The sequence below is a fragment of the Gymnodraco acuticeps genome, unplaced genomic scaffold (assembly GCF_902827175.1).
Source record: "Gymnodraco acuticeps unplaced genomic scaffold, fGymAcu1.1, whole genome shotgun sequence".
NCBI classification, from domain to species: domain Eukaryota; kingdom Metazoa; phylum Chordata; class Actinopteri; order Perciformes; family Bathydraconidae; genus Gymnodraco; species Gymnodraco acuticeps.
The window spans coordinates 4,119,181-4,263,359 of NW_022992250.1; the positions used below are offsets into that span (position 1 = coordinate 4,119,181).

Here is a 144,179-nt window from a genome sequence, read left to right on the forward strand (position 1 = left end):
TATTAATACAACTTTTTCACCAGGATTTACTGTAAAACTGAAAAAAGCATGTTAAACTATTAAGCAATATTGTTTTTTCTTCTTCTATTAATCTCCTTTAAATCTTGTTTCCATAACTCAGTTAAAATAACGGTTTTATGTTGCCAATAATCTGTGTTTATATCGACAACATCAGGGACTGATTGGGGCCAGCCATGGTAATAATATAGTGTGTGTATTCAGGATACTTGACAATGGTTCCACTAAATGTCATGCTATGTTATTATTAAATTAGCTTAATCTACAAACTAAGCAATGAAATAAAAACCTAACCAAACAGATATGTAGACGTACAACACTTTAAAGAATCATGGGCTGCGCCTGCTTTGGGTAGACTGGAGTTTTTCATAGATCTGATCCATAGAGAGCTGTACATTTCCTGACAATAGCTGTGAGGAAGTTCCCAAAAGACGTGGGGATGTAGTCATTCCTCCAGGGTAAATGTGAGACTGCAGCCAATGAACGCAGCTATAAACAATATTCAGTCAGCCAAGAAAGACCGTATGTAACTCAACACTGTCACCTGGAGGCGCTTGGGTGTACATCAGGAGGTGACGAAAGACAAGAAGACACAGCTCCTCTCTCTTGGTGCTCAATTTGCCATTTCAACAGCCATCTGGCTCCCATCACGGTTTCCTTAGTTCAGTAAATACTCCACACGCTTCAAGCTTATTAAAGAGCATCTACGATGTGTTTGACTGTACACCTGTTATGGAAGGATATGTTACAAGCGGTAATATTGCCCAAATATTGTGGATAGGAAGTGCTACTGCTGTTAGAGCCTGGCTCAAAGCAATGTATGCAGCAACTTATGAAACAACATTGGCCCAAAGGAATGATACAACTCTAAAATAGTTGATCAAAAATTGAGCAACGAGTGCAAACACAAGTAATTAAACTTCTCCAATGACACTTTTTACGCGATTTTTTCGTATCGCCTATTTATTGCATGTTTGTTCAAAGACGTAGCAATACACTATTTTTTGATATCTGTCAATTGTGCTTGGGTCAAGTCAGTGTATATAATATACAGTATATTAGTCGAGAATAATTTTGAGAAGCCGATCCTGAACAGTAATGTAAAAACCTGCTAACACAACAGATTGATTACCCAACAGGTGGGCGTTTGTAATGCTGTCCGATAATATTAAAAACAATGTCTAAAAAAAAAAGAAGATATAAATAAAAACACAAAGAGTCTCTGAAAAAATAAATGCTTATCACAATTTGAGTGTATTATGATTTACACATTTAAATGAAATAATTCCCTTGCTTTAAACTATTTTATATACAAGGAACAAATCACACATCATTTATTGGGTGGGGGTGGCTCAGTCCGTTGGGTCTTGTCCTGGGATCCGGAAGGTTACCGATTCAAGTCCTGGGACGACCAAGTAACTACATAGGTGCCCCTGAGCAAGGCACCGTTCTCTACTCTGCTCCCCTGGGGCCGCACAGACTCGTACATTTACCCGCTGTGGGACTAATAAAGGATTTCTGATTCTGATTACTTGAATATATACTTCACAAAGTATAAATACATCCTAGATGTTCCCTTCTGTCCCTTCAGGAAGTAACAACAATCAGCTGGTGAAGCAGATTAAATAAGGATTATATAAAAGCAAATACGGAATTTTGGCATAAATTCCTTCTCCAGGCCCATAAGGGAAAATGTGAGATACTGCTGAGTGAATCCAGATGCAAGATATTGAAACTCAACTGCAAACTGGCTGAAAGCGGATACCGTATACATACACAAAATGCGTGAATGTCAACATCCTGCTCCCTTCTATCGTACCCAAAACATCTGAAGTTTTTTCCTGAGATACTCAGCGTTGAAAAGACACAGAACAAATTAACAATTGAAAGCTTGAAAACACTCTCCAGTGTGAGCAGAAGTTGCAGAACAAGTTGGAAGACAAGGAATGTTCTTTGTAGAGGAATTTCAAATCCACATTTTGGTCGGACAATGAAAATGTTTATACATAGAATTACTAAAACCAAGGTTGATTTTACCGCCCTTTTAAATTGTCTTACAAGACAGTTTATACATTCAGTAGATGCATATTTAAACACTTGCCATCTGAGATAGCGGCCTGTGAGAGCAGACTGCTCCCGTTAGATTTGCTTGAAATGCAAAGCATATCCTCGATGTTGAGTTTTCTGGAATAGAAAAAGCACTTCATTTTAGAATGATTAATTCCTCCTAAGTGGGTTATCGTCCATTTAAGTAGCCCCCTTTGTGTATAGGTTGTGTATGTTAGTTCAAGGAAAATCCAGAAGGAGAAAAAAAAAAAAAGAGGACGTTTCCAACAATAACCATCAATATTTATTCTTGTCAACCTTCTGTTTAGATTATGTGAGAGCCTGCATTCTAAAGCCTTAAAGTTATGTGCTGCTTTTCCTGCAGGCTAGCCAAACTCCTCCACACACCAGCTTAGAGTTTTAGACTCTGCCTAATCTTCTAAGTGATCTTCAGGCCATGTAGTCTTACTTGTCAAATAAAATATATAAGACACACTTTTACCAATAATCTCTGCAGAAGCCTTTTTCTAGTAGTTTGATCAATAGGCAAAAACCTCACATTTAATTGGGATAACTTTCAAAGACAACTTTAATGTGCATATGAAGACATGAACAACAGATGACACATCAAAGCATACAAAGTGAAGTGTCTTAATAAAAAATGATAGATGTCTGGTCCTAGAAATGTACACTCAGAATTTCATTTGTCTCGATATCTAATCAAATCAGTTTGCTTGGAAATTAGAATAATGCCTTTGTTGCAACTGGTGTCTTCTTGCATCAACATTTGAATTCATATAATAAACCAATACATTAGAAGATATAGCAGAGCTGCTGTTTTAACATCAAAGATCAGACCGATGCTTTGATGAGTGAATGATGAGATTATATAATCCTTGGTCATGGAGCGAAGAAGATAGAGAGGAAGATATCCCATATTTTATGTAGTCTTTGCAGAAGGAACGTCTGTGTTTCCCCTTGTCTCACAGGGTTAGATTCTAAAAGGGGTTTTAAAGAAACACCTCACAACAGCTTTTACAAAAATCGTTTCCCGCTGGCTCCAAATTGTTGCTGAGAGTCGGTTATCAGTCCTTGAAAATTGATGAAAATTGTTCCATTTGTCTAAATTAAAATGTCCTCTTCGGGTTTTCATTGTGTGAAATAATTGCTCACTTTCTTCCCATTCATGTCCTTAGAATCATCGGACTGTACAGCCACTGAAGGCTTAACAAGGTCCATAAGAGTTATTTTTCAATTCTTCACCAGGTTTATTTCACAGTCCTCTTCTTTAAGATGTATGATGGAGCAAAGTGGACCGGAGACATGAATGAGACAATGCGCCAGCCTGCATAGGGTCAAGTCGAAATGTAGTGAGAGGTGGAGGCTTACTAAAGAAAAAAAAACCTTGGTGGCGTTTTAGAAAGGAGCTCCTACTTTTCTACAATAACAGTGTAATTGGCCAATAATTACACTAATTACACTGAAATTACAGAAAGCGTGGAGCGATTATTTGGAACTGTTATTTGATGGCTTTTAGAAGACAGAAATGAGTGCAAAGACCCCGTATAGGAGACCACACGGGTACGCAACCAGCAGCTGCTGCCCGTCCATGGCCAGCGCCGAGATGAAGATCTTTGATGCTGAGAGGCTGCACCAGCCAATGATTGCTGCCGTTAGTATAATTCCCAGCATGCCCCTAAAGAGGACAAGAAATACAAAGGAAGTTACCTTTTACTGTTTTAAATGTAGCTATTTTTGATGAAATTCAAAGACACCATTATTAACCATGCAGCATAGGTTACATAGTACTACACAATATCTTACTTAAGCTGAGCTTTTTTGGAAGTCCTACAATACTAACACAACGACTGAAAAATGTAAACTTCTTCAGGGCTGTAACGGTTTCTTTATTGAGCGATATTCCAGGTCTCAGTCTGGTGCATGCAGCAGACTGAGACCTGGAAACATATGTAGTTAGCAACATATGTTGAGATTAAAACAACAAGTTGTTTGGTGTGTGGAGTCACACACACTTTGGTCAGTGTGAACGATAATCAGAGCTGGAAGACCCTCCTACAGTTGCAAGTCAGCTACAACAGCAACAAAGAGAGAGCTGTGGACAGAGGTGCTCCACCGTTGTAGGGTATGTGAATAGAAACATAGCCAACAGCTATTTGATGGCAGAACCCAGATGTGCCGAGACGAGATAAAGTCATTTCTACCAGTATTTTTTTATTTATTTGTTTTATTGTCTTTTGAGTTGTATATACTATTGAGAACGGTTGCCTTTTCTTGAAGTGTTTGTTAAACCTATAATGTAATACAGAAATGTTTTATTATGAACACAGTATGCCTAAGTTGTGTCTTTCTCTAACACTTTGTCACACTGCCATACTCTTTGTTGAAAAAAATGGAAACATGGCATTCTTATGCATTTGTTTTTTTCGTGTTGTTCCAAACTCACACCGTACAGGGACTCCCTTTTACTGTTACACCCCAGGTGTCAAGTAATAGATAATGTCTCGCAGTGCGGTCTATAGACAAATAAAAGCCTTTGCTTGTTCTACAGGTTTTAAAGAGTTGTTTTATCTCTGTACTCACTGTAAAGAGAGGAGGACTCCAAAGGTGGAGAGGAGGATCATGGGGAGGAGGCAGTAGCCCAACACGCTGGCCACACAGCCGAAGGAGACGCCCGTCATACTCATGAGGTTCAGGAGGCAATACATGCCGAGGCAGCCGATCGCACTGATACCGTACACGTAGCCAAACTGGATCTTACCCGTCTGTTAACAGAAAGCAAACAAAGTTCACACAGTCAGATATAGATATGCACACACTGACATGATGACAGCTGTAACAAAAGGTGCAGGATGTCAGTGCCTGATTATACTTCTACAGATTCTAAACACCAACATTAACTACATGATTTACCAGAAGGAGAGTAGCTCCGAAAGCCAAACAGAAGACCATCGGGCCAGCCAGGTCTGTCTCATTCATGATGCTGCCGTCTGCCACCTTCATTGGATGGAGGACCGTCAGAGTCTTCTGCCAGATATGGTCAAAGTTGATCCCTAATTCTAAGACGGAGAAAACACACATCAGGCATTTTGGAAACTGGATCTATGATCAAACATAGGAGGTAGGAACAAATGAACACAAATACATTTCAAGAGATATGTAGGGACTTCTAAAAAGGATGACATGATAATTGTATATGTAGGTAGTTTACCTAGTCCTGGACTTAAGCTGCACCATTGTTTCACTTGCACTATTTATTGAATGCAATGTTTAACTTCCTTATTTCTTTTATGTCTTGTTGTATTGTGTGTTGCACTGTTAGCGGGGGCCTGGGACCTAAGATGTTCAGTGCAAAACAACTACACTGTTGCTATTGTGCAAAGGACAATAAAGCCTTTGAATCTTAGCTCTTCAACCCAAAGAATACAAGAGATGCACTGGTTTGCTTTAAACACATTCAAACAGTGAAAACCAAAGACACGTCTCTCTTTCAGGAATGCTCATACCTTCCTTTCAGTCAGCGTTTTGCAGGCCGATGAAAGCGTTTATCTTCATCTTATCTATCTAGGTCACTCTCATTTAAGTATAAAGAGTGTGGATTTGACCGATGAGCGACATTTTAACGTTTGTGTACCACACGAGTGCAATGGAGGTTAACATTGTGATTTCAGCTCTATATAAATGACTGAAATAATAATACAAATAAAATAAATATAAGATACATTTCTAAAGTGTAAGAAGCAGGAAGTGAAACTACCATTTTAAATCCACAACACAGCGTTATAAACAGCAACCAACAACATTTTGGAAAAGTCAGTTCTGCTAATTTGAAGTCACTTGTTCAGATAGCCAGCCTTGGATTTGTCAGCACTTCCTACTCTGTCAAAACTCCCTTGCAGCTATTAGATTCTCTGACGGTGCTGCCGCCTGCAACTGTTGAATGACACCTTAATATCTACATCAACAAAATCAGCAATAGGGATCAACTGACAGAATAACAATCAGATCATTTCAGCACATTCAACAAAACATACAGTGACATTGTGGTTTGCCTACCTTCTAGCAGTGGCGGCTCATCATCGAAGCTGCTTCCATACATGGATTGTGACGGGGATGGAGTGTAGGTCTGTGTGGGCTGGAAGATTTGTCCTGTGTAAGGCTGCTGGGGCTGCATCACCCCCTGGGGAGCGTAGCCCATGGGCTGGGAGTAGTCGTACTGAGCATCGTATGGCCTGGGGAAAACAGAATGAAAATGATCAACAGTACTCTCTTTTACCTCATTCACACCAACGCAACTCCGGTTCAAGCTCCGTGCTAGAGCTTTTCAGGTTCAGAACCGGTTCTTCGGTTTAGCGGAGGCTCTTTTCACACCGCCCAGAGTCCGACTGGTGCTGCGTCATTGCGTCATCGTTTGCGTCATGACGTAACCGTTTGCGTGCCTGCTTCATAAAGCCAAACCGCGCGGAAACCCCTCACAGCTGACACCGACAACAACAACAATGGCCGATTGTGCTCCAGCTTCCTCTGTACCTCTTCGGAAGACCAGATTCCCAGTAGGTAGCTGGTCTCTTCAGTGGACCACTGCTGCTTGTTAAGTTTCTCCATCGTTGTGTACAAGCTGGATAAAACGCGGGCTTCTTGTTGTTGTTGTTCAGGAGTTGATCCCGCCCCTGCCCCCGCCTCGACGTAAGCGTGACGTATGCGGTGCTTTTGCTCTGGCCGGACAATTTTTTGGTGCTTGAAACGAACCGGATTCCGGAGCTAAGAGGCTGCTCCGTTGTGGTGTGAACAGGAAAACCCGGTGCTTTTCAAGCTCCAGCTCCGAACTGGCCCCGAAACACCGTTGGTGTGAATGAGGTATTTGAGTCCAAGAACATGAAATGCCTTGCAGGTTACTTTCTGATGATGTCATTTCAATTAGACAGTAGTATTTTTTTTTTTTTAACAGACACTTTATCTTAAATCACATTTACAAATATATTGAATAGACGTAAAAGAAGGTATTCAGCAACACAAACACGTTAGGTAGGTCAGTCTTTAGCAGCTGAAATGGAACATCAACTATCAAGTTGCCCTTTTGGATGCGATGTGAACAGCTGAGGGAGTATTAGGTAATGGAGGTTTTCTTCACTTACTTGTATGGGGTTTCAGCATTGGTGTAGCCCTGGGCTGCCTGGTTTTGGTCATCTACACTGTAGCTGGACTGATAAAAGTCTGTGTTGAAGGTGTCAAACCCCGACATCTCTCACTTTGTTGCAAACACAAGGGGAACAAAAGGAACACAGCTTATCAACTAAGTCAAATATGGTGGTCTACAGTGAGATGGTAAACAACGATGGTGTCGATATAAGAGTTACATTATCTAAGACAACATAGCACTTAGAAAGGAAATATTTAACATGGTTAAACATATGGACGCTTTCCATAATTATTAGCTTTACTTTCGGTAACTAATGTTAGGTTAGGTGACACAAGACGTTGATTCTTATAACGTTTCAAACACTGTATTTATACACATTAAGCTGACTACTAAACGCATAGGACAGTTAGTTAGAATAGCGGTGACGGGTTAAATACCACTGTGATCTAAAGTAGCTAGCTTACGTAGTCAACATCACGCTCAAAACCAAGATAAAAGTGTATGTTTTAGTCTATGATGAAACCACTCGTTTTATTATTAACTGTATACATTATCACATGGTTTAACCATAGACTGTATAACATGGTTTAACCATCACAACCACTACAACAACCATGTCGGAATACAACAATAACTTTGGGTGGCTAACGTACCGTCCACTCTGCTGCTAGTAGGTAAGCTAGTGTTAGCAATAACAGTTTTGGAGAACTAGCAAGCATAGCTGGTGGATGTCAGTGAAGCCTTAAATAGTTAATTGAACTACCCTTTCGTATACATCATTATTAAACTGTAAAGCAATGCAAATGCTTACACGTACCTCTGTTGTTTGACAATTCTACACAGAGCCCTGCCAACTTGGTTGAGGCTGCTACGTGTCAGGAGAAAGGTAAATCTTCCGGGATGACAACAGCCAACAGGAAGCCTGTTCTTCTTATTTTGTGTTTTTGGTGGACTGCACACCAACGTTTAAAGTTGCATGCCGCCATCTACTGTACCGGAGTGTGGAACGGCATGACTGAAATTATTTAAATGATTTAATTAAGGAAAATGCTATATTTCAGATATTAACCCTGTATTGTTCAAATAAATAAAGCCCTGTAAACCTGAGGTCCAGGAAGACTCTTCTTCTTTTTTGTGAATTTTAAGTCAGACTAGACCCGGTGAGTAGGCCTACAACATGCCTCACTCTGAGTCTGGACTAAAGGTTTCAAGTTTCATGGCTTGTATTGTCATGTGTGCATAGCTACAGTGTAGTTATGACAATGAACATCTTAAGTCACAGGCTCCTCCAACAGTGCAACACAATAAAACAGATAAAATAGTACAAGTAAATACAATTAAATAGAATAAAAGAAACAGAATATGATATAAACTGTGCAGAATAGTCTATCTATACAGTAATTGGAATATTGATATATGTGAGTTGCAAACAGATTAATGTTATTTATGTACTTTTGAGTACTTTTCAGTCGGCACCTGGTGGCATAACTTTACTAGCAATTAGATTATAATTAATATTTCCCAAATGTCCCCCGTCAAAATGGAATAAATGGGCAGTCAATTGATCACTTGCTGTATTACATGACAGTATTACACGATAGTCACCAAATGCAGGAATTTTCAAACTGTGTTATGCATGTTAAAAAAAATATAGTCAATTATTTGTATACATTGTACTAATGTTTAAGAGTGAACAAGTGCAGTGCTGACCACTGTTTCTTAACAATGTAAGCAGAGACTGAAGGCAAAGCACATCCAAATCTAGGAGAAGAATAACCAGTTGCATTCCCAAAGATATGTGGTTAGATTACTGCGTGTTTTACGTACCATACCATAATACCCTATTGAGTTCAGATCCATAGTTTGAGAAAACCAGAGTATAATGGTAAGAAATAGTGACAGCGAGTAGGAGATTATTTAACAGGACAAGCTGTGGGCTCCTTGCAAGAACAAAGGTTGTCCCTTTCATCAGGATGCAGAGGAGCAGAACAATCACTCATACTGCAGAGGTGGTACAATCCTCCGATGATGAAAGATAACGTAAAATAATAGGCTGAATAATAGGCTGATGACCTCTGTTGAGAAGAAATAAGGAAGGGAGGGAATGAGAAGCAGTCACAGATGTGGGTTTGATGCACGGAAAAGTACAAATCAACCTTATGTTTTAAAAGACAAATACATATGATTACATATGGAAAATACACATGGTAAATATAAAATGACCAAACCGTAATACCGTACTTCTGTCGCATCTGAATACTACAATCCGGGTGTTTTTTGCCTAGGTCTTATTAAACCTAGATTGTTTCTGCCTTAGCACTGAAACAAAAACACCTCTGGCCTCCACAACAATAATATGTTTGACTTTAGCTAACCGGTGCAGTGTGAAAAGGAACTCAATTACACAGACTTGGCTCTGCTCCTAGCCTGGAGTTACAAAATATTTTACAGAAAGAGAAATGGGAAAAATAATGCAGTGGAAAAAGCACGGAGGGAAACGTTGTCATTATTCAACAGACACATTATAAGACTCTTCCGTATTTGACAAAGAAACTTTGATTGAGTTTGGGTCTCAGGGCAACAATATTTGAAACAGATATTCATATATTGCTAGACAAAGCAGTTGTCAAGGACATTTTCTAGCCCAAAAACTTTGTGACCATCAGTCAAATGTTGATTCCTGAGGAAGGCAATGCTGGCAATAGATTCCACTCGCAATTCACAATTACTCGCTCCGAAAAAGCTCCAAGACAGTTTAGTATGCTGAAAGACAGATGAATGCAACTCATGACACAAGAAAAGTGGGGAACAGTGAGAAAAAAAAAACAACACTAACTAATATAAGGAAGAAAGAAATGTTATGAACAAGCCTTTAAGCTGTACAGGCTTAGCATGGATCATTTCTCTGCCACATGATGAACAAAATACATTTGATGCAAGACACAGGAATTCCTACAACAAACGCCCACGACTAATGAAGCAGAAATGTGCCCCCCCCCCATTGCCTCTCATCTTCCTATGGACTTTTAATCATGTATGTACTTGAAGAACACGTATTTCTTATTAATCCACTTAATGAAAGAAAATTGAAAAGTGCTGAGAGGGTAATGGAATTAAGGGCAGTGTATTACCATATGCTGTAATAATTGGTTTCCTCTTTTAAGGACTCATGCTGTAATCCTCGTGTTACTGGCGGGGTGGATGAGTGGATTAAAACTACTGAATTTACTCTACTGCAGCAAGCCCTCATCTCCAACCACCTACTGTACCTTCAATTAAGATTAGTCTCTCAGCCTCTCAAGGCTCAAAGAGAGGAAAAAGCAAATTATCTTATTATATGTTCCTATGGACAAAACTGCCAACGGGATAATTGCAGTGATTAGAAAACATTTCCTAAGAACATTTGTAGGATTCAATAAATTCCATTGATTCATACAATTGAATTTCCTGCCCCTTATTGATATGACTGCAAGCACAGATCATGAATTAGTAGGCATCTGGCATTTGCTGTCCTTTCTCTGAAGCAGTGTTTCACTCTGTCAGAGAGTCACAAGAGAACTGAAATATTAATCATGAGCTGAAGACTTTGTGAAGTGAGATTTCCATCCACTGGCGATGTAACAGTTGAAAGTCAACATGAAAACACATATCCTTTTGTAAGTGATTAAACTAGTAATACCAAAGCTTTTATACACACACTTTATTTGTGAAATGTCACTTTTGTAAATCTGTTGTGTACAGAACAAACAGAAATCAGGTAAAACTTCTTCGAACATACGCGATCTTTGCTGAATAGATTCAATACAGGAGACAATTTATATTTTCACCAAATGAACACGTGAACCGATATAAGTGACATTTTGTTTAAAGCCTTGGTCCTGAAATGTAAGCCCTGATCCGAGATTGATGCCTTATGACAGACTGTGTTGTGGAGTTATGGCATCCTTTTTCTCATCAGCCTGTGGTTGGCATCAGGGACAGCGCCAGTCAACCCACGAGTGCTCTACATGTCAAAATAGATTTAGAGGCTTCTAAAATAAGTGTCATATTAAAAACAGTGGCATGGCCTTGGATCTCCCAATCTAACAGCCACTCTGCCAAGTTTCACTTCCGAGTTCCCTTAACTTTTCTTCCAAGTTTTGGCCTTGCTGATTATATTCCCTGCGTGAAAGTTCATGCTGGACATAAATTGGCTTTGGCCCAGTGGGTCAATGCTGCAGAATGTTGTTATTGCAGATCAAATGAAAGAAAATCTATATTCTCTCCGCCTTGACAGCATCTTGGGGGTTGTTGTTTATAGCACATCAAGAGTGCAGAATCAACATTTTACAATTAAAACCTCATCTCATTTAAGATCTTAAGTTGTTGATGCAATTATCTATTAAGATTAATGCAAGCGTCGAGGATGGCGTCGGGATCAATGTCTTTGGAAGGAAAACTTTGCCAATCTTTAGACGAACAATTGTCACGAGGTGTCAGTGTGTCATATTGATTTCTTATGACAGAGAAAAGACTGAAATCCACAAGTGCTTCTTCAGTACTGCTATAAATCGTATTATTATTGGAAAATAGAAACACATTTCCATGCACACTTAATTATCTAAATTTGTATTCAATTTGAAAGGGCTGACACAATGCCACTTTCATCAGTCTAGCTGTTAAGCTCCCCATCTGATTTGTTCCTCTCTTTGTCGAACTGAAACTAATGACTTGACAGGGGTAAGCGGGTCCAACAGTAAGAGGCAGGCTCTCTTGTGGGACTCTGGAGGAATTGCCAACTTACATAATGTTATCATCAGTCTGGCTGCTAAGTGCCAGAAAGTCCTCCCTCTGATACCCTCACACAGACAGTATTATATCACCAGTTCATGATGTTTAACTTAGAAGTTTCAAAAGTTATGATGGCAATTTATTTTGTGTTTTTTGTTGGCCAACCCACTTCCCCTCAAACTGCCTCCTACATTTCAAGTTCACGCTATATTTCCCAGAATGCCGATTCACAATCCTTTGAGAACAGGTATGATCTTGTTGGCTTTGGCTGTGTTTTCTTCTCTAAAATGGACATGAGTTGAGAGAAAATGACAGCCATTGGTTTATTTCACTGAAGTGAAAGTGCAGTGTAGCATTATTAAATCTACTTTTAAAAGAGAAAAAATATCCTTTTAAAATTGATTTTCTTATTGTATTACTGTTTAAAGTCACTGCTAAAAGTATGGTTCTGTGAGGATAACACAAAACCTGAATTCACCATTTCTGTCTTGGAAGATTTTCTGCAAACCAGCTGAACTGGCAATATCCATTTAAAAGCATCAACGATAATTATTTGTATCAAAATAAATTAAGTTGTCTGTCATTTCAAGTCTCCTGACATGCATATTAAAGTGAGGACTATTCAAAAATGCAAACGTAGCTGTAGCCAAGACTTGTAATCCCTATAGTAATTTGCTTGGAGGTTCTGCTTTCCTGATGAAATTACTGATGACAGGAGAGAAGAGAAACCCACCAAACGTTCAATTATACATCCTCTAGTCCCTATCTGTCACCTTCACTCTCTCATGCTGAGAGATACTGACAACATGTTTTAATATCACTCTGTGCAGCGCTTCATGCAGTTCTTCATTGCCCACTTTACGATGTTTTGTATGAAAGTCTGAAAAGTCTAGAAAGTTGTGTTTATAAATGCTGTGATTATAAATGTTAGATGAGTATACAGTAGTGGTGTTGCAATATACTGCTATTGATGATGTAGCGGCCAAATTCATAGAAAAGTAAAACAGAAAGTTCACTTAAATAAACTGCAGCTGAGGCACCAGATAGCAAATCGTACGCAGGGAATAATCAAAGTCCAGACAAGATCGTCAGTTCTGTGCATTGTATTCCTATCACAACTGTACAATAGCAGGTTTACTTTCCTTAAGCCTTTCCTATGGCTTTCCTTCCTTCTTGAATCACCCTGGTAGAAAACGATATGCCTACTAGTGCTCTGGCTCCAATATATACAATTACACCAGGTGCCCCATTAACCCAGTGCCCAAAGATGCCTTCAAAATAAAAGCATAACACTACTTTAACTATCTATTAATATCACAATTTGTTTTAACATTTACTATACACAAAAACAACAAGAAAACAAATGTTAAACGATATAATAATATATAGCTCCAACAGATGATAACCGATGATAACGCTGATACCTAAAACATGAAGTATTGATGTCAGATTAATAAACCTGTGTTTATATTGTGTAAATAATCCAGTGCCTCTGAAATTATTCCCATTCCTTTCTCGCTTTGTCTTTCTGCCCTACGACCCACATATTATTGTATTTCATTTGTGAACATTTGAAACAACGTACACAAAAAAAAGGAAAATAATAATTTGATTTGGGATTCATATATACATGTTTTATTAAATCCCTATCCCAAATATATTGTGAATTATTTCGGCCGTGGTAAGCGTGTAGTGAAAATCAGATATTGTGAGAGCACATTTTTACTTCTGCAATACATTTGCATTTTCTAAAGTTCAGAAGATCCTTTGAAGCGTTTACAGTAAACTGCTGATGGTATTGGCTGAAGGGTAAAATTGGATACACCTTCAAATGGGTTTTACAGTACTAAGGGATTTTGGAGATTTGGCCTCATGCATCAAGAGATATTTCACACATTGAAGACCTGTGGAAACAACCCTTTAATCCCAAGAGCCACAGACGAAAGCATGGAAAATGTTGGAGGGAAGGAAAGAGAGCAAGAGAGAGGGAGAGAGAGACACGCACACACACACACTCACAGAGATAGAAACTCACACCACAGGAGAGCTGACTATGGCAGTAAACTAGTTCAGCTATCTGCCCTCCACAGTGCTCCCACATGGCCTTTACGCTAGCAGAGGGAGAGCCGGTGCTTAGCAACATCTCATCTGCATGGTTTCTACAAATCAACAGGGTTAAGATCCCTTTAGGCTCAGAGAACTCACCTTCGTTGTTCTCCGCCAAGGAGGGGCCTCAGAGATGGAGAAACTGTTCGGATATGGGCTGACTTTCTTCTTGGCAAACACATCAGTTCTTTGCCTTTCTTTGAGGCTGCCAATGTGAGGGGATCGGTTTCCGTTAGGATTTTTAATGTTAAGATATATATTTTTTAAGGCAGGTATCATTCTGCATCGAGCTTCATGTTTATTCAGACTTATAGGCTACTAGATAATTGCAACAAAAGGTTTGAAACTAAATGATATGTATAACAAGTTGGACAACACATTTAAACTAGTGCACAACTCTGATTTGTAAGTACAAACAGAGACCTGAGATTGAAAGGGATATAATGGAAATTGAAAGCACATTTAAGTTTATATAGTCTTTCATTTACTCAACACAACCTTAATCATCCTTCCAGCGCATATGGTCTACTGAAAAACGTGCAGCACCTCCAGAACATCATTATCCACGAGCAAATCAAACACCATTCTAAAACGATTACTTTAAATGCAAGAATTTGATTGTGTTTTCAAACGGAATAATGCTAAAGAACCACACTAAAAAGCATATACACTTTGTTGTATTTCAATTAGGTTATGCCACATTCTACTGAAGAGTACTCCTCAAAATATGAGTGCAAATGTAAACCGGTCTAACATGTATCTGATTGAATAATATATGCTCATCACGGCTCATCGGCGTCTGATGCCATCCAGAGAGAGAGATGAGTCAGTATGCACTCACACATGCTCTGACTCAACGGATTGCATTTGTTCTAAAACAATAGAACAGAGATTATTTCCCTTACTGAGGGGCTGTCAGATCATCCGCCCCCTCCCATCTTTACACTACTCCCACTGCTTGAACCTGGCCAACTGCTTTCTAAATCCCACATGGTGCAAATTGAGTCAGACACCAGCTACTGTACTGTAAGATACCAAGAAAACCTTTGAATGCCAATGTACTATTTCCCTTGTAACCACAGCAGAGAGGAAAAATATCCAGTTGGGTATGCCATCATTACTTTTCAGCACGATTTATATTCTCCTCATAGATATATTTTAACACACATATTGCAGACTGGAGGAGTTGAGTTTGCCAAAAACAAAACGGATTGCTGTATTGCATCCATTTGCCAAGGGCATTGCAATCATTTTAACACAATCCTGTCATGTATATTATCACTAAAAGTCCCAGAGTTGGACATTTAAGCGTAAATGCTGGTTGTCGTGAAATGATTTGCAAAGAAGATAATGATTGTACTTGTTTCTCCCTCATTGTACTGTGTGCCCACACACAAGACTGATATCACAACTATTTGCCTGAAAAATAGCATGGTGTAAAAATACTTTTAACTATAATTCTCTCTGCTCTTTCAGTGCCTGTGACAGAGGAGCGACTTGAACATACCCTGCCCTTCATCCTTTGTCAGAATAGAAGGTTCGGGTGTTTGATGGATTAATGTGTGTTTCTTTGTTGGTATCCATTGCTGAGTAAATGTGTCTTTCAGTAAACACATCTACTTAGTTATTGAATGCTGTAACATTATTCTTGCTAAGAACTGAAAAACACATACACCATTTTTATGCTTGAAGTGAATGTCTTGAAATTGAAAAGCATGTGTGTGAATGACACATCATTTCACATGCAAAACTGTTTAAAGTAAGTTGCAAAAATATAACATTTCATACTGCTGTCATAAAAGTGACAGTGAAAATCAAAAGTTACCAATTGGGTCTCAGCCCAAAAACAATTTGTCACGATCTGTCTTTGTGGTATTTTGTCTTGTCTTGTTTCATGTTTCATTTTGAAAGGTCTTCACCTCCTGTCTTGCCTGTTTCTGTCTGCGTTGTGTCTTGTTTAAATCTGTCTGTGGTTCCCGGTCGTTAGTTTCCCTGGTGTGTCTAATTTACCCGATTGTGTTCACCTGGTGTCCCTGTGTTTTCTCCTCCCTCCTCACCTGTGTCTTGTTTCTGTGATTAGTCTTGTGTGTATTTAAGTTCTGGTTTTTCTGTCTGTCTTTGTCGGTTCGTCTTTTGTCATGACTAGTTCGTCGGTGAGTGTTCTGTTTTGTCGTTGTTATCACCTACCCTTGAAATAAAGGAATTGTCACTTTATTCTGCATTTGGGTCCTACCTGCTTCACACACCGTGACAGAACGAACCGACCACAAAATGGACCCAGCAGATGATCCATGGGAGGTTGAATTACAGCATTTAACTTTCTATCTGGCTTGCTGCTTCGATTGGTGGAAGGGAGCGTCCAGTGTTCGGCAGAAGAGGGCCGCTTTGGTAGAGGCGCTCCGGTTGGCAGCAGAGAAACCATGTTTTGTTGAGTTTTTACCTGACTGGGTTTTGGACTTCCTACAAGCATGTGATTCCAGGCATGCTAGCTCCCTGTCTCCCAATTCCCAACCTGGCACCATACGCCTTGGTGGGTTCCGCCTGAAGTCAACCCGTGCTTCTGCCCCAGTTCCTGCTCCTGTCCAGGAGTTGTATTCCGGAACTCGTCAGGCTTATGGAGGTCCATGGAGTATTCAGGAGGCTGCTAAGAGGAGTCGTCGCAAGGCCAGGCTAGCAGCCCGAGCCCCAGCAGCCATGGTTCCGGCTCCAGTACAGGCCCCAAATGCCATGGCTCCAGTGCCGGACCCAGCAGCCATGGTTCCGTGCTCCAGTACCACCCCACACAGCCATGGTACCGTGCTCCAGTACCACCCCACACAGCCATGGATCCGTGTTCCGGTTCCTTGCCCAGCAGCCATGGTTCCGGCTCCAGTGCCGGCCCCAGCAGCCATGTTTCCGGCTCCAAAACCGGCCCACACAGCCATGATCCAGGCTTCAGCTCCGGACCTTACAGCCATGTTTCCGGCTCCAGAACTGGATCTTACAACCGTGGGCCCTGCACCAGAGCTGGCCCATACAGCCATGGTTCCGGCCCCAGTTCCAGCCATGGTTCCGGCTCAAGTACCGGCTCCAGCAGTCATGGTCCCGACTCCAGCACCTCGTCTCCTGCTGGCTCCCCAGCCGACGCCAGCTCCCCGAGTCTTGTCGGCGTACCGGCCGACTCCAGCACCTCGTCTCCTGTTGGCTCTCCAGTCAACAACAGCTCCCCGAGTCTTGTCGGCGTACCGGCCGACTCCAGCACCTCGTCTCCTGCTGGCTCCCCAGACGACGCCAGCTCCCCGTGTCCTGTCGGCGTACCGACCGACACAAGTTCCCTCTCAAGTCCCCTCTCCAGTTCCTACCCGAGTCCCCTCTCCAGTTCCTACCCGAGTCCCCTCTCCAGTTCCTACCCGAGTCCCCTCTCCGGTTCCCTCTCGGGTCCCCTCTCGAGTCCCCTCTCGAGTCCCCTCTCCAGTTCCCTCTCCAGTTCCCTCTCGAGTCCCCTCTCCAGTTCCCTCTCGAGTCCCCTCTCCAGTCCCTTCTCGAGTTCCCTCTCCAGTCCCTTCTCGAGTCCCCTCTCGAGTCCCCTCTCTAGTCACCTCAAGTTCCTACCCGAGTCCCCTCTCCAGTCCCCTCTCCAGTCCCCTCTCGAGTTCCCTCCTCTAGTCCCTCCTTTAGTCCCCCCTTTAGTCCCCTCTCTAGTCCCTCCTCTAGTTCCCCTCGCGAGTTCCCTCTCTAGTTCCCTTCTCTAGTCCCTCCTTTAGTCCCTCGTCTCTCCTCTAGTCCTCTCTCTAGTCACCTCTCCAGTTCCCTCTCGAGTCCCCTCTCGAGTCCCCTCTCCAGTCCCTTCTCGAGTCCCCTCTCTAGTCACCTCAAGTTCCTACCCGAGTCCCCTCTCCAGTCCCCTCTCGAGTCCCCTCTCCAGTCCCCTCTCGAGTTCCCTCCTCTAGTCCCTCCTTTAGTCCCTCATTTAGTCCCCTCTCTAGTCCCTCCTCTAGTTCCCCTCGCGAGTTCCCTCTCTAGTTCCCTTCTCTAGTCCCTCCTTTAGTCCCTCGTCTCTCCTCTAGTCCTCTCTCTAGTCACCTCTCAAGTTCCTACCCGAGTCCCCTCTCGAGTTCCAGTCCCCTCTCGAGTTCCCTCCTCTAGTCCCTCCTTTAGTCCCTCCTCTAGTCCCTCCTTTAGTCCCCTCTCTAGTCCCTCCTTTAGTCCCCTCTCTAGTCCCTCCTCTAGTTCCCCTTGCGAGTTCCCTCTCTAGTTCCCTTCTCTAGTTCCTCCTCTAGTCCCTCCTTTAGTCCCTCGTCTCTCCTCTAGTCCCCTCTCTAGTTCCCCCTTGGTTCCCCTCTCGAGTCTCCTCTCGAGTCACGTCTCAAGTCCCTACCCAATGTCCTGGTCCGTTGGAGGTTCCGCTGGGGGTCCTGCCAACTCCATGTCCTGTCCCGTTGGAGGCCCCGTCGACTACTCCTCTGCCGGGGGTCCTACCAATCGTATGTCTGTCCCGTTGGAGGTCCCGCCGTCTACTCTCCTGCCGGGGGTCCTGCCAACCCTTTGTCATGTGCCGTTGGAGGCCCCGCCGACTACTCTCCTGCCGGGGGTCCTGCCAACCCATTGTCCTGTCCCGTTGGAGGTCCAGCCGTCTACTCTCCTGCCGGGGGTCCTGCCAACCCTTTGTCCTGTCTCGTTGGAGGTCCCGCCGTCTACTCTCCTGCCGGGGGTCCTGCCAACCCTTTGTCCTATGCCGTTGGAGGCCCCGCTGACTACTCTCCTGCCAACACTTTGTCCTGTGCGATTGGAGGCCCCGCCGACTACTCTCCTGCCGGGGGTCCTGCCAACACTTTGTCCTGTGCCATTGGAGGCCCCGCCGACTACTCTCCTGCCGGGGGTCCTGCCAATCGTGTCCTGGTCCTCTTCCGTGGGGGATCCTGCCGAGGCCTGTCCCACCAGCTCCGGTTCCTGTCCGGCCGACACCGGGTCCTGCCCGGCCTCCGGCGCTGGCCCGTCAGCGCCTTCCTGCCCGGCCTCCGGAGCTCTCTGGCCCTCGCCCTCGATCCCGGCCCCCTGAGAGCCGCGGCCCTCGCCCTCGATCCCGGCCCTCTGTGAGCCGTGGTCTTCGCCCTCGAGCCCGGCCCTCGCCCTCGATCCCGGCCCTCTGTGAGCCGTGGTCTTCGCCCTCGAGCCCGGCCCTCGCCCTCGATCCCGGCCCTCTGTGAGCCGTGGTCTTCGCCCTCGAGCCCGGCCACCTGAGAGCCGCAGTCTTCGCCCTCGATCTCGGCCTTCTGTGAGCCGTGGTCTTCGCCCGCGATCCCGGCCCCCTGACTCTTCCTGCCGCTGCCCTCGCCCTCGAGCCCGACCCCCTGACTCTTCCTGCCGCTGCCTTCACCCTCATGCTCGGCCGCCCGAGTCCCCCACCTTAGACTCTGCCTTGCCCCCGGGCCGTCCGCCCGAATCCCCCTTTTTGAACTCTGCCTTGCCCCCGGGCCGTCCGCCCGAGATCCCTTCCTGGTCCTCTGCTGTGCCTCTGGGCGGTCAGCTCAGTCCCGTCCTCCTGACCCCCTCCACCCACCCTGGTGGCCTAGTGATACGTCCCTCCTCCGGACCCCCCTCCACCCACCCTGCTTGAGGTTTTGGACTTTTGTGTGTTTTTTTTTTTTTTTGGAACGTCTGGGATCCGTCCCTTGAGGGGGGGTACTGTCACGATCTGTCTTTGTGGTATTTTTTCTTGTTTTATTTTGAAAGGTCTTCACCTCCTGTCTTGCCTGTTTCTGTCTGCGTTGTGTCTTGTTTAAATCTGTCTGTGGTTCCCGGTCGTTAGTTTCCCTGGTGTGTCTAATTTACCCGATTGTGTTCACCTGGTGTCCCTGTGTTTTCTCCTCCCTCCTCACCTGTTTCTGTGATTAGTCTTGTGTGTATTTAAGTTCTGGTTTTTCTGTCTGTCTTTGTCGGTTCGTCTTTTGTCATGACTAGTTCGTCGGTGAGTGTTCTGTTTTGTCGTTATCACCTAGCCTTGAAATAAAGGAATTGTCACTTTATTCTGCATTTGGGTCCTACCTGCTTCACACACCGTGACACAATTATACATTATGGAAAAGGTCAGAGCTTAATTTAGCAGCATCATCAAGCTTCTGCTGTCAGCTCCACAAACTATAAGTGAAATATAAACTCAAGAGTAACTTCTCGCTCCGCTGGCGTCATCCAAAAATAGATTCAACATTTCCCTGCTCTGCTCAGACCTGGCTCCAATGAGACACCCTCTGCCTTGATGCTTTCACCAGTACACAGTTACACACACACACACACACACACACACACACACACACACACACACACACACACACACAACGACTCAGTGTAAGTGGGATGACAGCTTTGCTGCAGTGTTGCTGGCCAGAAGACAAGCTAGGGCGTCCAACTTCCTGGCTCATAGTTTCCTGGCTCCTGCAGCCAGTCTGTCCCTCAACACCCGCTCTGCTCGGCTGCCAAAGCCCTAAATGTTTAGCGGGCTTCCTGTTAAATAGCCTTGTCTCCGGGGAGAGCAGTGGACCTAGTTTAGCATGGAAAGATGCCTTGGCCTGTACAGAGAGAGAATGAGGGAACGAGAGAGGGGTAGCAAAGCGACACAAAGAAAGTCATTTTATGACCGGCTGAATCGGACTGAAATCCTGAGATATTTTAATTGTATTTCTCACGACCCAAGAGAATATCACAGAGTCATAGACACAACACATATTCATCTAATGTGCCAGTCTGTATCTTTCCTGAAAATAAATGTGTCATAAAACCGATGCAAACATTTGATTTATAATGTACCAACTAAAGCTACTTCCTCAGTTTACCTGACTGACTCATGAAGCACATCTGTGAAATTGGTAAGAGGCTCTATGTTAGCTCGAATAAGATAAATATATTTTGTTTTGATACCAAATCTGGGACATTGGGACTTGTTGCTAATTCCCAGTAGGACTTAAAGTGTATGTTTGAAGATCAATACTGCAGAGGAAAGGAGCTTCTTATAATGATTATGAGTTCATCAGCAGACTTCTAAAATAAGCTGAAATCCTTGCCGAGCAGCCTTTGAAGACGCAATTAGTTTGATGACTCATTGCAGTATTAGCCGAGGGTGTTGGAGAGTACCTGTTAGGTAAGTTTAAGGCTAGTCACCAGCCTGCTAAGAATAGGGGGGCTGAGCATCAGCAGGGTATTTATGTCTCACATGACAATTACATATCAAAATAAACGATTCAAAAGACAAATGTACTTAAAAAAAAAAAGTCTAGTCATTTGTAATCTTCATAAAGAAATGACCAATGATTTCCTGACACAGTGATTATGCTTCTATTCATGTTTTAAATTGACAATTTTGCATGATTGTATTAAAGGTAGTTTCACCGAGAGCAATGTCCCTTCTTGCAGAAACACCATCATTTTCTTTTGTGTACTATATACTTGACATATGTATATATATATATGAGCATTATATATTTCAGATGTTTTCACAACTGTCCAATCCTCTTCATTTTGAATAAGTGAAATAAAAGGTTAACTGTTAAGTTCAAAATACTTGGTGGTCTTTGATCCACTGATTGGTTTAGTGTTTTCTCATATTTTAAACAGAATGTACCCTGTACAGTATACTGTTTTCACAACATTCAAAACGGACATTTTAAGTTGCAGCACTGTTCAAACTTTGTTGTATTTATAAATAGCTGACTAAGGAAGTGCTGAGGCTTACATAGAAACTCATTTTGGTAAACACTCTCAACCAATTGTCTGCACTGCATGTCTGCCTGCTGTACGAGCAGACATCCCATCGAAGGCCTGGCATCATTCAGCGTGGCTGTACTCAGAGATGGAAGTAGGAGTAGTATGCTGTGTATTTCAACCATCTGTGACTGGCCTGAAATTCCCTTTAATAATGTTGTCTGCACTGCACGAGGAGAACATGAATATGCTGCGAGTTGGTCTTTGAAAAGGAAGAGAAGTGCTTAAGATGTTATTTGCAGAGTAAGAAGTGGATTTATTTTTCATGTACAAAATTAGAAACCTCTTGAATATTGCATCTCTCTTGGAGGAATAATACATTATGAATGTTGACGCTGTGCTTGTGAGGTAAATATTTCATAATCTATTTTGTAATAACCAGTATAGGATTGAAACTAGTTTTCAAAAGTCTGATACAGCAAAGAAAATAAGAAACTAAAATACACGTCACAGCCTGTTTGATGTAAATATGTGCTTTCAGCCGTGGGATTTGTCTCACTGAGTAAATGGGAATCTCATTTTCCAAAATGTCCTTTTAAAAAACTTTTTACCAGGGAATGCTTCAGTCTATGTTAATATATTTCAAAATGCCTGCAGGAACCATGGAGGAATGTGTGGTCTCTTATGGTGAAGGGACTGCTGGGCGTGTATTTTAAAGCTTTTATGCCATTTAAACTAAGTGCTCTTTGGGGACTGAGAGATCAGAGTTTAAATAAATATTGTGCCGACCCAAACAGGTTTTTACAGGTGGTCAATTATCTGTTTTTAAATAGCCGAGCAGCAGGGAGCGGTGCAGTGGCTACATTTATTTATGATGAATCTACAAGCATGGCCTACTTCCAGGTGACTGCTCAGGTCCTAGTCAGGCTCACCTCCTCTCTTTCACTCTATGTCATTCACTTTCTTTCATATTACTCACTCTCTTGCTCCATTTGTCTTTGTATTTGTCAATCAATGTTAATAGTTACGGGAGGCATTGATTTTGTGATTAAGTGTCTCAAATTGTACTGCCAAGAAATACAATAAACATACTGGCTGACACAGACTGTTTAGCACATTTGTATTATTAATATCTTCTGAGGATACGCGGTGTAGTTTATGTATCTGTGTGATACTGAGCTGTTTAAAAATGAAACACGAGTTTTAACATTTTAAAATGTTTCCCATCCTTTTTATATATATATTTTTAAACACTGAATAACACCGCAACGCAGATACAGGCGTACATATTTTCACCATTTATTATTATGTATTGCATTGGATTTACATTTTTCAAATGTATACAATGTGGGACAGAGACTAGGGGTTGTTATTAATTTAGGCGACATGCAGACAGGGCAGCTCGAAAGGAAATACAGGAGTTGCAGTGCTTGTTCATTTAACTGATGTCCAATATTTGCAGAAGTGCCACTGAGCAAGAACAACTAACTCCTACCAATTCATGCGCCAATATAACGCAATGACTGCCTCAGTGGCTCCGCCTCTTTACACGTCAGTTAATACAAGGCTGAACAGACTGACAATCATTCAAGGAGAAAAGCTGTGGCATTTTGTCCTCAGAGGTACAACACAGCTGGTGAAGGAATGCCACAAAAAAAATCTCAGGGCAAGGTTATTTAAAAGTGTACAGATGGAAGTAAAAGGAAAATAAAAAAGCAGCATGTAAGCAGAGTGTTGTTATGACAACAGTGTTTGCTAGGAACAACACTCCCGGAGAAAACAGCAGACTTTGTGTGTTTTATATTTGATCTAACAATATTTGTTTTTCATACAAGCCCTGATTTGGCCCCGCAGCTGGGGCAGGTGGTGTGTGCTCGTGACTACGGATTATACTTTCACTTTTCTAGCAGTCTTGTTATTGATTAATCACAAACCTATGTAGAAATCTAATGCATGGCATCCTGTAAATCAAGATCATCTGGTCACTTCTGTCTCATAAACTCAAACTGTGACTAAGATGGATGTTCACGCAGAACCAGAAAAGATCAATCTTAGTCACATATCTTGAACATGTAAATAGGAAATTCATATACATCTTCATCAAGTATATTCGGTTCACAATGTGACTCCACTTATTCTATTGCTCTCTGTGTGAGGATCTGTCCAAGGTGCTGACAAATTAAATGTGGTCATCTTTATATACAAACAGAGGGAGGCGCTGTTGCTCATCTTTTAAAAAAAGGTCCCATTTCACAACCATTTAAAGCCCTCTACCTGGGGTTCGAAGATTTGTGTTAAGATAATTTAATATTTACAAAGTCTTAGTCTCGAAATAAAACTTTAAACATGTTGCAATACAAGGCTAAACTAGGAAGAATACACTGTATTTATTCAGTGGAAACACAAATACTGTCCTGTATTTACATAATGCAAAATAAATGTCATGCAAATGAATTCAAGCTATAGGTCAAATTGCAGCATTGTGAGCGTTTAGTTATTAGAATAATGGCAGAATAATGGATGCAGCAGTTCCACAACTATGGACTGGAATTGCTGTGACAGAATAAAACTGATGTTTTAAACGGGTGCATTTAACCTTTGACTGGTGCATGAAGTTGGGGGTAATATTATACACATTCATATAACAAATGTGACATATGCTGTATATGAATATTGGGCTTTTCTGAGAATAGGACAATAGGACAGATTTTAGTTTAATGGTTCCTGAAGCATTCGTTTTTCCCACCCAGATGTCAGGATTCGCCCAATACGCTTTAAGTAGCCTAGTGTGTGTGTTTGTACGTGCACGTTTGTGTGTGTGTGTGTGTGTGTGTGTGTGTGTGTGTGTGTGTGTGTGTGTGTGTGTGTGTGTGTGTGTGTGTGTGTGTGTGTGTGTGTGTGTGTGTGTGTGTGTGTGTGTGTGTGTGTGTGTGTGTGTGTGTGTAAGAAGGGAGAGCAGCCGTGAAGACACCACCCAGCTCTGTAGGGGAGGGGAGTGAGGAAGGCAGTGAGGGTGAGTAGGAGAGGGGGGGTTGGATGCTCGTTTCAGCACCGAGGACAGCTCCCGGTAAAAGCAGCGAGCAGCAGCGGGTCGGTGCTCTCCCTTGCACCGTAAAAGGAGGAACAATCTAGATTTTTTTGTTACACCTCTAAGAAATAAGACTTCTGAAGGGGTGACTTCGGATCGGGCGACATATTTCCAGTGACAGGCTACAGACAAAACGATAACAGGACTCCCGAGGGTTGAAGGCAATCTCTGCGAAGTTTCTCGCCACTGAAAGGCATCCTGCTTCCTCCCACAGCCCGGAAAAAACTGCCGGTGTTCAGGGGAAGTTGAGGAGAAAGTGACACCACGAACTACTGTTTGGACTATATCCTAAAATAAGTTGTTGGACTTTTTCTCGCGTTTTCCCTGTTCTATTTTGCTTTTTTTCTGGTTGTGTGTGTGCAAAAGGATTGTTGGAAATTACTATCAAAAAGGCAAGCTTCTTACAGCTCGCTCCGGCCCCCCACCCCGTGTAATTGTCTAACATTAGCCACTGGTTTGAGGCTTTGATGTGCCCAGATACATTTCTCCTCTCTCGCTGCACTGAATCCTCCCTCCTCCAAGCCACCCATCTCAGCCTTTTCATTTAACATTCACAGAGGAACGCCCCGGACTGCAATCTTCCCCCCATTTTCGAAAACTGCTAAAGACTGGTAGGTGATCAAGGCCATGGATCGATGAAAAATGCTTATTCGGTTTGTAGTGGGATGAAGTTGGAGGGTCTGCATAAACGCAGAATAACCGAGGACATCGTTTGGCAACTTTTAAAATCTCGACCAGTCGCTTCTTTGCTGTAGAAATAGGTGTAGCCTGCTCTGTTCATGACGGAAACGATGGCGCTGAGTGTAAACTGTAGGACTAACCCCAAAGAGCCCGCTTCAGTTCAGAACAGTTTCCCAGATGTTGTTGAATTAAACGTAGGGGGGCAGGTTTATTACACACGTCACTCAACTTTGGTGGGCACCCCGAATTCTTTACTTGGTAAGCTTTTCTCCTCCAAAAAAGATGCAAGTAACGACTTGGCGAGAGATCCTAAAGGCCGGTATTTCATCGACAGAGACGGGTTTTTATTCCGCTATGTGTTGGACTACCTCCGTGATAAGCAAGTCGTCCTCCCGGACCATTTCCCGGAGAAAGGGAGGCTCAGGAAAGAAGCGGAGTACTTCCAGCTGCCCGATTTAGTGAAGCTCCTGACCCCTGAAGATATAAAGCAAAGCCTGGACGACTTCTGCCACAGTGACAATGAAGACGGGTCCCAGGGCAGCGACCACCGGCAGTGCCCGTCGCCCTCTCTGGTCCCCGCGGACAGAAAGAGCGGTTTCATCACGGTGGGTTACCGGGGGTCGTGCACCATGGGCCGGGAGAGTCAAACTGACGCCAAGTTCCGGAGGGTGCCTCGGATACTGATATGCGGAAGGGTGGCCCTCGCCAAAGAAGTTTTCGGGGAGACCCTGAACGAGAGCCGGGACCCGGACAGGACCCCGGAACGGTACACCTCCCGGTTTTACCTCAAGTTCAAGCACCTCGAGAGGTCTTTTGACATGCTGTCGGAGTGTGGTTTCCAAATGGTGGCCTGCAACTCGTCAGTCACAGCCTCGTTTGTCAACCAGCACACAGAGGACAAGATCTGGTCCAGCTACACAGAATACGTCTTCTACCGTAAGTGACATCTTTGATTTTATAACAGCAGGCCAACTCTCACATGGACGTTGGACTGACCGCTAGGAGGCGCACTTGTTTTGCTTGTCCTTTGTTGGAGAGACATGTGGTTTTTGGGGAGGATGGGCGGTCCTAGCCAAGGACAACCCCTTTTCTGGATGATGTGGGTGTACTGAACATTGTGATGAGAGCAGCCTTCACCTGTTTCCATGACCTATATTACTTAATTTAGGCAGTTGGAGGGGGCCAAAATAAAAAAAGAGTCAAACTTACACGCTTCGTCATTGTCTGAAGTTTTGTCTGGCCCTTATGGAAAAAGACAGTAAGGGCTCTTGCTATTGGAGTTAAGTCAAGGTGTTTTTATTTCTCACTGGAAGCAATACAACCATCAGTAGCAAACCCATAACTGACAGGCTACTTCCCGTGCAGTGAACTTAAACCTATTGCATTATGTTGCAGCATTCGGTACGCTCTTGCAGGCTATTTTACATTTCACAAGATTTAACCAGATTTTCACCCCCATCTGAGCTACCGCAACCTTCGAGGCAATGATTTGTCAATGCATGCCAATTTTCATCAAGGTGCAATTTTCTACTACACCTCCGCTTTCATCCGTCCCATCCTTTCAACTACTTGAATTTCCTTCTGGCTTTTCTATTTCTTCCATTTCTCCATCTTACCTTAGCTGGTAGAAGCCTCGCAATGGTGACTTTTAAATGAGCTCCCAATAAGATTTTATGATGCAACTAAAACATTTATATTCTGTGATCTGACCATATGTTATCTATCAGGAACTCTATGATAGCCACCATAAAGAAGATTGAGAATGGAACTGTAAGGATGTTATCAGATGAACTTTTCCTTGCATAAATACTGAATGTAGTGGTCATTTGGAGATGTCATACATATTGTGAAAAAACAACAAAAAATAAATACACAACTGTTTACTTTCAAGAAATATTTGTATCCCTCAACTTTAAATCAAGTCTTGTTACATACAGTCAATGATATACATTGCAGTATTGCAGCAAACGCTGAATATTGCTGCAAATAATATTGGAGAGGCGGCCAGCACTGATATCAATGTGTCAAGGTAGCGACCATGATATTTGCTAATAGCATAAAGCAAAGGTTTCTTGCCCAGTGGTTTTAAGAAATATGGTTAATTGCCTTTAAGAAAAGATAACATTTTGAAAAATGACACCTAACGCTTATCAGGTGAGGGCTTCATTTAAATTCTGTAGTCATTGTAACTAACCTTGTTATCCTAAACCCTTTTATTCAAACTCAAATCTTATCAGATAACTTCGTAACTTTTGGAAGTTGATGTGGTGAACAATGCTTCATATTTATAGGAAAACAATTTCAGATCAATGAAAGGGACATCTTACCCAGCCAGTTCTTTTACTTACTGGCTTTTTATTTCAGTACCTGCATCCAGATGTTTTGCAACAGTGACAGGACGATATGCCAACATCTTTTAAAGAACAGTTTGTAGTTTGTCTTGATCAGTTGTGTTTTATCACATCAGTCAAATGTGTCTCTGAAATATGTTTTATATATTAATCATCCTTGTAAGGCTGGGGATTGGTTCGAAGACCGCTGGTTGGAAATCACTGAACCATACGTTCACCACCACTTAGGGAACACCACTACCAGCCACATAAATCACACAAGTCAAATGGTCATAGAGCTAAAAGGAGTTTAAAAAAAATTGATGACAGGGATTTGCTGGTCAAGCTCCAGGGGAAAAGAGCTTTGCTTTAATGGCTTGAATGAAGCGGCTACAATGACTGGAAAGCTTTTGGCTTTTATAACCCCAGATTTAGTGCTAACTAGCCAAAGCCAGTGGAGGTAGGGGCTACTGACACACGCACGCACGCACACACACACGCACGCACGCACGCACACACACACACGCACGCACGCACGCACGCATGCACGCACGCCTTCCTCAATATATGGCAGTGTGTCTGCCTTCTTACTTACTGTCAAACAACAATGTTCAGCTTGTTAGAGGGCACGCACTCAAAGGCAAGGGCACAGTGGCAGATGTGTTGGGCCTATATCTCAATACACCAGTCGCACAAAAGCCTACGCATACTCACGCATATGTGAGCGCTCGCACTCAAACTCACTAGAAACAATCACACTCACACACACTCAGAGGCACACATCTACACAGAATGAGTATGCTTACACACACACACACACACACACACACACACACACACACACACACACACACACACACACACACACACACACACACACACACACACACACACACACACACACACACACACACACACACACACACACACACACACACACACACACACACACACACACAATCGTGCAGGGAGTTAGTTACTAAATGCAGCAGCCACCCAGTGGATTATATGAAGTCACTGCCAGTCTTTTGTTTATCTGCCTGTCACATTTTTTGGCGATGTTGCTTTTCTCTTCTCCCCATCCACCCTCTTACTCGTTGTCTTTTCTCTTCCTCTTCTCCTTTCATGTCTTCTTAGTTTGCTCTAGTCAATCATACCCAGCTTTCCCTCGTCTCCCTTCTCACCCTCCCCCCTCCCAGCTTTATTTTGCTTCATGCGCCGCAGGGGCAAGGAGCAGCACGGCGGCACCAGTTGCCTTTACATGCCTCACTGCTCCGTCACGCCTCCTGTCTCCATTCTTAGTCATATCTCAGCCTGTCTGCCTGTCCATCTCCATGATTGTTTATTTGACTTCATTTAGGCTGTCTCTTTTTACATTTTAGCCATTTTGTCTGCAATGTGTCTCTCCTTATTATACATGCAAAGAGTTTGACTTATTTTATGATTTTTCATTGAATGTCCTAAGCTCTTGGCTAGACAACATCGATGCTATAGGGAAGGGGTTTCCGGTTCAAACTTGACAATGCCCTACTCACAAAAAATGGTTCTTAGATCAATTATTTTTCCATCTTGCCCTGACTGGACCTCGTCGGTTGCGACCCAGGCCTTACATCAGAAGTCAATCTCAATAATTTGGTTTTGGCTGAAAGGAATTACACATTTGCTATGCTCCCCAACCCTGCTATGTTAAAGTAGCCTTTTGGAGTTAGCTTTGCTGTGTGTAGAGATCAACTGAGCAGACTCGGTTGAGTCATATATCGAGGTCAATGTTAAAGAGAAAGCTACATTTTGGAGCAGTCTTAAGCATTCATGAAACTTCTTTGTTTCAGGGATCGTATTATTCTATATTTGAGACATATCCATTTTTTTCACGTGGCCTCTTTAATGAAACCATATATATTTAGGGTAAAGTGTTTCAGGGCCCATCAACAGTGATGCACTTTCCGTTTCCAATTTCACCAACTTCCAATAACAGGTTTCATGTTGTTCTGCCTTAAGCCTGAACTCTTTAAATCCTCTGTTTGTTTGTTATCTATTGCACTCGTCTGATTGGACCTATCAATCTCTTTTTCTGTTTGTGGCTATTCAAATTCCTCTGCAACCCCAGAAGGCAAATGTATTTACCAATTTGTTGCATGGCTGGAGTGACTGATAATTAATCATCACTGTTGACAGTTAGTTGTGATATTCACCGCAGGGCTTGACTGAGCCAACAGAACCATCTAACAGGACATCGTCATAGTGAAAACAAATGGGAAGCCTTTTGAAAGTTTGCTAAGGGGATGGAAATTGCATTTTTTGGCTCTGGATGTACTTCCCCAGGCTTTTTTTTCTACCTCAGCTGAACATGCCAGAGTGAAGTGTGTGTCATTGCAAATAGCCATTGTCATATGAGCATGTGACACACTGTGCCATTTGCTTGTTCCACACAGTTGGACAGCTCCTTGTGTCGCAAATGTGTTTTGGCAGGTGGGAAAAAGGGGGCCATGGTAATGGTGTTTGTGTGTGAATGTGTGTTAATGCATGACCCATGCTGCACTACTAGAGGCACATTTGCAAACCCGTTGAGCCGCTGGAAAAACCCACCTGCACACCAACCAACCCCACACACACCATCTTGCACACACACTCATCCCCATATATCATCACGCTCATCCTGCGAGCGTCTCTGGGCCCAGTCGGTGACTGCATTAACAGCGGCGGTCCCATGCTGCAGGCCTGTAGGAAGTGATTAGCCGAGGAGCAGACAGGCCATGACAGCTCTAAGGAGAGCCTTGATAGGGACAGCTGCTACCCCGGCCCCACAGGGAAGACCACCACCACACACCTCAACTCGGCATTATTCAGCCTGAGACAAAGAGGAAGCAGAGAGGAGCAGGTGGAGACCACTGCTGATGGATGAAAGAAGAGTAAAATGCTGTTTTTCTGTTACTATGACTACTGTTGAGGCTAACAAATGGTGTTACGATCATACCAGGACTGTAACTACTATAGTGGTGGATCAAGTTGATTCATGTAATTATTGAGATTCTTATATTAATCAAAACATGTTTCACATTTCTAAAATAATATAGTAATCCTACACACCAAGTCAAAGTTGTGTCAAACACTATTGTGTGACAACAAACTTTACTTTTCACATTTAATATCTAGAAATACGAACAAAATCTACTAAAATGTTTAAGAAAAAGTAAGTTATTATTTATGTAGAATGAATAAATGTTTGCATTTTTGTAATAACATTATTTCAATCAGTTGCCATATCACTTTTTAAAATATGAACTCACTAAACGTATTCAATCTTTCCTCAAATAATTTGCCTCAAGACCTTCCTGAAGGAATACAACCCAACATGTGGACCCATTCTTTAATAAGAAATACATTTGTCAGCCAAAAATGTGGGATTTAATCAAATTGTAAGATTTTGAACTTCCCTACTACTACAGCCAGCTGCTCTTTGTTAATCCATGGCCAGATATTTGGCCTTTTATGTGTGTGACGAGCCGGCAAGCAACCTGGGTAATGGTTTGCAGATAGTTTGGTATGCAGTCTGTGTGGTTGTCGACGTGAACTTGCCTTTTGTTCCTAGTAAGAATCAAAGCTTCTACATGTTGTACAAGTTCTAGGCAAGGACAAGAATACAATGTTGTAAATAAATGAAAATCTTGCAACTGTTGAATAATGTTTTTCAAAAAGGACAGCTTTTTGTTAAGCAGCACGCAACTATAAGTTCAACCCTGAATGTAGCTTTTCAAATTTAAAAAGTGTACTCACCTTTGCAAGATGATAGAAGATATGTTAAACTGTTCCAAGATGATACAATACAGTAAATGTTAAAGAAAGTGAGTTTGGTGGAAATAATCTTTTTAAAGAAAAGAGTAACCCTATTCTGAAACTATTGATGTGTTTGCATTTATATTGCTCTTTTTTGATTTAGCAATAGAGCTCACAGTGGGGGGTGCAGGTAAGGTTGTATGAAAGCAAGAGGTTGTACAATATAGATATATAACCGATAAAGGTTTAATAGGTCGTATACTAATAATAATAATAGATGTATTTTGTTAGCGCTTTTACAGGTGCTCAAAGACGCTTTACAGATATAGTGAAAAGAAAAGAACAACAAATAAATATATATATTTAAAGTCAAATAATACAAAAACAATCACACATTCAAAGCCAGATTGAAGAGGTGAGTTTTTGTGAGTTCTTTGAAGGTGGTGAGGTCAGTGCAGTCTCTGGTGGGTTGTGGGAGTGAGTTCCAGAGGGAGGGGGCAGCGACGGAGAAGGCTCTGTCCCCCCAGGTCCGGTGATTGATGTGGGTGGGGATGGATAGGAGGTTGGCTTCTGATGAGCGGAGGCAGCGGGAAGGGGCGTGGTGGTGCAGCAGGTCTGTGAGGTAGGGGGGAGGCCTGATTGTTGAGGGCTTTGTGAGTAATCAGGAGGACTTTGAAGTTGATTCTTTGACGGACGGGGAGCCAGTGGAGGTTCTGGAGGACGGGAGTGAGGAGGCGGGCAGCAGAGTTCTGGATGTGTTGGAGTTTATTGATTAGGTTGGATGGTATGCCGTAGAAGATGCTATTGCAGGAGTCGTGAAGTGATGAATGCATGAATCAGGGTTTCAGCAGCAGAGGAGGAGAGTGATGGGCGGAGACGGGCAATGTTTTTGAGGTGGAAAAAGGCGGTCCTGATGATGTGGTGGTTGAATTTGAGCTGACTGTCGAAAATGACTCCGAGGTTGCGGATGTGAGGGGGGGGATAGAGTGTTGCTGTCAATGGTGAAGCTGAAATTCTGGATGGCTTTGGTACGGGATGGGGGGCCGATGATGATGATGATGTCTGATTTGGCACTGTTCAGTTGGAAGGAAGATAGACTTTCTTGTTTGTCTAGCCTCCCGTTGACCTTATCCCCTGGAAGCTTAGTGTATCTACGTAGCGTAGACTCCCATAATCCTCGGCCTCTGGAGGATGTGGGAAACTACAGAGCTCTAAGAGAGAGAGAGAGAGAGAGAGAGAGAGAGAGAGAGAAAGAGAGAGAGAGAGAGAGAGAGAGAGAGAGAGAGAACAACAGAGCGTCAACAACAAGCCCCCATAAGCCCTCTGTGACTCCCATCTCTCCTTGCCGTCTATCAGCCCATTTTCTCCTCCTCTGTGACTCTTGACACTCTATTCTCTCTGCTGTGGTAGGCACAGTTTATATAATGCTGATGCTCTTCCCCTGTTGTGTTGGTAAAGTGCTCTGTGGTGCTAAGAGGTGTGGAGTGTCGCCATATTGACAGAAGCTGCAGGTGGAGAGCCTCTTCACGCGCACGGCCCACCGTCTGGCAGCTGCAATGCATCAACGCGTTAAAAGCCCCGTTACGTGCAAACCCAGATTGGCTGGAAAAACCATGTTGAAGATGCACAGGATTCCCATTGCATCAGTAATTGCTTCGCTTAATGCATGTCACAGTTCAGATAGATGCCTGCTGCCATTTGGTCATGTTTCCCAAATAGAGGATCCGATGCCAAATAGGAAGTACATCCTGTTGGAGACATTTCCGGAATAATGTTCTGATGTGGTAAAGTTTGGATAGCTGATTAGATTTCTGAATGCTTTTTTTATACGGCGAAGCATTTTGTAACAGTTGCTCAACTAAAACAAATGTTCATAAAATAATTTGTTTTATATAAACAACAAGTTGAAGTAAAAATGTGCACATTGTACTTTAATATATAACAACAATAAATATATAACATGTATATATAACATATATACAGAAGTTGAATGCAGTGTTGTTTTGAAATATCAAGACAGGCCATGAAAAGTGTTTTTGCAGTGATCTTTTCTATAAGGATGCTTTGGACAGGTCTTTGCTTAACTAGTTTTTCCTTTTTCTTTGTGTCTCCTCAGTTAGCTCAGTTTCTCATTCATCTCTACCAGACCCTTCACCCATCATCTTTAGTCTGGAGCTATAGTGTGACTGATGAAACAGTCGGTCAATATTCAGACTATTAGCACTTAAACTTCATCACAAAACTTCAGTCTTTGATGGTGTTTTGGATCGTTCTGTATTCCTCTGTGCCTCATTAGAATCACACATTGTCAGTCACACAGCTTGATGGAGCATATGGTTATACTGCTGTTATTTCATCCCACAGTGCTCTATAGCATCCCAGGGCAGAATGTCAGTGGCATTTCGTGGCTATGAAGTCTTAATGTCCATTAAGAAAGCTTGAGGCACTAATATAAGAAAATCCAGAGGAAATTATCTCCGGAGGAAATTACTGAAACCACCAGCGGCAACTTGTGATAGGAGCCTAATGTATTTTCATGTTTCATCAAAATACAAAATCACAGTTGTTCTATTCTCCTTTGTAGTAAAGAAGGGAGGGTGGTTTACATGTATTCATTTTCATTATTGACAAATGATGACTACCAAATAAGGCCATGAAAAGAGATAACACTCTAGAATTATAAACTTTTTGAAATTGTTTTAATGAAATATAAAGGATAAGTAGTTGTCGGTATGGCAACATGTGTCCAATGATTGAGACCTAAGATTGATAATTGGTTATGAAAAGTGTTCCTACACAGAACAGTGAAGATGCTTTGAAACACATTTGAACAATCCAATAGGATTGTAATACGTGTTTAAAACAGTTAAAGTCTTTAGCACGATACCATGCTAAAGTTATTCTACTGGAGAGGATTATTCAAAACTCCAATACTTTGACTCATTAGTAATCCCTTGGTGTCATTTCAGAGTACTCGACTGCTTGCTAGAGCATACTGTCATCACCATTTCATTCCTAAGTGGCTGTAAAGCTGCCTGTCCATTAAAACACACACATGCATTATATATATACTGTAGGCATCCGCAAGCCATGCAGGCACACTCTGGGTTTATACACCACGCAATGTGACAGTTGCATTTCACAAAGTAAGAAATAACCTCACATGTATCCAATATTTTCCACCATCACTATAATTCTCAGATGGTTTGGTGACAGGATTTTCCATTCAGCATGGCTCACCAATTTTCTTCATTTGGCGTAAGCAAATAAAACAATATTATAATTTACAAATAGGCTACAGGGCATGCAACGAGTCAGATGAATAATGCATTCTAGGAATTCCCCCCACTTTTGAACATGGCATGGCCTGCTGTGATTTCCAAATTAGAATTTTAACAGATAATTATGGATTGAAAGTTTGCTCCACCCTCTCTCACATTTGAACATTAGCTTGAATTGAACACCTTACAAATCTGCAAGCGATGCCATCACTCATTGGCTGGACCATAACTTGGATAGTATTGGAAGTTAATCATTATTATTCAGACATGGTGACACTGCATAATAGACTGTTGGTACAATGAAAAGAGTTGTGTCGAATGCACAGTAAGTACAATTGGTCGATGGAAAGAAATCATTACACATGTAAGAAACACTGAAGACCCCTTGCATACGAAATGAGGCTGGAATATAACTAATAAATGAGGAGACACCAGCATCACGTTGGTTTGTGTTTGAAGAGTTTTTGTTTAATGACTTTGTGTTTTCTCTCATAGCTATGATTTATATCAAATTAGAGTTGCACTATCGTCCCATCTAGCGAACACTCTGTTTACTATTCATGCTGTAATAAATAATTGAGTGCTGTTCACAGAGGACTGCACAGTCTAAGGCAGCCACACAGAGGGCCCGACTGTTTGTTTGCAAAGGTAATGGGTTGCCGCCTGGGGTCCTCTGTACACACTCTACCTGTGTTACGGTCTCCTAACTTCAGACGCCTGTATTAGCAGTGTGCAGATAATGATTTGCTGGCTGTAAACACATGTGATTATGGTCTGCAGACAGGAGGTATGTTAGTTCATTGGTTTTGCAGGACAACATCAGACGCATCAGGGCCTAAACACACGACAGGACGTATACCGAAACACACACACTCACACACATTATGCAGATAAGATAAGACAGCAGTCTTGTCTAGAGAAATATTGTTCAACATTCCGATCAACCTGGTCAAAGCTTAGAGGGATTAGTTAGCACTGTGTGTCACTATTTCATCACAACCAATTTACCAACACAAACCAGCAGTTGTCCATCTTCTGTCTGCATTAAGGCTCCAGACAAAAAAAAGAATTGCAATGATTTTGTTGCCGCTTAATCTGCACACATAAAACAACAAGAAAATCCCCTAAATGCACCCCTAACTGTGCTGACAAGCTAAAAAGCCCCTCCAGGCTGCTGTGCTAATTGCACATGTTTAAATAAGGTAATATGCATTCATTTGGCGCACAATTGGCCACTTTCTATGCAAATGAGCGTCATTAGAGAAACAATCCTAATCACGAAGATCACAGCATAGTCACAGCTACTGTTACACTCAGCATCTTTACTTGTATGGAGAAAGGTGATCACTAAAGCTAATTGTATACTGACAGATTTAATCCCACAAAGGGTTTTTCCCGTCACCTTGAATCTCTTGCCTGAAGTTTTGAGAAATGCTTCTGTACATGGTTAATCATGAACTGTAGCTCCACCTTTTTATTTTCATTTGTCTTGATACAGCAGTTGCCAGTGATGCGCACATTCTCGTTGCTATCGACGGCCACAATTCATTCTTTATAAAGGTTGCCCCTGAGAGTCGAGATCGGATCTTTGGAGTGCGGCATGCCTCATTCGTACAGTACATGCCCGTGTGTGCTGGGACGAGAAACAAGCAAATGGAGCAAGACAATTATCAACATCCATCACCTCAGAAACTCATTTAGCCAATTAAAGCCGTTACTGGCTGACATTTAGGTGCAACGATCCCTTTTAATCATTGAGATTCTGTCTTTCAAGCACACACACACACACACACACACACACACACACACACACACACACACACACACACACACACACACACACACACACACACACACACACACACACACACACACACAACACACACACACACACACACACACACACACACACACACACACACACACACACACACACACACACACACACACAGACACACACACACGGCTGACATTAAGCTGTTAAAACTGTGTGATCAGAGCAATAACGTAAATGTCTCCTAGTGTAATGACATGTCCTTGTTGAAGAGCAAATCTCATTCATCTTGATTAGCACTTGTGTGTGTTGTATGTGCATTTTCCTAATTGTATGTGAGGTACAATAGAGGACACTGACCTTTCCAGATCTCACTCTCCTGTTTGCATGCAACACCTGAAAACAAATGTCACTTTGCCTTCGACCTTTAGTCATCACTCCTTCTCTTCCCTACTCCTCTTCATCACTCAGCTTCACTTCTCTTCCAGGCATGTCCATACACTTTAAATGACCCTCATTAATACACAATTAGCTATGCCTTGTTTTATTTTTTACATACAGTCAGAGAGATTTTCTAGATTGTGCAGGCAAACAAACCAAAAATAAGCTCAAGTACAGACAAAGTCAAAGAAAATATGCATATTCAGTGAGTCAACCAATGAGCCAAAACTGAAAGTTATGAATAAATATTCAGGGTGCGTGGTTTGAAGATTACTTCAAAAATCCTCATGTGTTAATACCATAACTCCTCAAGGGCATTAGATGGCTTTGCCGTGTTTGGTTTGTGATTCCCGGCTCATTTTACTGATCAGGTGGTTTGTGTGTCTGCTGTAACACTTCATCAGTATCACAATGCTGTGCTGTTAGAGACACCACATGGGCCTTCTGGGTATTGGGTAGGAAAGTGTCCAGCATCCAATCTATTATTTGACACCAAATGGCACATTACAGTATGAGCTATGTGAGAGAAGAAATGTAAAAGAGCAGAGTGGAGAACAGGAAACTATTTAGGAAGGAAGGATACATTTCTCACACACATGCACATGCACAGGAGAATTAGTATGGCCCAGCTGAATCTGTGGTGATGTCAGTTGATCTTATGCCTGTCGGTGTTGCATAGTTATCCGTTTTCCAGCTTGGAAAGATAATGTGAACAAATCCACAGGTTTGCAGAAGAAATACAAAGATATGCCTAGATTTCTCTCACTGGCAACCTAGAAATATGTTTTGGATTGAAATCTACAAGTGGGCGTTGAGACTCTATGCCAACACTTTTTTTTTCTTGGTTCCAACCTTGTTCTGGATCCGATGTTGCTTTGAGCATTTGACTATCTGCCAGTTTTGCAGATCAAATATTTTTGGGAGTTTCCCTGGAGCATTTAAAGCATCAAGGTGTGATGCAGAGAGCTCAGGCTGTTTTCTGTGAACCTCCTCTGGCTGATCTCAAATACTTCTCCAGGAGTGCACAAAGTGGTATATGGTGTTTGGCTGTTGTTGTGTTTCGCAGCTCTTACTGCTCTGAACTCTTTTACTCTCTAGCCCTCTCTCCTATTACCTCTATACTGTACCTTCATTTCTTTCCCTGTCTGTCTCCCTCTGGCAGCTGGAGTGGAGTGTTTGGTCAGTGCTCCTTTGAATGCTCCAGACCTTAGTCAGTGTATTTCCTCTGCCCTTCTTTCTGTATCTGAGACTTCTCTGCTTTATTTTTCCTGCAAAAGAATGAGATTGCCGTGATTTGGCCCTCATTTTCTGAAACCGTTGTAACCATTTCTTTCAATGTCTTTATCATCCTGTTTCTCTTTCTTTGGTTTGTGTCTCTATCTCATTCTCGCTTCAAGCGCCTGAGGAGTCAAATCAACAGCAGCGAAAACAACAGTGCAGCTGGTCCTTTTCATTTCGTAGCGTTCTGTTTTCTGCTCCTCTCTCAATACAATATTGGATCCATTTAATTCTGTTGTTTCCTGACAAGATCCTCATATTTAGTATTTTGCTTACTACCAAAGCCAGTGAAGAAAAAACTCACAACAAGCAAGAGCAATAGATACAAAATCACTCTCAGCCAGGGACGGACTGGCCATCGGGACGTTCGGGACAAATCCCGATGGGCCGGTACTTGACAATTTACTAGCGGTAATTACTTGCGGTACCGAGGTGGGCCGGCGGTACCGAAGTGGGCCGGTCGAGAGTCCCGGGCTGATTTGTAGTCCCAGTCCGCCCCTGCTCTCAGCACATGAGATGCACTTCAAGGCTGTTTGCTGCTCTTATATGTAACATAAATACTCTGCCTAACCGACCGTACATTTTGGTCGTCCACATGACCGTAAAATAAACCTCTAAAGGTCAGCAGCAGAGGGATGAGCTGGACATTTGTAATTGAGGCTGGGTGCCTTGTTAGGTTTATTCTATACTCAATCAGGAGGCACCGCTGTGTAAAGTGTAAAAAGGTCACATTTTGAACAATTTCTCCAGCCCCTGTGGCGACTGTAAAAGCTTATGTTATTGTATTTTAGCTCATTTGCACCCTAAGGCACCTTCCACACCAAAACTACTTCATCATCTTTGATTTCTCCTACATTAAACTGTTACTTTGGAAGATAGGAAAAGGAATTTAGTCTGGTGACACTAATGTGATCCATGAGCCTCTATTGTCCAACACAATGCAACCTACCTACATGAAAACACAGGGGGAAACTATTTATGCTACAGAAAGCAATTTCTGCAAGATTCCCTGTGTAGGATAGTGACCCAATACATAATCCCTCTAACATGTTCCAGGTCTTCCACGCAGTCTCCTATCAGTTGGATGTGCCCAGAATATCTTCACAGTGAGGCATCTTACTGGCATCCAAATCAGGCACTCAACCACTGGTTACTTTTAATGCGAAGGAGCAGGAGCTCTACCAAGCTACTTACAGATATCTGAGCTCTTCAGCCTCTCCTGAAGGGTAAGCCCCGGCATCCTGTGAAGTAAACTCAATTATATGTGTGTGTCACGGTGTACGGCCGCCCCACAATAGATGCCTCTGGTATAGGAATTGATTTTGAGTTGAGTGTTGGATTTCAAAGCACTGCAACACACAATAATGTACATCATCAAGCCTTATCTTGCTTTTATAGACCCTGAATTAACTGTTTAATATTCCTAGAAAGTGAGTGTGTGCTTTTGCTGGATAAAAAAACTAAGTAACTTAAGGGGAGATTATTTAACCTTCTTCCAAATTGGGTTACATTAGCCGCATCAAGCATACCAACCCAGAATATCCGACATTAGACCAATCAAGTTGCATTATGGTATACAAGAGAGATACAGTATGTCGATGTTGGCTTGATTTTAAACCTTTTTTTTAAACTTTACATCACATGTCAGACAATGTGTAAAAATTGCAAATACAGATCTAAATCGGTACCCAAAGAGTTGGAACCTTTGTTGGACCCCATTACCTTTGAGAAGGATATTGACTTAATAGAAATAAATGCAGACAAATCTTAACTCTAAACTGTCATGGCTCGCTGACACAATGTTATCTTTTTATATCTGGTCATTTCAGTTTTTGCTTTAGATTTCTTTGTCAATTATTTGTTGGTTTGCTGTAGAAATGTTTTCACTGCTCTGAAAGCATGACTTTTGAATGTATGTATAGGTTTTTTGTTTCAGTTTGTGGCTATTCCTCCCATTCTGCCTAACACGGATAGAAATGCCTCCTACTGTAACCTTCAATCACAAGAAGAAATTGTCACTCGTGTTTCCTTATGTAAAATAAATAACTGACTGGAGATTGTGTCAGTCATGTTTCAGGCCTGTCTGTTTCTAGTTATTAAATGTGTAGTTCATGGTAGCATCTGTGCATGCATGAATTCATGTGTGTGTTCATGCGAGTCAGACACTGCATGACCACAGGAAGAGTCATAGGGACATCCAGACAATTAAATCAAAACACTTAACATAGCAATCTAAACAACCAGAAAATGAGGCAGGCCATTTGGGAACAACCTGCTATTTCGTGGACGTGGGTGCACACACACACACACACACACACACACACACACACACACACACACACACACACACACACACACACACACACACACCACACACACACACACACACACACACACACACACACACACACACACACACACACACACACACACCACACACACCACACACACACACACACACACACACACACACACACACACACACACACACACACACACACACACACACACACACACACACACGCACGCACACACACACACACACACACACACACACACATAACCTAATGCTTACGGTAAGACAGGAATCCATTATCCATATGAAGTAGCCCAGAGAGGGTGTGAGTGATGTGGTGTGAGTGGGTGGAGTGCTAATGTGAATGGATGTCTCTAATATACTGCACACAGCTACCAGTCAACCGAACTGATGACTTTGTGCATTGACGCTGATCCGAGGACTTCCTGTGATCAACTTAGTTACGTTGTGATAAATGCTAGCGAGTATGATTTCATTTCTGTGAGGCGAGGTGCTTAAAGCCTCTGTGGCAGGGTATGATGACTTCATTGAGAAGAACTTTGAAACTCGCACGAAGTAGGTTCTCATATTGCTTCACCTGTATGGATGCATATTTTATTATGTCAGGGCCGGAATATTAAAGATGAATTTGTTCTTATTATATCATCCATTGGTATAATGTTTCCGGTAGAAGCTAAGCTCTGTATTGCTGGTCTGGTTTTATTTTATTCAGACTGCTCCATTTGTCTGGTAGTATTGTAAGTGTTTACAAAGCAAGCATGAACGATTTGATTATGATAAAGTGTTTCAGCTTCACAAAATGCTGACCTTTATGAAAAATCAATCATGTACATTTAGATGAAAAATATTGGAAGAAATTACAATTAAGTTTATTTCCGACATGTATACATTGTGTTGGTTTCTCAGCTGTGTTGTTAGTTTAAATTGCTGTTAGTCTATCAATTAAGAGGCTACTGTAAAACTAAAGCCTCTCGGTCAGTAGCTCACTGTCACTCAGCTGCTCGTAGTGCATGATGGGATGTTGCTGTGTAGTTAGAGGTTCTTTAGGTTTCATGATTCTGCCAGATGGCTATAAGAAAGAAACTTGTGCAGTTTCAATTAAATATATTTAACACCAAGAGCAGCTATATATATATTTTTTTCTGGATTCCTCATATTATTAGCTGCTGGGTGCAAACACATTTCTTCCATTTGCATCAAAGACAGTCCACTGGGGCGGTAATGATGAGGTACAAGCAATTCTCAGAGGCATCGCAGCAGTCGGTGAGAGAATTACTCATTCACTTCTACCCTTTAGTTTTTTTTCTTTCTCGAGTTCACACAAACATCTGGCCAAGCCAATAATATAATAGTCTCTCCTTGAAGTTTCCCTCATGCATCCCAAGCATATGACCCATAAATTGCAAGGTCATGTGTTATGACAGAGAGGATCTGATCTGGTATTATCAAACGATATTTCCACTCCATGGGCTTTCACCGCTGCTTCACACGCTCATGGATCATCAGATAAGGCAGCTCTCTGACAGGGAAGCTATTGGCTGGCAGTGTCTCTGGAGACACTACGGCTCACATTGGCACTCACACTATCCACACACACACATACAAACAAAGATATATATATAGGAATGATGCTGTACAATGCAGAGAGACAGACAGCCATGCAGATACACCAACATAGAATGACAGACACACAATGCTATGTTATGATAATATATTCTATTCTATATAATGGAGACATAGGTGTCGGACTGAGGCTCAGGAAGTAGAGCGGGTGGTATAGTTATCGGTTTGTCGATCTATATACTGTCTCCTTCATTCCACATGGTGAAAAGCAAGACATTGAACCCCAAATTGCTTCGAATGGTTATGTCAGCACTTTGCACGGTGGGTACACAGCCATTAGTTTGTCAGAATACATTTGGGAATGAGAGGCGAAGGAGCCAGCAGGGACTTGAATGTAACCAAGAGAGTTGTTGTCAAACTGTCGGGTAACCTGAGATACATGACCTTTACATACGTGACATCTCATCTGAAACTCGTACACTCACAGTTGAGAGAGAGCCACAAAGTTGGAAAACTATAGCTCAATCAATGCACTGCCCTTAAAGGTTGCTGGAAGATTTGAAATGTACCTCCACTTCTTATTCTCACAGAGTTTGCCGCATGATCAGGGATCCAGAAGATTGTTCACATTGTGAAAATGAGAATATATATAAAGTGCAAATGATGTTTTCACCAGTGTTCATTTTAACGCAAGCTGAAAGCATTCATAAGAAAAGCTTCAGAATAAGACCTCGGTGGGAGGCATGACCTTGAGGTTTGCCTGAACATTATTTTTTCACAGTGGCTTTCAGGGTAGGGGCCTTTGAAGTCAAGATTGTCCTGGCTGAAAGGTACTCTGTGTCTTTTTTACATTAGGAAACAAGTGCTTATGGCTCCAGGAAATGTCTGGTCCCAAATGGGATTCTCTATTCAATTCCTTTTACGTGCTCTGGGAACCTTTAGCTTCATAGCATACAGTGAAAGAGATATAAAGTACGGATGTTTCACCCTGATTTTGCAGCATCCATCTTGGGGCTGAGAATGAAAATGAATAGAAAAGATGATTTCCTGGTACGTCGTACATGTATGCAAGACCGCTGTTAGAAATAATTATTAAAGGATGATTTCAGATTGTGCTTTTTGTTTTATCCCCTGAATGTTAATGTGTTAATTCTACATGACTGCACCATCATTTAATATGTCTTTTTCAACATTCATTTTTTTTCATTCACACATCATTACAAAATAACAGCTTACAAATGGACCTCACCCCTTTTTTAAAAGACCAGTCCTTTATTTTATAAAGCTTCAGTGAATTAAAAAGTAACATGTTATTATATCATAAAAGCACTACCAAATAAAGGAAATGAGCTACATTCACACGTGCCAAATGTGAACATCTGCTGCAGAAAGTTAACAGCATGCTGATTGTTGATAAATCAAGTGTCAGGAAAGCTTCGGATGCGTTTTAAACACAGAAAGTGCCTTCTTTGTGTTAAAGCTTTCTAAATACCAGTGTTGTAACAGTCTTTACATATATTGAGATTTATATTAGCAGTGATATCTCCAAACTCACTAAAGGTTGAACACTGGCATTTATTAGCTCACAAAATGAAGATTTATAGCAAAATACAGAATGTCTTTTGAAATATCACACATTTCCTGGTGCTTTATTATTTATCTGAATAAGGAAGTATTTTCTGCTCTCTTTAATCCAGAGAGCCGCTTCGACTGGTGGTTTTCTATAATTGATGCAAGGTGCTCTGTAAGGAAGGAGAGCACAAGAGAGATTCAGGGATAGAGGTAGATATTGGATTGAGAGTAGATAGTGGATCAGATATTCCTCTAGAAACATTGCAATACTTTGTCCTAAAACATACAACTGTACTCAGTAAATTATTGAGGTAAAATGGAGAACTATTATTCACTCTGACTGCTCTGAAATATTTCCATTTTTCAACATATTTCTTCAAATGGAGTTGGCATCTGATTAAGTAGTCCATTACATTCACTGCTAGTCTCATGAATTAATGAGTTTCTTCTGATCATGTTTTTTTCTCTGACTGTGAACCGAGTGTACTGATGCTGTTATGCTAATGCTGTTAGCCTTTTGCCTCCGTCAGTCCATGCCATCAAGAAACATGCAAGCTGTAATTACTGCATGTGTCTGGTTCACCTCTGCATTTAGTGATTGTGGATGAACTAAACTGTTCAGCTAATGATTTTCATGAGATGTACATTTGCATAAAAGCACACAATTACACAAGCCAGTGCCACTAACGGACAATCTCATTTGCATGTAAGTCCATGTTGGATTTGCACTGACTGCCTGCCTGAAGTCAGTAAGGGACTGGACGACCACATTAACCAAATGTAAGCGCACAGTTTAAGACTGTAGTGCCACTGAAAGACACAATTGAGACATTTTTGGGAGACAATCTTTAGAAAGTTTATATTTTAGTGACACTTGATGAGGGCTAGTTTGAGGATCTTTCCTAAATGGCTGTCTGACCAGTTGTCACCAAGACTTAGGGAACAACTAGAAAATGTGTGACACCAGCTCAAGCTCTTTACTTGATTTTGTCGGATGATTTTTACAGCTCAATGTCAATACAGCTATATTTGGAATACACAATGCACTTCTCCGCTTTGCTTCCTTTTACTTTCTTTTATGTGGCTTTGACTTAATCACGGTGAGCGTTGAAAAGATTAAATGCAGTACCTTTTTTTTATCGGCCTTTCGCATAAATCAATGATCATACATGAACAATTGATTTGCCATTAGTCATTTGTGAGCACTAAAGGAATATGACTAAGACCACCTGGGCAAAACACTTTTAATAGGGGTTCATTTTCCCCGGGCAAAGGCCAATATATATTTCCATAACATTAGCATTTTCCTCTGTGAAGTAGATCCACTGATCTTTGTGGGCAGGGACTGCTCTGACAAACATAGTCAGGTAAAACACAACAGATATATGTGTATGCATATAAAGTGTTTACTATGATATGATCCAATGTGATCATTTAATGCTTCATTGCCTGTCCCCTCATTGAAGTATTTCATTGCTTAATAAGTTGAGAATCTTTTAGGACAGTGTTAAGTATTATACACTGTATAAACTATGGGTATAGGTCAGGGGGAAACCCACAAAAATGATCACATGACTGTGCATATCCCTTCAGCTATAAAAAGCTTTTAAGTGCCTTTCTACTCATTGATTTCGTTTTACAACCTGCAGTGTTTTGGTTCACCCTCATGGCTCTCATCTCAGCTTTCCATCAACAGCAGGCAGATGTTTTCAGCAAAATGCTCTGATTAACCTGCTGCAATTTACAGCACTAAGAGCAAAGACACACCTTCAGCTGGTGAATATAGTGTAACATTTAGCAGAGAGCTACAAATGTCTCCCGGGAGTTGGAGTAAAACAGCTAAAAGAAGGACACTAATTAAACCCTACATTTTATCAGGTGCACAAAATCTCCACTTTTAATGAATGCTAACGCCAGCCTTGTCTACTACAATTGGCAACATGTTTACCATATACACTTTTTAATGTGATAATCTGTTTATTGTTGTGTTGGCCAAAAATCAATTACTGGAGGTTTAATCTTCACATGTGCACATAAGCCCTTCACATAATACACAACATTAAAGGTCTGAAGATGAATTTCAGCAAGAATTAGAATGCATAAAAGAATGTGTTAACTCTGTGGCTAATGCTCAATCACTTCTCTGCAAATACGACAGAAAATATAATTGCTAAGGATAATTGGCATTACACACAATAGAGAACTCTGGATGGAAGCAATTTTACAGTTGCATGCTATTAATTAATTAGAAACTGCTCTCAACAAGAAGGAGGGAGAGGCAAACACTTTATTTTAAGCAAATCACCACTGATGGCTTGTAACTCGAGGCTGATTCTCTCTCTAGAACAGCGAAGAGTTGCGAAAGTGTTGTCCCTAAATAATCAGTAACATTCATTTTCTTCCAGGAAATTAATCTTACTTTTCCTCCTCAAGCGTACTCTTTATAGCAACACTTTATATTCATATTATCCACTCGGGGAGTTTTGCAGAACAGCAACTCGTTACTGACAGCACCTCTGGAGGAAAATGGCGGCTCGGTGCCTTGCTCAAGGGCACACTGAGTGCAACCACCCATCTAACCTTTAGGCTACACCTGCAGGTAAAACAAACCAGAAATAACAGTGGGTGTTATTATAATCAAGGAAACGTTTAAATGGAGAAATGACCTATTTTAAATCAGACATGTCAGATATAAGGATTACGCAGGAGTCACTGTGTCATTGATAACTGAGATTCTGTCTCACAGCCCATGACCAGTCCCCTCCATTTGTATTCAGATAACGGTGAAGCTTTTTTGTTTTGACTCCTATTTATTAAACTTCAAAGACTTTGACTTGAAAGACTGTTTGGGGCTTTGTAGATATATAGCATGTCTTGAAATAAGTTTAATGCACAGAAGGAAACTTCTTAAATTCAATGTTTGAATGAAGATGAATGAGCTTATCCTTTCCTCGCTGTGCTGTGAGAGTTTACAGACGTGGTGGTGACGACACATTTGTTAATGAGCCGCGTCCTGAAGAACTGCATATTTTTTCTTCTTTAAATCCGACACCTGTCTTCCTGCATTGGCTAAGAATATGTTTTAATCAGTGGTGGAAGAAGAAATATAAATCTTATAGTAAAGCATTAACAATTTCAGTTGTTAACCAGTACAGGTGGTTCTCATACTCTTTGTAAGCTATTGTACCTACAAAACATAAATGTAATTGAGTAAAAGAATATTACCCTTCTGAAATGTAATAATCTAGATTTCGAAAGCTTGACAACATGTTAACACAGTAAAGTACCTGTAAATGTGTATTGTATTTTGCTTTATGAATAAAGTTCCTTCGGGAATTCAAGCAAATATATAATGACAAAATCGCTCTGCCTGAACTCCCAGAGAATTATGTAAATTCACAATGTTTGACACATTTTTTGATACATGTATTGTAGGCGCCACGCTACACAATCTAAAGTAAATGTGTACAAATGACACAAATACAATGGAGAAAGCAATTTCAGGGATTTCTGTAATGCTCCGTTTTTAATGTTTATGGATGTGATGCCGATAGATTTGAACTTTCTTTTTTTCAGTTAGTTTCCTGGTTATATTGGCGTGTTGATTTAACAATTTGAGCAACAAGAGTCGGTTGCAAATGCCCAGGCCCCTGTTTTGATGGACAGGGATGCAGATTTTGCAGAGCATTCTTCAGTGACAGTTCACTGCCTCCAAGCAGATGTCCGGTGAGGTAAAGGGGACAGGAGAAGGACACAGAACATTCAAAGCTGACCTGAACTACAGGAGAGTTCAGTCCTTCCCCAGAGGGACAAGCACCTTAACTTGTTCTCTGTGCAGGATGAAGGCATAATGAACTTGGACATATGCGACCTTGCCTAACATGAAGCGTTAAGTTATCATCTGCTCATGTGTACTGTAGAGGGACCAATCTGAACACTGACTTAAAACACTGGAAAAGAAAGATTTAACAACCAGCCATGTGGAGAGGAGGCTGCCATCCTTCTTGTTTATTAGCTGTGATCGGCAGCTCTATAGCTCCCTGTTTGGGGGTCAGTCCGCAAAAAGTTTCCCCCACCCTTTGACAACTTTTTCTATCCCAGGACGCTGACATTTCACATGGAAGTCAGTGTCAAGTTCATGAAGTTGTGTGTGTGATTGCATGACGCTTGGATGCATTCGGGTAAGTGGTCGCAGCTATTGAGAATATGTTGTTGTTTATTTCTGAGTCATAGTAGTACACAATGAGATAGAAGTTTCCATAAATACCACACAGCTTCATTAGAGTTATAAAAGACATCTATTGTTTTGGTAGACTTGAAGATATACGGTAGTCATTTTTACACTTGGGTGAATGACGAATGCTGTTTTTAACTCAATGATGTTTCCCGAAGGAATAGTGACACATTTCTTTTGTGCGTGCTTTGGACTCCAGAACATTTGACTTGAAATGAGACAATGAATATCAAGTAAATTGCTCTCACTGTCTCAGAATAATAGCCCTTTTTATATGAGTCACAGCCAAGACTAACGGACTATACTGGATGAAAAAAAAAGACGGCAGATTACATAAAGACTGATATTTCAGTTTTTTTGGAGCATCCGATCCGTAAAGCCATTGATTTTTAGGTTAGGTTATTATTCTGCCTAATTATTTCTCCATATTTCAGTTCCATTCAGAGACCCAGAAGTAAAAAAATGTTTAAACTAATGTGTAATTAAAATATTGCCATTCTTTTTCTCTACCAATTGAGGATACGTGCTATATTTAGATTGTTTCACACTTTATAATGTTGAATCCGCGGGGACCTGTGTTATGTCATGGATGACATCACTTACATCGCATTATCATTTTTCCACCATGTGAATGCACTACATACGCTGAACTCCATTTGAAAATTCTTTGTACTCTGAAATTGGGGCACAGCTCCTTTATCGTCTCTTCTCCATCTCTCTCAGCAATGTGTTGAAATATTCACACTGTTTCTCTCTGTAGCGCTGAAACATTCATATGCTGTCTCTCTTCTTTCAAGCCTTCTGCATCTTTGTGCGTCAGAATATGTGAGTGGGGAGGTGTGAGAGCACACATACATATATTATGAAGCATTTGCTGTTACATTCAAGCTTAATGATAAAATTAGAAAAGGTTTCCGATGGGTAAAACAATTATGCCATGGATTTTTACCGCATTTCTATTTCAGAATATAAATCATTTTGCTTTTAACGCCAAGATCTGTGCTTTTCACTAACCCACACACCAAGTTTTCCTTCGCTCTTCAAAGCTTTCCTTCCCCTGTTTGGGGCCTTTGGAAGGAGCGGAAGTTTGTTCCTCGCACATCAAAGTAGTCAGGTTACAGACAAATAGAGGAAGAGAGAGGAAGGGAGAAGGAGAGGAAGAGAGAGAACGTACTGCAGATCTCATCAGTTGGATGTATTTCTGTTCCCACATTCACTCACATGCTGAGGAACGGCACACCGCCTCCTCATTCCACACTATCCACTGTCACACACACACACACACACACACACACACACACACACACACACACACACACACACACACACACACACACACACACACACACACACACACACACACACACACACACACACACACACACACACACACACACACACACACACACACACACACAAAGAAGCGTATATCTGAGAGTCATCATCTCCAACTGTCTATCTACAAGTTGATTCTGCCAACATGAATCAACAAAGCTGCTTACTCACTTGTGGGTATTTGTCATTTGTTGTTTTCCCTTCTGTTAAATGTTCTCTTTTTTGAATCTTTCTTCCCAGTTGCCACGCCTATGTTTCGTCCATTTTCCCTTAATGTCTGTTCATTTTCTGTCCTTACTAGCCCAGTTGCCAACACCCCTTTCCCAGCTCTCTCTAATCCTCTCTGTCCATCCTTCTTCCCCACTGTGTCCATCTCCTCATTATCCTTTCTCTTTCTTCATCACCCACAATGCTCATTCAGCTCACAGCAGCAATTTGCCCTGACAGTGATTTGTGTCCAAAACAATTCCCATTTCTGTGCATTCAGACAGACAGGACATGATGGGAAGGGAAAAGACAAATTGTCTCCCAGGAAAACACACAGCCAGTACAGGACAAAGCAAAAATAATAATCCTTCCAGTTCCTGGTACAGAACAAGAACAAATAATGTACTGTTTACAGGAAGCATTAGCAACATCATATCTGTTAATTAAAAAGAACTACAGAATGCATAATTAATTTATGTCTGCTTGCTTCATTGCTATTGCTTTTATTCAGTCTTTTACAAAAATGCTACTGTATAAGATTTCCTTTTGTTATATTTATAACACTGAGCAAGGAATCAATTGAATTCCATGTTACACTAGCTATTTCCTGCATATTTAAGGACAATGCACTCCACAGCTAGCATCTTATCTCTATTGCAACACAAGCATTACAAATACGCTAAACTAATTTCTATAATCCGCTAATCTCCCCTGCAGTGTTCTCATCACACAACACACACACACATGGAAAAACATAGAGGCTCACAGGCATTTACACACGGCATCGATTCGATTGAAAATCCCACATGTGTTCCTCCAATTCACAAACTTGCTCACACAAACACACACATACAGTACACGTATAAAGACATGCACTCAGAACTGGTTTCCGGGGTGTTTTTAGCCACTGTATTGTCTGGCTGACAACGATCCAACTGTACTCGGATCGATGGATGCTGAGTATGTCTGCTCGTGGCCAAGATGGCTTCGGGGCCAAACGTCTAATTCCTGCACATTCAATAGCAATCTGATTAGAGCTCTAAATGGCTTTTCCGCTCAACCTCTTAGCGCCCTCACAGTTTCTACCTCTCCTTACACCCTATCTCAGTCCCTTTCACCATCTCTCTTTTCCTGTGTTTCCCTCACCCAACTTCTATCTTTATAATGACCATTTACCTCTACATCTCTCTCCTTTTCTTTCCTCATCCCTCACACTCTCTCACCACTGTCTCTACTACTGCATTGCCTCCCACATCCCTTTCCCCCCACATTCTTTCACTTTCTTACCCTTGTCACTTCATCTCGCTCACATTGTCTTTCTCTCTCACTCCATTTATTTATTTCTCCAATTTTCTCCCACTCACTTTCATCTTCTTTTTTTTCACCAGCACTACCTCAGTCTCTCTGGATTTTTTCTTTATCAGTCTGAGTGGAGGCTATTCTTCATTATTTTCCACACTCCCCCCATTAGCCCATTAGAAGCTGCAGCATGATGTGCATCATTCTGGTATCAGGGGACAGCATATCACTTTCACTATAGTCAGAGAGCCTCAGAAAATGGCCTGTACTCAAGGCGAAGGGCCCGGCACGCCTTGTTAGGTGTGTCTCAAGCTCCAACGATTAGCAATTACACTGTCTGGCTAAACTTCTTGGGACTAGATGGAGTCAGCACTCTTGACCAATCAGATATCAGAAAGAAGCTGTTTTCCACCCAGTGACTAAGCGTTTAGTGATGATACCGTGTTTGCCAGTGTGTGGGTCACATCTAAGAAATTCTTTATTCATCTGTAGAAATGAGTTTGGTTGATCGACCCTTAATCTAATTCACAAATGTACTGTTGTAAAACTAAAGTAAGAAAAGGTTAGGAGAGGAACATAATCTATGTTTGATAGTGTTTTTATTATATCCCTTTATGTGCTGTAAGAGCTGTACAACACTTTTCGCCTTCATTTGACACCAATCACATAATTATAATTTGTGGAGCATTTCTGCTTCATCTGGCAGTATGTAGAGTGGCGAGGGAGTGGAATGGTCCTAGAGATGTACATTGAATGAGCCATAGCCCTTCAATAAGGATAATGTGATACCTTGATGATCACTATTGGAAAGTTCTCTGTTTGCCAGTCACCCTCCAGCAAGGTCAGAGCACACGTGTTAAAGAGGCAGCTTTTAGACAATCATAAGAGTTTATTGTCATTTTGAAGAACATCTAACAGCTTTCAGGAGCAAGTTAAACAGTGAGTAACATACTTTATGTAAAAGGTCTTTTAAGAGGCTTTTCCACCCAGACCAGAAAACAGTTCTTTAAAAAAACAAAACAATGAATACTTGTTGTGGTCATATTTCAAGATAATGACCATTGTGCAAAGTGTGTAGAAATACAGAATGTTGAAAAAAAACATTTGGTTATTATTCTTACGGCATCTTTGGCTATTAATGATCTGTTTTGAAGCTATAATGTGCAAACACAATGTTTTTTTGTGAATTTTACGTGTGTTGGAACAGTATTACAGAGGCTTTCTTGTCGTGTTTTCCCTTGATATCCCAGATTTGAGATCAAAGCCAACTCTGATCACAAAAAGAAGAGTGTGGCCAGGCTGTGATAATCTCCATCCCTCTTCATCCCTGACTTTAAACATCCTCAGTCTGCTGCGGCTTCACTGGCCAGCTCAGCATCATTCCACCAAACATACACACAACCTCCTTTTATCCCTTCCCATCTCTCCCTCTGCATCCAAACTCTAAAGCCCTGTGCACCCTTGTAGCCCTTCAGCTCTGGACTGTTACCCAGGCAGCAAAGTGATGGATTTGTTTTCATCAGACTGCTGCACGATTAATTGAAAAAAGATCGTGATCTCGATTCAGACACCTATGCGATCTCATTTCTAAATTACGGCGATCCTATGACGTCATGCTGATTTAAAAAAAAAGTTTATTATTTTGCTTCTGAATAATACCAACTTGCAATGTCAATCATACTTAAACGATGTAAAGCAAATATCCTCTATACATGTAACCATGTACCATGATCGCATGCAAATGGTAGTGTTCTGTCTGTCTCTCCTCCTCTCATGCAGTGTTAACGCTGCAGCCACTAGTGTTGCCAGTTTTTGCGGAAGGAATAAGCAACCAGGTCTATGAAAACAAGCGCAAAATAACATGAGCACTTTAAACCTATATGTCGGGTCGGCGATTTGAAAATAACCTATCTACAAGCTCACAACCGCAACAACCATTATTACTACTTACTACCAAGCAACTTTACAGAAAGATAAGCCCAATGTGGTTTATAATAAGTATACCTGGCAACACTCACTGACTGCAGCACGTGAGGGCAGGAGCCGGTGTTACCGAACAAGATGTGGCCCGAACAACTGGTGATATTCTATAACGGTATAGGCAGATGTATCAGGGGCGTGGCCTTTGTCGAATAACCAGGAAATACACATTTCGATCGCTTCTTCTGTCTTCTGTATGTTTCACTAACCAGTGACGTGTGGTGAGGTTCATGGCTGTTGAGGCACTGACTCTTTTAGAGTCAGATTTACAAATATTATATTTTGACCTTAATCGAAATATTCGGTTTTTTTCAAAAGGTTTTTTTAATCTGATGCTTCAATTCATTTTAAACAGACCGTTCAACAAAAGGATAGCCTACCCACAATTTAAATATTGGATTGTTCTTTCTTTGTAAGATACCATTTGCATTACAAATGTGGTCTTACCTTGACTTGAAGATGAAGTCCATGCTATCCTTCTGGACAACAATCTCTATTACTTTTTTGTAAAAGTCCTCCTTATCTTCCTCTAGTTTCAAAAGTATAGTTTGTTGTTCGCGTCTACCGCTACCGTCTCTGCGTAGAATAACAGTAGCAACAAGAACCTGTGGGCTCACTTGCGCCCCCTTCAGTGCGGCAGAGGTTGTGGCTGCCTCCCCTGGTGCTTTTTTCATTGCCGTTGTATGATGAGACCAGCGAGCCTAAATATCATATATACGTGAAATAAGTTATTTAGAGACTATGGATGGCGAGGATAAATGTAATAAAGGGATCTACAAACATTACATTGGTGACATACAGTGAGATGGTGCAGGCATGAGCTTAGGGCCCGCTTTCCAGCCAGTTTCTGTGGGATGACGCATTCTGAGGTGAGGCAGAGCTCATCTGTGCCTCACCTCACCTCACAGAAACTGGCTTGAGCGCGCTCACAAAATAAGTGCCCGCGCTACATTAGTGCCCGCGCTCCAGCCAGTTAACTGTACGTTACGTGAGGCAGAGCTCGTCCCTGCCTCACTTCTCATCGCTACCCGTAGTTGTAGCGGAGCTCGGCAAATTTGCTGATTTTGACTATAAAAAGCGATTGGAATCAAACAGAAATCATATTTACAACACAGATCAGTGGAGACATTTTATTATTATTTAGTTTTTCTTTAGTTGTTTTTCCGTTACATTGGAGTATGACAGGTGAGGCTCTGCCTCTCCTGCCTCCCCTGACACGTCGCTGTCACTAACAGATGGTATGAAAGTATAAACGGGTCTCAAATCAACTCGACATCATTAATAACGATACATGATACAAATATAAGACTGACAACAAGAACAAGCCACATAAGTCGTATCACAGTTTATCCTGGGCGGAGCTCTCCACAGCTGAAGACTTCTCCACGCTGCTTTCAAACTGTGAGTAAACAATGTGTGCTTCACTTGGAGGCTGTCTGAAGGTGTACACAGGTCTCAGATGGACTTGGTATCACATTAGGCGCATTCACACAGCAGGACTTTCCCTGGTACTTTGGTTCTTTAGTTCCGTTAGTACCAATTATGTCGCGTTCACACCGCCGGGACTACTCAGTGCCGGGAACTCTTTTGGAACTCTTTTGGCCATTTTTAGTCCCTGCTAGAGAAGTGGTACTAACCTGGTGATAAAAGAGTGCCAATTTCTATTCTATTTCTATTGGCTGGACGAATTGCAAACCACGCCCCGTTAGACTCTGAATTTGTTTTGTTAGGCAGCCATTTTTTTCCTCGCTACAAAACCACACCCACACCTGAGCGAGTAGTTTTTTTGTACTTTAAAGCAGTTATGACCACACGTACTACAACACCGGAGCGGTGGAATGATGAGGAAGTGTCGGCGCTTCTGGCAATTTACTCCGAGGACGGGATGCAGCAGCTTCTACAGAAAGCAGTTCCCAACTCCAAATGTTTTGAGCGATGTTCGCGAAAGCTACTTGAGCTGGGAATCGTGCACAGTGCACACTGATGCCGGGTAAAAATAAAGAAACTCAGGCAGGACTATAAAAAAATTAAAGACCACAATAATAAGAGTGGTAACGATTTTCTATTGTTATTATATATATATATATATTGCCACTGTTTTTTTAATACTGACACCTAACTTGCACTAAGGTGTGTCTGCTGCTATATCTATTGCCACTGTTACATTGTTTTGAAAATACTTACACTTTATTTTACATTTCACACTTTTATTTAACTTCAATTTACATGCATACGACACACCTGGAACAGCGTGATGCCGTTATTGTTATGTCTTGACTGTGCAATAAAACAAACAAACTGGCGAAGCTTTATTTATTGTGTCCCACCACCCCAAATTTGCAGAATAGAAGAATGTGAGAGCAGACAGGTGTCGGTGGTTGAATTGATCTACAATGTTGCAACCTTGTGCAGCAATGGCAGGGGCAGAAACACAAGTCTTACACACATAAACACAAGTAATTTATCATGTCATTTGTTTTAGATAAATAAGGGATAAACACCAAACAAGGGTTAATGTCCTTTTCCAAAATCAGCCTGAGGGGGTAATATAATAAATACATAAAGATAAAGTCCATTGTTATAATGGGGTATTTTATTTGTAAATTACCCTTATGAACTCCATCATGTCTAAGGTCGGAAAGTAAACAAACGCCTCATACAGCGGGTGGGCTTTATACCCCCTCCCCCGTGTTGTTCTTCTTCTCTCGTTTTTTGTTGTACTCGCCGTGAAGTGGTTTTGCAGCCTGCCAGTAAACCCAGAGAAGAAGAAGACGAAGTGACGTCAGCGTAATCTTGCCTCAGGGAAAGTCCTGCGGTGTGAATGCGGCTATGGCACTAGCCCCTTGGCGGATTCAGTGCCGTGGTACTTTAGTGCCGGTGTTGCAGTATAACGTGAGTCATGACAACTGGCGACATTCTATTATTTTCGTCATAGGAATCCGGGGCGTGTACATTGAGGACCCATTGTTGACTTACCATGTCGATCGCCTCGTTTGTCGTTTACGTTCATCTTTTGCTATATCTGCCTTCCTAAGATCACTTTGATGCACATTCAGTACTCGTATGTGAGGTTGTGGGTGGGAGGTGGATATCGTGACGCTTACAGGGAGGTATCGAACATTACAAAGTAGGTGACTGTGTGGATGCCTGTTCAAAATATTGCAAACTTGAATAAATCATTTAAATTATATATTTGTGTCCGACTTTCATTTGTACATCGTTATTAATGTGATCTATAGTAGCTTTGATAGCTGCCCATACCTTCAGACAGCCTAAAAGTAAAACACAAGTTGTTTATTCACAGCCCGAACGCTCATCGAGATGACTCGATCACTCATGACAGGTTGTGATCAGCTCCGATTAAATTGTGATATAAATGCTGTAGCTACTCTCCAGGGAGCACGTTTTTTTTATGAAATACCTGTATCCCTCTCATCACAACAAGACTCTACACTGTGCAGGAAAAACAATTACATACATGAAAATAACCTTGATGCATGGGAATGAAACACACAAACTATCTTCCGTGGCTATACTGATGTCACAGTAACGGTCAACCACAGAAACGTAAGTCCAGCGGGGCACAAGTTGAATACATATAAAACATTTGTACATCGTTCTTAATGTGATGTATAGTAGCTTTGATAGCTGTCCATACCTTCAGACAGCCTCAAAGTAAAACACAAGTTGTTTATTCACAGCCCAAAAGCAACATCGAGATGACTGGATCATCTGCAGTGTTGGGCAAATTACTTCCAAAATGTAATACAGTACATTACTTATTACTGTCTTTTTTAAGTAATAGGCTACGTTACATTACAATATTACTGTCTCTGAAATGTAATGACTTACACTACTTTTATATTAGCCTACTTTTGATCACAAATACATGGATCCTGAGATTGAAGCTCAAGCCGGTGACCAGTGAGATTGTTCTAACAGTTTCCAATAAATGTTATTGTGAAACATAACTATCACTGTTGTCTTTCCTTCTATAAATGAAGCGAAAAATATGTCAAGCTGGCGCTTAGCCCTCCAAAAAGTGCATGGTTGCAACTTAGACAGTTAAACATTTTATATCAGTGGGTCCTCATGGTGCAACACGGAAGGCAGACAGAATTGCTTAGACACAGGTGTCACATGAACTTTAAATGTTCTGGAAAGTTCCTTATACAGCTTTAGCCTTTTTTATCTCATGAAGTCCCTAAGTGACACACACTAAACAGTCTGGTGGGTGGTCCTTGTCATTTTCTTTTGTGTTCCATAACAACATGTCCAAGATGTCCATGTGCCAGGCTAACACATGTGACAGAACTAGCTACATTTGGAAAGGTTTTTTGTTGCTAAAGTTAACATTCAAGCCATTTAAGAATAAAAATGCTTACATGACATTTGTTAAACATTAAGCTGTCTTCGGCTCTTTTCTGATTCTGATTACATATAACCTGTTGTAGAAACATTTATTGATGAAATTGATATGAAACAAATGCCATAAATATTGCTGTGACACTGATGTCACATCGGGACATTAACCCTAAACATTCACAGTAAACCCGGAGTGACATATATGCACAATTACAAATATGATTATGATCTGCTCAGTTAATTTAGCTGATTCAATTATATTTAGTTAACATATTCTTTATTATTCAATTTAAAGTATGTTCAAACAAATGGAAACCAAAAAATCATCCTCATTCATGAAGTTATAAATAAGAGTTACTTTACCATTAAAGCCCAATGTGACACATATGTCACATTTCAGATATTTGACACTAGGGGGGGTTACTTGTCAGAAATGTGTTCTAGGTCTATTTAAGTCTATTTAGTCTAAATGACGTTCCCCTTAATTTCCCCAAAAGTAGAAATGGGTCCGGGTTTTTATGGGTTAAACGCAGTGGCGAGCCGTGACTTTTATACCTAGGCCCTCTGACCCCCCCCTTCCCTCGAAAAAAAGAAGAGATATTACGTCACAGCGTATACTTCAGCGGCATATCAAAACAGCGGCCCGGGGTGCAAAACGCATCAATGACAGCGACCCTCTACCACACAAAACAACACCATTTATATAAACACCTATCATGACAGGGCACCCACAGCCAAGTAGCGATTACAAATGAATTAAGTCGGCACGGCGGCCCACATTGAAAATGACTTAGGCCTACCTAAATCACTTAAACACAAAGTCCATCCTCCTGTCATTTTGGATGAAGCACTTGATGGCAGGTCATTCAGCTGATCCTTTGCCAATCCAGTTTATCATTGTAACTCAATCTTGAAAATGACTCGGTTAATAATTTCGCAACGATGTCATCACTATCACTGAAGTGAGCCATCATGAACGAACTTATGCTAATCATAAATCTATCGATCATAAATCTATCGATTAGATTTATGATTCAAAAATAGTAAAAGTAGGGTAGACATGTGGATATTATCCGGCTGAACACAACGTGCATTTATCTAACAGGTTCGTTTTCCACAGACCTTATTTCGAGCTATTTTCCAAAACCCTATGGAGAAATCACATTGGTTTCTGTCGAGGGAATCCGAGCGCAGCTTACTTCCGGGTTTAGGACGCGTCACTGCACCACTTGCATAGACCTCACAGCGGGCGGAACTTGTCATAAAGTCGCGAAAATAAAGCCCGCCCATTTAGAGGGAAGATATGATTGGTCAATTGTACTGTCATTTGACATTACTCTCTCATTGAGTTACTATAGCGGGCCCTCAGTGAATGTAGAGAGGGACCAACAAGCTCTCCCGTCTTCACAGTAACTCGCAGAGACGGCATTTAACCCTTCACATTCCAACAGAAACTGAACAGGCAGATTCGAAGGATTTATTTCTTTGGAAATATTATTTTAAATACAATTAAATCAAGTTATTTTGGTAAAACTAATGAAAATGTAACAAAAAAAAATAATAAAAAAAAATATTTTAAAAAAAATGTGTTTTTTTAATGTTTTCAAATATTATTTTTTAGAATATCTTAGGCCCTCACAGAGGGCCTAGAGGGCCCTGACGGCTCGCCACTGGTTAAACGTATAGGCTTAAAGGCATAATATAACTACTGTATTATATGTATTCAACGTGTGCCCCGCTGGACTTACTTTTCTGTAGTTTACCGTTCTGTGACATATCAGTATAGCCACGGAAGATAGTTTGTGTGATTCATTCCCATGCATCAAGGTTATTTTCATGTATGTAATTGTTTTTCCTGCACAGTGTAGAGTCTTGTTGTGATGAGAGGGATACAGGTATTTCATAAAAAAAACGTGCTCCCTGGAGAATAGCTACAGAATTGATATCATAATTTAATCGGAGCTGATCACAACCTGTCATGAGTGATCCAGTCATGTCGATGAGCGTTCGGGCTGTGAATAAACGACTTGTGTTTTACTTTTAGGCTGTCTGAAGGTATGGACAGCTATCAAAGCTACTATAGATCACATTAATAACGATGTACAAATGAAAGTCGGACACAAATATATAATTTAAATGATTTATTCAAGTTTGCAATATTTTGAACAGGCATCCACACAGTCACCTACTTTGTAATGTTCGATACCTCCCTGTAAGCGTCACGATATCCACCTCTCACCCACAACCTCACATACGAGTACTGAATGTGCATCAAAGTGATCTTAGGAAGGCAGATATAGCAAAAGATGAACGTAAACGACAAACGAGGCGATCGACATGGTAAGTCAACAATGGGTCCTCAATGTACACGCCCCGGATTCCTATGACGAAAATAATAGAATGTCGCCAGTTGTCATGACTCACGTTATACTGCAACACCGGCACTAAAGTACCGCAAGTCCTGCGGTGTGAAAGCGGCTAATAAGCATGATATTCAGTAATAAGTCTGGCAACAATAAATGGTTTAAATGATTTATTCAAGCTTGCAATGTTTTGAACACACATCCCCAGTCACCTCGTGTGTCTTTTTGTAGTCCTCGCTGTACGCGTCCGCATATCGGCATCGCAACCACAACCTCACACACTGGTACTGAAAGTGCATCAAAGTGTTCCTATGGAGCTAAATATACCAACAGATTTATTTAAACGACAGAAGAAGCGATCGAAATGTGTATTTCCTGGTTATTCGACAAAGGCCACGCCCCTGATAAATCTGCCTATACCGTTATAGAATATCACCAGTTGTTCGGGCCACATCTTGTTCGGTAACACCGGCAGTATGTTTACAGAAGCGTTAGCATTAGCACTGATTAGCAAAGAGTGACGAGAGCGACTAGTAGTACAAGAAAAACAGAAATGAGTGACGAGGAGGTCGAGGACAATGACAACAACACCGATGAAAATCCCGGTGGCGACTCTGGCGAGAGTGAGAGGGAAGTTGTGCTTGTGCCGAAAAAAGGACCACATTCATCCAGTGTGTGGAACTTTTTTGGATTTGATCCTGATGATGACTTACAAAAAGTCGTCCATTGTAAGCATTGTTCTCGCATCGTCGCAACGACGTCAGGTAACACCACAAACCTATTAAATCACCTGCAACGTCACCATAACATATGTTTGTTACAAGAGAGACAAATGTTGTCTGTTTAAATTCATTGTAGGCTACTCACGTGACGTCTAAGAGTAAGAGTGCAATACATATTTTCATTGAAACGATGAGAATCGTGTGAGAATCGTGATCTCAATTCTTATGGAGGAAAATCGTGATTCACATTTGAGCAAGAATCGTGCAGCACTACATCAGACCTTGTGGCCTCAAGCACTGGCTACACTGCCCGTACTGCGAATTACATTTAGCCCTCTACCCACACCCCTAGCACGTCTCTGCAAGGACTGTGGATGACCTTTAAACTCTCAATCACTGCCAGCATATTTACTTTGCTGATACAACACATATAAAGGCAGAGCTGGAGGGAGGGCCAACCATGAAAAGAAGAGAGGGTTGTAACTTTAGAGGCTAGGGGTTTATTAGCTAGGGCAAACCCATACTACACCTATTGATCACAGTCAGCAGTTTGCTGGGATGATAACAGCCGGACAGTCGAGCATCATCTGAAAAATAAACAAGTAAAGGAGCATTAGCATAAATTCTGCTTTCTCAATATCTTTATTATTGGATTTATATTTAGTGAGTCAAAGGAGCGTATTAAAAGCTCTGTTCTGTCTTCATTAGTGTAGCTTCCAAGGTTATTATTCATTAACTAAACTTCGACTGTAAGCTGAAATCTGAGAAGAGTGTGGTCATACAGCACTATCCACCCAATCTGTTTGTTTTCCCAGCATTTGATGTCCAGCTTTGATGAATGATCTTGGGGACTCACAGAAGTGTTGTCTGAGCATATCCTGTTTAATCAGCCTACAGTAGATGCAGATAATGCAGCATACGCTTGCAGTTATTAATGGTATGGCACACAGAACATGGAAATTCTGCAGCATTAAAACAAGGGGAACAGGGCTGAGGATGGCTCATTTTCCTTTGGTGGACAACCTGTCTGGTTTCTTGAGGGGGGATTCTGCTGATTGTACATATCAAAATGTGTTTACTCATCATGGTTTGTACAACACAGCATGTTAAAACTGTTTAATAATGTTTTTGTTCTGACTCTTGGGATACATTAATCAAGTCTGAGAGAATATTACCAGGGTTGTCTAGGCAAATTACAAATGAATAACAGGAAGTCAGCTACAAACTGCAGGTGTGAAGTTTGAAAGAGGGGAACTTTAAACACCGTATTTGCTTTTGCCATGCATTATGGGAATTGTAGGATCCAGTGATTTCTGAATCGACACTAGAGACGAAAAGCCAGGATATTTTAGTGTCCACTTTTCACAAAACTCTCTCTTAGCGCTTACTCAAGTTCAAACACAATACTAATGACGCCAGTATATTGCTAACACAGAGCATCTTAATTGAAAACAGTTGGATAATAAGCAATGGGTGCAACGTTTAAACAGAGTTTTAAAATTGAAGGCCTCAAAGAACGAGGAAAATACTGTGAAACTGCAGTGGTCACAAAGGGGATATTACAAGAGTGTTTACTCTCACATAAAGGCATTGTGTTCCACGGTTAGGCCTCGTAGTAACAAGGTGCCCAAAGTGTTGTAGAGGTTGAGTGTGTGTTTAAATTTAACAGCCACGGTACTGCCCCCTGCAGCGACACAAGATGTGGGCTTCATCATGACAAGCCCTTAGACCCTTGCAATTGTTCTGCCATCACTTGAGCTATCTCTTTGTCTTATTCCGTCTCTCACTCTCTTCCCTTTGTATCGCACTGTTTCTCTGTCTCGCTTTCTTGCTCTGTGTTTCAGAGCCACTCGTTGACAAGTCCTCAACCCCCTGCGTGCCTTATCGGTTGAGGCAAGCCGATGCAAGCCGATGCAAGCCGATGCAAGCCGATGCAAAGATGCCCCAAACAAATGCTAGAGTCTGTGGGTGTTGAGAGCAGGAATGGAGGCTTCTTCAATTCCATTCCCTCTAGGTCTCCTCTCATCGCAAAATATGGCGCTAGAAATGTCAGACACAGTCACTGCTCCCTCTCTTTCTTTTCTCTGCATGTTCGTTCGCTCTCCCTGCAGAAGCCGCACTCTTTTTTCCCCGCTCCCGCTCCCCGGCTGTCCAAAGTTTTGACATGCACCAAGCTTGTTTAGGCCAATGATAAGGAGGCTTGTCGTTGATGTGTGGTCAAAGGGTTTCTCTGGGGAAGTTCGAGGTGGCTGTTTTTGACAGCAGATAAGGTGGAAGGTGTGTTTCTGAATGCTAATGCACGCCAAAGGAGTCAGCAGCTCCTTTCATCTATGGAGAGACGAAGCACAGACGGCTGCTACATCACAGGGCAAGAACTTCAGGTGGTATTGTTTGTTTCTACACATCCATCAACTGCTCTTTGACCCACTTATGTCCGCTTGTACACTGCATAGCGTAGCTTCAGGCATGCTTGTAAGCTGTGAGCATCCAAATGAAGCCCCGCTGTGTTTTGTGTGTGCATAAACAAACATGCATCCGAATGCATCTACTTTTATGCCACTGTACATAACACACAAATATAATCATTGTAAACAGTGCTATTACTTTCTCTTTGTATTTCAGTCAGTTTTCCAATTTCCTTGTATTATTCTGTGAAAGGAAAGGCAATTACAAAGGCACGGCGTTCCAATGACATAAACACTGATATCTAGCTCTGCAGTGGCAGCTGGTTGAATGGTGTTCATGTTACGCTTAGCTGTTGCTTCATTTATCTCCTCACTAATTGCCTACCCCGGAAAACAGAAAATTAAGAAGTTCAAGGGCCTCTGAAATTAACCACTAAGGTACCACCTCTCCCTAAGTCATTGGCAAAGGGTAAGCAAGAGACAGAGGCAGGAGAAAAGAAAGGATAGTGAAAGAAAACGGGAATAAGAGGAAAAAGAAAATAAAGGAAATACACAAATGGAAAAAAAAGACCAGCATGGCTCATCAAATCGCCCCAAGCAAACCTGCAGGTGTGACTTCCGAAAGCTCAACATTATCACTGTAACCTCACTTCCCCAGGTCAGCTGATAGCTTCTTCAGGGCAGCATATTGGGGTCAAGGAGGATGTTATACGAGCAGGTGGAGGCAGCTGTGCAGGACTAGAGATGAATTCAGGGTCCAGCTCTCTGCAGGGCTGTGGAGAGGAAATCAAGAAGATGACAGGGGAGAGAGAATCTCAGTGGCAGGTTTACTCAGTCGTATGCAGGCAGTCGATGGCCTCCCTCACACTACACACACACAGACCCATTCACACACTCACATACTCTCCCTGTACTTCTTTACTGCAGTGAAAACATCATTATAACCAGCAGAAGTGGCCTTGAAAATCAATGTTCATGTTGAAGCCCGGTGAAGGAATAGCTCATTCCATTTTCTAAATGTTCTCATCACTGATCTGGTACTTGACCACTTTCTGATGAATTGCCTAGGCCTGGAAGGTGCACGCACGCACGCCTGCACGCACGCATGAAATAATTAGGGCTGGTTGTAAATAACACTGACTATTTTACATTATCCTTTTACATATTCCAGAAATAACAAGGTCATTTGTTGTGAACCAATCCAGCAGATTTCCAGCCGAATCCAATAGCATGATGAAAAACAGTGTATAGGCCGAGACAAACTGGCAATAGTTATATAATATGTCTACCGTCAAAATGATTGATTGATGCAATAATATTACAATGCTGATATTAACTAGGTACTACTGATCAGTCAGAAAATAATCTGCTAGAATGTACTTCCTTGACTTAAGAAAGTTTGAATATGCCATTTAACTATTGGTTGATATTGTTGATCGAGTTGGGTAGCGAAACACTTTCATGTACATCTTAATAACCCTCCATCTCCGGTAAGCCAAATCTGAATGGTCGGTTGAATTCCATGTTTTCTGACCGAGGAGGCCCAACAACTGATGAGGTTGCCTTATTTCACGGTTTGTAGGTTCTGTTTCTAGGCTTTTTCAAGTGCTTTAAACTGTAATTGGCAACCAAGGAACCTCCACCTGCTGTTGAAGTTCATGACTCTTCTTATGTTTACATACAGTATGTTATTACGCTTGTGAAAGAACATGCAGTAAGAATCTTTGTTTCCATAAGCTGGAGCTTTATTTATTAACTAATTTTTTGTTTTGCATATTCACCCATGCTTTCCCACTAGACTTTTCAAAATGTGTATGTGAATGATACTTAACTTTATGAGTGGATCAAAAAAGTCATGGTTTAAAGTCATTCATATTAAAATCATAACTTGGTGCTGCTAAGTGCCTGAGACAGTAGTTAAAGTGTATACAGAAGAGGTATAGAATTTCAAGAGGAATTTAAATCCATCTATATCGTATCATAAAAGACCGAGGCCATCTTGGACTAAATCACACACATAAATGCATTATATAACAAGGATTTTTTGCAGAGGGGATTTAATGATTTAATTAGCATGCAGAAGTGTAATTACTCCATTATCTAAAAAGAAGAGAATTAATACTGTAGTGATTATTCTAGCCTCCAACATTGCTGCGCTGTTGTGTCACGGTTAGTTTGATCTAGTTGATGTGATAAGATATGAGGAAGTCAGTATCTGAGGATCACATCTCGACCTGCCGCAACACTAATAAACACTATAATCATCATAAAAGTGTGTAGCAAAAAGTGCATCGGAGAGAAAATACGGCACCACACAAAAGAGTGAACCGCAGCTCTTATCGCAGAACTAACAACTGGACTAATACACCTTCAGCAATTTAAACTTGTGCCACTTTCACAAACACAATATCTGGGCTCTGCCTCAGAGCCACTTCTTCTGCAAATTAACAATGTGTGTGTTAAAGTCTGAGTGGGGAGCTCTGCCCCGCTCTCTTTAATTTACATTTTTTCCCCTCTCATATGTTGGATGATATTTCTTTGTCTGTTTCAAAATGTCTTCTGCCTTTCTCCTCTCTCAAACATTGGATTTTGAATGAATATGAAACCTCTCTTCCTCCCTCTCCATCCGGCTCTCAGGCCTCTTTCTGCTGAAGTGAACCAAGCATTCTTAATGAGCGCTCTTTGAAAGGCACTCTGCTGTAACAGCACAGGATGGGGCAATAAAGAAATAAAAACAATATAAACAAGAACATGCATAGCCTGCTCTTTTAAAAATTTCCCCTGTAATGAGTCACAAGTGGGGAGGGGCGGTGCATGCTATTTTCTAACAAATACTTGCATATCTCTTTCAATCATTTTAAGTAAGCGCACAGAGAATAATATTGGTTCATCTTGCTGCCTAACCTGCCTGAATTGGAGCATCCAAATTCCTAATTTACACTCAAATACCCAGCAACAACATCACAAAAGGAGTGCACGGCTTTCGGAGCTGCTCAACCTGAAGAAAAAGTGTAATTCTCAAAGCACCCGCAGAGGATAAGCTGCATCCCTAACTGCGTTGCCAACTGAATAACGTCTCGGTGCTCCTTTGCTATTTCCACATAATTCAATTAGGTGCAAAACTGGCTTCTTGTTATGCAAACAATCCTCATTGCAAAAACAGTCCAATTCACAAGAATCGGTGCTAAAGCCCCAAGCTCTTGTCTTATAATGTATTTTTGGGCAGAAAGGCAACATTTATACGCCCGAGCTATAATATCATTAGTGCAATAACTTTGGTGAATCAGACCACTAGTATTGTAGATAGTAATTGCACATTTTACTATCAGAAAACCCCCATCCATTCTTTGTAAACTCAGACGTCTGTGACAGAGCTGCAGAGGCCTGAAGAATGATACGACTAACACGAAAAGAAGAAGATGCAAAATGTTCACATTGTCCTGCGGGGAATCAGTTTTCAAGTGAAGAAAACACTGAGTCATTCGCAACAGGAGATTACATACTCCACGCTGAGTAATAAACAACAATCTAAGATTTCAGTTTGGTAACAGTTCCCTTGTTTCACAGAATTATTTCAGTAGATTTAGTGATATTATGCCCTGTGTCCTTCATGATACTCCTTCATATGTTCTATTAGACTAGCTAGAAGGATTTTAAAGATGTCCTACATTATACTTATACCTTTTTAAAACTATTTAATGGGTATTATACAGGAACTTAACTAGATTACAAAAAACAATAAGTTTGACAATTATTGTTGCTGTAGTGTAGTTACTGTGAAGCCAACCTTCACTTGTTCGTTATTTAACTTTTTGGATTTGTTCAGTTGCAGGGGGTAAGGTTTTTATTTAGGCTACAAAACATCATGGAGGTTAGTTTAATATTTTAATCATAATAAATACAAAACCTTTTGCTCAACATTAGAAGAAGAATTAAGCTACTCTAATGAATATTTGTCAACTACAATTCAAGTTCAAATCACTGTGTACGTGTAAGGTTCCCGTTATAGTGAGGAAAACCCAGACAATTATAACCCAGATCAGCTTCAGTCTTGTTTATTAGTTTTAAACTCTGCATTTTTATTCATGTTAACACTCATTAGCATTGTCTCCACACAAATCAGGCAGCTGTTGTAGCATTACAATGTGAACAATCTCTTTAATCGGTTAGCTTTGATATTACAGCTCGATTTTTGCCACAATTTTATCTTACTCAAAAACTGAATGACAGCAAACTGCATGTAGCAGTATACTCTTCTGTGTTAATGACACCAGTGAGTGAGAGGCTATTCTGTTGGAAATAAACAACCATTACACATTTTAATAGTACTGGCGAAATGTGGTGAATCAAACAGTCCCACATTTTGTCATCACTCTCCAGCACAAATTCATTTTTCACTCCATTTCCCAGAGCCCATCCAACCAGGTAGGGAGCCTTGACCTCCTCTACCTGTAATAAATCAAGAGTGGGCACTGCAGAGTGTATCCACTCAAACATTTGATGCATTCTAATGAGGTTCTCATAGTAGCCCAACACGAGAAATAAAAACTATTTATTTGTAATGCACATTTTGTTTTGATAAAGGGATTATTCCTGGGGAAAACGCTGCTCCTTTCTCATTGTTTTCCAAAGTTATAAAGCAGCAATATGTTCGTGAAAAGGAAGGGAATTGTCCTGCTGCAATTTGTCTATTTCTATCACCATGAATAATTTAAAACAGAAGGCTATTTTAGGGGCATTGTGCAGCTGGCAAGAGTGTGGGCAGAGTGTGAGCCAAGTGGATATGAGTACAAGACTAATGATGGTAATGACCACAATTATATGGCAGTGTTCTCATTTGGCATAACAAGTCACTCCCTTTTCCATCTCTGTCCCTGCTGCCTATCTCCCTTTATCTTTACCTTTGAAAGACAGCCACCTTATCTGCCGCTACCCCATTTTTTCCATTTCTCACTTTCCCTACATCACTCTTAGTCTGTTTAGCCATCTGTGTCTGTGCTGACAGGTGAGGAGCTCTAAGGTGTCTCACTTCTGCTAACCTATCTATAGCCACAGTGACACTGCCGTTGAAAAGACACAAATCCACTTCCATAAGCCGTCACCCAGCTAACATCTTAAGTGCGCTTGTTCCAAAGTTGAAAAAATAACTCTCTGGAGACTCAAACATTTTCACAGCAATTTCAAGAAAAGTTTTAAATGTTTTGGAGGAGTTTGCTTTCAAAACGATGTTAAACTAGACTAATATGGAAATAAAATAGATGTATTATAAAGAAAAAAACACGTTCTACCCTAGTAGGTGACAGACTTGTACCTAATCTGTCTGATAAGAGAGGAAACTGCAGTTATATAACTTAACTGCAGTGGGCAAATGCTTTGTTCCAAACACACCTTTAATTGCTTGTTTGATATTCATCCCACATGTTTGATGTTCTATTCTCTGCTCTGGTCTAATTCTCCAGATACCTTTTCCAACTAATTTGCCTCAAATCAACTATGATGTGTTTACTTGATCTCAATCATAGCTCTCCTTCTTCTACTTTTTCCAACTTCCTCTTCATTCAAGTAATTATTCATGTGTAGTTTAAATATTTTAAACTCTCATACATTCTAGTACAACTCTGCACTCATTACTGTCTCATAACACTGTATGTGCTCTATACCTTTGCCAAGTTTTATGAATATGCAGTGCAAACTATGAAACTTTTATGCTCAGGCTTCTTATGCTTTTCTACATTCAGGTGTATCTCTAGAGGAAGACGTAAGCTCAACACTGACAGGAAAAGCGTGGTTGTCACAGCGGTCCAGTTGAAGCAATTTCTCTCAACACACTCACATACACACACGTTCATATTTTTCTCCCAGGTATTTCATGCTGGTCAGGATGACATGATTTATAGAGTTCTCTCTGGATAAATAATACATTGCAGTACAGGGAAATCAGGGTGATGTAGGCTTATACGAGAGGAGTGGGCAAGGGACAGTATTAAGATGAGAATAAAGGCTGAAGGTGAAGATACAGAAAGGAGATGGATACTCCGTTATGATGTCGGCATTGTGTGTGTCAGCCACTTATGCATTACATTCTACTGAATCCACAATACAGTCTTGCATGCTATTAGATTATTTTCAGTGGGTTTGGGATTGGTTTTCCTTCACAACCCATGAAATGGGACTGTTGTCGAATGGGTTTTGTAGCCCCTATATTTGCTTTTTAGTGTTACACATGCTTCGATGCAGATATATCTAATGCCAAGCTGAAGGTACTTGTTTTAACTTCTGCATAATGTTGTTTGGATCCACATTTGGATGAAGATATTAAAAGTTATTGTGTGTATGGGAGGCTATTTGTTATTTTTCAAATTCATTTCAAAGCATCTGAGTTTACACAACATAAGTTCCTATTGCAGCAGCTTTTAAAACATCAAACTAAGTAAAATCCTCTAATAAAAATGTTTTTAGAAATGATAGTATTCTGACCTCTTTTCTGCATGTCATGGCTGTATACAGAAAAAAACTAAAATAATGTGAAAAGGTAAAAAACTGAGCTCCCGCACAAACACAGCATGATGAAAATGAGCATATGATATGAAGCAGTAAGTAAGAGCAACAATGCACAGAGAGTGTTGAAAGAAATATGATGAGCGGAAAGAGAGAGGTGTGATAAATAGAGTAATGCCATGTGCCAATTCCAGAGATATTTCATAGGAAACATTATGTCGTTCACATTATGTTATTCACATGTCTGAATCTAAATCAGTTGTCTTCTGCTAAATACAATCTAAAGAAGCTGAAGCTCACACACTACTGGTACAACGACGTGAAAAAGTGTGTGGGGGTATTACGTTCCCTTCTGCGCTAGGGGAATCAACGGGAAGCAACACAACCAGAATGGGATTGGTAAAAGTTATAAGCTGTTTTAATGCACAACCGGTGAACAAAATGGCAGGCAAGCAGCCTGAAACACACAAATTGCCACAAACACTGGTTTAAATAACAAACAATAGAGGCCACAAGGGCGTAAGTTTAAAGGGGCAACCAAGCTAAGGGAGGACTCTAAAAAGTGAGTCTAAACGCATACAGGGAAACTAAATACTCACACACTAAATAAAGAAGGAAACAAAACCTCACTGTAAAAGTGGTACAACTAGCAAAGGAAGGCTGTACGAAAACACAGCTAGGACAACAGTCAAACAATACTAAACTAATCTAAGCACATCTAATCAAACTAATCTAAGCACATCTAATCAAACTAATCTAAGCACATCTAATCACACTAGTCTAAGCACATCTAATCACAATAACACGGTCCACACAAGTTAACCCCCAGAATGAAGAGCAAATAGCGAGAGGCATCTGTTCACTCAACAGAGCCTCCAGAGTGATGATTGTCCCCAGCTTTGTAGTCCTCTCCAGCAGGTGTGCGCTGGGCTTGCACAGGGATTGGAGAACGTCGGGCCCGGCGTGCTCCAATCAGTGTCCTCGGAAGTGGATCAGGAGATGACAGCCAATGATGTTGGGGCAACCACACAGCTCATTTACATAATCACACACAGCTGCAGACAATCCCAAACAGGTTACCGAGCAGGCAGAAACAGCAGCCGTAACAGGGGGTTACGGGTTACGGTAACAAAACAAACAGGAGGAAGAGTGGCGGTACATAACACAAAATACAATGAGTCTGTCATGAAGCACTCAACACAAACACAAGATATTTCTAGCCTCACATAAATATATGAGAAGTACTTCTGATGTTTGCCTATAGTGTTATTACACACGCTTCCATTGGGAACCTGCAGTTGTTTGGGCTTCGTGCATCAATTATGCACATTACTTTGGTAAAGATGTATGCAAATGAGTCTCATGTGAGCATCTGGCTACTTCAAAGGTAGCTACAGCGATGGTGAAGGTACAGCAGGGCGATGGGGGCCACTTACTTTTGTTGACACTAAGTATCTAATAAAAGGATATGATTATGAAAGAAGGAGGATGCTAAACTGCCAAATGCCCTTCATCTTTGTCTGAAACGAGCATAGCTGCAATGTCTTTAATGTCAAATTGAGACCTTGAACTTTTCTGTAATTTGCATTGAAAATGAATTCAACACAATGCTAGATAGGAGGCATGACAAACATATTCACGAAAAATAAAAACATCTGCAAAAAAGTGTGCAGCATTTCCTGCCTCAACTACAAATAAATGCCTTGAGGCAATTTAACCATTGAAATGAACAGAACTATTTATTGAACGCGAAGAGTATCGGTGCAAATCCTGTTTAGCTCATGGAAAAAATATATAATAAATGACAACAATATCTACATCTTGTGACATCCTTTGGGATCTCTGATTAAGAGACAGCGAACAAAACGAAATCAATGTAAACAAATTCCTTTCTTTACACTGACAAATCCTGAAAATGGTTTTAAAGTAACTGCATCTCACATTTCCGAAAACCTTCAAATATGAATGGACCATTCATTTGGACTGATAGTAAGCAGAACTTCAGAAACTTTTCTGGGTCAGGTTAAAGGTGGGATATTTTTGTCAATATGTTGTCACAAAAGTTGAGGTATTTGAATAATCTCAAGCTTGTTTTCCACCATTTACCATTTGTCCAACTGTGCAAACACAAGGGCGTTCACATTTCTCTTTAGATGATCGTTCATTGCCAAATCAGCTGACAGATCCAATCAGATTAATCTTTATAGAGCAGCTGAATCAGCTTGATTATCACTGGTAATCCTGCACATCTATCGACATTTCTGGTGAGAGTCTACATCTGTCCCTGTGGCTCCAGCTGTTTGATGTGAAGAACCAATCCCCTCTCATTAGCAACTGTATACACATTTCTGATGGAATGTGCAGGGATTATGGAAGTGATTTACGTTTATTATAGCGGTGCCACCATTATCAAAGTGCATGCTGGGACTTGTAATGTCTCTAGGAAACATTGTCCAACATTTGCTGCCACTTCTTCTGGGGAACCAATCATAGTTGTTCTTATAGTGTTTCATTACAGTGATGGAGGGCAGGATCAATCTCTCCGTCCCTGAGATTAATATCCAGTCATTTTGATGCTGCTACTGCTTCCAGTTTGACTATTGCTAACGGAAAATCGTAACTCATCTCACCTCTGTAACTTCAGATGCATCTTCACGCCTCACAAAGTCATTTGGTCAGATTAGTACATTTCAAATGAGTTTGCTCATGCAAATATCTAAGGCCAGCCCTTGAATAGTGTGTTGTGTAACACCCAGATTGATATGCAGTGCTGTTAACTGGACTTTGGCAACAGTGGTTGCAGAGATGTTAGAGGCAGATATGACTTGGGAATGTGTTATTCAAAAAGCATTTTGAAGTGTACATCAGTCATTCATTTATTCATGCTTTCACACAGTACATTATGAAAGCTCACAACCAGTGGCCATCAAAACTGAATGTGATTTAAATTCAGGAATGAAAAGCCTGACCTGTGTTCCACATTTAAGCTGTTATTGGATGGGTGTAATGCATCACTGGGAACCAATGATTTGTCGACAGGGAGCATGTGAGCGTGTCAACGTCAAACTGAAACCTCCCACACTGGCCGACCCATTACAAAGCCAGGGGAACAAACGGTTGTCCTGTAGGGATACAACGTGTTCTTGTTGGTCCTTTATCTCCTCTTCAAGAGAATCTGGTGTTCTCTTTGATATTCGTCCCACATGTTTTTCAGATGAGCATCAGAGTGGAGTGAAGAGTGTGTTGGAGAGCCCTCTGTGATTGTCTGTTCTGCTTTGTCTGACCCACAACTACCCTTGTGTACACGTGGACACACACTCTCTAGATCTATCTCTCTCTGCTTCTCGATTGATTGCTGTAATCAAACAGCGGGCTGTAGCCAGGTCACAGAGTGCCGTGCTATTGTCCACTTCTGCAGCCCATGCTGGGTGGAATACTCAATTTTTCTGCACAACCAGGTCAGAGTGAATAAGGGCACAGGTAAGAGGGGGAAACAAAAGACAAACACAAAAAAAACACTATTCCCGGTAGTAAAAGAGTAGGAAAGATAGGTTGTGATGTGGGCGGTATAGAAAATAGGAGAGAAAAGGTAAACTGTGAAATGGTTAGGCCTCGCTGTGTGCTTATTCTATTCCATCACATAATGCTTCCTCTTCGAACGAGGGAAAGCATTCCTTCCTGGCACGAAGAGACAAGTGACAGTAAGAGCATGCAGGTTAATCGGCTGGCACAGCGACAAGCTGGCAGACAGGCAGCAGATAGGAAGTGGGAGCAGACTGAGAGCTCCACAGCAGACAAGTTAGACTCGCACTCATGGCTGAGGCCTTTGTAAATCTGTGACTGATGCAACCTGTATCTAATTCAAAGAAGTAAGTAACATCATATGAGTCTAATTAAGATAACTCAGTCGCTGTAGTTGATTAATTAATCACTGAGGGGGTTTCCTATCCAACTGTCCGAATGCCCCTTTCTAAATGTGTACACACAACTCAATGCAAAGCCTCATGACCATTAGAGGGAAACAAATACATGGGAGTGGGAAAGGAGCCCGTTAATAAAAGGAAGCCTAAAGACAGAAATAGCAGCAGATGGTAACCTCATGTTACATACAGGCAGATGAAACAAACTGCAGTGATTAATAAAAAGGTAACAGATGGGAAGCGCCGGTGGCTTGACATCATTTACTGGGATACAGGGCTAGAAAATAATTGCACGTAGAGGCATTGTTTCATATTTCGTGTGGTCTAGCAAAAATCAATAAATCCCCTATTTTAAAGCACACTCATTTATTATTTTGGTCTTGGAAACTGTTTATGTTTGTTAGATATACAGGTCATATGTCCCTTGCTAATATGTATTTTATATCACTGCAAAAACTAGGATACTATTGAAGTTTCAGGCCAAAAAATACATTGGACAAGATTACATTTGAACACGTCAATGTCCCCAATAATGTTTACTGAATAGAGTTGGAAGGCATCATACTCTTTTTAGAAAATACATACAAATAGACTACAACTTAGCATCAGTGAAACCTTGTTTGCACTACAGGACAAACGTGCAACTTCGTTCCATTGTATGAGTGTGTCTATGTATATTCCCTTTTTTCAGTTTGCTGTCTAATGCCTTTCCCCCCGTGTCCTTCACTCAAAGTAATGGTTGTTTGATCTCGTGAAATGATTATAGGAATTTGTGTGTTTGTGAGCATGTTGGTGAGTGCAAACAAGAAGAGAGTGATCAAGAAGCAGAACAAATAAAAAAATAAGACATCATAGAACTCAATAAGGACGTGACGAGAGATATAAAGAAAAACAGGAAGAAAGGAGAAATGAGAGGGCAGAGAGAAAAAGTGTTGATTCCGAGCAGGACTGAGGAAACAAGAAAGAAAGAGGGAGATGGAAAGGAGAGAGGAGAGAGAGGTGTGTGTGAGAGACTGAGTGGAGGAAAGATTAGGGAGGCAATATCAGACTGTCCATCAATGTCACAGCGCCTGTGTCCTCTGTAAGCCATTTCATCCATCAGCCTGGCTGTGTGTCGACGCCTGTTTACCCTTTCTACATGGAGAAACTTAAATCCATTTCTCTAATACCGGCTCTAGATTAGGGATTTCAGAAATCAGGCAATGGGTGCAATTACTGATAAGGTATTGAAGACAAATCCAAATTTAGAGTACTTTGGAAAACTAATCATGTATTGTCCAGATGACAACAGCTTGGCACTAGTTTTCATGTACCTCTGTGCAGCATGTCAAGCTATAAAGCATGTTAAGATGTATGCTGATGTGCACCAGTTATTGTTTTTTATGCACAATCATACTAAACCTATTAACCTATGTCACTGTGCCTCAATTTTGGCCAACAAGAAAAACCTCATATCTCTCCCTGAATGCACAATTTGTCGTTTCTCTTTCTTTATGAGTTGATCAAAAACAATTACAACATTAATATAGCAAGTTTTGAAGGTGTTGGGAGTCCTGCAAAGGCTCAATGGTTTTTAAACTAGAAACCTTTAATTTGTTGATGTGCTGAAGTTGTAGATACAAAACATCCATGTTAACCTACTCTTGGAAATAGTGCAATATGTGCAAGTTTGCCAAAATGTTGAACAACTCCTTTAAAGTAAAATGTAGACTCGAATTTCAAGGGTAGAATTTTGATTTCCCTATTGCATGATTCACACCCTTTGGATCAGGTTATGCCAAGTTTAATGGGATATTTAGACAATTGACTACATCATTTTAATCCTAATAGAGACAGTAAAGCTGTCTGTTTAGAGCAAAAATGCTTAGTGTACATCAACTGACCACCCAGCTCAACATTAATCCACTGTTAAGTTGTGACAAGGCGATTAGAGCTCAATAACACAGGCTTTAATGACTGAACACAAGTCTGAAGGGCTCTGAAATCCCCTGTGTACGGCTGTCTATAAGTGACATTGCTTTGGAAATAGAGTAAGGGCTTTTGTAGGTTAAAAGTGCAATAGAGTGATTGTCAGTTGATCCTGCTGCTGTGATTAACCCCCCGCCCTCTTAAACACAGAATTACAGGCTCAGGGTCAGTATAACAAAATATGTTCCAGTGCTTAATATGTAAATATCTTCAGCATTGTCGGATACGTTCTGACCTAAAGCCTGTCGAGCACAAGGCTAGACTACCTTAGAGGCCCTTAGAGGCCCTTCGAGGCCGTTTTGCATGCAGCATTTTAATTGGTCTGGAGAACAGTCAGAGCTTTTCAGGAAAATTCACCGATTACCGGCTGAAATTCAGAGAATGTCCTAATTAAAAAACAACATGCAAGCGGAAATTTCAGCAGCCTGAAAACTATTCTTAGCTTTGAGAGATATTATGCAACGTTCAAATGTAATTCTGCTGGTAGGAAAAAGTCAATGCCCATATTGGATAAATCTGCTTATTTTACAGTCCTCCTTGTGTTCTATTAAGGTCTCTATCTATCATGCTGTTTTGAAAGCAGGGAACCATGTACATTCTTTCACCTCTGGCTTGTTTATTTTGTCAGCATATGGAGTACAATCTGTAATGAAGGATTGGTGCTGTTTCATAGCAGGTTGATTGACGAAATCTCATGTAAAGTAAATAGGGAGCAGAACAACTCAATTGTGTTTCTTATTCCTGTGCAAAACATATTGAGTGAGTTCACATCAATTTACTTTTATTTTCTTCTGACATTCAAATGACATTTGTTTGGGAATTGATTAAAAAAAGGAAAAGGGTATTACATAATGTTTTTAGACGACGGCTGTCTCTAGATGTTGAATCTATTCACATTGATCCATTTTGACCATAATATAATAAAATTGTAATAACCTTTACCTTTCCCTCACTCTCATTCATCATCTATTCTTTTTGTTTGTTGGTATTTGGTAGACCATGACAGAGCTTTATAAAGTTCCTCCCCGCGCTTGAAATCACTGATTGTCACCTTTTTCTGCCGTCGCTTAGGAGAATAATCTGCTCACTGCTCACTGCAGGCGACAAATAAGATTTTCAACCCTACATAATTCTACCCGGGGGAATTTATTCATGTTTCTTCTCTGTATGCAAGCGCGTATTCCAGAAGCTCCAACGTGACAATGGTCCAAGAAGTGGAGGCTACTCACAGAGCTCGGAATGAAAGTGCCTCTATTCAAATGGTGTGTGCAAAGTGCTGCATTGCAAAGAAAGGCAGATAAATGTTTAGCCACAATGAGGTGCTACGCTGAGTGTTTGCATTTGCCTCTAAGTGAATGTATGGTGATGAGCTTTATGATCATGATGATATTAATTTGCTTTATATTGAAAAGAAAGTGGAAGTGATGAGCAACTCTGAAACTGGCACAGACATAATCTTTCTTTCTTTGTCTCTTTCTCTCCGTCAGTTTTTCTCCATCTTAGTTGACTAGAAGATGAATGCCCTCATTTAGTTAAATAGCCATGTGCTATCTGACCCCACGCTCCCTCATTTCCAATTGCTTCTTCTTTCTATTTCTGCAGCATGATGTCCCCTTCATTTACATCTGTCATCAAAGTCCATTAAGGGACTGTTCATCAAACAGGCGCCACTATGTCATGCGGTGACACGCGGTGAATAAGGCATAATTGGAGACGGTGGGGGCTGCTGGGGGTAAATTACCAGCATTGATTGAGAGAAACAGGTTTCTATTGATTACTTCCACGGAGAGACATTTTGCAAACCTTGCTTGGTGAAATTATGGAAAGATGAAGAAAAGAACAACGTTGCAGTAATAAAAACAAATTAAAGGACTGTTCATTTCAACTCCTTGTTGAGATTGAATTGCTGTTGCCTTGGATACTGTGAAATGTAACAGAGATGGTGATTGAGAGACAAATGGGCAAAGACCGAAATAGATGGCGAGAATTAGAGAAAGAGAGAGAAACAGCAGGACACATCGTATAGCATTGTGCCTCTTATCGATTCCACCCCTTCATCGCTCAGGTAATGGTGGAGAATACCTACCAATTAGGAGATTAGGGATGTGGTTTATCGCTAAGGGACAGCAGGAAGGCTGGAGAGTGAAGGGATAAAAGGAGAGTTAAGTTTGGAATCGAGGCCAGATAAAGTCCTTGAAATACAATCGAACATCAAATGCACCATATGGTTTAATGGAGAATAACAATAAAAGAGAAGGATGGAGCAATTGAGAGCGATTTCATTCCCTCTGTTGTCCTGCTGAGTCACACGTATAACTAAAGGGAACTGATATCTGGCACATGACATACTTATAACACACAAAGCCTCCAACACCTGCCTCCTGCAATCAACTTTCACAATGCATTTCTTTTGATGAGTTATAACAACCCTCAACTTTCCCTTCTGCACATCAAGGAAGCTCATGGTCAAGCATATACATGGCTGTAGGGGTAGTTGACTGTTCTTTGTTGTTTTTATACATTTTAAAGTTTATTTTATAGCTGGACTAATCCAGCATGCAAAATGTCGGACCAAGAACATGAAGTTAGCTGATTGAAATTGAGCAATTGTCAGCCATGTTATTATATACACCTTTGCTTTCTACTGTGACAAGTCAAGATGTCTTCCTTGAAGAAAGGTCTATATATTTCAGCCAATGTGAAATGTCATTGAGCACTTTATGAACAATATGTGCATTTGATAAGATCATAAAAGCTGTTTTGCTTGTCTGCCTCGCTGACAGTATGCTGCTGCTGCGAGGGTAGTATGATGTACTGTAAATGCTTTTACCCCTGGTGAGGAGGAGAAGAATCCAAACCCTCCTACTGCGCCATCTGGCCTCATTACAAGACAACGGCTGCATGTTATAAACAGTTGGGAGTTTACCTGTGGGAAAGTGCGCATACTGAATCTGTAAGCCAGAAATAACTCGATTAGCATGCGTTTGCATTTACAATTCATGGGTGAGTCTTTTTTTACACTGCAGATTTGATTGGACGCCACATGAGTGAATTCCCATGAGTAGCTTCAAGGCATGCAATACCTCTGAGCTGCTTTCTTCTGAGTTGCAGAAGCTAAGGTAGAAGAGTCTCTGCAGTCAGTCTCCACCTACGGTCCAATCCAATCCAACTTTATTTATATAGCACTTTAAAAACCTTCAGACCAAAGTGCTGTACAGAGAGATAAGCTCACACAACATAATATAAATACATTTAAAATACAAGATACAAACGGTAGAGCTGGATAAATCAATTAACAGACTGAAAATAAACACTGTTAAGATAACTGTCTTCCACCATTAAATTACTGTACTGTCAAATGTATGATTTAGTTAGAATATTTTGCCACAGTGAAGAAATATATTTTGTTTCTGGACAGTTCTGGCTTAATTGAATGGATTATTTTTAAATATTTTTTCTCGAAACCTGCTTCAATATATATATATAAATATACATATCCAGCATTTAGACACACTATTAACAACTATTTACTATTTGATAAGAGAATTATTTTTGTGTGAAAATGACTACGATACATGTAACCATGTTTAACAAAAACATCACTAAATCACTAAACTAAATCAAATGTAATGATGAAAATATGTTTTAAAACATATTTGATCCATGACAAGTGTGTTTCTATTCACAGTTTATTTAATAGAATAACATAATAACATGTGACATGTCCACAGTACCTGTCTTTCAGCGAGTACAAAAAGAAGAGGAGAGGGATTAAATGTGACGGAGAACAGATGAATATGTGGGTTGGATTGAATCTTTGACATGGTGAGCAAATGGTACTGAACACTCATGCTTCAGCTTGCTGAGACAAAAGAACTCCATGTTACATATTTAATTTGTTTACTCTTTTGACAGAGCATAAGAAAGCAGGTGTTTACTACGGTCATGGATTTACATGTGGTCTTTTGTCTTTTTATTAAAAGTCACCATTGCCCGCACCTCAATAGAAAAGGTTGACTTTGTCCTTTTTACTGCATCATAAATGAGTTGTGTGTCTTTCCTGAGTGTGTATGTGTGTGTATGGTGACCTGCCTATTAAAGAGACATCAATCACACATTGTGCAGGGTGTGTGAGGTAGAAACTGAGAGACACCATATGGAGCTCCGTCACTGAGCTGTAGAAGAGTTAAATGTAGTGTGTCGGAAGGCAACCTTCTCTCAGTATAGCACACACACATGCACACTTAAACACATTGAAATGTACACACTCTTGCTCGCCAGCTTTGTCAAAAGACGAGAGGCTTAATGACACTTAGCGTGAGATCAACTTTTGAGATGCTCTAAAAAGTCACAATGAGCCAAAGCTGCTGTAGCTAATGACCCAAAACACGTGCACACACACACATATGTATATACGTGCACACCCAGAAAGGAATACCCTAAATAACAAGGTAGCAACATACAGTAGCATACCGAATGGGGTTTCATTTAAATTCTCTGACATTTAATGTAAAGAAATCTAAAGTGACACGATCAAATTGCTTTACTTTGTATCCGTCTGCACTTGTTTGCATGGCACTTGGTGTACACAGCAGTCCTGACACATCACTTTACTGCCAATTGCTTTTGCACTCAGTCATGCTCAAAGGCTCTTGCTTGTCCCCCCTATCACATGTCTGTATGAATGTGTGTGGGCAAGAGAGAGAGAGCCATGGCATGTGTGTGTTGTGTCTGTGTGTTTGGTCACATTGCCCCACTTCCTCCATCTACCCATCATGCATAGTCCTTAATGAGGCCCCTAGGAGCTTGCAGTTCTCCAAAAGCGCTCCTGTTGCAGCTCTATTTCAAAGCTGTTCGCTTCAAGGTTGGCAGCCTTTGAACTGCTATGTCTGGTAACCAGCAGTCCAGATTTGTCCTTCCGCTTACTGACATCATCACCATCAGATCTGCTCTATATGACCATTTTTTAAATAGTGTTGAACACCCATTTGGTCACAATTAGCACAAACGAATAAACTGCACAGAGAACACCCCCACACAAATTACTTGGAGCCCCTTACATGATGTAGATTTTGTTTGCCCAAGCTGTATTACTAAGCATTCCATCACTTCTTTACAGTTTTTCATCTCATTGTGAGACACACTCGAGAAGAATCAATGGTGACTCAAAACAGAGCGGCCACACACAGAGAAAAACAATATCTCTGTTTTAACAAAACGCCTGCAAATGGGCAGAATAATACATGACTGGCAGGGAAGCAGAAGTAAAAAGCTCCAAAATAAAAGGAGATTTGGGCAGCTAAATGTACTCCCTGAAGAAAGACAGAGAACAAAAAGTCAACATGTAGAGATTTACAGTAGATTTATTTAAAGAATGTCACTTCCCCCTCAGGGAATATCCTATTCCTTTTGGTTCAGCAACCATGCCTTTTTTCCTGCACATCCTGTCCTATGCTGTTTTCATTAAACCCTGCCTGCTGGGAATAGTCCAGGTAAAATGGGACAACTTCGATGAGTTTTTTACAGATGATGCTCCAGACTGAGGCTTAACATAGAGTAGATGCTTGGAGGCGAGTGTAAAACGGGAAAAGCAGCTCTCAAGTTCACGTAGTGTTCCGTTCTCGTGGAGTTCATAGGGATGAGATTTGAAACTCTCATAAGCATGCACTCTCACAGCCACCTGCTCGGAGAGAAAGCACTAAAGAGAAAGATGCACAACACCAGAAGTCAGTGTTGTAGTAAAACCCTGCAAATACGCACAACTTGAAAATTATCCTTGCTTGCCTCAGACCAAATCTCTCCAGATTTCTTCGCATCTGTTTCCGCCCAGCTTCTCCTCTCAATAAAGGAAAACAATTCTGGAGCATGTGGCCGTTTGCTTAGAAAGAGTAAGACAGATCAAGTAAGAAAGAGAGCATGATGGAATCAGAGATAAAGAGGCCAAGTACAGAGTCCTGCAAGTACGTGAGAGGATATCAAACTGTGATAAGGTTGTATTGATTAGACGCCTTTCAGCCTGTAGAGCTTTCAAAGACAACAACAGCCTTTCTTCATCTTTTGATTCCTCCACTTTCCAGTCAATTTCTTCATCACTTCAACCATCCATCTTGGATGCAGCATTGATGCCATCTGAATCTAGTATTTATTTGATGGTTTTAAACTTTAGTCTTTGTATTTTAACTGTTGGCAGTTATTATTTCTTTAGCTTTAAGATGTCGATTATTTCTGACAGTCCACCACTTCTCACAGTAACATGTCAGCCGCCAGGACACAAAATGGACAATGCGTTCGCTGCCAAGGCACTTGAGACGTCTGGCTGCAGATTCTTCGAGGGAATTTAGTGCCAGTCCCATGAATTGTTCAAATGAAATGGTGTCTAGGGGCTGTTGTACACTGTTTGTGAACTCCTGTGGAGCTGAACCAAAACACAGCATAGCTATAATACGTGTAGCTATAATACATTCCTCATGTTCATACAAAACTATGTGATGTGTACAAATGGGACAAAGACAAAGGTGCATTTTTATATTTGGCATTATTCTACAAAGTCAAAACTCGTTAGATTGCCTGAAAGAAAACTAAGCATTAACAAGCCATGGTCCTTTTTCCTGTCCTTGTTGTTACAAATGGCTCAATCCTTATGTCACTAATGTAGAAAGCATTGAAAGTTTTACTTAAATACAACAGAGTTATTAGCAGAATATAACATTAACCCTACTGCTCAGAAACTGCCATTTGGGAATTGATTGCACAAGAGTGTGTTTTGCTCCCTGACAATGACAACAAACACCCCAGCAGTCAATGGCAGTCTTGTAAATAATGTCTAAAGAATGAGAAATGTGAAAAGTAGAGCCATGATCGTCTTGAATCCTGTTGAAATCAAGCATACAAAAATATGGGTAAAGAGGGTCTTATCTGATACTAAGTAAGTATGTCTGATGCTGATACGTAGGCCACTAAGCAAAGGAGGAAACATGCTTGTTTTTTCAGTAGAGGTGGGTTTGTAGCTCAAGTCTTGTGTTATTTACAGACTACTTCGGTTTGTGGATCTAAGAGACGGGTCAATGCAGACACTTTGTATTATGAACATCCAACAAGGCTGCCATTCTCACTGCTGCAGCCAGCATGAGAGCAAAAGTACTATTGTAAAACCTTCATCATTTTACAAAAGACAGACTTGGAGCGAGTTACTGGGAGAGAATAAGAACTAAAAAGTGTGACTCAGACTGAAGAAAGAAAAAGAGACAGAGAAAGAAAAAAGTCAGCTATCGCACTCCATTATGTTGGCGGAGCTGAGTAAGAGGGGTCCGATGAGAGATCGGGAGACAAAGGGTGAAGATTGATAGAGATTTGATGATGGAAAATGAAAAAATACGAGACTGATAGTGAGCCGAGTGAAAAGGCAAATAAATAAGAGATGAAAAGGCCCAATCTTGCTAATGATTGTTACGATTGGAGCACACAAAAACTGATAGGACCCAAATGCACGACTCCAGACAAAAGATGATTAAAAAAAAGGTTTTTACTGTGGTGATAAGCAAGGTAATCCATTCACAAGGTTCAAAACGATCTGGCACTGAGCACAGGGAATACACAGAATATATACCCAAACAAGGGACTCTACAGGTGCAAACAATAAGGGCGGGGCAGGTAATCAGATCAGTGAGCATAGTGACTAGGGCTGCGTTTCACTTCTCTTATTTTTCATTTCCTCGCTCCTCGGTCTCGGTCTCACCGGAAGTTGATTTGTCTGCGCCATCTTGAGTAGCGTCCCAATGGCCTTATTTTTGCCGGAGGAGCGAGGAGCGATAATGGAGGAGCTATAACCGAGGAACCACCAGACCATCCTCCGATGAAATCCTCAGACACTCGCGCCGCCCCCTTACTGTGTATCGCTCACTGATTGGACGATGCAGCGCATGCACTGATCTGATGCTTCTTGACATGAGAGCAGTTCTCATTCATAACACTCCGTTCGATGTCTCACTATGGGATGCGCCTCATCGCGGAGCAAACAGAAGCATCAATCTCATTACACCAATCCTGATTGGCTGGTGATCTTGACATCAGCGTCAGGGAATTCACCCCCTATAAGTAGCTTGCGCCACGACGCATGCGTCATTCAAACACCTCTTCTCGCTTCAGAGCACATCTCTATAGTAGCCGGACAAGCTTAACAGTCCACAGACTGAACCCAAATATAACCATTTCGGTCGACGGGCGCTCGCCGGCTACTCCTTCTGCTTCGCAAGAAGACGGTAATACTAACGCCAGTTAGTATTAAAATCGACCTCGCCGTTTCTTTCCCCGGAAAGTAAGGTAAGGTTTTGATTTTTCTCAAGCTAGCTACGCACCTGTTGCTAGCTAGCTTCCCCTTACTACCGACACCACGGTAGCGAGGACGCTTTTCTTTTTCTCTCTCACGGAGGAGAAAAGGATTAGAAGTATATTGACACACCAGTCAATATTCTTTGAGAACAAAGGACCCACACCGTCCCTTTTTCTCCGGATTAAGGACGGGTTGGTAACACTTTTTCTCTCAACGACGTACCTGTTACGAGCGGGTCCTCTCCACGCCACGAGGCGAACAAGATGGACGCCTCTCCCCCTCACACCAGAGGAGTCAGGGACTCGGAGGCTCGGTCATGCGGCTGCGGGTTGAAGATAGCAGGCACAGACTCACACCAGGTCTGCTCGTACTGCCTCGGGCTGGAACACGCCCAGGAGGCTATCGACAACCTCGGCTCGTGCAGGCATTGTGCCCGTTTCACCCGAAAGAGCCTCCACCGACGGCTAGCACACCAAGCTAGCTTGTTGGAACAGGACTCCCTCATGTCCACTGATTCGCCGTTTGGCAATCAATACACAGGGGCGTCCGCCGCAGAGACTGAGCCCCTCACTGTGTCGGTCTGGGGCTCATTATCTGCGATGGCTGCAGAACCGGAATCCCGCGCCCTGGCAGGCCGGGACCCGGTGACGGCAAGACACGCGGGAACGGGACCCCACGCTTTACCGAGCTGGGGCTCCCGGTTAGACCTCACCATGGTCTCACCTGCGGAGGATGTCCTCTAGCTGGACTACGATGAGGACGAAGAGGACACCTCGGTGTTCCTCCTGTCCGAGTCGGATGAACATGAAGAGGACATCTTCATGTCATCGGCTCAGGCTGCAAAGCCTGGAGCGAGGGCTGCTCTCCCGGGCGATAGCACACCAGCTTCGCCCTGTCTGAGCATGGACCTGCAGGCCGTGTGTAAACGCGCCGCGGCCAGACTCGACATCCCGTGGCCTGTAATGGCCAAGGAGACCTCCAGGTCCCGCTACGAAGGGAAACATTTTCCCCAAGCAGCGCGGACAAAGAGGCAACTCCTTCCGGTCTTCCCGGAGATGTTGGATGAGGGTGTCGGTCTCGTGGAGAGACCGGCCCTTCAGCAACAAGGTCCCAATCCAGGGTGCCTCCTCCCTAGACTGTGACGGAATGGAGAAGCTCGGCCTGCTCCGCATACCGCCCATGGAACCGCTGGTAGCGGCCCACCTCCTACCGAGGATGGGCCCGTCACCAAGCAGGAACCCCACGCTGCCAGCAAAGTCGGACCGATTTCAGTCGACAATGACTGAACGGTCCTACAAAGCCGCAGCGTTGTCCGCCAGGGCCCTGAATGTGTCCTCGCTGCTAACCGCTTACCAAGCGGAACTCTGCGAGGACCTGTCGGGTAACCCGGGGGCAGCCACTCTGGACGAGATGGCAGCGGTCACGGACATTTGTCTTCGTGTCCAACGCTGCGCCGTCCAGGCCACGGGCAAGGCAATGGGGATCATGGTGGTGCAGGAAAGAGCGAGATGGCTCAACCTCACCAACCTCCCAGACCGGGAAAAGGAGGATGTGCTGGATGCCCATCGTTCCCGAGAGAATTTTTGGCTCCGCTCTTGCTTCCATGCAAAGGAGGTGTGAGTCGAAAAAGAAGGAGGACGAGGCACTCCACCTCTGCCTCCCTCGAAGGGTCCAGCCGCTGCCTTCGCAGCAGCAGTTCTTCGCCCAAGCTGCCTCGAACCCTGCTCGGTTTAAAACACCGAAGACGCAGAGGTTGCAGCCCGCCCCGAGTCCCCAGCCCAGGCTGGAGACGAGGGCGAGCTGGCCTAGAAAATCTCCGGTTCCGGCTGCAGCTCAGGCGCAGCCAACCCAGAATTTCGGCCAGCAGTCGAGGAAGAAGAAGCGAGCGGCGTGACAGCCCCTCCTTCTCCCCTCTGTGACAGAGCTGGAAGTCCATGGTTCCCCAGCTCTAAATGTGTTCCCGCCGCCTCGAGAGATGCCTCAACACCATCCTCAAGTCCGCACAAACACATGTCACACATTTGTTGATTTTTCTGTCATAAAACATTTGCCGCTGGCGCATCCAGGCTTCCGGCCGAGGGCGCAGCTCAAAAAAATGATAAGAAAAACAATAAAACCAATAAACAGCCCGTCAACTGTTCCCCTTCTGAGAGCAGCTTCGGCATCTCTCAAAAGGCGGATTACAGGCGGGTCTGTAAAGGCACCACCGCCACGCGCATGCGCAGTGCCGGCTGGGTCTTTAAAGGCACCACCACCACGCGCATGCGCAGTGCCGGCTGGGGTTGTGAAGGCACCACCGTCATGCGCATGCGCAGTGTCGGTGGGGATTGTCGAAAAGGGGCACCACTGTGTTCAGACACTAGAGGGCCCCATAACACAACAAATAGAGACTCAGAGGGGAAGAGACGTGACATCTCCACTGGCTCTAAGGAGCATGCAGTGGAAGATGCTCACATCATCTGCTTGGGTTTTCAAGACAGTAACACGGGGCTACAGACTCCAATTCGCTGTCACCCCCCCTCGCTTCTCGGGCATTCTGCATTTGCAGGCCCGAGGAGAGTCAGCCCATATTCTGGAGAGAGAGATTCTCTCTCTCCTAGAAAAGAGGGCTATATCTATTGTACCCGCCGAGCAGAGTCAGGGCGGGCTTCTATTCCAAGTACTTCCTCGTTCCCAAACGGGGAGGGAACGGAATTCGGCCAATACTTGATCTGAGGGCTCTGAACAAATATCTAAAAGATATAAGTTCAGAATGCTCACTCACACATCTCTGCTGCGGCTCGTGCGACAAGACGACTGGTTTACATCAGTCGACCTGAAAGATGCGTATTTTCACATCCCAGTATATTACCCACACAGGAAATATCTGAGATTCGCATTTCAGGGGATCTGTTATGAATACAGAGTACTCCCCTTCGGTCTGTCTCTCAGTCCAAGGGTGTTTGTACGATGTACGGAAGCCGCGATAGCCCCGTTAAGACAACAGGGTATTCGCCTGGCGACCTACCTGGACGACTGGCTGCTTCTCGCACAGTCGGAGCAGGAGGCTGTTACGCAGACAAATGTCCTCGTAAAGCACCTGCTCAACCTGGGTTTCATAATAAACACAGAGAAGAGCATGTTGTGCCCCGCGCAGACTATACTCTTCCTGGGTTTACGCCTGAACTCGGTGCCCTTTTCAGCTCGCTTGTCAGTGGAAAGAGTGAAAGCTTTCAGAGCTTTCAGAGCTTCCAGCTGCGCAAACATGTTCTCTTCAGATCATGCCTGCGATTGCTGGGGCTCATGGCGTCAGCCATCCTGGTCGTACGACTGGGACGCTTACACATGAGGGAGTTTCAGCGCTGGGTGGCCGCCCTAAAACTAAACCCGAGAGTGATGGTTACTGTGAAATGCGTAATGGCACTGCGCCACTGGCTGCACCCGACTTTTCTAGTACGAAGTGTGCCTATGGGTGCTGTCCTTTCACGGAAAGTGGTCACCACGGACGCATGTCTGACAGGTTGGGGAGGTATTTATGAAGGTCGCCCGGTGAGGGGTCTCTCGAGCAGAGACCTCCAGCGGGCGCACATAAATTACCTGGAGCTTTTAGCGGTGTTTCTCACCCTAAAACGCTTTCTGCCTTTCCTCAGGGGACATCACGTCCTTGTGAGGACAGACAATACGACCACAATATCGTATATTAACCGCCAAGGGGGTTTGCGTTCTCTCCAGTTACACACACTGGCGCGCAAACTGATCCTATGGAGCGGTAGACGTCTGCTCTCTCTGAGAGCGACGCACGTACCGGGAGTGATGAACCTCGGGGTAGATCTACTGTCCAGAGGTATACCACTTTATGCAGACTGGTCTCTACATCCAAGGATTGTGAGCCAGCTGTGGGTGCGTTACGGCAGAGCCGCGGTGGATCTGTTCGCATCGAAAGACAACGCTCAGTGTCAGCTGTTCTTTTCGATGCGCGATCTAAATGCACCGTTAGGCGTGGATGCACTCGCGCACAATTATCCCCCGGGCCTTCTGTACGCGTTCCCACCCCTGGCTCTGATACCCCCAACTCTGGCCAGAGTGAGAGAGCAACGCCACACACTTATCCTGATAGCTCCGCACTGGCCAGCTATGTACTGGCTAGCGGAGATATATCAGCTGCTGTGCGGGCAGCCATGGCAGCTCCCACTACCCAGGGACATACTGTCCCAAGCGGGGGGGGGGGGGGGGGCGATCTTTCACCCACACCCAGAGAGCTTGGCTCTATGGGCCTGGCCCGTGAGTGGTACAATCTGAATACAGTGTGACATGAAGCTGACCCTGACAGCTGCCAAGCGAGCCAGTGGCACTCATGCACTATCTGTACAGTCTTCATGCACTCAGTTCGCCCCAGGGCAAACAGAGTGTGGTTGAAGCCCAACCCTGCCTTTATCTTAAGGCGGTTGGTTCAGGTACCACATTTGACATTGAGGCATCCTCCCCGCCACTGTATTCCTCCGGGGAACAGCGGCCGGATTTTTCGTGTCCAGCCCGTGCTTTACGCACGTACAGGGACAGATCAAGGGTGCTTCGTCATAATGACCAACCCCTTGTGTCCTGGCCTAACCCTTATACGGCCAAGCCTGTTACTAAGCAACGGCTCTCCCACTGGTTTGTGGAAGCAATTGCTTTGGGGCTCATACGAGTCAGAGTTCGCAGGCACCCTCGGGTCCGCGAGCTCTTTCGACTCAGGGTCTGGCTGCATCCTGGACTCTGTCCAGGATGTCTCCCATCCAAGATATTGGTGCAGCGGCGAGCTGGTCCTCGCCGCTCACTTTTGTCCGCCTCTTAACAGGCTGGACGTTCTGCTCCCAGTGTGACTCAAGCAGTGCTGGGCACCTGGTTGAGTCAGAGCTCTACCTGTTAAGTTCTGGTTGGTGTGGTGATTTTCGAGATAAGCTCGTCTGACAATACGGGAGCTACAATTTCCCATAGTGAGACATCGAACGGAGTGTTATGAATGAGAACTATAGGTTACTTACGTAACCCCAGTTCTCAGAGTAACATGAAGTGAGATGTCTCACCAGACGGCCCTCCTTGCTATGGTGAAGCGAGAAGAGGTGCTTATTTTGAATGACGCATGCGTCGTGGCGCAAGCTACTTATAGGGGGTGAATTCCCTGACGCTGACGTCAAGATCACCAGCCAATCAGGAATGGCGTAATGAGATTGATGCTTCTGTTTGCTCCGCGATGAGGCGCATCCCATAGTGAGACATCTCACTTCATGTTACTCTGAGAACTGGGGTTACGTAAGTAACCTATAGTTTCCCAGCGGAGTGAAGAAAATACATGAAACTCACGAGAGTCACTCCACAGTCTATACTGTGTTTTGTTTCAATTAATGTATCATTTAGTTACAAATATGTGATATATCTGAACAACAAAGTGGTCAAAAATCATTTTATTCATTTTTTGGAAACATTTTCATGATCGCTTTTTTCGTTTTACATTTTCATTTATTGTCATTTCCATTCAGTCAGTTAGTGCTATTAAAATGTTAATTTGCTACATATCCAAACAAACAAACAAAGTGTGCAGTCCAATGAATGTTAATCTAACTGGGTTTTGATAGATAACATCTCTTTTTCTTCTCTCAATTATTTTATTTCTATTGTGCACTCTAATCAATATTAATCAAACTATTGTTCGTTTATACATTTTAAGAATGGCGTTTATCTTTTTTGAGAATGAGTTTTTATTTTATTTATTTGGGTCTACAACAGATGATACAAATGTTTGTGTCAGTAAATGTGTACTAACAGAGGCGGGGGTGTGTGTGGAAATAACGGGGACAGAGCATGGGACAGAGCTGCTAGGCTTGTTTGAGACAAGCGAGACCTGCGCAATTTCGATCAACGTCTTGCTCGTGCGTTGCATGATGGTTAGTCATTTTGTCCGACTTGCTCTGGAGGCCCGCCTACATGAGACGTTGAAATCTCGCGGGACAAAGACGCCCGCAGCCTTGAGAGCGAGGCGCGGCGAGGCGCGGCGAGGCGGCGCAGATTGATTGATTGATTGAAAAGTTTATTAATAGCTTGTATATTGGGTACAGTACAGTACAGCTCAAAACATACAATTGTTAAGGGGATGCAGACCAGAGAAAGACTTTCGTCTTGTTTACATTAGGGTCCCCCATTTCCAATTCATCATGTCATTTAAGACATATAAGACATATTTGACATACAGATGGCTTATTTACAATTTACATACAGGTGGGGGTTTTTTTTACATACAGATTGCTTGTTTACAATTTTCATTTTAGATTTCGTTCTAATACATCCTAACCGGACATTTAAGACATACCAAGTCTACAGATATACAGTTAGTAACAGAGTCTAAAATGCGAGTATATACATAGATGGGGGGGGGGGGGGGGGGGGAAGCTGTCCATTGAACGACAGGTTGAGATTTGTACCATTACCGGGGACAGTTTTGCAATGCTCTCCCCCGAAGGTGCTCTTTAAGAGCCTCTCCACCGGCTGCTGAAGCGAAATGCTTGATGGAAAACGACTCGCTGGTATCTCGAGCTGAGCGCTCATTGGTGGTTTTTACCCCGTGCTGCTGATGAAACTCTCCAATTGGCTCGGCAAAAGTTTGTTGTTGTTTTGTGTCAGTTTTACGTCGCCACATCCATTCACATTTTTCATCATTGTTCCACAATATTTATCATCATTAAATTAATATCCATATATTTTATACTATACTTGCACTGCTTACCGTTTTCATACTTTATATATCTTAGCATATTCATACACACTGTTCATACTGCTCACAGGCTGATATCTAGTGTATTCATACCCCTCACTGTTTGTTCATCATTCAATTCATTCTATATTTTATTCTGTAGAAGAAGAAGAAGAAGAAGACAAAGGCTGCTTCTCAGGTCGATTAAATGAAATCCTTGCTTCCCTCACTTGCGTCGTTTCCCTGCGTTTAGTCCCTCCCACCAGGGAAGCATGGAGGGACGCAAGGAAACCACGAGAAGCAGGGAAATGAGTTTTAAGAGCAATGGGACGTCCTTTTCTCCGGAGCGTCACGTGAAGCTACGTCCGTTTGTGATGACGCTGCACAGCTGATCGTCTAACAGCAGCCAGCTCTGTCCCTGTTATTTCCACACACCCCCCCGCCTCTGTTAGTACACATTTACTGACACAAACATTTGTATCATCTGTTGGAGACCCCAATAAATAAAATAAAATAAGAACTAATTCTCAAAAAAGATAAACGCCATTCTTAAAATTTATAAACGAACAATAGTTTGATTAATATTGATTAAAGTGCACAATAGAAATAAAATAATTGAGAGAAGAAAAATAGATATGTTATCTATCAAAACCCAGTTAGATTAACATTCATTGGATTGCACACTTTGTGTGTTTGTGTGGATATGTAGCATATTAACATTTTAATAGCACTTAATGACTGACTGAATGGAAATGACAATAAATGAAAAGAGAAAGGAAATGACAAAGTAAAACAGGAAATGGCAGACAACAAAAAGGGTTAGCAGACGCGGACTTGACAATATAAACTAAACAGAGAAATAATATTAACAGATCTGCCGAGACACAACAATGATGAAGCAAATCAATAATGAATGTATAATCGTATCGAAGATAAGAAATAGATGATGATTCTTGCAGATGATGATAATGGTGGAATTAAAATGAAACAAAGCACCATTTAACCTCAAACTCAAGATTTTGCGAGCATAATGGTCTGAAAATGACTGAAACTATCAGTTACCACTTACTGTCATGAAGACACATTCAGTCATCTGTAAGCAATTACAGGTTTGAAAGTAACCTTCACAACCTCGTGTGTGTGTTTAGCTGATTGATAATGACTAAATGTGTGTGACAGAGGAACAGAGATAGTGGCTAGTGAGCGCTCTGCTGTGCAGTGATAATGCATGTGCGATTCTTTGCAGATAACAGTCCATTTGTTGATGCTGACATCACAGATAAATTATCACCGGACACTGTGTATATTTTTCATGGCAGACACAAATGCTGTGGCAGTGTGTGCTTTTATTACCGGGACTGTGGCATCCATGGTGTGTGTTCATACGGCTTCACCTATTGCACAAATGCTCAGTGTGTTTAACCTTCATTATTATAATGCCACAATTTGCTAAACAAATATTTCCAGTGGGTTGTGGTTTTAAAAAATCCCAAAGGAAAATAGTTTTGTTCTATTTCAAGTCATACCAATGCTTAAACCAAAATGGGGTAAATTAGTCTAAACCACCTTTTAGAATTTGCCATATGTTCCTCTCTCATCAGCGTCCACCCCTCAGTTGAAGAGTAACGTTTTTGTTTTTATTGTTAACGCAGCACTCTGTGTGTGGTCTGTATTCCCCTCGACTGCAACATTTTGTGCTGCTTCAGGCTTCTCGCTTGGATGCATTCAGATTAAAACCCACTTTATATTTCTCCCTGTAAAAAAACACCTGGTCAGAGGCTACTATTAATCGCCCATTTGTTTGCCCAAAGGCGACATTAACACATTAACAGGTGAATATTTAAAATCAGTACAAATGAACTGGCCATGGAAACTATGGAGGTGATGAAATTACTGCTATTTATGGCTTTTCTTTCTTCTTTTCTTGAATTTTTTTAAAGGGCCATTTTAACCCTTTGCATCAGTAAAAGCTGTTTTCTGTTACAGTCTATTAGCAAACAAGTGCAATTAAGGATCCAGATGTAAGTGGACATACATAGATGTTGAATAAATGGATGGATGAAGGACAAAATGGAGAAATATTAGGAGGGTCGACAGATAGTGGATGGATGGTTGTATTAGATTAGTAATACATATACATACGTATGCATATGTCGAGATAATATATCCCCAAAATAGCCACCATACTATACCAACTAACGGGAGTAACACTATTGATAATCAATAGATATTTTTGCATGACCTTTTTTGCAACATTTTTTTTTTGTTGCAGTAATTGCAAGTCTTACTGGCTTGGACATCATTTTCTGTATATGGGGAGAACGCTACTAATTCATCTCTACAACTCATGTGAGAAACTATACAGTTTTCGCCTTTATCTGCAACTTCTTTTCATTAAGGCTGTTTATATTATTAAATAATAGAGGAGAACATTTCACACAGTAACAGTGTGAACACTGATGGCCTTGCACTCAGTGACAGCTGCAGAGATGGACCAGAGTTCTGTTTTTTCCAAAGAAGGATCATTAATTTGCATCATGATGAATTTTAAGAGGGCAGTCTAGATATGGTGGGTTGGAAATTATCATTTGCCAGTATTACTAATGAATGCCATCAGAGACTAATGTAAACATTTTTGGAGAGGAAGCTTGATTAGTAATCAGGAGGATTGGTCTTCAAGAGGGAAATGTCACTGAGCCTGCATCAGCACAGCTACTCTGAAGTGGTTCAAAATACGCAAGTCCCCATCGTTCCAATCAGGGGACTGCTGGTCTACAGTATGTCAGATATTACAGTATGGGCAATTTTCTTTCATGTTGCAACCATTTAAAACTTTAAACCTTACTTTTGAAAAATGAACAGCTTTCCATATTCCCTTTGTTTTGCTTCTTCCCATCGTTCTTTTCTCAACCTCCCCTATCACAAATGTCTTTTTTTTTTACACATTCAACTTGTACTGCGACTAAAAGTGGCATTGGTATCACATTTGTTCTCGGAACTTGCTCCAATTTGCCATAGTACCAAGTTACGAAATAACTTGCCAGTGTGCTTCCGTAACATATGGTGAATTATATGCATTGGATGCATGTGTTACATACATTTTCAGATGTACTGTTTTAGATCACCATGGCTTTATAAGAGACACACACTAAGATTCACAGTAATGACTCTAGGGATGGATGAGTGGAGAAAAACAGTGTCACCCTCAGAAGGAAAATGTAACACCTGCTTCAAGGGAAGAGAGGCATTTCCCCTCCACAGGTACACAAAACAAAACAAGCGTGAGTGCAGAAGCACACTTACCCTTAAATGTGCAACGTGTTACACGGAGCCGGCTGCTCAAAGGAAAAAGGGGGCAGCATTTTACCTATGAAGAAACAACAAGTCGTCAGTTAGCATGCTAATTATAGTACATATCTCTGCAACACTAAGACATGTTGACACCACACCATAACAACACTGTAACCTATTCACATTATGTTGATAATGTTTGTCCATTTTTATTGGTTTGCAAAAATATTCAGACCATATCTTACACTGTCCACCTTTAAATGCAGTGGTGAGAACATGTTGGCATTAAAGAAGTGGCTGTTTAGGATGAACAGTCAGTCACATAATGTGCTGCCTTGTGAGGGACTAATTACACTGCATAAAGAGAAAGACGGGAGGAGAAGAAAGAGGCAAAAAGGGGAGAGGGATAAGAAAATGCCTTATTCTCGTTATCTATTATGCCAACCTTGCAAATACAGCTTGAAACCAACAGTCTGCTTGGGAACATACGTGTCTTGCATTCTGAATATGCTAATTTTTCCTTTGGCAGCTGATATCTTGGTCCAGAATTGCTTCCCAGGGCCAGGGACAGTTAAATCCATATCTGACCCACCAAGCTTCTTCCCACAGCTAAGAGCCGACAGCTGAGATGTATAGCCGGCTGCTGCAGGTCCACACTCCTGACTAAAGCAACATCTGTCATGCTGAAGCGTCCTTGGGCAAGACTCTAAATGACTGTCAACTTAAGTTGCTGTTCTTTCAACCTCTCTTTGCCCTGGAAGATAAAATAAAATAAAGTATAATCTCCTTATTGATAAACACATTATCACATTTTTATCACAATTAACAGGTCGTGCCAAAGTGCTGCAAGAGCTGCTCCGCAGTCACAGTGGCGGTTCTAGACCAATTTGACTGGGGGGGGGGGGGCACTTTTCTGAGGGGGGCACAATAAATGCAGGACGAAAAAGAGAATTGCGCATAAGAAAACAATGCAATACAGTTATTGGTATTTGTTTCAGTACACTTATTTATTTCAGATATATCTTATAGTTATTACTGTTAGCTTCAGCTTAAGTTATAGTACAATGTTTGCACTAACACCATATCATATTTATATAAAAATAAAGGCAATGAACAGTTACATCTCTACTTTACATCTACAATTACACGGATACAATAGTTTAACTCACCTTCAATTATCGTGGTAGTCTCTCGAAACGTAGGTTTCAATCAGTCTTTCTTGGATGCAACAGCCTCTGATGATCCGAGATGAGAAGTGTTTGTTTTTCGCACGCTTCAGCCGGACAGTGAACGTGAGTGCACCGCTCTAATGGGTCCTGAGTGCACCGCTCTAATGGGTCCGACTAGAATGACGAATAACGTTAGTTCCACCTATTCCGTCATTCAATAAATCGTGTAATAAATCATACATTTTTCATTTTTTTCACTTTCCATTTTTAGGGGGGCCACAGGGGGGTCAGAGGTCAGTGTTAGGGGGGCACTGGCCCCCCTAGAACCGCCCCTGCGCAGACAATGACATAAGACTGACTTTGAGGAACAAAGAGCATTTGTCTGAACTTATGAACTAAAATAAAATTCATTTTACATCAGCTCTCAACCAGAAAAAAGACTCGTATGCCCAGAAAATCACACAGGGTAGAGCCAGCGTCTCATTTTCTCTCTTTTTTGATTGATTCTCTATGGTGCTACACATCGGTCTGATGCTCAAGGGAGGAACAAATTCTTCCACTTTGTTTTTGTTCGCATAGACTGAACCCCATATAATCTCAACATTCCTTAGTATTGTAGTAATAGCATCAGAGGGGCCAGTCCATTAATTATTGAGTTTAAAATGTATTCAGTTTATTATGTATTAAATATCAGAGCCACAATCTTCTGACGGTAAAATACAGTTAAATCTGTATGTATGGTTTGAGGTTTTTTCGAAAATCATCCTTTTATGTTGTTTGACAAAGACCTCATGTACTTAAGTGTGATTCATCTACCTCCGTGGACAGTCTCTTTAAAAATAATAAAATGTATGATTGATATAAAGCAACATAGCAGGCCCGGTCAAAATAAGAACTGCAGTCCTCAGATTTGAGTAAACGTTGGTATTGAAATGATTGACTTGAGGATTGAAGTTATTGGGGCAATTAATATTAAAGAAATGATTAATCAAAACAGCTCATCATGAATAAGCTTTAATGGTTTGTAAAAAGTATTTAAGTGGACATAGTGTTTGCATTGTGTTGCTTAAATCAAATGACAATCACTGTCAGAACTAAACTGTAATGATTTGATTTGAATTATTTCAAATCAGTGAGCTAATCAGTTTGGGTTCCCTGATTTTTTGACAAATTCAACTATAACACTGGAATAAACTGCTTCCTTAGAAAAGTTGTAGTCTGACACACAATTAAATCAAATAAAGTGACTTATGTCTATGTCTTATGAAAATCTGAGCAGGAAAGACAGAAGAAGATGGGACAGACTGAAGAAGAGACAGGCAGGTGAGAAGAGAGGAGTGAGACAGTGGCAGAGAGGTGCAAAAGGCAGAGTTGAGGTGGGATACAGAAACAACTGAGTGATGGATAGAAGAGGTTTATTTGCTTTTGCTGTGCTGAAATTATTTACTGTAGAGCTGATCAGGGCCGGAGCGTTAACTATCATGTGACATTTGTATTTACCTGTGAGATGAAGTGATTTAGAAAAGTATAAAGATGCATAAAATGGAAATACTCAAGTACTTTTATTTTATATTTAAGTATATCACTTAGGCAACACTGGAAAATATGATATTATAAGATGATGATGTATAGCCAAGGCTCTAGATTAAAAAGTGTTTATACTACAGTTTATAATACAGTTTATAATACAGTACATTATTGTATGCCTAACCTAACCCTAACCCATATATAAAACACAACAATAATTAAGGCTGCAAGCAGGGATGAGCGTGTCTTCGACAATTTCCGCAGATTTGCTGTTGTCCACAAGTTGATGTGTCACATAGATGTCTTCAGGACCATCGAGAAAGGTGTGAGGTTATGCTCTGTTTAGACAACGTATACAAGAGTTACAACAAAACCGTGATTCATGGCGAGGAATCTGTCTCCATAACAACGGCATATGAAGACATATTGACAACAATTTGCTCAGAAATCTTGCGTATTGTACACACGGTTCCGTCGCGTTGAAGCTTGCCGGTGGGCGTGTCTGGCGCGCGACCAACAACCAATCAAATTAATCTCCCGCCCTGACACACAAAGCACGCGGTTTGATTGGCTAGCGCTTGTACTGGCATAAGATTTGATTGGCTGGCGCTTCCGTCGACATTGAAAAGTTGAACGAGCGTTGAGGGCTGCCTCGTTATCAGAGACGAGTTGAGGGCTCTACCATTAACGGTCATCTGAAGTCTTGTATATGTTTGGACCATTTACCATTGAGTTACGTCAACATCATGTTTATGGCGAGTTTGTGTTTCCATGACAACAGCATATGATGAGATGACCAGATTTTAACGTACAGTATCTCCAGTGAACAGCCTCCCAGTGCTGAGAGGCTGTATGACAGAAATCAATCAGAGGGCAATCGTCCATACAATTCCACTGATGCGCCAAACCATTGATACAGGCATTAGTAGGGGAATGGGAAGAGAGATATATGTGGAGACACAGGTGAAAAAGGACAAAAAATAGAAGAGGTTCTAGGAAAGGAGCATACAGAGGAGAGAAAGAAGAAAATATGTGAACTCTGAAAATGAATTATGTGCATGTGTTTATGTACTTATGCAAGAGTCAAAAGTCCTTTCAAAATGTTGAAGTCCTTTCTCTTTTTTTAAAGGTATTTTCAATAAGGAAACATCAATCACTTAGGGACACATCTCATTCTGCTTGCATTATTTGAAGAAAAATACATAAATCGTGCTGCATGAGCTGTTTGATAGTCACAAACTTCAGCTGTGTTAAATCTTAAATGGGGATGGAAGGAGATAAGAGAACTAAAGGTGCTTGCTAGTGTTCTCAGTCAGAACTGTGTTCTAATGGTCACAATCTACTGTTAATTTGAGAAAGTTTGGTCAGAGATTGGTCATTGGTTGGTGCTAATTCTTCAAATCCTAGCAAATGATTCAACATTTGTACTGCGGGAAAGTCCCACCTTCAGGATGACAAAGCCTCCATAGGGTCAGGGTTTAATATAGTAGGGAACAGATGCAAAAGACTGATAGATGATGGATCTTATACATCTGGATAATTGAGCTTTGTACTAAATGTGTGTTTAACCTCTTTAGTGTGCAGTGTGTGTGTGTGTGTGTGTGTGTGTGTGTGTGTGTGTGTGTGTGTGTGTGTGTGTGTGTGTGTGTGTGTGTGTGTGTGTGTGGAAGAGTTTATTCTATTCCACTGTGATTGTTTGTGAGGCAGCCAGGTCTCTTTACTCGCCAGAGCTAACACAAGTTGCGAAGGTCCCTGCTGAGATCAATACATCAGAGCCTAAAGCACCTGTCAGGAAGTGTGTGTGAGCGTGCGAGTGTGTGTCTGTGTGACAGTCATTAGACTTCAATCAGACTTCCTTCCCACCACCCTGGAAGAGAAACAACATGAGATCAAATGAATCAACTGCTGCACATAGAGTATACACACTCACACAGAAAAAGAGGGTGTGTACGCTGAGTGATGCTGGCCAGAGGCATGGCCGACAGGCTGACACCTCTGATGACACGAATGAGAACCCCACCTGACATCAGCCTCCCTTTCTCTGCCCAGTGGCATACAGATAATAGTTCCAAGGCCAATGTCACTTACACACTAAGGGATGACCAGAGGCGCGCACACACACGGTGTTGATGGATACTTCACATACTGTACACACACACACACACACACACACACACACACACACACACACACACACACACACACACACACACACACACACACACACACACACACACACACACACACACACACACACACACACACACACACACACACACACACACCCACACACACACCCACACACACCCACACACACACACACACACACACACACACACACACACACACACACACACACACACACACACACACACACACACACACCCTGCACTACACTATGTATGATGTATATGTGGAGGAAAGGAAGTGGGAGTGAAGCACACAGAGACTGACCTACATTAGTGTTTAGCTTAAGGTGCATCATATTTCACATGTTTGCATGTGCATGTACACATATGGATTCTGACGTGCACTTAGACACAACCCCACAAAAATGCACTCAGCCATGAAGGGAAGTGTGACCTTATTCTCCTATGAGGGCACAGGATGCTACATATTTTATACTACACCATATACACAATATATCTTTCACACATACATGCTGCTGTATCTGCAGAACCACACTCATGCACTTCTTGTACTACTTTTGTTAGCTCATTTGCAATGTAGACATAAAAGAAACATACGTCAAACATAGTCAGAAAGTTTGTGTTGCGTGTTTTATGATTGATCTACAGCCTTCACTTATTAAGACTTGTTCTCTGTTTATTTTTGGTAAGCTGAACAAGTGCCCTTTTACCCTGATTCAAATGTATACAGTTAAATAAACTCTCACCCAGGAGCTTCTCAGCACACCATGCATGTTGGGGATTAAGTGTCTGACTGAAGACTGAAGGCAAGTGCTCCTGAAGCATTTTCCTGCCCAATTCTAGCCTGAAGCTCCAGATTTCAGCTTGCTGCCTCCAGCATCAAGCCCACTGCTCTTACATTGGGCTGATGTGTTGTTGCAGGTATCAATACAGGGTTTCTATTGGACAGCATGTAGTAGCTATGTACTAATGGCTAATTTACAAAGATGACTAATTTCTTCTTTTTTTTGATGTCATCACAAGACCAGTCTGCCTTCAGTAATCGTGTCACTAGATCTTCGCACATCAATTCATTGGCTTGTTGGTATCTTTATGTATTTAATAAATAAACCAATATATCAATCATCATCAAGTTATATTAGTGAAAGAAAGACAAGTCAAAAAGTGCTCGAAGAAAGTTGTTAACACTTCTGCCTTCAGAAATAATGCAAACAAAAGCACTAATGATAATTGTCAAGAATAACATTCAAAGACGTGTTTAAGAGTACAAACATTTGATGAACCTTGTATGGTTGCAAGTCCTTTACCATGCACTAATACGCTTATCCTTCTTATTAGTCTTTGGTAAATGGCCCTTTTTGCCCTTGTTTTTACACAGCTATCTTAATTAGAAATAGACTGCAATGAAAATAAATATATTCTCATATACAATTGTACATAAGGTGCCATAAGTTACAAACTATAACATTATTATTCAGTTCATAATCAGAGAGATTCTGTCTATAGTAGCTGTGCCTCCCCTTCGCCTCCTGTGATTTATTCTTCATCTTCTCAAAAATGCCGACATGCATGTGGGCGTGAGTGACAGGAAATGGGGACGCCGCTCCCCCCAAGATATCTCCTGACTCGTATGAAAAATGAACCTCAGGTTATTTTTTGAGTGAGCAGATCATTCTGTGGTGTATCACTGTCATAGAAAGAAACTATCAAATCCCTGGCATGTGGAGAGCTTAAATACCTCATCTCTGAAAATGACTAGATAGGAAATGGCTTTTTTTTCTAATAATCATGTATTATCAGAAGTACTCATGAATAAATGCAGGCATCCTTTGGGCCACTCAGTAACAAGATGCAACATTCCTCACAAGTATAATTAAAATCAAAACTGCTTGTGTGGCAGCTATAGCCTTTAGATTCTGAAACCTTGACCTTTAATTATGGTACCTCAGTGTAAACTTTGAAGCTCCGGAGCAACCTGTCAAAAATGCAAATCATTAATAACAGTTAGGTAAAATTAAACTGAGGGTCTCAGAAATAACATGTTTCGACCCTTATTATGGGACAACTGTTAACAAATATACATTGTATTAGGCAAAATCAAATGACTGATTATTAGAGTATTTATACTTGTATTTAGAGCCAGAACTGTAGGACCCTTTGTTTTGGAGCGGATGGAATTTATGTCTGTTTCCTTTGTCGTTTCTTATAAGGCAGAGACGTTGCGATGTGAAGCAATAAGATAAACCTCATATTAGCAATTAAGAAAGTGTAACCTGACAGATACAAATTCCTGAATAAACACATCATCAAGAGTGGTTTAATGTTCGCATAAATTAGCAAGACACTATAAGCTTGTGGTGTAAATACCACTGAGAAGATGCAGGTCTTTATATTTACACTTTTCCCCACTTCAATTAGCGGGGGAAATTGGTTTTACCACTAACATGACGTAATGTGCCATGAAGCATCAACACTGAACACTGATACCCTTTTGGGAACATAATTAAAGTATCACTGTAGTGGAGAGGGAAGACACTCAATTACTTATCTAAAAAAAGATCACAGTTATCAGTGCTTGGATTTTAAAATACCTGTAAGTGGTTTTCTCGATGTATATTATTTGCTAGACAATTTGTCATGAAGCTAAAGGTTTGACAGAAAATAAATGTGATCCCTCCCTGGTCTTTGGTGAGAGAGGCTAGCTATTCACAATACCTGTAAATTAAAGCAGCATGTCACTGTCAAGACTTAGTGTGCAGGGCTACAAGGAGGTGGATGTAATTACTCGTTTTATCAGAAAGCCATATATCAAATATACAGATGCAAGGCTACACACACACACACACTCACATGAGGCTCTTTAAGACATTTGTTTCAGCAGCTTTAGCCGTCTCATCGTGTTAATGTTATTTGGACAGGCAGATTGGCTACTGGCAGGCTCAACTATTCACCAGAGTCTGGGGCCATTTTTCAAAACATCAATTAGGAGTCTGCATCCCATCGATCAGAGCACTAGCTATTTACTCAGAGTGAAATAAATGAACTCATGTGTCCCTGAACAAAGGTTTGGAAGAGACGTAATTGCACATATCATGGGGGTTACGTCTTCTATCATGCATCTGCATAACAAACACGTCTTTTATGTATTGAAGGCTGATACATTTCTGGTGGAGTGTACATTAATAAGTCACCCTATTAGACCACGGTGGGTTATTATTCTCTGTCTTTGTGCATGCGAAAGCTGTAAATGCCATTGTCAATTAAAGAGATTAAGAGCGATGATGGGTGACAAACGGTGTCACGTCCTATTTCTATCACCGCCTTTAATAGGGTGATGTTTATTTTACATACACAGCAGGAAGGCAGTGCGTGTGTGTGTGTGTGTGTGTGTGTGTGTGTGTGTGTGTGTGTGTGTGTGTGTGTGTGTGTGTGTGTGTGTGCGTGCTATTTAGCGCTGTACTCAATGGTTGTCTTCCTGAGATTTTGAAGAACAGATATTTTAAGTGTCTAAGTGTCGGAGCTGTCCAAGAAATATTTCACATAAAAATAATAACGATACGTAGCAGCAGGTTTATGAGTGGTGCTCTGAGGTACAAGCATTGGTTAGATGGATTGATTTTTGTTTGGCTGCCTCTCTATAAACCATCCAAATACGGTGCTGAGGACAGAAGTAAAAGCGGGGGGGGGGGGGCATTTATTTTTAAGCAGCATTATTTATAGTTCTGTACTATCTCGTTTGAAGTGGAACACTCAGTAGCACATGAAAAGAAACAATGGTACTATTGAATTTGATGGGGCAGAGGATGCATCAAATAGCGGAAGCTGGCACGTAATGTATGTGGAGTCCATCAGCAACAGATATCTCTTCAATTATTCAGCAGGTTAGCATGAAAAATAAATGGCTTCTTCCTGCAGTGAGAGGTGTGGCACTGCTCTGGTTCCTGTGTGTCTTTCATCCTTTCACTAATCACATATAGGTTAGGGTGGGCAATTGATTCCTTTCACCTATGTTCACGGATCACTGCATCTCTCTCGGTATTGGACCACACTAAAGTTTTTGGCAGCCGCCTCAGCCTCGTCGACACTGAGAGCTTTCTATAATTCTCACTAACCTCTAGGTCAGGTGAAAGCAGATCTGATTATCAAATGTTTGAGAGAAAAGCAGTTCCATAGTAACCATCTTCTGACCTTTGCCCCTTTTAATCAAAAATCAAAATATCAAAACACTTTGCAAAGGGATGGAAAATTCTCAAGAACGTACAAAGACAGAAAAGGTTTATTTTAAATACTGCAAACCTAAGCCATCTAAAGGTCAAACGTTTCAATGGTATTTAAATGATAATTAGGACCTCTATTACTTGGAAAATCTTTTTCATTTGAATGCTGCTGAAACAATATTTGATCTTGACATTTCTTTCCTGCAAATCGCAACATCAATGCATACTGGGTAGTTCAACATCTATATATATATATATATATATATATATATATATATAATTATATAACACAACCCTTTGATCATGTGTTTTTTAGTCTTGATCTAACCATGAATTTGAATGAATAGGTTTGCTGGGAAGACATGCTTTGGAGAACTGACACTGCACATACGTCATTTAGATTTGAATCTGTATTTGTTCATTAAATCGACGGACTCAAGATTACAATATCTCTTTGTGCAGTTCAAATACTTTAAAAATATGTATTCAATTTGTATTGCTGGGTCTCCTTAATTAAAGCAAGTACCATTGCATTCAGTGTTTTGCTGTCGGTAAATTCATAGCATTTTAATCTGGACCTTTGTTGTGTGTTTTCAATAGTATAAATTCTTCCACTTGTTTCATTTGACAGCATGGATATATAGGTGGCTCACTTCCAAGATTAGATTGAAAGCAAGCCAGGTGTCTCTGATATCACGTCCCTTTGTTCTCGGTGATAGGCATTCGGCGTTAGCTGTCTGTTATTTCTGTCTGTCTTCGGGGTTCTTTCCTGCCTTTCTTCTCCTGTCTAACTAAATTGTGGCTCTCAGTGTGTCGATGTCTCGTTTTTCTGTTCACGATGATCGACGCAGGAAAGAAGAAAAGGTGGAAACAATTGCTCTGCTTGAATTCTAATTTGAGCTTCCTCTCTGGTTCTATGTCTCTCCAGGTGGTCAATCTCGCTGGTCCTCCCCTCCCTGCGACTGTTGCTGCAAGAACCACAAGGGCGACGGCGAGGGCGAGAGCGGCACCTCCTTCAACGAGCTCTCCACCTCCAGCTCCGAGAGCCAGTCAGAGGCAAGCTCTCCCCAGGGAACGGTCATCTGCGGGCCAGTCAGCCGCCAGTCACACCCCCGCACCACCGTCCAAACCCTGGACAGGCCACCAAAAAAGGGCCCCATCGGCATGGTTCAGCAGTCCGAGCAGCGGCGAAAGAGTGACTTGCTGCGCACGCTTACGGCGAGTTCCCGGGACACCAGCACCAGCAAGAAAAGGCCGGCGAAAGAAAAGCTGACGACCGAGGAGGAGCTGGATAAGTGCATTCAAGACTTCCGCAAGATCAAGATCCCGGAGCGGTTCCCCGAGAGGAAGTACAATTGGCAAGCAGACCTGCTGAGAAAGTACCGCGTTTGAGCCAGGATAGAGGGAGCAGACACACAAGGCCAAGGATCAGTTTACATGTTTTTTGATCATGACCTTTGCAACAATAGGGAGATAACACTAAACTCATTTGAATCCAGTTTCTGGGGGGAACTTGACCTTTATGCCAGTGGGTTGAAAGTCTACACAAAAGCTAGCAAGAAGCATCAAAACTAGACAGTTCTCTTATTGACATGTAGTGTGTGTGTGTGTGTGTGTGTGTGTGTGTGTGTGTGTGTGTGTGTGTGTGTGTGTGTGTGTGTGTGTGTGTGTGTGTGTGTGTGTGTGTGTGTGTGTGTGTGTGTGTGTGTGTGTGTGTGTAGTTTAGGTCTACTGTATGTAGCCTACTGTAAGTATGTGCTGTACCTTGCTGAATGCTTCAGAGCTTTGAATAATGTATCTCTATGTACCAAGCCAAGTGGGTGAAAGACATCTTCTATGAACCGATTAACGACCCGAATGCTCACTAATGGCTACAATAGGGGTTACTGAGGGTCACTGGACTGCACAACTGTCATCTGTCATAATTTGCATGGAAAATCATAACAAGAGCCACAATTTTAGTCCACAAAGACACTTGATTAAGTATGTGAATGTGTGTGTTAATATGTGTCTGTTCGCACCCAGGTGGCCTAGAGGTCACAGATAAATCTACATCAGGAGCCATTAATAATTCATGCTGTCCCGACAGTGCTCTCACTATAAATACACCCAGAGCTCTCTGCTGCTATGGTGGCGTACACAGTTAGGTCAATTACTTAGTTTTAAGGTATAGCATTTGATGACTTCTGAGGCAGGAGGAGGTACAACTTCATCAGCAGCCCAATTCATTTCCACTTCTAATATCAGTTATATTGCAAATGCACCCCCAGTGAAATGCACTACCCTTTATTGCATTGATTATGTTGGCGTGTTGGTTAGATGGGGAGCAATTACCAGATTAATGAGTGAAGGATATAGTGAAAGACTGAATCATTTAATGTAATGGTCAAACCTTGGAGAAATGCAGATCCAATAAGAAAATCCCTGATTTAACACACCTATACATAGACACTTTTACATTTATAGCATAGGGATTTTGGCTAATTTCTTCACCGTAATGACACTCACTTAATTCCCACATAGAAAGCGATTAATCTTTGTCAATATCCTTGAAACGACAAAGGCTCGACTGAGTGTCGACACAGCGATCGATAGGTTTTGATTTTATGGTAGGGTTAGAGCTGATAGATCTTATTTACAGTTATTGATTTAGCCTCTTGGTAACAAACAAAGACAAACTGGTCATGTTTTTAGTGAAAATTAGCCTTAATTTATGTATGCATTTATGTCCTCCTGTCTCAGGGTCTGTGTGATGTGTTATAATGTGGTAACATGAACAAAAATAGCAGATAACTATTTAAAAATAGTACAATTAAAAATATATATTTAATTTGCTCAGTATTATTCATTGAAGGCTCTTTTGAAACTATACCGCATGTTAATGACCTTATGATTTTAAAATGATTTTAGCCTGTCAAATTAAATTAGTTAAAAACGTCAAATGGCAAAAGCACACAGACATTTAATTATGTTTTAAATGTAACACATTTATTTTAAGAGTTAAGATCAGTGACGTGCGGTGAGGTTCATGGCTGGTGAGGCACTGACTCTTTCAGAGTCAGATTTAAAAATATTATATTTTGACCTTAATCGAAATATTCGGTTATTTTCAAAAGCTTTTTTAGTCTGATGCTTCGATTCATTTTAAACAGACCGTTCAAAAAACCCAAAATCTAAATATTGGATTGTTCTTTCTTAGTAAGATCCCATTTTCATTACAATTGGGTCTTACCTTGACTTGAAGATGAAGTCCATGCTATCCTTCTGGACAACAATCTCTATTACTTTTTTGTAAAAGTTATAAAAAGCGATTGGAATCATACATAAATCACATTTACAACACAGATCAGTGGAGACATTTTATTATTACTATTTAGATTTTCTTTAGTTGTTTTCCCGTTACATTGGAGTATGACAGGTGAGGCTCTGCCTCCCCTGCCTCCCCTGACTGCACGTCGCTGGTTAAGATGGCAAACTTTTCAGGATGAAAAATCCCATGAATATTGTCAGATTAGTTTACTGTTAATTAAACACGTTTTTGACATCACATTCTCTGTTTTAGGATGACATTTAAATAAGATTCAGCATATTGTACAGTGGATTGTTCAACAGCAGGGAACAAATACACGATTCAGTGATAGAGCATGTTGTCCAAAGTTAAATTAAAGGAAACCCTAATTATGTCCAAATTATGATACACCTTTGATCAGATTTATTTTCAGTGAGAGGAAATGGTTGATATGATTGCTGAACTGTTTAAGAAACAAGTTGGTTAATCGCAGCTTCAGGTAAAATCTTGGTATTTATGAATAGTGTAATATAATAAACACTTTTGATGGAAGATATAGTTGGAACCAGGAAGTTATACATATTGATAAATTGACTTACATACATTCAAGTGCAGAATGACCTCCTTTCCAGAAGGAAAATAAAAAAGAGGCAACAGGGAAAAAGCATTTTCACAGATGATCTCGATCAAAGCTTCTATGAGTTGTTGCTATTGCAGCTTATGAAGGTGCACAAAAATGGGCTTTATAAACAATCATAGCTTTTACACAGCACAAGGTATACAGCTGAATTTAAAGCACATGCACAAAAGAGTACAATATGCATAGTTCAAACTCATTCAAAGATCACATTATTTAAAAAACCATATATGTTAAAGGTCCCATGTCATGATTTTCCCGTCCCCTTGTGTGTTATGTAGCTTTTTCTGAGTATGACGGTGACGTGACCATACCCAGGTGCAAATGGACCAATCCGTGGAGCTCTTCACACGCACGCACGCACGCACACACACACACACACACACACACACACACACACACACACACACACACACACACACACACACACACACACACACACTCACACACACTCAGCCTTGCCTTTTCTCAGCCGCGGCTCCGTGGATCTCCATTCAGTGTGTCGAACTGTGAGTTCTGCGGTGTCTCGCAGACCCCACGCAGCAACCAGGAAACAACACCAGTAATCCAGCTCACACTGTCCACTCCTCGAGCCTCAAAGGGCGGAGCAGCGAACCCCGCAACGTCCCGCCAACACGGCACTCACGCAAATGCCATTATGTTGCCCATTAAATATATTTGAGTGATTCACGGGGAATAAAACAACTACTTATTATATATTCAGTGGTACCCATATATCTTCTGTGGTTTAGACTGGTATACAATAACATGGTTGCAATAGGTGCTAGATACCAACCAACCCTTTTCCTCATGTCAAAACAATGAATATGACTTATTTTTCTACATTGCTGAGATATTACATTTTCATTTTAAAGTCATTTATCTTTTGAGCTGAAGTTAAAATATGTTGAGCCAAACACATTATATGTAAATAAACACCATAAATCATACCTAACTAGACAAATGTATTATATTCTGTATATAACATGCAAATCCATGAGATGTGGCTGCTACGTTGTTTTTAGTGATGCAGTAGACTCACGCTAATATAATACAGCCATTCTTGTTTTATCATTGAGAGTGTTGGGCCATCAGGGACAAGGGGGAAATATAATACACACCTATAACATATTATATATTTACCACTATAACAAATGCTTTCCGAGTGTCATAAACTGCCTGTCAGCACATTTGTCTGACAGCGCCACAGAGGCAGTCACTGGTGACTAAGACATTTCAGCGATGCTGAATTGCAATCAATACATCTCAAGAGTTATGTTCAGGCCTTAATAAAACAGCAACAAAAGGCTAAAAAGATTAGTTTCTTCTAAATCTAAAAAGGTGCAAACTTTCCCTTTGCAACCCTGCAGAGTTTGTTACCGTGCAGTGCAGTGCAGATAGAGAGTGTTAAAACAATAATGTGCTTTTTGTTTTGACTCTGTACTCTGGAGATTGGATCTAAAATGAAAGAACTAAGAGATGAAATTGCTTACTCCCAGCTTCTTACAGTGTTTGAGGGTGTTAACATCCACATTGGGGGAGAATTATCAGATTCACAGTCTTTTTACCTTCCAATCATTGAACAAAAGGCAGCAGGACAATAACTATTCACACATAGACAGGGCAAAAAAATACTTTTTATTGCCAAACATTTCAGACCAAGTTAGTCAGTTGACTTCAGTCCAACTGATAATGTGCTTTACTACTGAAGACCAGACTGAAGGCGACAAGCATCTAAAACCACAAAGCAGTGAAGACAGCAGCAGTATAGCCTGGCAGAATGGGAAGAGTAGTCTGGAAATGATTTGCAAACCAAATATTGAATCAGACAACTTCATTTCGGGGCCACTTCTACTTATTTCCCAAGATATCTTACAAGTTAAAGCTGAGAATCAAAACTTTAACATCACAGTCACATTACAATTTAAATCTCATAAGCTGACGTAAATACATTACAAGTCTGACTGCACTATATTGTATATATAAATCTAGTATTTTTACCCTGTTAGTTTTCCTGGTCTGACCCAAGAGGGAAATTATAACTTTATCACACATTATTGTTTTTAAAACTATGGCACAGTAGGTCCCTACTTACCTGTTACAAACTATGAGGATTATGGTTACAAGTCACATAAAAATGGTTATTGTTTAAAGTGGAAAGTTGAGAGAGATTTGTTCGATATCTTTTTGCATATTTTTGTAAAGTTATTTGTCGACCTCTGCAGTGGTTACTCTTGTGCTGTTCATATGCAGCCCAGCTAAAGCAAAGGGATATTAGGGATTGTGTTTGCTTGCCTCTGCCTGCCATTTTGAAAATGTGTTGGGTTTGTTTACTTTGAGATGATTCAACAAGAAGGTCGATCAGTCACGGAAATCTATCTGAGAGCATTTAAAAAAACAGATTTGTCTCAAGAAGTGATTAGGAAAACTGTTGAACAGACTGAGTGAAAATGAATACCAAGACACCTGGTGGCCTTCTAGAGTAGAATACAGCTGTTTTTTGCACAATGTATACAGTTTAAAAAAAACACAGACAACTAAGTATTTAAAAAAGAGAATCATATTAATAATCACCTTAAATGCACAACACAGCCACACATAATGTGTCTGCCATGAGGGAGAACGCTGACAAGTTTTCATCTTCAGAGCACATGCAATGATGTTTAGTTCTGTAGGCCTAAAAATAAAAAAATATAAAATATGATGTATATCTTATTGATATTGAATGACTGCAATTTTGTTTTAAGTCAAATGTGATGTATGCAAAAGAAGAGGGACTGAACTGATCATTGAGTGCCCGACTACAGTCTGTGATTTTCTTTCCTCAAGTTATAGTCATGTTTTGCAAGTGAAGCCTGATGTACATGAATGCAGGCCCCGTTACTTTTCTCCTGCCTTTGATGAGTCTGAGAACCACAAGAAAATCACACTATTCTGGTACCACCATGGTGGACTTGGCACATACTGTTTGAAACAAAAGGGCGTCTGTTTTTATGTATGTTGTTCTGGCACTAAAAAGAAAAAATGGTTCAGATACATTGTGTGCATGTTGGTATACAAAACATATAACAGATTTAACTTAGTCTGTTCTTGTGGAAAAAGATTATGTCAAAAACTGATATTTAACAGAAAAAAAGAAAACTTGCAAAAAAAGAAGGAAAAAAAAAAGATAAGCACAATGTGTTGATGGTGTCTGCTGTTCCTCCACAGGTGTATAACACTATCAAATTAAAATTAAACTGCAGTGTGACCAAACGCCTGAAAAACAGAGTGATTTCCACCATGACTCCTTACAAAATGATATAGTAATAGGGTGATTAATGAATTAGGAAAACCTGCCTATCAAAATGTTTGGATGTGAAATGGTACGTAGATTAATCTCCAGAAATGCAATTGAATGATATGCAATATAGCCAAACATATGTGGTGAGAGTTGTTCTGTATTCCAGGTGTTACTACATCTGTCTTTAGAGACAGTGCAAATCCCTGTAGAGTCTTTAGATACAAAGCATATAGTCATTTTGAAAATGTATGACGACAACCAATAAACGAGACATTCTGTACAGCGACCTAAGACTTGTATTTGTTCCCATTTCTCATCATCTTTTGCTGTGCTGATCGTTACATTATCAAGACGGATGGTAACATTTTAATATTGATTATTCATTTGAGATTCATATTTCACAAATGAGTGGATGGCTGCTCAGCCCCAGCCCAGTTGCAAAATGAGGTCTCGGTAAGAGCAACTGCATCGATATATTGTTTGGCAAATGGCAAATGTTTATATTAATATCACCGGGCAATGATGTGGATTAGACCCTAATCTAATAACTGAATGCTGCATTACAAGACATTACCAATTTGGGGTAAATGAAGAACATTTGCAATCTGCAGGCCTATATATTTTCTTTGCTTTGTGGGTGAAGGAAGTAAATGTGAATTGTGGGTTATATCAAAAATCACTTTTGCTGTGTACAGTAGTGTAGTACTACACTTCATCACAGTGTTATATTTAATCTCAATCAATTGTATTTGAGTGTTCTAATTCTGAGCGTGAAATGTGCAATGCCTAAAATAATTACCACAATAGAAAGACAATAGTAGGGTCCAGGGCATACTGCCTATCCCACTATGTAACGCTACACATTGTATGCGATAAATTGTGATTATTCGAATGACTGAAGTCTCAATTAGCTGCATACTGTACTATAGAGTATGTGTTGACTTAATAGAGAGAAGTGAATGAATGAGTAAAACAAAGGGCCTTTCATCAATTAAACACAAAAAACCCACTTGATTTTGTTGAAAAGTGAAATGGTTGATTTGATCACCAGTCATCTTAAAATGTACAATTAGTCAACTGATTGAATGACAGTGGGAAGGCCCTTGATAACAAGAAAGATACATATAATACAATATACACATTACATTTGTATTATTGATTTAGCCTGGAGTTTCTTTTGTCACTTGGACCCACAAGCAGTAAGTTAAGTGTCTTTGCTCGAAGGTCAGTCAGGCTTACAGACCGAAGGATGGAAAAGCAGAAAGCTAAAGTGGTAAGGCCAGTAGGACGACCTCACAAATAACAGGAGTTAACTTCCCACTGTATGTACTGAGAGGCTAACGAGGGAGTGAGAGGCAGCTGTGCAGGCCAGGGATTGGATCAGGTGTGATCTGCAGCAACGAGAGGAAGCTGTCTAATGGGCCGGGGAGTCAGGCAGGGCTGGAAGTGACAGGTGAGAACTGTACACAAACAAAACAGCCTTCCCTCATATCCACACAATATATTCACACACTGTAAAGCTCCCATGTGTCCTATCAACACAACCAAAGGATGTCAATCCAACTGCTACTTTGGGTGTGTTTGAGAGTGTAAAAACTGGTAACAAACAATGAGAACTAAATCAGGTAAAGAGCCACCGTATTTAATATGGGATAGGAATACATATTATTTTGGGACCAATTTTTCTGTTAATCTGTAATGCTGCAGAAATGTACAGCATTCCAAAATGTCAGATATCAAGAAGAAAAAAAGGAAGCACTTTTTACTGCAGTTTTTAGAACAAGGGCGTGATAATGTTGACTTTTAACATAAATGGAATTGCACTTTAGCCCCAGAAGGTCAACATTATTTATAACTGTGATGCCCAATCCTCATAAAGCAAGTAGTTCCACTTTAAGTACTTTCACTGATCATGCAGATAATGTCTATTTAAGTCTCACGGTGGCCACTGGGACTGGAAGAGACTGATCAGACATAGGAGACGGAACTGGAGCAGGAGGAGGAGTTTCTTCATAGTTAATGATGCTGAAAGACACTGCTAAAAATATCTACAATTACCATTAAAAACTTGTATTCTACTGACACCAAGTCCTCTGACAAAACTTCAGGACAATTAAATCATCTATTTAGCAATGGAGAAATCTGCTATTTCTGTCTGGCTCGTCCCCTGACAATACAGTTGATTATTATACTGATTTCAAAGTCACAATCAGGAAGAGAAAGTCTGTGTGAGAGAAGAATGCATGTGGCTGCCAGCTCGCTGTGGAAGGGAAGAGGATGGAGTGTATGCATGACAGGCTTAAAATAGCATCGTTGGGATCAGCTATCTTCTCAAGATCAGGCGATGGGGCTACATGTGGCTCTTAAATCTGGCCTGAGCCGGCGATGAAGAGCCTGATAAAACAAGAAATGTGTGGAAGTGGGGTGTGGATGGAAGTGTTAGGAAGAGGTGATAAGAGTGTTGAAAGAGAAAAAGGCATTAAATTAGGATGAAAGGTCAGAAAAGGGAGGGAGGGCAATAGGCGGGGGGGGGGGGGGGGAGAAGTTACACAATGGAAAAAATTGGAAGTAGGCAAGGAAGAGGGAAGAAAGAGAGGAAAAGAGGGGAATAAATAAAAATAATTCACAGGATTAATGGATAAGAAAAGGGAGCTATGAGCCTAAAGACCATAAGATGCAGTTGAAAGAAACTACAGCAATGAGAGAGAGGTGCAAAAGACGAAATAAAAAATTAAGAGCTAGGAGGGGGAAAAAATAAACAGGAGGAAGCGAGCGTGGCCTGTGTTGGCTGTCAGCATCCATCTCCAAGATAAGAGCTCCAGCTACATGATCTGTTTTCCAGCATTACAGAGGAAAGCGAGCGCTCCCGCACTGCAATCAGATCAGCCGTGTGTATCGCCATTGTTGCCACTAGCCGGGATGATTTTCTCAGCAACAAAGCTGAATGATGCACAATGCCAGGCATTGTGGAGCAATGAATGGTACAAGCCTTGGTGCACAATAGACTGATGCTGCCTGTGTCCTGGAGCCACTATCGCATTGACAAGATTAGTAAAAGGACATTTAATGTGTTATCTATTTTTCTCTGTGAACTGCACCAAGCCAAACATTACTTGGGGTTGTGCTGTGCAAGAAAAGTCAAATAACACAGTATACGACATGTCAGTGGAGGGCTAACAACTTGCTGAGCTATTTATTCCTCTGTTTGGTACTGAACATGTCATTTTCCAGTCAGTCTGTATCCATAAGGTTAAAGTCCAACTGAAATAAACTGTATATTATTTTCTTGCTACAGTGTATATTTCTTCTCTGTCAATCCGGTACCTACCTTTATAAAACACATCCGTATCCAAAAGGGAAAAATAATGACATGATACCTCTTGATGGGTTCATCCGTTTGACAAATATATTTGCATTAACCAGTCAGCATGCCATGAGCTTTTCAATACGGAGATTGATGACTTGTTTTCATACAGCCTCTAAAATGTCTTTGTTTGTAACTGTAGCCTACTGTATATGCCTACAGCAGTGAAGTTGCCTTTAATCATAAGCTTATGGTCGTGCTGACTAAAAGCAACCAAGCAGCTTGAGACATACAGTTAGAGTCACAGACTTTAAAGCACAACATAATTCCTCCTGATGGTGGCTATAAGTCTTATCTCAAATACAAAAGAAAATTATTGCTGACACTGACCGGAGGAACGTTCAATGCTAATGTCACTGTGTTGGATAGCTAATTAGCAGGTCAGGTGCAGCTTGTTAAAAGTGTTAAAGGACTAACCCTAAATGTTTTTTTCAGTTTAAATGTTGATATGGTCCTTACTATCAATGCTAACGAAAGATACTTCTTCCAATGGCTTTGCCTTTAGTTTTAAAAGTTTGCTTACATCTTCTCTCCATGCCCCTGCTAAAGCTAGCGCACTCCACTGTCAAACAGACGGAATGAGCCCCCTCAGAGACTGCAATATTCACTCGCAAAAACGAATTTTCATTAAAAAACTATGAGGATATCATTTGGAAAATTCCTTTGACATTATGTATGAGTGCAAAAAGTATGACTAATTGTGATTTCTGTTGGACTTCATCGGCGAATAGCAATGTTTTGATGATAGAGGCAGTGTTATATGCATATTTTTTTGTGTTAAAAATTATACCATGTAAACACACAAGCTGAAGGCATACACATCGCAGTTTCACAATATTCTAAATGTACGGTAGAACTGCACCTTCAAAAGGAGGGAAGAGGAACATTGACATGGGGTTTCCATTTAATAAATCAGCATGGCAAATATTTTATAAGGAAAGAAATGCAACCAACAGTGTTAATGATTAGAGACTGTGAATGTAAATAGAATTTGTTTTCAGGAAAACTCCAAGCGGAGCCTTAAATATCACTGCAGGGTTGAGGTTTATTATTATAGGTATCATTATCTCTGGTATTCCACATTCCCCTAACATTGGGGAATATGTTATTGATATGAGACATCACATTTTTTAATGACAATTTATGTTTATGTTTTAGTACTGATTTACTTCAGCCTGACAAATGTAGTCTTGTGTACGTTTACAGCTGAAGACACAGATGATTTTATGAGCCATTTTTAAATTGGGTGTGTTCTTTTATCTGCTAGTTTCTCCCCCTCCTCACTAGCACTCGTTTCCAACAAGGACGTATCGCAGAGGAACACATGGGAACACAAAGAAGACACAGAAGTGAAAAGAGAAGACAGATAACAGCAACGCGTGACAGTTTGCCAAATAAAGCTCCTCTTGCTCGGAGATTTCATTTTTACTTGACACATTGCTTACAAATCTTTCTTACTTCAAGCTATCAATACAGTGGAGAATTAAATGGAAAATGTATTTTTTTGTTGTTAGTCTAATATGTCATGATTAAGAACAGAATACAACTTATTTTTTACTTTTAATGCATCATTTAAAAAAAACAAGTCATTGTGGCACAGCGCAGGTTGCATGAGTCATGAAGAATATATTTGCAATCTTTTGTAAAATGTTAAAATAAAATGTCTATAAGCCATAATTTAAAGCATTTATTAAAAGTGATAAGATTAACACTGACATTATAATTTAGGGCTATGGTTGTTCATTTGCATTCATTTGAATTATAATAACCTTCCTCATAACAGTTTTGTAAGCCTTCAGGATCATTTATCACATGACTTAGAATAGGTATAATTTCATGGTAAGATGTAAAAGTGTTAAATGTATTTGCAGTGATGGTGATGTGCAAGTGCAACAATATAGTTGTCTTTAGAGTGTTGAGTGAGACGAGATTGGGGCTTTTTTTCGTCACTGAATGAATCTGTGCTTAGTTCTTCAGCATCCTCCATCCAAACTGTCTATATATTGATCTTTAATTTAGGTAGAAAAAAAATAGATATATATTTGAACCTGCTACTTAATTTGATTAAAATGTAAGTAAATTAGGGAATCAATAAAGAGGTGAAGTGTCAAGTTTGTATCTTGTTGGTCAAACGCACTTATTGTAAGTCGCTTTGGATAAAAGTCAGCTAAATGCAATGTAATGTAATGCAATGTAATGTGAAATGTACTTTGGTGTCAATATTTAAAGATACACATCTTGGAGGGTCAAAAGTCTTGCAAATCTATACAGCTAAGTGAAGATGCTCTAAGCCTCTCGTCTTTCAATAATTGAAAAATATCACAAAGTATTAACAGCACTGTATTATTGGTATTTTGTATTTCTTTAAAAGCTTTCTTTATCGTTGAGAAGATGTAGCCTAAGAAATAGGATGAGTGGTATCATTTTAAACTCAGAGGCAGAGCTAGAAAAATAAGCCACAATAAGAGTGCACAGCAATCTCTTCAGTCACTTTCAAAACTGCTATCTATTTTTATTGCATTGTTGACCTGGTTTATTTTTAGATATGTTGGCTCATAATATTTGGCTGCCTCAGCTGTCAACAGCTTCGCTTCTAATGCCGGATGAACAAAAGCCAATCAGCTCATGACAGCTAATCAGGAAAAACTTGTCATTAGTGCTGTTTGAAGGCCTTAGATATTGGACCGTATTGTTATTCCACTAAATGTGTTCCAGAAGCATCTTTCATTCCACCCCAAGACACAACGCCAAATTTCACAAGTGCCAAAACAAAATTAAACACTAAAATCAGCCGGAATTTCTGCAGCGCTTTTGGCAGTTGGCTGTAACGTTTCCAACACCTCATTAGCCTCAACAGTCAAATAAATCTTCATAAGTAGTTTATATACAAACAAGCGTAAACATATCGTATGTTCATGCATATAAACACACACACACAAGTCAGCCTTCAGGCATACACTGAAAAGGGGGAGATAGGGGAAGTGTGAAACATTAAAATTCACCATGTTGTAATATTAAATGTGTTAATTAAAGTTCCCTGTGGGAATACAATTTAACATGGTTCATCAACTTGGTGCAACTTCACCTTTATATCTCTTAAGTCAGCGAGGTATGTGTGAAACCATTTTTGTGTATGTGCGTTATCTTTTGATAAATCTCCTGTTAGTTTTACTCGTCGAGACCGGGCCCTGTTAGTAACACTACTAGGCTGTGACTCTTTATGTAACACTCTGTCGGATTAATGGAGGATGCTCATTAACACAAGCACTGTAATTAATTGTGTTGTGAAAGAAAATACAGTATCACGAAGAGAAGTATAGTCTAGTCTTGTATAATAAATAATTTTATATCTGTATTGTCAAGGTGTAATTGTTACTTTAGTAGGGGCTGTATGTTTCTTTAACTTGTCATTCATTTCATTTAAGTTCACCAGTATGGCTTGTTTGGAAAACAGGGTATTTTGTTTAAATATGTTGGTTCATCCTGCCAAGTTGGATCTGACCACGTGCTGAAGTGTTAATCGGAAACATATTTTCAACACTTCCATACTAGTCTCAGCATGTTGACTTGTGTTTTTGTGCCTAAAAACACAAGTCAACATTCACCCATTCACACATAAGTTCATACAGTGGTTATCAATGCTACAATAAAAAGAGTCACCTGCTCATCAGGAGCAATAAAGACTCCCAATCATTCGCACAACGGTGGCACAGTATCTAGCCATCATAGTATTAGCGCCTAATATTCCTAAATGGATACCAAGCACATTTACCTCTGGGATTCTGTTTGTTGTAAGGCTGTACAGGATATTTTGGAAAATATTGTAACCACTTAATCTTTATGAATGCAAGGGAAGGTTACAACATTTTACAATCATTTGGAGATTCTCATTAATTGAACTAGCTAAAATGTGACAAACTTGTCATTTAACACATTTCAATGTCAGCATTTTATTCAAATATTCCAAAGTTCCAGTGTTTAATTTTTTTAGGCCAAGTCATCAGCAATTGTCTTATCTAAGTCACCGTTGTCATATAAATTACTGAGAACTCAGTCATTGCCCATCTCTCATTGTTGAACAAAAACCCTCCAATCTAAAAAGGACTATTTCCCCTTTGCGGGCAAGTGAGAGTAACATCAAATGCAAGCCAAGGACTACAAAGTGTGAAGCCTGAAATCCATCATGTTATAACAGAAAGGCGCTTTAAAGAGAGTCTGGCAGGAGAGATCTGGAAACAGCCTGTTCTTTATGTGTACATGTTGCCAAGCTGGAGACCACCAGAGCCTGCCAACAAGCCAGTCCAGTTATTATAGCGTATGCAGCCTGAAAGCTGAGCGTGGCTCTGTGGAGAGCAGGAAGGGCCTGTGTTAGGTTGGCAAGGTGAATGCTGCTGAGATTAAGAGACGCTCAAATCCCCGAGCATCAGACTAGGGTCAGCAGCTCAGGGCAGACAGGTGCAAGCAGACAAATTAGTTACTTCTTCATGCATAGAGCTCATTAGTCAAACTGGTTCCCTAACCTGTAAAACAGTGGTATGAAATGCTAAATGAATGTCAGCTAAAATTATTACAAACTGTATCAAGCCATGAGGATACTGGAGGATTCTTACCTAACAATCAAGAGCTATACTATGCGCTTTTTACTTTGGTATTATTTAGCACAAATACTATAGCTGCTAATGAACAGTGCTAGTTACTGAAAACCAGTAACTAGTTACCATTACTAGTTACTTCATTTCAAAAGTAACTCAGTCACTTTACTAGTTACTTACAACAAAAAGTAATGCGTAACTGTGAAAAGTAACGTTTTAGTTACTTAGAAAAAGGGCTCCCATTAATGCCCTTATAGCCTTCATTTCAGTACTGTTATTGCATTGGAGAATAATACAATCTGTTGATCAACTTGACATGCATTATATGCAATCTGGATTGCATCGATATTAGCAAGGGCTGTACCCGAATATTCGACTATTCGAATATTCGTTCGTTGGCCAACTATTCGGGTTTCAATTTCATTATTCGGATATTCGTTTTTTTATTTGTTTTCAATTTATTTAATTGTTTTTCCTAAATGTATGCTATCAATAAAGGCGAATTGCCATATTCTTATACTATATTTATACTTTTGAATTGCACTGTTAAAATGCGGAAATATATACAATCTCAGCCTGTGCTCCTGACATCGCGTTCATTCACAGTCACGAACGTAAACGGCACGCTTGATTGATTGATTGATTGAAAAGTTTATTAACAGCTTGTATATTGGGTACAGTACAGTACAGCTCAAAACATACAATTGTTAAGGGGATGCAGACCAGAGAAAGACTTTCGTCTTGTTTACATCAGGGTCCCCCATTTCCAATTCATCATATAAACGCTTCACCTCGTTTCACACACCTGAACACAAAATGCCGAAGACTTCAGCTGTGTGGGACCATTTTAAATTGGACGACGGTAAGAAGAAGGCAGTGTGCCAAATATGTGACAAGAAACTGGCCTACCACGGTGGCACAACAACTCTGAAAAGTCACCGGATGCTGTAAATACTAGCCTAGCTTAACTGTTGTCAAGTTGCCACGATGAAGCTGCTTTATCCGCCGTTTAAACCGTAACGTTACACATGATAAAATCGTGCTCTTACTTTGCTTGGAAAATAGTTGCAAGCAAGCAACCGAATTGTTTTTTGTATTAGTTTTTCAATGTGATCCAAATAGTGAAAATAATAGGAGCAATGTGGGAACATCTGGGGCTAAGGCAATTATTGGCATACAGTTCGTTTATTTATTTGTCGTTCTTCATTTATTTAAATACTGTTTACTGTATCGGTAACAAGTGTTACCCTGTTAGGCCTACTGTTACGGCTATGTTATTAAAAGTATTGTTGTTATAATATGAAATATGTGTTTTGTATCTTCAGGTTGTAAAACGTTATAGACGGAATTTGGAACCGGTGTTGCAGTATAACGTGAGTCATGACAACTGGCGACATTCTATTATTTTCGTCATAGGAATCCGGGGCGTGTACATTGAGGACCCATTGTTGACTTACCATGTCGATCGCCTCGTTTGTCGTTTACGTTCATCTTTTGCTATATCTGCCTTCCTAAGATCACTTTGATGCACATTCAGTACTCGTATGTGAGGTTGTGGGTGAGAGGTGGATATCGTGACGCTTACAGGGAGGTATCGAACATTACAAAGTAGGTGACTGTGTGGATGCCTGTTCAAAATATTGCAAATTTGAATAAATCATTTAAATTATATATTTGTGTCCGACTTTCATTTGTACATCGTTATTAATGTGATCTATAGCTTTGATAGCTGCCCATACCTTCAGACAGCCTAAAAGTAAAACACAAGTCGTTTATTCACAGCCCGAACGCTCATCGACATGACTGGATCACTCATGACAGGTTGTGATCAGCTCCGATTAAATTATGATATCAATTCTGTAGCTATTCTCTAGGGAGCACGTTTTTTTAATGAAATACCTGTATCCCTCTCATCACAACAAGACTCTACACTGTGCAGGAAAAACAATTACATACATGAAAATAACCTTGATGCATGGGAATGAATCAAGGCAAGGCAAGGCAAGGCAAGTTTATTTATATAGCACTTTTCAACACAAGGCAATTCAAAGTGCTTTACAAAAAATGAAAGAGATTAAGAAAATGGCATTTAAAATCAGTCATTAAAAAGAAAAGCTAATAAAATAAACATTAAAAGAAAAAAGTACATGGATAAAAGTTACAGTGCAGTCTAAGATATGAATCACACAAACTATCTTCCGTGGCTATACTGATATGTCACAGAACGGTAAACTACAGAAAAGTAAGTCCAGCGGGGCACACGTTGAATACATATAAAACAGTAGTTCTATTATGCCTTTAAGCCTATACGTTTAACCCATAAAAACCCGGACCCATTTCTACTTTTGGGGAAATTAAGGGGAACGTCATTTAGACTAAATAGACTTAAATAGACCTAGAACACATTTCTGACAAGTAACCCCCCCTAGTGTCAAATATCTGAAATGTGACATATGTGTCACATTGGGCTTTAATGGTAAAGTAACTCTTATTTATAACTTCATGAATGAGGATGATTTTTTGGTTTCCATTTGTTTGAACATACTTTAAATTGAATAATAAAGAATATGTTAACTAAATATAATTGAATCAGCTAAATTAACTGAGCAGATCATAATCATATTTGTAATTGTGCATATATGTCACTCCGGGTTTACTGTGAATGTTTAGGGTTAATGTCCCGATGTGACATCAGTGTCACAGCAATATTTATGGCATTTGTTTCATATCAATTTCATCAATAAATGTTTCTACAACAGGTTATATGTAATCAGAATCAGAAAAGAGCCGAAGACAGCTTAATGTTTAACAAATGTCATGTAAGCATTTTTATTCTTAAATGGCTTGAATGTTAACTTTAGCAACAAAAAACCTTTCCAAATGTAGCTAGTTCTGTCACATGTGTTAGCCTGGCACATGGACATCTTGGACATGTTGTTATGGGAACACAAAAGCAAATGACAAGGACCATGACCCACCAGACTGTTCAGTGTGTGTCACTTAGGGACTTCATGAGATAAAAAAGGCTAAAGCTGTATAAGGAACTTTCCAGAACATTTAAAGTTCATGTGACACCTGTGTCTAAGCAATTCTGTCTGCCTTCCGTGTTGCACCATGAGGACCCACTGATATAAAATGTTTAACTGTCTAAGTTGCAACCATGCACTTTTTGGAGGGCTAAGCGCCAGCTTGACATATTTTTCGCTTCATTTATAGAAGGAAAGACAACAGTGATAGTTATGTTTCAGAATAACATTTATTGGAAACTGTTAGAACAATCTCACTGGTCCCCGGCTTGAGCTTCAATCTCAGGATCCATGTATTTGTGATCAAAAGTAGGCTAATATAAAAGTAGTGTAAGTCATTACATTTCAGAGACAGTAATATTGTAATGTAACGTAGCCTATTACTTAAAAAAGACAGTAATAAGTAATTGTATTACAATTTGGAAGTAACTTGCCCAACACTGCAGATGATCCAGTCATCTCGATGCAGCTTTCGGGCTGTGAATAAACAACTTGTGTTTTACTTTTAGGCTGTCTGAAGGTATGGACAGCTATCAAAGCTACTATACATCACATTAAGAACGATGTACAAATGTTTTATATGTATTCAACTTGTGCCCCGCTGGACTTACTTTTCTGTAGTTTACCGTTCTGTGACATATCAGTATAGCCACGGAAGATAGTTTGTGTGATTCATTCCCATGCATCAAGGTTATTTTCATGTATGTAATTGTTTTTCCTGCACAGTGTAGAGTCTTGTTGTGATGAGAGGGATACAGGTATTTCATTAAAAAAACGTGCTCCCTGGAGAATAGCTACAGAATTGATATCATAATTTAATCGGAGCTGATCACAACCTGTCATGAGTGATCCAGTCATGTCGATGAGCGTTCGGGCTGTGAATAAACGACTTGTGTTTTACTTTTAGGCTGTCTGAAGGTATGGGCAGCTATCAAAGCTACTATAGATCACATTAATAACGATGTACAAATGAAAGTCGGACACAAATATATAATTTAAATGATTTATTCAAGTTTGCAATATTTTGAACAGGCATCCACACAGTCACCTACTTTGTAATGTTCGATACCTCCCTGTAAGCGTCACGATATCCACCTCTCACCCACAACCTCACATACGAGTACTGAATGTGCATCAAAGTGATCTTAGGAAGGCAGATATAGCAAAAGATGAACGTAAACGACAAACGAGGCGATCGACATGGTAAGTCAACAATGGGTCCTCAATGTACACGCCCCGGATTCCTATGACGAAAATAATAGAATGTCGCCAGTTGTCATGACTCACGTTATACTGCAACACCGGATTTGGTTCCCGGGCGCTGCGCTGCGGCTGGATTAAATGCAGAGGACACATTTAGTTTTAATGTATGCGAGTACTGAGACAATAAATACATATACATCGTAATAGTAGGCCTATGCTCTTTCTGCGCTTCTGCTTAACAGCGTGTTGTCAGGTGTCTCGGAGCGTGTTATGACATTTTTTTGAAAAAAAAAAAATCTCTCCGCACCGAATATTCGAATATTCGCTGCTGATTACTACCGAATATCCGGAGCCCGAAAAATGGTATTCGGGACAGCCCTATTAGCTGGCTTTCCATTTTTGTATATTCTTTCTCCAGGTAGTTGGAAAAAGTTTTCCGTCCCATATGCCGTGTGCCGCCCGGACATGGTATCATGCTAACTAGCTCCCTGAAAGCGGGTGACTCCACTGTAGCAATAGCCTGCATGTGTTCTACAACATACCGTGCAATGGCTTTATCGACTTTCCCCTGGCTAGCAGTCCCTCGGTTACAATCCAGCCGCTGTTGCTTAGGTGGAGGTGGAGTGGCGTCGGCTGAGTCTCTGTGGTCTTAGCTACTAGCTTCGTCCCAGCATGTTGTTTTTGCAGATGTTTTAAGAGATTTTAATTACTGGTTTGGGCAGTAGATAGGATCTTTGACCCGCCAGGACACAACTTACATTTAACTAAAACGTTCTTTTCTTTGTGCTCGACAAAAGTGAAATAGTGAGAATATCTCCAGGTGGAGAAACTAGACTTGAGCTCCGCCGCCGCCATGATAGTCTTGTTAGTAAACAACACAAACACGCCCACAGCCCGACTCTCCGCATGTGACACAGGAAGTATTTAAGTACATTTACTCAAGTACTGTACTTAAGTACAGTTCTCATCTCTGTTCGCCTGGCTGTTGACTATATAAAAAAACTAACGGAGTAACGCACCATGTAGTAACGGTAACTGAGTTACTGAATCTTAAAAGTAATGCGTTAGAGTACTAGTTACTGCCAATAATTACGGCGTTACAGTAACGCGTTAGTCCCAACACTGCTAATGAGTAAGGCAAAGTATTGTCACCTCTGAACACTAGCTTGTTTCCTTTTGTGTGCACTGTAATCCAGTCATGCATTTCATTGCTCTTTGTTGCACTTTCCATGTACTTTCCACTGAACAAAAATATAAATGCAACACTTTTGTTTTTGCTCCCATTTTTCATGAGATGAACTCTAAGATCTAAAACATGTTCTCTATACACAAAATAACCATTTATCTCAAATATTGTTCACAAATCTGAAAAAATCTGTGATAGTGAGCACTTCTCCTTTGCCGAGATAATCCATCCCACCTCACAGGTGTGGCATATCAAGATGCTGATTATACAGCATGATTATTGCACAGGTGTGCCTTAGGCTGGCCACAATAAAAGGCCACTATAAAAATGTTCAGTTTTATCACACAGCACAATGCCACAGATGTTGCAAGTTTTGAGGGAGCGTGCAATTGGCATGCTGACAGCATGCCAATTTGTGAACAATATTTGCACTTGCATTTGTTACACATATTTCAAAACGCGAAGTGTAATAACTGCAGGTGCCTCCCTGTCAGAATGACGAAGGTCCTCAGTGAAGCACCAGCCCATGTTTCTCACTAAATTGTAAGTACAACTTATTAAAAAGATCAGTTCAATGCAACTAATGTCGTCTTGGTGTTATTGCATGATGTTAAAATTGGTTTGCCATGAATTTAGTGATGGATTGTAAACATTTGAAATGGAGCATTTAAGTGTTTCTCAGTTACAAGGTTGTTGTTTTAATAAATCAGACACTGATGATGGTGCAAGGCTGTACTGTACCTCTTTATATAGGCTTTTTTTTTTTCAAAGGGGGTACATTATTGAAAAAGGTTTGAGAACCACTGTGCTAGGCCCACGTGCCTTAGCACCGCTGCTATGACTCCATCCTAGGGGAAACACTGAAGAAGCAATAATTTCAGACGTGGAATCAGCTGTTTTGAGAGTATAACGGTAGGATTAGTTGAAGATGGCAGTCAAATCCTTTTAGCACCATGAAGGTATTACTAGGCAACAATGAAGTAGCAGAAGAGTGAAAAAACATTTTCATCCCAATATGCTGAGAAGCATCAAAACATTACAGACCCAGACCAAGAGCTGAACATTTAAAAAGTTAGATTTGGTTGAAACGAAAAGTGATTTCAGCCTTGTTGTTTGGAAATGTAAACCGTCTGAGTTATTCACGTTTTTTACAGTTCGACAGAAAAAGAAAAAAAAAACACTTTTTTTCTCCCTGACATTTAAAAGGCATTCTTTTTCAATTTGAAAAAATATAAGACTAGACGGCTGCTGTACCCTCAGATTGAAAAATGATGCGTATTCCATTCACTGTTTACACTGAGAAAACTGGCAAGAAAAGGAAGCTTTTTATCAAGCAAAGAAACCCGAGGCACCTTCAACGTGTGATGCGTTCATGCTGCCACTGGGTGACAAATAGGATATAATAGCTCTAACTATTAGGGAACTGAGTCAGAGATCTTGCCTTCATCCGTACAATTAAATGGCCAGGTCATTAATGGAATGAGCTGTAAAGAGGTTAGATGCATCTGCACAAGATGCAGCCAATCACATTTAATGTATTCAGTGATTAGGTCTGTACCCTAAAGAGACATGAAGGGATGGGACAGGCATTTCTGTTGAAAGGGCTTCATTGGAACAGGAGAAATATTCTCAGGAGGCACAACCCCATGATCTCACTCCTAATGTCTAGGTCGCTGCCGTGACATCAGTGTCACAGCTCTGACTCCATTTCCAGCCATCACAGAGGAAGTCCCAATCTTTCTGCTCCAGCAAATCTACTCCTTTCAACTATTGTTAGAGACTAATGCACCATGCCACACAGAGAACAGCCCTACAACTCTATAAAAAGCTCCCTACTTAATCTATCCAAGATTTCATAGATTTATATCAGAAACAAATCTGCTCCCAATTGGATTAATTATGGCAAAGGCTGTGAAAAGCAGTACACAGTTCCCTCAGTGTAATTACGTTGTAACCTACTTGAAGGTTAGGTATGAAAGGAGTGATGGGAAATGTGATTTTAGTAAGTCAAAGACACCATTTAGACTACAGTATTAGCCCTTGAGTTTGTATTTTTAAAATCAACAATGTCCTCAACAAATATATTATATTGCAGGAAAGTAAAGCCAGTCTCTAAACTGTGTTGGATATTTAAAAGAAAACTAGGGAAAATTACTAGGTTGTGAGACGATTGCAGAGGCAACCGTTAGAATTGTAGAACATTTTTGGTCTTAAATATTGTTTCCTTAATGTGAGTATCTGAATTGATGCGTTAAATTATCATATTGTGAGCTACAGTATTAGGTCAAAGAGATAGTACAAATAAGTAAGCAGCATTTAATATTCTTTGATCTAGCTTGGTAAAAAAAGAAAAATAACTGAAATTACCTTTGAAATAAAAATGTTCAATGGTTCAATCTAGGTAGTAGTACAGTACATTGGCAAATTCTTCACTGTGACTCATGTAATATTGAAACTTTAAAATGCTTCTGACGTTTATTTGATGTGTGAATTACTTTTCAGGGACATCATTGCAGACCATTTTAAATATACAGCCTGGACTTCGAAGAATGAAATACCCTGCCAATGTTTTTTTTGTAATAATGGATGCAGGTTTACCAGTTTCTGATTTCAATTCTAAATATATTCCACCTACCATGGAAAAGTAGGACATACGTTGCTTTTTTTTGTTCAGAAAATGGTACAAAAAAAGATGAACGGTGCAGTGTGTGGTGTTTGGCAGCAGATGACAAATACATTATTGCTTTGCGCTCAGCAGCAAACAATCCAAGTGCTGCTTTGGAGAGTAGGCTGTCACAGACCCGCACCCAGACAGCATCACACCATAAATATCAATAAAAGAGAGAAAGTGAGATGTCCTCGGGGAGACTGCAGCGAGGTACATGAATTAGAAATGTCACCGATAAGTCTGGAAACAGGTCTACATCATGGTTTCGCAATTCATTCCTGCACAAAACATATTTTACCTTGAGGGAGATAACATCACATGATATAGCAAGCTGAGGACTCCCGTCTGCAGTAATGGAAACAACTGGATAACCATCTATCAAGAGCCAATATAAGAAATAAATAAAAAAACATAAGACGAATGGATGTCACTAAAATAGAGAAATGTGTACTACCCCTTGAGAAGAGCAATACATCGTTGAGTAATTTACTATAATGAAGGGAAAACAGTTGATCATTTTTATTATTTATTGAGTATTTTTCTGAGTAATCATTGTTAGAAAAATGTTAAATAGAAGCGACGAAAGAAAGGAAAAGGATGCCGATTTAATACCTTCCCAAACTCACAGGTGATATTCCCTTAAAATTGTACTATACTGTATATCCACTATTTGATTTACAAAAATATAAAGCAGATACATTTGAAAAATCTTGATCACTATTATAGCCTAAGAAATGACTTAAGAGATTAATTAATTATCTACCTGGTGAACTACAAGTCTGCCCCCCAACATTTTGAATCAAAAGGCAACCTCTACAGTAACTCCACAGCCGTAAGGCATTTGCAGTTCTATATTATCCTTACATAAATTGACTTAATTATTTTAAAGCATGTTTGTAGGGTTTTCCCTCATCTGCACTGGGTTAAAAGGCAACTATACTTGTACCAAAGCCTATTGAGAAATAAGAGTGTTTACTCAAAGGCATTATAAATCATCAGAGGAGTTATTTCCTCTGAGTTACGAATGAGTCACACATGGAGAGACAGATGTTAGAAGGAAGGTTATCTGAAAGCCGTTTGTCGCCTTCTGCTGACTTAAATTCTAACTGAAACGTAACAGCGAGTCGACTGGTGATATGTCAGATGCTGTGAGAGGGGGGAAACTAAACTTAAGCCTGTGGTGTTATGGAGCAGGATACTATTGGCTTGTCTTGCTATTGTTGAAGAAAACATTTAAAACGTTAGACTAAAGATGGATGTTCTTTGAAAATGTAATTTCTGTGAATTGGATAAGAAAGAAAACGTCTAAAATTCCATTAGATTTATTGGAGTTGCCATTACCTTCTTCTTAACACTTGTTCCTGATAAATCTTGAATTTACAATGTCTTTTTTATGCATGTGTTGTTTGTTTTATTTTCTTACGATAGTGTACAGCATCTTAAACACTTACCTACAACAAAGTTATGCAATACCAAAATACAGCCAGCCTGTGTTATATCATGATCTCCTCTCTATTCTCTCAGTAGCAGCTCATTCATTTGCTATCCACAGAGTTATCCACAGACCTGATCTCTACATAATACCACGGTGAGCTCTTTTACCTTGCACCTTTTCATAAGATTCTTCCTCTGGCTAAAAAGTCATTTATTAAGCTCTTACGGTCTCCCAAAGGGAAAGTATGGCAAACAACTCCTGACCTGCTGCTCATTTTAGCTTTATGGGTTCTGCTTTTTTTAAAGGGCTTGGGATGCAGAGTCATAATAAAGATAGTGGACACAGCTATACAGCCATTTATTAAGATCTATTGTTGCCCACATAAGGAGAAAAACACTTCCGACCTGCAGCCTGATTCTGCGTATGCATGAATAAAGATTGCTAACACTTTGCAGTTAAATAACTGAAGCACAAGACCAGGGAAGGACCAGTGTTAATAGAACGGTTTTCCACTTGAAGATTATCCTTGCAGTGGTTTAATGTGCAGAGGGCTCAATTTGCTTTCCTTCTACCTAAGGAAATGCATTGTAAATTGATGGTAAATGTTTCCCTCTAAAGTATGTTTCTATTGAAAGCATAATGGGTAGTTTTTGAACACTGTTGCTATGCATATTAGGAGCATAAATTGGATAGAAATAGTGGACATAGTGACTGTGATTGTGAACTACAGTACAGCTCTTTTTTGTTGAGTTTCACATTTTGGCTGTCACCATCTTGTTTTCTTGAATCAGAAGTAACTATGAGGATGGCTACAGGATACAAATGTTACTATTTATTTGCATGAACTTCATAAACACTGTGAAAGGTCCAAGAAGAAAATACACCCAACCCAAACAATCCCACTGTAGCCACTCACTAAAGTATATTCTGCTCTATTGTATATTTTTACTCCAAATGGAACCATAATTTACAAAAATGAACATCACTGTTCTTCAATTGAAGAATCCTTGAATTTCAAACAATAAACTCATTAGGAAAATGTTTGCTTAGGTAGTAATATAACCGACAAGTTTGTGAATTTTCTTATAGACGTTAATATAATCTGGCTTTTAATTCAAATAGTTTTTTTTAAACAGTGGACTTCCCCCCTGCTGGTCATTGCAGGTGACTTCCACATTGGCTTAACTTTTTAGATCCAGATATTTCTGATCGATGGAGATATATCATAGAGTTTTTATGTTTGGTTGTTGAGACACTGGATACTTTTGCATTTGTCACCTCATATATTGGCAAGTGCAAACATTGTTAATCACAAGTGCGAAAAAATTTCAATCCTTGAATGTTTGTAATTCTTTTTGCGACACTTTGATATGTGTGAATACTTCATACATTTATTTTTTAAATAGAATAAACCCTGTTTTATTTGTTAATGTTTGGTAATAGGATCAACATACAGATGAAATGTTTATTTGAAACATATTGCTGTGTTGCTAACCACACGCGGCTAGATATGTCATTTAGTTTTCTACCAATGTGCAAACAGACTTACCCACTTCAGCTGATGTGAAGCTGCCAGTTTCTGGCACTGCGGTGTGTAATTATCTATTTTAGCTGCATGGGATAGACGAATCAAGCAGGCCCAGCACCAGCCATCTGCGTGAGAGCTCAAGTCTCTGCTGGCAGGAACACAAAAGTGTTTTCAGCCTCCCTGTTCAAACACCCACCATGAAAACCTCCGCTGTTCTTGTTTTACAGATTGCGCATTTGTCACGGTCACTTGGATGCTGTCTCAGTGATTATGTGTGCTCCTTTATTCTAGCTGCCAGTCAAATGACAAATCTGGCTTGTTTTACTCCTTAGTATTTATAGAGCATAACTGTAATTTTCAGATAAAAGGAGACTTCTTTAAAATATTTGTACTGCTGTGGAGGATGGGGGAACAGGGAATTCATAGTTAGGAAGATTATGTGTGAAAGTCATCTGTCCAGAATATTGTCAGGTTACTCTGTGTCTTCTTACATCAGGTTTGAGGGTACAAATTAATAAAAAGTAAATAATTGATGTGAAATTCAGGGTTTCCATGTTAAACATAAAAAAAATAAGCAATCCGTAAACTCATTCTAGGAACTATTTTATTGTATGTTGCATATTTATGCAAAGCGTTTAGAACCAAGCCAGTTAGCCTAGAGCAGGGGTCACCAACCTTTTTTAGGATGAGAGCTACTTTAAAAAAATAAAACAAGTCGTGAGCTACTTTTACTCCTCTTTTTTTTGGTTTTTGCAGTGTACATATATTTAACACATTCTAACATTATTATATGCTTACCTTTAAACTTTGTGTGCTTTTCGGGTCTGTGGGACCCGTTTTCAGTGTTTACTAAAATAAAATGTATTCAACTTAATTATTTTAACCTGCTTTATTTGGGGTTGGATTTCACATCCTCTAGGGGGGTCCGGGGGATGCACCCCCGGGAAGATTTTTTTTTTAATGTTGAAGTGAAATGCATCAATCTGGTGCACTTTGAGCACAAAATGAATTTATGGATACAGCTCTCAACACTTATGTTACCTAGTTAGCATTATTTCTTTCTATTTATGCATCTTTTACTAATCACTCCCCTTTTAAACTGTTTTTAGTTTTTTTTTACTGTCCTATAGTACACATTGGAATGATTTCTTACTTTATCTATATTAAATAGATAAAGGTGTGCTCTCTCTAGCTCTCTCGCTCGCTCTCTCTCTCTCTGTCTCGCTCGCTCACACAGGCTGTGTGCTCCACCGTGGCGATGACGGCTTGCATTAAAAAATAAAAATAAACATATTTGTAAAGTGGGGGGACACAAACGGGATTTCTAAAAGTGGGGGGGACATGTCCCCATTGGAAATTACGCCATGCGTGAGTGTGCGTCAAGTGCAATAAATAAAATGCAAGTTGCAACACACACAGAGTAAAACTCTTCCCCTCATGTGTTGTATAGGATGGTATGACTAGGCTGTTCAATGGGGCTGATGTGTTGTGTAGATTCTGCCAGAAAGAAAATCACGGTAACACTTCTTATGAAGCGGTGAGGTGCCGCTCCAGGTTGCTTTTCTTCCCGACTGCAACGCTGGTCCCGCAAATCAAGCAAGAATATGATTGGTCGATATTCATTGTGGGTGGGGGGAGGAGGGGTGTTGGATAGATATAGAGTTGTAGTAAGTAGATAGAGTTCGCTATGATTGAGGTTTAGTTTATGCATAGGGTAGATTATTTTAATTACATTTCCTTTTTGGTTTTGTGTATTTTTTACATTTTGGATTTGCTTGGCAAACTATTTTTAGAACATGCCCCGCGGGCGACTCACGTTGCCCCTGCGGGCGACTAAGTGCCTGCAGGCACCGTGTTGGCTACCCCTGGCCTAGAGTCACCCTGACCTCATGTGACCCAACAAAAGCCAACTGCACAGCATTTGCACATATTTTGTTGAGTGTGATAAAAAAAAGACTATCATAGGGGCATATGCATAGGTCATATCCAGAGATGGGGTCGTTACTAAAAAAAAGTAATATATTACATATTACATATTACTTTAAAAAAAAGTAATATATTACACTACTTCGTTACTCTCTACATAAAGTAACTCGTTACTTTACTCGTTACTTTACTCGCAGGGCCGGCCCGCCCCTCCCTGCAGGCAGATCACGCAGACTGCTAAAGTTTCAAATGTTCTCTTTAGTTCAGTTTCCATTGTCGCATAAGACTGATCCAGATCCTGAATGTTTTCCTATCTGACCGTGGCTGTCCTCTATGGGCTCAGAACAGTCTCATAATACACACATGCACACAGAAGGATTCAAACTTGTATTTCCGGATCCATACTTGTGTTTTTCAATGCACACACAAATGTATTCCGTTTCATATACATGTAAATAAAATCCAAATACAGAAAAAAGTTTTACATATGTATTTTTGATCCTCACTTATTAGTTTCCCGTTTAAATCCTCTGAACCTGCAAACACAAACAGCTTTCTGTGCACGGATCGCTTTGCATTCGTGTGTGGGTTTTTTGAGACTCCCCTGACGCTCAGCCGATTCGTACTTGTAATTTTTTCTATCTATAGCCAATCAGATGTCTCCTTCATTCTAAGCCAATCACATGAGCGCGCCCCCACGAGGGTAAGATTACTTCATATACGCATTTTGCGCAGTCCGGTCAGCTTGCTAAACAGAGGGCGGAGCATCAGGTGATCATGCAGAGCAGCGTGTCTCCATCAGACTCAGCAGCTGATCTGATCTCTCTCTCGCGTCCGGTTATACTTCACTCGCGTTTATGTCCATATCGATCAGATCCAGCTCTCCTGATCGGCCTTTATAGAGAGCACCGATCAAACTATATCGGCCGGTAACAACCGGCGGGGCTCCCGCCGTTAACAGGTCTAGCACTGGCTTCGTAGTGCACTGATCGATTAGGCTAAGCTAACCTGTAGCTGCTCCCTCCACACTCACAACAACTTCATACAGACATAAATAAAGCAGCTGTATTCGCCATACAGGAAACACACATTTAAAACAGGTTTGCCTGCCGTTGTTGTGTACACAAGCATTCATCAATGGTTCGGAAAGTGGCGCTGTACCTTAATAATATAAAGGCTTGTATTTGCGTGCATTTCCTGTTCGGAAAGTGGCAATGTACTGAGAGTGGAGGTGTCCTGAGATTAGCGCCTGCAGGCAGGCTCCATGGAGCTGTCAGCTCCGGACAGCGCAAAATGCGTACATGAAGCGCTACGTCATGAACGCAAGAAATCTACCCTCGTGGGGGCGCGCTCATGTGATTGGCTTAGAATTGAGGAGACATCTGATTGGCTATAGATAGAAATAATTACAAGTACGAATCGGCTGACCGTCAGGGGAGTCTCAAAAAACCCACACACGAATGCACAGCGATCCGTGCACAGAAAGCGGTTTGTGTTTGCAGGTTCAGAGGTTTTAAACGGAAAACAAATATGTGAGGATCAAAAATACACATGTAAAACTTTTTTCTGTATTTGGATTTTATTTACATGTATATGAAACGGAATACATTTGTGTGTGCATTGAAAAACACAAGTGTGGATCCGGAAATACAAGTGTGAATCCTTTTGCAGATCATGAAATACAAGTGTGAATCCTTCTGTGCGCATGTGTGTATTATGAGACTGTTCTGAGCCCATAGTCCTCTGTCTCCTGCTATCTGTATATTTTGCGCAGTATATCTCTGCTCACGCTGTTGCGTCGGCGTGTTCTCCTGCGTGTTGGCCACGTGTTGCACTGGAACACACCGCCAAGACTTCAGCCGAGCACGTACGAACTGCGCATGCGTGAGTGGCAATAACTCTCCTTACCAGCAGGCGGCGGTAGTGTGTATTCATCATTCAAAACAGGCAACAACCGGAAAACAGAGAAGAAGAACAGACTACGTGATATAAACAAACAACAAATAGCTGTGCGTTAGCTTCACCTTAGCATGTGTTCTTTGCAGGTGTTTGTTGAGGTTTTTCACCTATGGTCATGAAGGATGGGTCATGACCGAAAGAACGAGATCGCGGATACAAGCGGCCGAGATGGGTTTTCTCCGCAGGGTGGCTGGTGTCTCCCTTAGGGATAAGGTGAGAAGTTCGGTCATCAGGGAGGGACTCGGAGTTGAGCCGCTCCTCCTTCGCGTCGAAAGGAGCCAGTTGAGGTGGTTCGGGCACCTATAGGATGCCACCTGGGCGCCTCCCTAGGGAGGTGTTCCAGGCACGTCCAGCTGGGAAGAGACCAAGGGGTAGACCTAGGACCAGGTGGAGGGATTATATCTCTTCGCTGGCCTGGGAGCGCCTTGGGATCCCCCAGTCAGAGCTGGTTGATGTCGCCAGGGAAAAGAAAGTTTGGGGCTCTCTGCTGGAACTGCTACCCCCGCGACCCGACCACGGATAAGCGGGAGAAGATGGATGGATGGATGGATGGATGTTGAGGTTTTATTATGACTGATTTTAGTAAGTAACGAAGTAACGCGTGTCGGGGGAATGTTAGTAACTGTAGTGTGATTACTGAATTATAAAAGTAGCGCGTTACACTACTCCGTTACCGACAAAAGTAATATTATTACAGTAACGCGTTACACCCAACTCTGGTCATATCTATCTTTAGTGGAGACCGAAGGCCTATTGCAGTTGTTATCTGTGTGAAACAGGCCAGATGGGGCCTAACCTTGGCTCATTCCCCGCTGGGCATTAATCTTAGGTCTAATTAGCTGCTCTTAGAAGCTTGCTTAGCTACAGTATATCGCTCTGGACACACACACCTTTGCCTCTCACACCTTTGCTCACAGTGGAGTCCGGGTCGTGTTCAGAATAAGAAATCTCAGCCGTTGTGGAACTGATGACATTACCTTATTAAACATAATGTAAATGGTGGTGATTGACATTCATTACACTGCTTGAATGAAAAGTAAATGCATAGTCTATGATGTAGGTCAATGAACCCAGAGAGTGTGTATACACTGCTTTGTTTCCATTGCAATGAGATCCTCACAACCTGTATTTCCCTTGTGTAAAACATTTAGGTACGTATGAAGTTATTAAAATACTCACTATAACATATGTTCATGGCAAAGGGACGGCACTACTCAGACATGATAGATGCCCATACAGCCTCCTAATATCCCTTGCAATATTAGAGAGACACTGTGCATTTGCATTAAACATTGTCATTGTACATAAATCGTAAAAGATCCATTAATAACTTAATTCTCTAAGGACAACCTTCAATAAATCCTTTGAAGCTTATATTGTACAGTTTTATAACTTTCTGGTCAGTAGCTGTAATTATTTAGTTGACGTCAGTTCATATGGGATGATGTATTGATTCAATAATGGTGTGAATGCTCTAGAACGTGTTGCACTCTCCTTTTATTACAAGACATTGAGCTCCTCTCTGACACACCTGCAGGAGGAATACTGGATAATGAAGTCTCTAGTCTAGTGTAACAAAAATAACACCTCTTTTAGCAAAATTCATAAAGTGGCAATATAGCAGCTTGCATGCAATTGAGTTGACACAACTGACAGAGCGTCAACAAACAACACATCTTTACTGCAGGCGAGCTTTATTAGAAACAGTACATTGTCAATTGTCTGTTTTATTGGAAGCCTTAGGTTGGTCAGGTGCTCCAATAAAGTCCCTACGAGTTAGCTGAGATAGCATTTGAAGAGTAATGAGGTGCAGAGAGCTCTGCACGTGTTTCATTAATAATATTGGCAATCTAATGTACAAACAGTCCCCAAGAAGTTCTAAAGAAGCTGAAAGCTGAAAACAACCATCTAACAAAGGACCCACTTGATAGAAATTGTCTCATAGGAGCACTGACTGGGTTGATATGACGAGATATCCCCCAATGTTGGGCATTTGAAAAGCAGAATTGCAGTCCTACATGATTCAGATGTAAGCCTTTTTTGGGGCAAATATTCAATAGTGTAGCGCAAAAAGAGACTCACATTGTCTTTGATTCAGTGAGACCTTCTCTCTCACTCAAAAGCACAAACCCTTTTAATTAGGCCACGGCTGTACAATACAGCTGTGGCTGTATTGACTGTCATTTCTGCAGCTGATGGATTATAGATCTGATTGAGTTTAGCCCTGAGACAGGCATGACATGACAAGGTATTCTGTTAACACGAAAAAATCCATACAGTACCAACATTCAATTGAACACCTCCCTCTATATCTCACGTCTACCATCTATCATTTCCCCTTTCCTTCTGTCATTCATCCTTCTCCATCCAACCATTCTCTCCCGTTTGTTTTTTTCTTGTTACCCGCATCTGAATATTCCCCAATCCTATTATGTCATCCTTTTTTCCCCACTTCTTTTTTCTCATTTCTGTCTTTGTTTCTCTTTCCTCCATTTTGAATTTAACTCTTGCCACTCAGAATATGAAATCTGATGAGGGGTTAATAGACTTGAACTCTGACCTAATGTCTTTATGTTGGAATGTAAATGTGTAATTTACAGTGCTGCTCTTTAGATGACAATCTAAACCATTTATTGAGATCCAGCCCGTCTTCCTCTGTGTGATATTGGGTAACAGAAGAAGAAAAGCGTAATGCAGGAAATGTCCTGGAAATGGAAGTATGAACAACAATATGGGTGCATCAGAAAATAAGAAGGAAAATACTGGCTGTCATTTCAGGATTGGGATGAGAACAACATAATGCCCAGCACATGTGCTAAAGAAAGCAGTCATTTTCTGTCATTCTGAACTAGACTAAATTGGTCATTTATCCATAACGAGGTAAAATACATTACTAGGAGTGTATGTTTATCTGCGTCATTGCTACAGTGCTGTGAGGTTTTTCTGTTTGAAATGGTGAATGTGTGGGTGTTTGTGTCAAATGAACAAAAAGTTTTGCCTCAAATTCCTTGTAGACTTTATGGTGACAGCAAAATGTCAATTATAGACACCTACATCCACACCTGACTGTTACTTTCTGCATTTATTAGCAGACAACTCTGAACCAAAACAATAAAATACTAATGCAGAAACAAAGGTTTTTTTACTGTAATGTGATTTTTTACTGTAATGTGTCGTTTGACTCTATAATTAGAGATTTCTTTATTACTTTGACAGATTTTTTTGTTGCAAATTACTACTGCATCACTTACAGGAAACCTGTGATTTATATGATTTCCATAACACAGGCACGTTGACATGCATATTAAAATATGTTGGCATTGACGGTACCTTGAACTGCAGCAGTACTCATGATCTCTCTCTCCAACCTCCTGACCAGCTTGAACTCACAGTCCACACAACCATGGTGATTTACATAATTGCAGCAACTCATCTGACCTGGTGAAAATGGTGTGTCATCACACTGTCTGGAAATGATTCCCATCTGAAAGACCCATAACAGGGAGAAGGCAGGAGGAATAATAGCAAATTACACAAACTAATTGGATTGAAGTCAGGCTAAAATAAATGTCGTACTGATTTATGGTGGATGAAAAAAGTGGGAAATGAAGGGCACGCACACCAATGACTTCTACGACGGTGGCCCATTTGGCCACTTTTTAGAGAAATGTGTAAAAACAGTAAAGTCAAGGCTGCTCTTATCAAATAGAGAAAGCAGTGGTTGTCCCCTCTACACTACAAACTAAAAAACAAGATTTTTGTGAAGAAACCACAAAATCCGCAAAGAGAAGGGGTTGATTTGGCTGGAGGGGTCAACAAAATAGCAGACCAATATACAGTATAATATACACATTTTAATAATGCTAAATATAGGTGAACGAGAGCTCGAAAGTTGGAGATGACAGGGCTGTTTACCATCATCTGACATACAGTAAATCATTTTCTAACCTAATTTGCTTAAAAAACAAGCATGAAACTCATATGAGCATCCAGGTGTAGAGGATTAGTGGCATGTAAGGAGAAGTTAAGGTTGTGAACATGCTGCACTGAAGCATTTCAAATTAAAAAAAAAAGGTTAAACCAGGTATAAACTAGCTTGACATAAGCTGTTCTAGGTACAGATGGAAGAAGACCAGGATTAGAACAACATGCTTAGGTAAAAAATAACATGTTGAAGAATATAAAACATATTGGCTGCTACTTTCTGAATTTTCTATCAGATGTCTCCAAACCATCCTTGAAGATACTGATGCAGAAAATATGATTATCATGTTACTTGTACTTTTGAAAGGCAGGAACAAAAAGAAAAGTGTTTTTAAAAAAAAAGTAATTTCACTAGTACTGCATGTAGCTCCTTGTAATTTATTGGTGGGATTTCAGCTCCGACCATATAATTCCAGGTAATGTGCGCCAATGTATTAGCTGCTCATTGTCCAGATTGCTCATGAAGTCTATTTGTGGCAGCCTTACTACTGTCCTGCTCTTGTCCACTAAAATTATATCCAGTTTGTCGTCTACAGTCTCCCTGAATGCAGCATTAAACAGACATCCTGGTGAAATTAGCAAAGCCACACAAACTGTTAACTGTAATTCGAGAGTAAAACATCAAACACTGTCAGACTTGTGTGTGTTCTGGCTAAATCCATCCCATATCCCTGTGATTAGACCTGTTTGCGGCAATGGCACTCAGCCCCTGAGGTTGCTGCTGCTAATGACTCTGGTTCAAAGGAGCAACGCTTTCATGTCTCTTTTGATTAGTAAGGTTAGCCCTGACTCAAAGATAGAAAATATTTTGGAAACACAGTGAAAGTGTGTCCTTTTGGTTCTTCAAAGTCACAGCAGATTGCAGAATAGATATGTGGCCATCCTGGCTTGAACAAGTGTTTTGTCTCTTTCAGTATTATTTCTTCAAACCCCAAGGATTATATTTTGATCAGTTTGAATCTTAATATGTTTCCAACATTACTTTTTAGATTATCTAATATTTTTGGGCCTGCCTCATCGCCCTCCCTTTATTTCTCAGCCGCAACTACCCATTACACAATTGCTCTCTGTTAAACCTTCAGTTACTCTGCAATATCAATTACGATATCACGCACTGTTGGGGAAAATAAGTTTGTACTCAGCGTTTATTTGTATTCCTCCAAATAAATCTAATTTCTCTTTCAGTGAAATTGAAGTGCCAAATTCGATGCTCACACCCTTGGGAAAGCAGCACAAAAGAACAGAATACTAAAACTGTCTAGATTTGTTTTGCCTCGTTGTTACGTGCTCCCTTTTCTGTTCTCTTCTCTGTCTCTCTGCTGCGCAGGTACACCTGGTCTTCCCCTGGCTCCGCCTCCCGCAGGTGTCATAATTCCATTCAGCTGGGGACTTAAAAGGAGAAGCTGGAGGACAAGTAGTTCTCCCCTATCCCGATGCCGGAAGACTCTGTCCGTGGACAATCTCTCTCTGCTGTTTGGATTTACTATGTCAATGTGTGTACTCTAGATCTCTGGGTAGAGGAGGGACGCTCTGGGTCCTACAACCCGTGGTGTGGCTGGCCCAGGCCCCCTTCTTCCTTTTGTTTGTTTTTGCCCGTCCTCCAGACCTTGTTCATTTGCCGGTTGGCTCATGTAAGTAACGGCTGTGCTCTAAAATAAATGCTCGCCGTTAAGTGCTGCGTCTTTGGTGTGTTTTATTTTATGTTGCGAGTCTCCCCATGAGCCATACCACTGAGTAGAGGGCGGGTCGTAACCGTCGTAACCATAAACTGTATGGTCGTAACACTCGTTTAGAAAAAAGCCAGCACACACTGTGCCATTGCATAGCACAGTAGGTGTCGTTTGAGTTGTTGTTCAGTAGTTTTGCAGTTAAGCCAGCTGCATTTGTGTTTAAAAAGTGAAAGTCAGGTATTACGTTTTAAAGTCAGAACTCAGGCAGAAAAGTTAGTTTTTAAAGACCGGAATCTCACAGTTCATGAGGTACTTGCTGAGTTATCAACATGAGAGGAAGCCAGTCAGGTAACTATATGACTATGGCCTTGAAACCTTACTGATTTCCCTCATTTCACCCTGCTTGGGAGCGTCATGGCTGAAACACTTGAGGGAGAAATAATTATCCATTCTGCTTTTGCTTGAGACCTCTACTGCCACAGGTTGAGATCTACTGCCACAGGTTGAGATCTGTGTCTGCTTAATCTCGTCTGTATTCCCATCAGGGTCAAAGGTCCACACTGTACTCTGAAAACATGCTCGAAATGGAGAGCATAAGCCTTTGTGCTATATGCAAGTTGAATACTATTGAGGCCCTCCGAGTGCACTGTAAAGCAGTTAACATTAACCAGGACGCACTGATAAATAAAAGCAAAATCTCTTCATCATAAGCGAACACAGCGCATGTAGTAAAGGTAAGCATGAAGAGTCTACAGTCAGGCTAGTGGCTCAGTGAGGCCGTACCAAGACGCAAAGTTTACAATGACAATGCTTTTATGCTTGCGTCTTCGCCATTTTAGATAAGCATGATAGCATGACAACCTTTGCATTGTAGCACTTAACACAAACATACTGTATAGTGGCATTTCATTTGGAGCTCTATGACGCTTAGGGTTGCTTTTATAAAAAAAAAGATTTGAAATGTGGCCAGGCAACAGGATTTTGATAATGGCACCAACAATGTTTATATACAGTGTTGTGTGCAACGCATTTTCCATGTTAATACAGGACATTTTCATTTACTAATGACCCAAATAACTTCTCCAGCCACAAGTAAATTCCGCTCTTGAAAGAAATGTTTGATACTAATGTTGTCATACAGAAATTATTCTTTAACCATTTCAGAAAACTCAACAGTGTCAAAATATATATACTGTTCCAATAATTATCTCATTTGGCATTCTAAGTCATCTTAGAAAAATGAAGTTCATGAATAAATGTAACAAGATTAGGTACTCCTTTTTAGAATGAATACCACCTTGATAAGAACACAGTAGGTATTATAATAACTCAAGGCCTTACATAGTTTTTAATCTTCTGATGTACGTGACAGCGTGTTCCTTCAATAATACCAGAGAATGGAATTTCATGGGCAGAATAAATGGAGATGGAATTATACCTTATTACATTTTTCCCTGAGATTACCTGAACCAGCAGAACAAATACGATATTTAATAGTGTCCGATTCATTCTCCTTTGGGCGTTGGCATCGCACTAATATGAGAGACTTAATTATGTGATAGATTTAGGCCACAGCTCTGTAATTGGCCCTTCTTGTAATGAAAATGCCAAAGGAAGCAAGGAAATGTCTAAAAAAAAATTGTATTTCTTTTAATGTTTTATTGCCATAGCAGCAGTGGGTGGTAAGATTCCTCCCGCTCTAACTCTAATTGCCTTTTGGAGATGTGAGTCACCCAAATGCTGTTTATTTGACCTCTTGACTGAAGATGTGTTTTTTTCGCAGCTCTTTTTGGCAATTTACGCGACCACTGGAGTGCTGCTTATGACCTTTTCACTTTTTATCATATCATGTTTTGATACCTTCCCTTGCCCAGATGCCCCTATATTTCTCATCTACTGTATTTTGTCTGTTGTTTGTGTTTATTTTCATACTGACTACTTATTCACACAGTGGAAAAGTATCTCTCTCGTTTGTCTTGTTTTTGTAAGCAGTGACGTACAGTAGTCTAGAGTGGTTCTATACAGATGTAGCACCTGAGTGTTGATGTATGTCAGTAGCGAGATAAGGTACTCACACACTCAATTCCTCTCTGGAAGATAGCAAATACTGTATGTATATTAGCCCAAACTGTGTAAACTTACAGAAATACAAACTGGGACATCTCTGACATTTAAATACAGGCAGCACAAGAAAAATATTCTAGACATCAATAATTCAGTTCCTTCAAAAAATGTATGGGCAAAAGACTTGGTTTGAAGATAACCAGTGAGGTTTTAAAAACACATCTGTTCCATCTAGAAATTAAATAAAAGAGAGTACGCCGTTTGCACACATTCAGACTCAGGCAGATGGTTCTCTTCTGCTTTCCTGTCAGTTGCTTCTTATGGCACTGAGGAAGTTAATTGGCAACAACCACATGAATCATAAAATGCTAAAGCTTTTAGAGCTAAATTGACTTGGTTTTCATTGTGTTCCTATCAAGCTGAGCTACTGTAATCTCACATCAATAACATTTGTAGGCTTTAGTGCTTTTATAGCAGCTTACAGAAGTCACAATCTTGCTAACATTACCAACATGGTAAGGGATTAAATAAGTTCCTTTTGGATTTCAGAGTCTACATGAAATTCCTTAAGACAGAGGTATAAATTCAGCTTTAGAGAAGTTCTGTCCTGTCTTGAAAGTAAAAGTATTATACTATTATAAAACTGGGCCTACAATAAGATGAAGGGATGCATACCACATTATAAACATACCTTTGTCTGCTATATTCATGGCTATTCAAATAATAACCATTAACATATTTACATGTACATTATTTAAATGTTAAACATACATGTGCAAGAGCAATTGGGCAATTGTATCATTGCTTATATAATCGTGTATGGATTCATATAAATGACCACTTCCCACTGAAAAAAAACAACTTCCAAAATATGAATTGAAAAATAATTTGGCAAACCTTTGCAGTATCTGACGACTGCCACTTGAAGAACTACAGAATACAATTAAGAAATGTCATCTCAGATCTTGCTACCCCTGAGGATCCATGAACTTTGCAAGCCAGTTATATAATCTAAATGGGGGAAATCTAAAATTGCGGATTGTATTTTTTAATTTAACCTGCCTTCTTTTCATTTGTACACAGGGTACACACGCTTATTAGGGAACAGTCCCACCAGTTGTTGCCTCCAGGGTTACTTTATATATTCATTACAGACATAGAATACAAGATGAATCTGAAGTTACCTACTGTAACTCCAGCTTCTATGAGTATTGGCGTAGCCCTCTAAGGCTATCGCTATTGGGTAATCCCCCTGCGCACCCTTGCAGCACTGAAAACACTTGTAGTCCACGCCCGCCCGCAAGGTGGGCCCCACCCTCGGGCTCCCTCCCGGTATAAATAGGAAGGAGGCCCGACAATCTGTTCCCATACAAAATAACTTTTCTTCAGCTATTCGTGGAGCCAGTGGGGCCCAGCACTTATACCTCATTCACACCAATGCAACTCCGGTTCAAACTCCGTGCTAGAGCTTTTCAGGTTCAGAACCGGTTCTAACCGGTTTAGCTCCGGCTCTTTTCACACCGCCCAGAGTCCGACTGGTGCTGCGTCATTGCGTCATCGTTTGCGTCATGACGTAGCCGTTTGCGTGCCTGCTTCATAAAGCCAAACCGCGCGGAAACCCCTCACAGCTCACACCGACAACAACAACAATGGCCGATTGTGCTCCAGCTTCCTCTGTACCTCTTCGGAAGCCCAGATTCCCAGTAGGTAGCTGGTCTCTTCAGTGGACCACTGCTGCTTGTTAAGTTTCTCCATTGTTGTGTACAAACTGGATAAAACGCGGGCTTTTTGTTGTTGTTCAGGAGTTGATCCCGCCCCTGCCCCCGCCTCGACGTAAGCGTGACGTATGCGGTGCTTTTGCTCTGGCCGGACAATTTTTTGGTGCTTGAAACGAACCGGATTCCGGAGCTAAGAGGCTGCTCCGCTGCGGTGTGAACAGGAAAACCCGGTGCTTTTCAAGCTCCAGCTCCGAACCAGCCCTGAAACACCGTTGGTGTGAATGAGGTATTAGAGGGCTACGCCAATACTCATAGAAGCTGGAGTTACAGTAGGTAACATCAGTTCTATTTCGTATATGGCTTCGCCCTCTAAGGCTATCGCTATTTGGTTAAGGGCAAAGCAAGATGTAGTCTGCGCCCCACTGGGTCCGCCCGGTACTAGAAGCACAGACACACCTGCTCAGATAATAACCCATGCCTATTGCGCCATGCGAAATGGCGCATCACAGTGCCTGGAATATAGCATAACATGAATCTTTTCCATGAGGGGACAAAGGCTGGGAACAATACATACCTGCCGCTGTGAGAAAGTAGAGAGGAAGGTCATACTTTGCCCAGTGACAAAAAGAGGGGGAACAGCAGCTCTCTGCGTGTAGACAGGCAGGAGAGTGCACAGCTGGATTCCTGATATCACTCTCTCCGTACCAAAAATGTGTCAGAGGAAAAAAAGGAAACATCCCTCTCATAAGAGGGAAAAAGGGCCGCTCTCCGCGTGCCGAGAGGCAGGAGAGAGGCGCACAGCTGGACACCCAGTACAGGGTGTGTCAGAGAGGAATGAGAGACATCCCTCAAATAAAATTGAATAAATGAACAGGGGGAAGACCAAGATGCAGCAGTGCACATGTCTTCCACTGAAGTTCCTCCGTGCAAAGCCGTGGAGGAGGAAAATTCCTCTGGTGGAGTGCGCTCTGGTGGAGTGCGCACTGATGTTCTCCGGGCGATCCACCCCAGAGGAGACATATGCCTGTGACACAGCTTCACACAGCCAGTGTGACAGCTGTTGTGTGCAGATAGAGGCTGCCCTAACAAGTGCTTTCTACCATGCACAAACAGGTGCTGAGAACGGCGCAAAGCAGCCGTGCGCGCCACATAGCAGGAAAGCGCGTGCACAGGACAGAGGAGATGAGATGTGGCTTCTTCCTCCGACCTGTGAGGAGGAGGGAATAAGCCAGCCAGGGTGATCACTCTTGACCTAAAAGAGTTTGTGATGACCTTAGGCATGAAGCCGGGTTAGGGCGTAAAACAGCTGAACTGCCATCTCCTTGGATCCGGAGACATGACGGAGCCACAGAGAGAGCAGACAAATCACTCACCCTTTTCGCTGCTATTAGAGCCAAAAGTAATACTACTTTGGCTGATAACAGTTTAAGGGGAACCTGATCCAAAGGTTCAAATGGGGCTTTGCTTTAGTGTGCGTAACACCAAAGCCAAATCCCACTGAGGCGCCAGTGGGCGTGACCCGCCAGTGTGCGTGACACAGGTCTGAGTCTCGGTACTCCTCGCATAAAACGGCTGCTGCGTTCCCCTCTGTTCAATTCGCCGGGAATACACATTGCTCTGATGTGCGCGCCCAGAACAGCAGCCGCCTGCGTTCAGAAGCTGCGCAGATCGTACTCCTCCTTGGCGATTGAGGTAGGCTGCCGTGGCCTGTTGTCTGTGCAAATCAACACATGTTTGATTGTACAGCAACGGGGCGAAGTGCTGCAATACTTCCAAAACCGGAGAACAGCTCCAGCACATTTACCTCTGACGCACGGGGTCGATGCGCGGGCGAATTAACCACCTCTGGAGAATCCTCCTGTGGGGGAGTCCCAGGGGGATCCCCACGTGACCAGCTGACGTCATGCTGAGCAGCTGTATCACGGAGAGGGCCTGCGGGATGTGACATGCCGGAGAGGGAGCTATCAGTTTCTCCACTCGCTGCCGCGAGAGCCGCGCTCTGCTGGCTGAGTTTAATTCCACTCCCAGATAAATGGATATCTGAGAGGGAAGAGGACAGCTCTTCTTCAAATTCATTATGAAAACCCGGTC

At 41.1% G+C, this 144,179-nt stretch overlaps 2 protein-coding genes across 2 annotated transcripts; one reads left to right on the forward strand and one right to left on the reverse strand.

The window, feature by feature from the left end:
- Window positions 1-2,598: 2,598 nt before the first annotated feature.
- On the reverse strand, window positions 2,599-8,195 carry yipf5 (Yip1 domain family, member 5). The gene is made up of 6 exons (XM_034206794.1): window positions 8,040-8,195; window positions 7,218-7,330; window positions 6,139-6,314; window positions 4,996-5,141; window positions 4,666-4,847; window positions 2,599-3,760 (listed from the first exon to the last, which is right to left on the reverse strand). Exons 2-6 carry the CDS (start codon window positions 7,322-7,324, stop codon window positions 3,598-3,600), a joined length of 774 nt encoding a protein of 257 aa, XP_034062685.1. The 5' UTR covers window positions 7,325-7,330; window positions 8,040-8,195; the 3' UTR covers window positions 2,599-3,597.
- A 16,590-nt stretch (window positions 8,196-24,785) lies between these two features.
- On the forward strand, window positions 24,786-105,734 carry kctd16b (potassium channel tetramerization domain containing 16b). Its single transcript, XM_034206453.1, has 2 exons — window positions 24,786-26,477; window positions 103,485-105,734. Exons 1-2 carry the CDS (start codon window positions 25,640-25,642, stop codon window positions 103,946-103,948), a joined length of 1,302 nt encoding a protein of 433 aa, XP_034062344.1. The 5' UTR covers window positions 24,786-25,639; the 3' UTR covers window positions 103,949-105,734.
- The last annotated feature ends 38,445 nt before the right edge of the window (window positions 105,735-144,179 follow it).

What these genes read in the sequence shown, in the direction of transcription:
- yipf5 (XM_034206794.1), bottom strand. Translation starts at nt 7,324, where the DNA reads ATGTCGGGGTTTGACACCTTCAACACAGACTTTTATCAGTCCAGCTAC. An exon ending in TGAGCCGCCACTGCTAGAAG is followed by an intron (nt 5,142 to 6,138) that starts GTAGGCAAACCA and finishes TCTCCGTCTTAG; the next exon opens with AATTAGGGATCAACTTTGAC. An exon ending in TCGGAGCTACTCTCCTTCTG is followed by an intron (nt 4,848 to 4,995) that starts GTAAATCATGTA and finishes TTCTGTTAACAG; the next exon opens with ACGGGTAAGATCCAGTTTGG.
- kctd16b (XM_034206453.1), top strand. Translation starts at nt 25,640, where the DNA reads ATGACGGAAACGATGGCGCTGAGTGTAAACTGTAGGACTAACCCCAAA. An exon ending in CACAGAATACGTCTTCTACC is followed by an intron (nt 26,478 to 103,484) that starts GTAAGTGACATC and finishes ATGTCTCTCCAG; the next exon opens with GTGGTCAATCTCGCTGGTCC.